Here is a 144,179-nt window from a genome sequence, read left to right as displayed (position 1 = left end):
ATAATTATAATACTAACAATGAATTGTATCATTCTTAGTGCTCAAAAAAAAGAGACTACTGATAGAAAAATTTGATGTTTCGAAAGAAGAAACAAATTTGAGGGAAAAAAAACGATGAGATGATATTGAACTTAAAGAATTAAAATACAGAAACGAATATGACTATATCTAACCTGCTGAGACTGATTTTGAATAATATTCTCTAAGGTATACAAAGAGGAGATGTGATTTTACAAAATGTTTATGTACTTCACATGTATCCTTGAATTTTGGATGCTGTCAATCTTTAAAAACAAACACTTATTCATCTATGTTGAGCATATCAACGTCATTATCTCTCATTTAAATTGAATATATACTCAGATGAATAATAGAGTTTTAGAGTTGAATATAGCGTACATTACAATAGGATCATAATTTTTCACTTCTGCGATATACTATTTCAAATCCACTTGAATCCCCTCTGGGGCTACTGCCGGGCCCAAGCCCGGATAAAGGAGGAGGGTTGGGCATGGGGTTAGCGACCCCATCCGGTAGAAAACCAACTCGCTAAAATAACGCTAACCAGAAAAAAATATTCAAGTACGATATAGTATTTATTATATCCGAACGAAGAATAAATGAATGGTAACTATGATGAATTATTTATGGACTATTATCACATATATTCTCATCGGATAATTACTAAGTAACTAGATTATGTACATATCCGTATTTCTTTTATTATGAGCATTCAAATGCCTTGTTGGCCATTTACTATTCGCAAATTATTCCTAATTTATTAGTTACAGTAACCCATACTCACAGAAGATACACTTTGGTTTGATCTTGTACAAATGTTATTTTCTATTTTCTAGTATGATGCGGTTTAATTTACTTGTATATAAACTGTGTACGTTTGAAATACAGGATTCGGTGAGACTATAATTTATGGACGACCTTTTAGCGAAGCTAGATTGATCTTGAAAGTGGACACCTACTGATTAGGGCTAAATGAGGGTTATAAAGCAGGTAGAATTCTCATTTACAGTTGATAGTTAGGGTTAAAATTATATTTAGGGTTTACATCACGAACTGACATCAGTTATATTGTCAAAACTCTATTTAGCTAAATGTATGGATGAATTTCGAGCCAAATTTTGTGACTCGTTATCTTATATCTGATTGGTTCGTTCATAAATTATAACTGAGGTTGATATTGTTGTTCTGGACTGAATTGGCTGGGTTATAAACGAGAAGCTACTATGTCGGAGAACCAATAAGAACTTAGAGTGACTCTAGCCTGCTAGTACTGGTTTATGAGTCATTGGTCTGATCAATGAATCAGTGTTCTAATTGGCAATTTATTCACATGATAATTAACAGGTCATAAGGCCATAACACTATTTATATCAGTAGATTGAGGAAGAACAACCGTGATAGTCGTTTTTCCTCAAAAGCAAAATTCACAATATGAAACCATAACGCTACATCTTTAGCATTAACATTAATCATGGTTACTCGATATATTGATTAATCATCAAAGAAATAGTTGTATAAACCTCTCTTTGATCATTTCCACAGTTTTCTCACTCTCTCTCTCTCTCACACACGCACGCACATGCACACACTTTGGATAAACAAATAAACCAATTTTTTAATTGCCTGTTGTTTTTTTTTTTTATCAATTTTCAATTCTATTTTCTAATGTTTTCTGTAAAATAGAGAAAAAAGAAAAGGAAAGAAACCCGAATGAATTCCACATTTAATTCATCTCATGGGTATTAGAATATTTGTAAGAGGTAATATGTTCTAGTCACACGAATACATATTGATATTAGTTTTCATTAGTTACTCAGCGGGTGGTTTACATGTGCAAATGTGTTTTGCTTATTATTATCTTTTGTATGTGTGTGTGTATGTGAAATTGAAATTGTATTTTGAAATTTACTTCAATTTTCTTTTTTTTTTTGAGAAAAAAAGAAGAAAAAAGAAAAGTAGATTTCATATTAGAGAAGATGGATTGTATAGAGTTTAGTGATGATGTTTTATTTGTGCATCAATTATCTATCTATCTATCTTAATGAGATTGAGTATTTAATTAAGACTAGAAATGTGAAAAGAGAAAGTGATAGTGCACTGTTTAAGTAATATCGAACACAAAATTCATTCATTCATTCATTTATTTATTTTACACAAATGGATAGAAATAGTTTTAGAAAGAAAGAAAAAAAAAAGAAAGAAACCCACTTGATACCAATTAGCAGTACAGTTTAGTGATAATGATTCAAGATTGGATGCACTTCTTTTTTGTTTGTTTCTTTCTTTGTCGTTGTTTTTGTTTCTCTTATTCAACTGATCTAAATAAGTTGCTGGTGAACAAAATAATATAGATGAATGACAGAGTTTAAATGAGAGTATGATTGACATACAATTGTGTTCAGTATAAATTTTAAGTGATTGAAGGTACTTGGAAGAAGACTATAAATTTAATTGATACTCATTATCAATAGATATATGAAATTTTGAAGGAAGTATTAGTATCTAGTAGGTTTGAATTTATATTATCCAGTTTCATAGAAGTTTGAGATGTTAGCAATGAATTGTTTAATCAGTAATTGATCTCCTGTAGAGCTGAGATATTTTTAGATTGTTATATCAATGACTAGTGGATAATATTATATTTTAAAATATTAATAGAAGTGCCTTTAATGTGAATGTGGGTTATGATTACTTGAAATAATAATTGAAATGTACCTTCGTGAGTTTTTTTTTCCTGATGTTATATTTCGTGAGATAAATCGTTTTATCAGACGGTTTCATTATCAACCTCACAGAAAATAAGAGCTTCAAAATCTACCTGAAAGATTGTGAATTTTCTCTTTCATCTTCGATCACTGTTTATGGACTAACATGTATGAAAACTAAAAAATACCATGAAAACATTTGATGAATGAGTTGTATTCTGTGTAAAAGTGGCGATTAAAAAGACACGAAGGATTTGTCGGTTCATACAAATATCAAAACATCCCATAATAGGACGAAACGGCCATCCAGTGCTTCTAAGTTTCCTATGGTGGTCTAGCTCCGATCGACTGATGATCTCAACTATTAAAATTACTATAATATCCACAAAAAACCCCTTCTGATATTAATCAACATATGCTCACTAGTGACTGGATTGAAGTGGTATATCCTAGAGTTCTAGTGTGAAGCAGTGACCAGTGGAGTTTAACCGTGTCTGTTATGAGACAGTAACTCACTGATGACAATGGTGGATATGTTGCTCATTTTCGTGGATTAGTTGAAGTTAGACATTAACACCATTCGATGTCAGTCGGCTCAATGGTCTAGTGGTTAAGCGTTGGCGCGCGGGACTGATAGATCCTGTGTTGGAATCCCGCGAGGTGGGATCGTGGATGCTCACTGTGGAGGAGTCCCACAATAGGATGAAACGGTCGTCCAGTACTTTCAGGTTTTTCTTGGTTATCTAGCTTCAATTGACTCATGATCTCAACCACTGAAAAAGAAAATTGTTGAAATGACATATGATGTGAATATGAAGAAGTAAACAAGTTTAAAAACTCAGTTTGGTAGTTATTTCGTGAAACTTTACCTCGGTATTGTAATTTCAAATGTTTCATGGAAATTCCAAGTATATTTTCTGAATTAGTTCTAATAATGTAGTGTAAATAAACCAATGAATATGTTTACTCCATTTACACAAGACCGCTTAGAAACATATTTTAGATTTACGATCCATCTAGAGTTAAAAGATTTTAGTACTTTCTTTTGCGTACTACACTCAGTGTATCGATTAAAAAAACAAACACCATTTTCAAAAGTTTTCTTTATTGATCAGCTTGAAGACATTTAAATAACATAACTAATAATGTGGTGAACAAGATCTCAGTTGAAGTCAGTCAATTATGGTTTAATACAATAATTACAGAACACCTTCATAAAATAGGAGAACCATACATTTGCAAATCTTCCATCAATTGTCTTTCGTATCCTGTATGATTCGTGCAATTCACAACTCCTTTCTATTTCCGTCTCTGTTTTCTTCAACTCGATCTATTGAACCTTCTGATGCCAGACATTCCACTTCTGACGGTGTTACATATTATTTACGTCGAAAGATGTAAGTAGCATACACCATAATACAAGCTTATCATTGTCATATTTGTTGATTTTTAGGATGATAGCAATATGTTTACATCTTTGTGACTAAGGATAAGATGAATTTATCGTTTACATCACGAACTAGTTTTAGACAACCACTGTAAAGACAAGAAGCATTAGATGCCTCGTAGGTGAATAATTTTACTGTGAATCGAATAATTCCATAGAGAAGTCATGACTAGTGAAGTTCAATCCTATAGAAGATAGTTACCCACCAACTGAACTAGTAGATAGTTTTTCAATATCGTAGTTTGATTGAAGTTAGAAATGTAAACCATAAGGTACAGAGTTATTGGTGAAGAGACCTTTACAAGGCCTAAATGTCCTAGGTTTGACCTCAAGTGGGTTAACAGACATGAACTTCTAGGTAGTTCTATGCCAAAAACAAACAGTTATTCAGTGTCTCTTGGTTTTCAATGGTTATTTAGTTTCAGTCCATGATGTCAACATAATGATGTACTGACTCAGACAGCCTTATATGGCCATGCAAACATAATAAAAACGCACTACAAGCTTAGAAGGGCTTGCATACATAGTATTCTGTCGATTATCTTTAACGGTCTGAATAATGTAACTAAAACGCTACAGTTTGATGATATCTTTTATTTAATTGAATGAAAAAGAGCTCAGCATTCACATACATGACATTATGTTTTAATACCATGTTTGTAGGTGTTTTAATCGGGATATAGAGCGATGGTCAATAAAGTGTGATTAACTCCTTCATTTAATAACGACCATTACCCTGTATCATATGGTCTATTTATTCACTTAGCTATTCATGCAAAAGATAAGAAAATGAAGAGACAAGACCAAGCCTCATGATCTTTATTTATTCGCTGTTCCGTATGACGCTAACCTATTATTATTATCACTATTATTATTAATAGCAATTTTGGACACTATATTTACAAGCTTTCAATAGTAGGAAAAAGTAAGTCACAGTATATTAGCAGCAAATCACACAAACCTTAATTGGAGTAGTAAAAAAATCATAAATCACTTTTAATTCCAACCACAACCTGTGACTTACACTTCAAGATTATCAAAACCACGTTACATGTGCCAATAGATTAGTGAATTACACATGCTAGTGAAAATAAATCTAGTGTCTCAACAACCATAGTGGGTAGGTCATTAAAACTACCTAACTGTCTAATTTAATGACTAATTTAATGAACTCTATATGAATTTATTGTGAAATTATCAGTTGGTCATGACAGATATACCTATATGCAGTGATCAAATTTCAATTATGTTATGTTACTTATACTAGTGTGTCGAAATCAGACTAACATTTCATTGGTCTTTACATCCCTAACTTTCTTTAATAAAAAGATTATTCAAATCAGGAATAACTTGTTAGCTGTTTAATAATAGAACGAGACACCATAGCAATGCACATCTACAACTCAGATGAGGGTTGAATCCAGGAATTACTCAACCGTCATTGCTGTATCTTACTTACTTAGGCATATTACCCCTCATGGGGGGATACAAGCCGCCCACTAGCATTCTTCACCCAACTCTGTCCTTGAAAATCCTGGACCCGGGTTTCGTGCTACTTGGCACTCGTTAGCAAGGTGTACCTGTAATCTTGAGGGAACTGGTGCTCCCTGACGGATTCGATCCCGTGTCACCCAGCTTCACAGTGAGAGACGTTATCACTGAGCTCTCTGGGCCGCTACCGACCTCCTGTAGGACTGAGATGTATTCACAATTGATTGATCACTGGGTGGTGATCAATGTCATGTGTGACACGGGATCGAATCCGTCAGGGAACACCAATTCCTTCAAGATTACAGGTACACCTTGCTGACGAGTGCCAAGTAGCACGAAACCCGGGTCCAGGATTTTCTGTTGACTACCTCCAACCACCATCTAATCCCAACATAGTGCACGCAATGTCGAGTCACCTAGACTAGTAGCCACATTGAAACTTGGTCGATAGCATTCAATCTGCACTAAGAAGGACTTGACACGCATGATATTGATCACCACCCAGTGATCAATCAATTGTGATTGACAATCCTTTCCAGTTCTTTCCAGTTGGTATTCATCCTTTTCATATCTGCTTCCAATTCTTGACGAAGTGTGTTGTTTGGCCTTCCACTTTTCCGTTTCCCTTCAGGATTCCAAGTTAGCGCTTGCTTCGTGATGTAGTTTAATAGTTTCCACAATGTATTTCTTATCCACCTCCAACTTCCTCGCCTAGTTTGTTTTCTAGCTGGAAGTTGGTTTGTTCTTTGCCACAATCCGGACAATGGATTGACATCTATAGGAAGATCTGTGTGTGCTGCTTCGATGTCCGGTGGATTCATTGGAGCCCGTTTATTCAGGAGTTCCTCGAAGTATTCTACCCATCTGTTCCGCTGTTCTTGAATTTCAGTATTTGTGCTTGTCGGCTCTAATGCTCCTCTTCACTTGCTTGTTTGCTTCTATGTATTCAGCTTGTGCTTGGACTTTCTCTGTTCGTGTTTGGCTGTTGTTAATTGCTGTCTTCTCGTTCTTCCTTTCTTTGATCTTGTCCAGTGTTTCTGTAGAGATCCATTCCTTATGTTAGTGCCTCTTTAGACCCAGAACCTCTTGACATGTTGAAGTTAATGCTTCTTTGATACTTCTCCAGTTGTCTTCCATAGTAGTTTCTTCTTCCGTCAGTAGATCCTGTAAGTCTTGGCACCTGGTGTTGAGAGCTATCTTGAATTCATTGAGTCTGTCAGTATCTCGAAGGAAGGCTGTATTGAACCTTTGTAGTGCTGTTTGCCCAGTTGTCCAGTTTTTCTTTAGCTTCAGTTTTGAATTGGCCACAACTAGGTGGTGATCTGAAGCTATGTCAGCACCTCTCCTGCTTCTCACATCTTCCATTGTCCTTCGGAATTTTTTATTGATGCAAATATGATCTATCTGGTTCTCTGTAGTGTAGTCCGGTGAGATCCATGTAGCTTTGTGTATACGTTTGTGTGGAAATATTGTGCCGCCTAAAGTCAATTTGTTGAATGCGAATAGGTTTGTGAATCTCTCACCATTCACATTCCTTTCTACTAGTCCATGTCGTCCCATGATATCTTCATATCCGGTGTTGTCTATTCCGACTTTGGCGTTCAGATTTCCCATCAGGATAGCGTGATCCTTTCTTCGGCACATCACCATGATTTATTGCAACCTCTCATAGAACTGATCTCTATTGTCATCGTTGCTATCATTGGTGGGTGCATAACATTGGATAACATTTGTTGCGATTCCCTTCTTCTTTGTTTTGAAGGACGATTCGGTGATTTTGGATTCATGAGATTCCCACCCAATAAGTGCATGACGTGCTTCATTCGACAACATCAGAGCAACTTACTGAGTATGTGGAGCATTTTCCTCTTCGTGACCAGAGTACAGCAGCATCTCTCCCTCATCAAGCCTTTGCTGTCCAGCTTTGGTCTAATGGGTTTCACTGATTCCGAGTACTGCCAAGTTGTATCTCCACATTTCCGTTGTTGTTTGACAGATCCTCTCGGTCTTCCACATTGTTCGGACGTTCCATGCACCTATATTAACTGTCTGTCTGGTTGTTAGAAGGGGCATCGGCCCCATGACTTCCGAAGAATCTCGGCTTTCATCATGAAGCATCATAGTTCTTCCCTGAACTCGGAGGGCAAAGTTTAAATGATTTAATTTGTTTAATCTGGTCGGCGTTTTTTTAGCAAGAGTTTTTCTACGGGATGAAATTGCCGACCACATGCTCAGCCCTCCACCTACTCTCTGTTTTTGGGACCAGCAGTAACCCTAGAGTAGCTACAGGCGGAACTAATATAAGCTCAGATAACTGCATGCTTTCACCGAAAATTGATTATTTCTATGATTAGTAGTAGCGATTCTAAATTTAGTAAATTGGTATTTGTTACTGAAACAATTGGATTGAAAATTACCTCATTTTAATTCCAAATAGAAAATAATCACAGCTGATTATATTACGGTGTATACTATTTATACGGACAGACCTAAGTAGTATGTAACAGGCATAAGAAGTAGTGTTCTCGTTCACTATATTATATCAGTACTTAATTGGAAACTAACTAAAATATTCATTTCCAGTAAGGTCTAGTGAAGTAATCATTTCGATGATAGCTCAATGCTTCCATCTCCTAATACCGGATTGATCTAAGATTTTCTTTAAACTACATTCCTTATAGAGAAAAGATATTTTTTGAGAAAAAAAATTTAGTTTATTTTTCTAGTCTAGAAACCATTACTCAGTCTACAAAACGACTTAACTACTTCTGTTAATATGAGACCGGAAGTATGTTTATATATTTGTGTATAGATGTCTAATTGTTAAAATACAATACCAGAGGATAAACATTTAATTTAATTGATGTTGTGGTTGGTCTCTATGTATATATACCATAAACAATGTAACAGAATATTTGTTTTCATGGTTGAATGAGGACAATTTATACACACATATATATTAAGAGAAATAGAACTCTTAGCAGATAGATTGTGAGAGAATTGTTTCTTCATAGAATAATGTTATTTGATTGACATTTATATTGTTTTGTTTTACTCGACTAATTTTATAGCACATTTTAAAACAATATAGTCTATCCCTTGGTATCATCACGTTTTTTTTATAATATTAAACTCGGAATATCTATGTTCATGCTTATACTACTTTTACTACTCATTTTACTACTACCACTACCACTACTACTACTACTACTACTACTACTACTACTACTACTAATAATAATAATAATAATAATAATAATAATGTAGTTATGATAATTGCATGCTTAGTCATTTTTTTGATTGATTGCATACCCTTATTCGTAAGCAGCTATACCCCACCCCCATATAAACCAAATATATATAATAAGTGTTGAAGACGGGTCTATTTCTTTAGTGATTCATTTAATGTAGTACAGTAAATACTCATTGATCCAATATGAAAATGTATTCATTATTATAATTGAAATACCATAATCATAATAAGTATAGAATCAAGTACTTGATATCATTATTGGTAAAAATGAGTATAGTTGAATTGAACAGATAATATGATTAAGTGTTAGACCATGAGAATGAAGAGCATGTAACACTCATTTAAAGATACTTGAATTCTATGTATCTGTCTAATGTGCCTATGAATATCATCTTCATTTCCGGAGAATACAAGATATTTATTACAATGATGATGGACAGTTTGTGGTTGGATACCAGAAATACACAAAAACTCACTGACTAAATGATAAACAGGGCAATAAATATACATCGATTTGTACAAACATGTTTTAACCAGTTTCTTTAAGGATTAGTACATTAAAAATAGAAACGTAATGTATAAGTAGTGTATGAATCATAAATTAAACTGCTGAATAACACATGTGTAAATAATACTCCTCATTTCTCATTTTTTTTCTTTGGTAATTGTACTATTGAGAATGTAATTGCTGGTGAGATTATAATTTATGGACGACCTTTGAGAGACGCTAGATTGACCTTGAGATTGTTCACTCAATAACTAGGACCAAATGAGGGTTAGAAACCAGTGTGTAAGGAATTATAATTATAGTTCACAGTTGATGATTAAGGTTAAGAATTAGATTTCAGATTTTCATCACGAACTGACATCAGCTATAATGCCAACACTCTATTTGTCGAAATGGATGAGTGAATTTCGCGTCAAAATTCGGGACCTGCTATCTTATACGTGATTGGTTTGTCCATAAATTATAGTCTCGTCGTAATTGTCTTGTCTAACGTGTGTACGTATCAGTTTGTTGACTGAATATTGAATTCAATGTTAATTATATATTTTGATACTTTTAAACAAGGATATTCATTTAATTCAATGATGAATTCCAACAAATTTTCTAATTCTGTTAAATGTAACATGGCTTACTTTTGATTGTTTTATTTATCATATTCAATACTTAGTAATAATAAGGGGTTTTGCGGATATTATAGTAATTTTAATAGTTGATATCATGAGTCAGCTGAAGCTAGAACACCATGGAAAACCTGAAAGCACTAGACGGACGTTTCGTTCTATTGTGGGACTCTTCAGCAGAGCGAGATTCGGAGAAAATGGTAGATGTGTGACTCAATTTCCTGTATTAGTGGAAGTTAGACATTAACACCATTGGATACCGGCTCAGTGATATAAAGGTTAAGTATTAGCGCGCGAGACCGATAGGTTCTAGGTTCGAATCTCGCAAGGCAGGATCGTGGATGAGCACTGCTGAGGAGTCCCATACTAGGACGAAACGGCCGTCTAGTGTTTCCAGGTTTTCCCTGATGTTCTAGCTTCAATTGACTCATGATCTCAACTATTGAAATTACCTAGTAATAACTTGTATTCTCACTTATAAATATGACGGTGACATTCTATGGTCATTTGTTAGAAAATAATAATAATAATAATAATAATAATAATAATAATAATAATAACTGAGTAATCAGTAATATTCATTAATATTCTCTAATCTATTAGTCATTCTTTTATAATGGACTATTGATACTTCCTGTATGAATGAAACGAATTTAAATGAAGTATGATTCGAGACTAGAACAAGATAGTTATTATATTAATTGCTTATTTCTCTAAATTTTAACATTAATTTATATAGTATTATTCGTAATTTAAACTTTTACTAGACATTAAATGAACTGGAATATGCCTTAGTGATTAGTATAGTTTAATATATTCATATCAATATTCATTTATATTAGAGTAAAGCTTGATGATAATCTAATTAAAAACAATATTGTTTGTTTAAATCTGTATTGTTGTAACTGTCTTCATTTCAAATCATTGTTTGACTGTTTACAGATAAAGAGTGTTGAACAATTTATTATTATTATTATTATTATTATTATGCTAGTTACTTTCGAACTTTTCAATAGTGTACACAGTTTACTGTTGTTGATATCCAGCCAATTAAGATATTAATTCATTTTGTATTGTTTGTTCGAGATGACCTGGCCCTCCTATCGCATACACATGAACAAATGCAGATAAAGACAGACAATCTAGCAGCAGTCTCTGCATCAGTAGGCCTCAGCATACACAAGGGGAAAACCAAGGTCCTCAAATACAACACGGAGAACAGCAATCCAATCACTCTTGATGGCAAAACTCTAGAAGGTATAGAATCCTTCACATACCTGGGAAGCATCATCGATGAACAAGGAGGTTCAGATGCAGACGTAAAGGCGAGGATTGGCGAAGCAAGAACAGCATTCCTACAGTTGAAGAACATATGGAACTCAAAACAACTGTCTCGCAAACAATATCAAATTGAAAATCTTCGATACCAACGTCAAGGTAGTGCTACTGTATGGAGCTGAAACTTGGAGAACTACTACAACCACCATCAAGAAGTTACAAGTATTTATAAACAGTTGTCTACGCAAAATACTCAACATCCATTGACCGGATACCATCAGCAACAGCCTTCTGTAAGAGAGAACAAATCAGCTTCCAGCTGAAGAAGAAATTCGGAAAAGACGATGGAAATGGATAGGACATACATTATCCAAATCATCAAACTGCATCACGAGGCAAACCCTAACTTGGAATCCTGAAGGGAAGAGCAAAAGAGGAAGGCCAGAGAACACATTACGTCGGGAAATAGAAGCAGATATGAAAAGGATGAATAGGAACTGGAAGGAGCTGGAAAGGATTGCCCAGGACGTGGTTGGATGGATTATGCTGGTGAGTGGCCTATGCTCCTTCACGAGTAGTAACAGGCGTAAGTAAGTAAGTAATTGTTTGTTCGAGTCCCGGAGTAAACATCATCTTTGAGATACAGGTACATCCAGATGATGAGTCCTAAATATGACGAGACTGTTAGCCATTATACATCTTTGTTTCTAATGAATATTGTTGTATAGATGAAATTTTCTGGTTTCAGTGAATTGATGTCGTTAAAGTAAGTGGTCCTTAAGTTTTATACACATTTATGATAAACTGAAGTATGTGAACTAGACGTATTAATCTAATAAAAGTTTATCTAAAATTACTTTACATTTTAAGTTTATCACAGTTGGATAATTACTAAAACAGTTTACTTAATTTATTCACATTCTAAATGACACTTAAACAGAGCACTTATTTCTTTAAACTTCAGAATATAACTCATTAAACTATAGAATTATGAAAGCCAACAACTATTGTGGTGAAGGTGAACACAGGTTGATATGTCTTGCTAATTGAACGCTATATTCGGTTCGTGAGCTATTCTCGTAGCCCCCAAGCTAGAACTACACAGCGACCTGAACACGAAAGAAAAGGAGCAAAATATGCGAAGAGCGCTTTACTCCAAAGGTTCGTTTTAATGTAGAAAATATAGGGTTATTAAAATAGTATTTTAGATCTCCTTAGGTTTCCCGAAAATTCTGGAATGCTACTAAACATAGTAGCAGCATAGTAATCAGCCAATCAGAAACTCTACATGTGACTTCACTTTCTTGAGGTTTCTGGCTAGACTTCTAGTGAACGCTGATTGGATAAAATGCCTCTTACTGTTTCCTGATCCTTTCGTGCCTTTTGCCAGTAGTTTTCTGGATCACCCCAACACAGGTGAGGACAACCGATCATATTTATTACAAAATTACAGAGTTACTTGGTAAAATAGAAAAACCATACTCTAATACTTAATTTGCAAAATGTTTATCTCATACTTCAATGTTCCTGCATTTCCATACCAATTGCTTTCTGTTCCCGCTCTTTCTTTCTTGATCTTCTCAATCTTCTTCTGCCAGACATTACATTCCTGACTCGTGTTATATACTACTTATGTCGATATAAGTAGCACACACCACACTATTTACCTTCACAAAAAGCTATTTAATTCATGTCTGAAAATCAAGAATAAAATATTATAGACTGTGATATCAGATGTTACTTTTTCAAACTAATAGTGCCTTATCATAATTCATTATGTAGCCTAATATTTAAAACAGCGATCATTGTATTCGAGCATGAACAGGAATAGAAATACTAACTGGGATCCTGATATACACCAGCTGATTAATTCTAATAAGGATGAAACACATATTCTAAATTACACCATTGTAATCAAGTCAAGAATAGCAAGTATCAATATCCGTTCAACATTTTCACTATTAACTTGTCAACTGCATGCTATATTCACTGATTATAACTTTCATTTACACCATACTTAGTTTTGCTTGTCTCACTTTCTTTCATCTTCCTTTATGAATGTAAACAAACTACTGAGAAAGTATGATATTTAATTCTAAAAAGAATCATTCAAACCTTTGTTTCCGATTTCAACTACTTAACATCATAAAAAGTTCACTATAATATCAGGTTCTTTGGACTAAACACCATATTACAGTTCGATTGGTCGCATTTATTCAACACAAGATGAAATAAGAATGGTCTATAATAACTAAATACATTATGTATAAGAAAATCAATTCTACCAAGCATTAGCTGAAGCCTAACTGGCTCATTGACAACCTCTTTGACTGTGACATTGGAATACAGGTTGGGAAACTACTGTGAACAACATTTTGCTGAAGAATCAAAGTACTTCGTCCTAATAAGATCAAATAAGAGCTTCCGATTGATGAACTCTAATCACGTAACAACTTAAATCTACTCATATAATACTAGGTTTTCTTCGCACTTTATCATTCTCAATATCCCAACAGAATTCAAATTGATGTTATTAGTTAGTAATAAATTAAAGCATTGGTTAAAAGACTTATTTCATTTCATCTGTTATACTTAGTATCTGAAATCTAAAACTGTTGTTAAGTGAGATTCATACAATCATGATTATGTGTATAAATGAATAAAAGTAGAGCCTTAATCTACAACAATGTGATTGACTTGAAGGTAGACCTGTGTGTCATAAATGACAGACTATCAACTTGATACCATACGTATGATTATCTTAAATCTACTGTAACGTCGTATACAGCCTTCTCATAAGGCAAAAGTCAACCAACAATTGATGGACAAATTTGAAAGATTGTCAATTGAATGTGTTATTTTGTACAATGATACAAATAAACTAAAAAAATGTTCCAATATGTTTATTACTATTGGAACACAGAATATTATCAAGAGGGTTACAGTACGATTATTATTTTAAGGCATACCATTAGATGACTCATGTTCAGTGATCAATAATCGATTTTAGTGTGGTTACAGTCACTTATTCGGATTATTATGATCACTTACTGAAAACACGTAATAACTGTAATGAGATATTAGTGATAATTATCGGTATATAGTTGTGGAGATTGTTGAGTTTAAATTGATATCATAAATGGATGGATGTTAAATCATCATTGAAAACCTGGAAGTACTGGACGGCTGTTTCGTCCTAGTATGGGACACCTCAACAGTAGGCACCAAAGAGACTTGGACCTAAGATATTCGGTCTCGCGTACAAACGCTTAGCCTCTAAACCACTGAGCTGACCGGCATCCAACGATGTTAATGTCTAGCTTCAACCAATCCATGATGCCTCACATCAGACACGGTTGAACTCCACTGGTCACGGATTTTCACTAGAACTCTAGGAAATTCATCTTGAAGCCAGTCACTAGTGAGTACATGATAATTAGTGATAACAAATAGTTTATTTGTTATTACAGCTATTACCATCATTATTACCACTATTATTATTATTTTTAGTATTATCATTACTATATGTAGTAAAAGTAGTAGTATTAATGGTATTAGTATTGTTAGTATCCTATCAATCGTCAGTACAGATAATGACGTAGACGGAAGTAATACAGTAAGATTATATGTGTTAATATGACCTTAAAAGTGGAGAATATTTAATATCTCAAGTTGGGTAGCGCAATTATGTGGATAAATATAAGATACTTACGGCCAATTTCGTTGACCCTATATATACCCTGTGTATCCCATTTTAAATAAACAGTGTTATATATCTGTAGTTACTAAGTTTGTCGTAGCACTTGAAACAGTTGACCTTGATAGTTAATTTATAGCATTAATAATAATGGCCTGTATGAAATTTAGGTTATTAGGTCATGAAATTACTAATCATAACTGCAATCTAATATTAATAAATTATAAATCACTTAAGTAGAGGTGACCATCTTGAAAGTGTAGTTAAGTAACTTTCTAAGCTGTTAGATCAATATTTTCCATAAAACATATATGTACCCCAAAATAATCTACTGTGTCTTTACCACTTCAAGTTTTTTCTTTGTATGATGGTTTTCCTAAAAATTTTCGTATCTCTTTAATTAATATTGCAGCTAGCTTTCTAATTTAAACTGATGCTTATCCACAACCACTGAACCCTGAATATATTGAAAGGCTGTAATATAAATGAAGTTCGGTTCGGAATGCACATTTCAAAGGTTACTGATACATGGTCATCAGGGACACTGAAACTCTGGAAGCTCACTGATCAAATAATGTAAATATCTCAGTCGTATTTGAAGTCAGCCGTCTCCTGAATAGATCAGTGATTATCGTCTGATACTATGAAGATGACTGACGAGGGTTAGTAAATCCCACAGGAAGCACCATTTCCTTCAAGATGATAGGCCTGTCTTGCTGGTGAGTATCACATGCAGGACCGAAGGTCTGGGCTTTAATTGCTCAACATATCCTGGCGGCCTACTTGAATATCTGGGCTACCTGTTTCTGCCATCTGATTATTTCAACAAGTTATCTGTTTTTCATTTGTTTTAATTTATAACTATGTCCATTAATCGCATAACCTATTCAGGCGCTTTTATGGAAAGCCTACGGCCTTTCGCTGCACAAGTTACGAAAAAGTACTATAAAAGGCATCGTGGTGCTTGGCAATATGCGTTAAAGAAAATGAACATTAATCATATGTCAATTCCCGAGCTACTAAATTCTAACTGCCGATCACTAATCAACAAAGTGGACTATCTTCAATCCCTACTTAGTCAAAATACGTATCGTAATTGTGGTGTCATCACAATTCAAGAATCTTGGTTGAATGATTTACAGGATGTCTGCCTTGTATCACTACGTGATTTTAAAATTTATCGTCAGGATCGATCGAACAATAAAAAGAGGTGTGGTGGCGGTGTAGCTACGTTTGTAAACATAAACCGGTGTCGATCTTTGTTTGTGTGTTTTAAGTTTTCAAATGACTTTATCGACTGTCTAACTCTAAGATGTCGTCCAAAACATCTGAATAAATACAAATATGTTTATGTTACCAATATCTACGTGACTCCAGATTGCACATCATCTGCATTATCTGTTTTTGCTGATGAATTCACTGAGTTCGCTGTTACTGCCTTCAGTGATTCACTATCAGTTGTATGTGGTGATTTCAATTCATGTGACTGTAGCTTCCTTACGTCACTAGGTCACCAAAATGTAGTAGATTTTCCTACCCGTCTGGATGCTCATCTAGACTTCGTCTTCATTAATGATGTGGGTATATATGCGACTCGTAAACGTGCTCCATTGTCTAGCTCAGATCACTGTATAATTCGTGTTCTACCTAAAGTATATGGAAAGCATGGGAAGAGTACACTCTTACGTCAAACCACGAAAGTCAAATATAGGAATTACTCAGAAGAAAATATCCGAAATCTGAAAAACATGTTTCATACGACTAACTGGGAATTATTTACAGATGACTCACTCGAAAACACTACTGATTTTATCACTTGTTACCTTAAATTCTGTTTTGATATTTGTTGTCCCACTGAAACCATTTTTGTAAGTTTTGATCGACTTACATCTTCACAACTAAAACGACTACGAAGGATAAAAGAAAGCATGTACAAGGAGAAGAACTCTAATGAAGTTCGTAAAATAAATGGTCTGATAAACCTAGAGATTAGACGTCTCAACTGTATGTTTACTCAAAAGCTCTTATCTTGCAAAAACTCTCCAAGTATGTGGAAATTCTTTAAAGAACTTACAGGTGACAGAAAGTTTAGAAGCGATAACCAGCTGAATGTTTGTGACTTAAATAAGTCTTTTGTACGTCAGTCATCTGATGTGATGCTCCCTCTATCCACGGGTTTAAAAAATAGCTGTGTTCCTAATTTCACTGAAAATGATGTACGAGGATGTCTCCAGTCGCTTAATTCATCCCGATATTTGGGACCTGATGGTATCCCAAATGTTCTTTTTAAAAAATGTGCTGACGTTCTGTGTCATCCGTTCACAACTATATTTAACAGATCCTTCTCATCTAATCCCATACCGAAAATGTGGAGAAAGATGAAGATAATTCCTGTACCCCAGAAAGCATCTGGTGATAAGAATGAAAAATTTAGACCTATTGCAATAACTTCACCCTTCCTCAAAACCATGGAAAAATTATTAATACTTCCACTTCAGCCTGCGGTAAAAAAGCATACTGACCCATACCAGTTTGCATACAGACGCAAAAGAAGCACTTTAGATGCTGTTGCAGTTCTGCATCACAACATAGTGTTCAACTTAGAAAAGGGTAAGAAGTATGTTCGATGTGCTTTTCTGGACTATACTTCAGCTTTTGACTCTATACCAAGACAACGTTTACTTAACAAGTTAATCAGCATCAACACTGACAGCTGGATAACCAACTGGCTATATTCCTACCTCTCTGGAAGGGAACAGTACACTGTGTTTGGAGGAAAGAGTTCAGAGTCTCTACTGTCTCATGAAGGTGTACCACAAGGAGCTGTTCTTTCACCTCTTCTATTCTCTTCTTTTCTGCATGACCTGCCATCTTCCACAGAAAACACTTTTGTGAAGTATGCGGATGATCTCACTGTATGTATGCCTATATCCTCCTCTTTACATCCCATAGAAATGAATGAGTTTTTGTCTCGTATCGATTGTTGGTCTGTTGGTAATGGTCTCATACTTAATCCGTCTAAATGTCAAGCTGTTAACTTTAGCATGAGACATGAACGGAATATAAACACTATTTTGAGATCCCATAGTGCTTGTACCATCGGAGACTTTTTGATAAACTCAGTGTCGAAGGTCAATTATCTTGGTGTCACCTTTTCCTCTGATCTGTCTTGGTCTTCCCACGTTTTATCGTTATCGAAGAAGGTTTTCCGTCTGACCTACTACATAAAGAGATTGCATGCTCTTGGAATTACTCGTCATTTACTCTTACAATTTGTCAGTTCTTGCATATTACCTATTATTCTTTACTGTTCTCCATTATTCTTTCCCCAGATTTTTGAGAAAAGACTTTGCTGTATTGCGGAGAGTGCTGAAGGCAGTTAGCAAGATGTGTGGTGAATCTTTCGAGGTCATAATTAATATGGTTGTGGATAGACATCTAAAGTCATGCAAACTCCTGGCAGGTGTTATTTTGCCAGATACTAGCCATCCCCTTCACTCTTATCTTTCTCCTTGTATATCTTCTGGTAGAACGAGACGTAATTACATTAAAATCCATGCACACAAGCAAAAGTATAAAAGTTCTATAATACCTTACCTAGCAAATATACTCTGTGACGAACAGGTTGTTAGAGTTAACCTAGTCAATAACCTGCATTCTTAACATGACTTTAATTTTAAATGTTGTACAGTTTTTTTTCAGATTTTTTTTTGTCTTTGTTTCTGTTTTCTGTGTAAGAATCTTGTTGAAATACCCTGTGCTGAGAATTCAATATTGTACCAAAATATAATATTGAATAAAGCCATTAATAATAATAATAATAATAATAATAATAATAATAATGTGGAGTCGTGAATTAGCATTTTCAAAGAGTCCCATGCTAAAACGAAACAGTCTTCCAATGTTTCCATCTTTTTAATGGTGGTCTAGCTGAAATCAGTCGGTCATCCAAACTTTCAAACTCTCCAGTGGTTTGCAAAACAACTAAAACTAATCTTAGCTTACTGATGTCTACTGAAACTTATCAAAAATATCTAAGAACCATTTTATCATGTTTTCCTCTAATTCTATTGTTTAAAGTCGAATTTTGTTGCCAACTAAATTATCTTTTCTGAAAACATCTGGAAGGTCATTTGAAATCCTACAAATAATTTTTATTTGTTTATTTAACTTGGATTAACCATCAAAACTAAAACATTTATTTATATTTCCTATCTTTTGATTTCATCTGAAGTTAAACTGTTGAAAATTGTATGAGGTTTAGAAATCATTTAAGAAGTTAATACCTCAAGTACTTAGTGCACCGAAACGGTCATATCAATTCTATTCGATCTTGATATATTTCCGTATGTACTAAAAGATAAGTATTGTTAAAATATCTGGAGTACCCATTTGAAAAAAAAAAAAAAACACAAATAGAACGAAACGCACGTTCTAGATTCCACTGCTAGCCACTACTCATCTTTGTTTAAAAAGCTTGTGAATTAAGACTATATCGAGGCAATCCGCATAGGATGCATATATGCTAACATGAGATTGATCAGTTGCAGTCCTAAAGAACAATGGGAAGATACAAGTAAAACAACACCAAGTGAATTTTCACATTTTTCTATTTCCCAATCGATAAAATGTCATTTCTTGATGAGCTATCTACTGAAATATCTTATGTAAGATGTTAGCTTTATTCTAGAAAAAGAAAAAGAAGTGTTTATAACGCCAAAATTCAACTTGTCCAAAATGACTAACAAGAGTTTATATCTTCCCGTTGTTAATAGTAAGGACTGTGATAGGTCAGTTGCTTACTCAAACTTACTCAAACATGTACGAAAGTGTGGCTTACTTTATTATTATTTTGGTGGTAGAAAGGATTACTTTTTTTTTCATTGTATTGTGCATTCTTTATTACTCTCTAATGCCGATAGAAAACAACAGACTTTAGTAACCACTTTTACAATAATCAATAATGATGTTACTAATTTGTACAAACAAAATAATTGCCATCATAAATTGTTTCAAAATTAATTCCCCATGGATTTTTTTAGGCATAAAAAGTATGAACAAAAATTTATTTCCGAAGAGGTTTTTGTAGATAATATAGTAATTTCAATGGTTGAGATCATGAGTCACTTGAAACTAGGCTATTAAAATTACTATAATATCCACAAAACCCATCTGATATGAATCAACATATGCTCACTTTGACTGGATTCAAGAGGTATTACTTGGAGTTCTAGTGAGAAGCAGTGAACAGCAGAGTTCAACCGGGTATGTTGAGAGATAGTAACTCACTGAAGACAATGAGGGATGTGTGGCTTAATTTCTTGGATTAGATGAAGTTAGACATTGACACCGTTGGATACCGGTCGGCTCAGTGGTCTAGTGGTTAAGCGTTGGCGCGCGAGACTGTTAGGCCGTGGGTTGGAATCTCGCGAGGTGGGATCGTGGATGCGCACTGTGGAGAAGTTCCATACTAGGACGAAGAGATCATCCAGTGTTTCCAAGTTTTTCATGGTTATCTAGCTTTAACTGACTCATTAATTCAATTATTAAATTACTATAATATCCACAAAACCCCTCTGATAAAAATTTATTTAGTTTTACAAATGAAGTTATTATTTTTTTAATCAATAACTTGATCGAATTCATGATGAATACTTGACAGTTTTTTAGTTTAGTAAGAATTGGGGGATTGTGGAGCTTATTGAGTTTTGTAATGTTATAAAAATTGATAATCAGGATACACTGGTAAGCTGTTTTATCCTGGAATGGTACTCGTTAAAAGTGTACATTCAAGATCTAATTAATTAAAGATTAAAACCTTGGAATTCAATTTCCACAGCTTAATCTTAAGAATATTGAGTTGGGATTTAAGTATTTACAAATCTAACCACACTCGTTATGTTTTATACATATATTTGTCATTGTATTTATTTATTTAAACACATAAACATTGGTACAAGATGGCACCAAATTGATAGGCGCCACATAAATCATTCATTTTGTGTGAGGGCTGTAATACTGTTCGGGTGCCCAAACATAAGCAGGTGATTTTCTTGGGGGGCCACACCCCAAGCCTATGATCTAAAGGTCGAATCCACTCAGCAGTGGAGCATCTTCGGGGGATGCAGTCCCATGGTAGCTACTGACCAACAATAGGTGCATGTGCCGTTTGTTTCGTTAGGATCCTAGAGCCCATGTGTACCATTGGTTTGGAACCGAGGTTTTCCAACTCCCCTAGGTGAATCCTTCATATCCACTAAGCCGGTTAAATTGTCGAACATTCACTTTTTGTCCTCTCAATTTCGTAAACAACACCCCATCCGTGAGAAAGCAGTGAGTGGGACTTCCCTTTCAGTGGTTGTATGTACGTGGCCATTTAAGAGCATTTGGAGAGGGAGAACTGACTCTCTCCACTCTCGGCTGTACTAGGGCATTTTGGGGCTTCTCAATGTACAATTAATTTTCGTCAAAATGCAACGATAACAATGCTTTTCTGAACAGGAACTTTTGATCAATTAATTCGGAGAATATTTTCTCAGTGTTATAATGGTGTAGTTTAGACTTACGAAATAAATAATTTCATACCAGGTTGAAACATTTGATTAATGCTCCGTACTTTTTAATAGTTTACCGATTGATACCAGTCCTTGATACGAATTACCTTTAATCTATACACATATTATCCCATCAAAAAAATTGTGTCATCTTTGTTTTACTATCTAAACAATTTATTACTTCTGATATTAGGTCATTGTAGTAATTTTGATTTAAATCAGTACAAATTATTGCATATTACCTTGATTTAATTATGATCGGTTGGTCGGTTCATGATCCCATTATAACTAGTTTTCAACTCAGTCGATATGAAATTTCATTTTGTATGAATCACCATAGGTAACGCTTTGTAATCTTGATCCATGGAATCTCATCGATGTTAAACATTAGACAAAATAATCATTATGTGTCATTAGTTGTAAGATTATGAAAATAGATTGACTTCAGACTTGTAAAATGGTTCAATAACTAACTTCTAGATGTCATAATTATTGGTGATGTTTTCCATATAAATGATAAGAGTCTCATTTTGAAACAGCCCAGTTTAGAGTACAATAAAATAAGATAAATGACAGCTTATTTAGATCTGAAAAGGTACTTTATTTTAATATCGAAAAACAACGTTTAAAGTTTATTACGATTATTGCTTCGTAGAAAAGTTGGTTTGTTCAAATATAACAATAAAACATGAATAAAACATGCATCTCATCAAGTTACCACCTTACATTAGTAAAGCGAGTAAGAGACTAAAAAAGATGTATGGTTAACAATTCAAAGCAATATTACTGTATTTTATGGTAAAAATACAGTTCAATACACAAAATACATGTGGATTGTCGTTAACTGTGGGATTTATGACTGGCAATTCGTTCTATTTTAAACTTGTCAGTGAGTGCACCTACACCTCAGTCTAGATGTTCACATTGAGGCTGGAACCTATTGCCTGTCACCAATGTATTATTCATCAAATTACTGAATTATGTAAAGGATATTCTGTATAAACAATATCCATAAAACCTCTTTAGCTAAAATTTAGTAGTCATCTCATTAGTGACTTTCTGCCCTCGTTTCCTGATATTTTATTAAGAAATCGTGACTGGTGATGTTCGGCATTAAAAGCATCGTTGTTAATGAAATCAAATAATCTACATCTTTTATCACAAATCGATTGAACTTAAAATTATAGCATTGTATCCCCTTCTAGTTGTTTTAATGGTTGAGGATCTACTTTGCGACTTGAAGATCTTGGGTTAGATCCCTGGAACGTTCATGGGTGCACACTGCAGAGAAATTTCATACCAGGACAAAACATCTGTCCAGTGTTCCTCGATTCTCAATGTTACCCTAACCGTAAGCAATCTATAGCAAATATAACCTACAAATTCAACCAATCATTATAGCACAATTTCATCTCAAGTGAAATACATTACCATGATTAAATCTAGATGACCTAGTTGAATTCTACTCACCATAAGACTTATACATTCTAAATTTGATTCAAAATAATGATACTCCTTCATAATTTTCGTTAATCCTTCAATCAATGACTGTTCGTAGTGTATTTTTTCTTCAAATTATGCAATAATATGCACGAATATCCACTTAAATGAACTAGTTAAGTCCTCAGTTGTTCTTTTTTAAACCGTTATTATTATTATTATTATTACATTTCATCAGTTTATTTGAACAAAAGTACCACATGAGAACTCTCATATTTGATTTTTTTCAAATAGTTGAATTACACTTGAAACAAATATGAAAAAATATAGTTTTCAATGTAAGGATCAAGTGGAAATCTAACTAAATCAGTGGAAAGTATAATCATTTTAGATAAATAAATAAAAAATACAATTTCGGAATGATAATAACAATAATCACATTCTATTCCGCACTATTCATACTGTTATTGTAAAGAATTTTGAAAACAATAGGATGAAACGGCCATCGAATGCTTCCATGTATTCCATGATGGTCTAACTTCAATTGACTTATGATTTCAACCATTGAAATTACTATAATGTCCACAAAAACCCCTTCTGATAATAATCATCTGCTCACTAGTGACTGACTTTAAGAGATACTCCTGGAGTTCTAGTGAGAAGTCGTTACCCGTGGAGTTCAACCAGGTCGATTGTGAGATATCAACTCACTGAAGACAATGGTGTACGGTGGCGCAACTTCGTGGATTGGTTGAAGTTAGACATTAACACCGTTGGATGTCGGCTCAGCGGTCTAATGGTTAAATGCTCGCGCGAAACCAGTAGGTCCTGGGTTCGAATCACGCAGGGGGCGGGGTGGTGGATGGGTCCCATACTAGGACGAAACGGCCTTCCGTTGCTTCCAGGTTTTCCATGGTGTTCTAGCTTCAATTGACTCATGATTTCAACCAGTGAAATCTTGTAATAATTAAAAAGGAAGACTGTATTTGTAAAATCTCAGTGAAAGAATTTGTAGTAAGCCCAACGTTCCGCCTAGCAATTTGGTCCAAGCTTTTTCAAGGAAATAATCTTGTAAGTAATTTCTTTCTTCGGTTTATTTTACTTGTGAAAACGATCAGTATTTATGTAATATAAAGCTTTTTCAATGGTGATTAGATGGTGTACATTTTCTACATACAAACATTTCCTACCAGTTTTGAATGTACAATATCTTTTTCTTTTTCGTTATTGAATATATTCCATATTATGGTAATCACTTCTCATTTTTACGAAAGATGAAACAAAACAATAAAATTTGAAAAGAAGATATGCCAAAAAACTGTGGTAGTTCAACTTGAATACCTTTTGTAATTAGTTTTTTCTTTGTTGACAAAAGCTCCCAAGCACATTAAATACGAAACACACATAACTAATCTATGTAAATCAATCTAAAAGTTGAAAATTTATTGTAATGTTTGTTTTTATGTAATTAGAAAGTGATTGGTCAGTCTTTATTCGATTTGGATAACCCTTCTTAAGACAGTTTATCTATATTGTTGACATGCTTATTATGTACGCTTTATCAATACGAGTACTTAAATGTAAGAGAAGTCTCTTTGGTTTGTGAAATAGTTAGTGCCAACACGCCTAGCCAGAGTTCTTAGTGTAATTGTTATCAACTAAATTCATTTAATTTCAATTGTTGAGATCATGATTCAATTGAAGCTAGACCACCATGGAAAACCTGGAAGCACTGGTCGGCCGTTTCATCCTATTGTGGGACTCCTCAGCAGTGCGCATCCACAACCCCGCCTCGCGTGATTCGAACCCGAGACCTAGTGGTCTCGCGCGCGAGTACTAAAATCAATCTACCTGTGTAACATTAAATGACATAATGTTACTATAAGCAGTACAGTAAAGGGTTATTGGCTGATAATAATTAATCAACAATTATTCTTATCACTGATTTATTACTTTGTATTCGACATATTAATCTATCCTGCAAGATAATAATTTTTACATTGATTTTCGGGAGATCTAGACACTGTTCATGTTTTTTACAACCTGAGTGATATAGAACAATCTCGTAGTGCAAACACATAAATGCCAAGAGCTCTGGCTCACCCTGGTGAAGCAAATACATAAATTACAGGCGTACCATGTTAGTTGGACATTTCGTAATATAAATAGTATCAAATATTCAATCATTTGGTAGGTGGTTTTGTTTTCTCAAATTTATCTAAGATTTTCAATGCCAAAGGGAGAAGTTGTTATTCATGAGGAAAAAAAATCAGTACTAAAAAATTTATCACATCAAAATCTCATCATCAATTCTGTTGTTCAACTGATAATCTACAAAAAGATTATTTTGATTTCACAATTTAAAAATTCCGGGAACTTTCTATAATTCTTTGGAAAATTCTTCAGTAGACATCAAGATGCTGAAAATAGTTTAATACCAAAAGAAATCATTCATTACGATGAATAGTCAGTATGGGGTACTTCCAAACTACTTACTGACAACGCCTATATGCTTGATGGAATAAAAGATTTTGAAGTCTCCCTTTATATGAATTTAACTCTCTAAACTATTGAGTTAAAATCTCCTTGGATTATCTAGATAAATATTAGGCTTTATTTGATGGCTAAAAGTGATTATCAAGAATTCTTGTTTAATTTAAGTTTACTGATAGTTATAACTTGTCATTGGAGTTTATTTGTGATCCTGAAGGAACTAATGTGTACTATAGATAACGAGAAGTTGAAGACAAATTTTGATTTTAAAATGCTTAGTTGATTGGATTAAAATATTTATGACTGAGCGGTTGTTATTATATTAACAATCATTAAGCTGCAAATTTGTTTGTTTATTCTTATTATTATTATCATTATTAATGGCTTTATTCAGTATTATATTTTGGTACAATATAGAATTCTCAGCACCGAGTATTTCAACAACAAAAAAAAACAGTAACAGAGACGAAAAAGGTTTAAAAAACCTTGAAAAACTGTACAACTTTTCAAATCAGAGATATGTTAAGAATGCAGGTTATTGATTGCGTTAACTCTAACAACCTGTTCGTCACAGAGTATACTTGCTAGGTAAGGTATTATAGAACTTTTATACTTTTGCTTGTGTGCATGGATTTTAATGTAATTACGTCTCGTTCTACCAGAAGATATACAAGGAGAAAGATAAGAGTGAAGGGGATGGCTAGTATCTGATAAAATAACACCTGCCAGGAGTTTGCATGACTTTAGATGTCTATCCACAACCATATTAATTATGACCTCGAAAGATTCACCACACATCTTGCTAACTGCCTTCAGCACTCTCCGCAATACAGCAAAGTCTTTTCTCAAAAATCTGGGGAAAGAATAATGGAGAACAGTAAAGAATAATAGGTAATATGCTAGAATTGACAAATTGTTTGTATTTGAAAATTACAGGTTATTCAATAGAGATTAATTTCCATCACTCTTAAATAAACACTTGAAAAGATTTTAACTTAATCATCACAACACTGAATACAACATGAGGGTTGACATGTATTAGGGTTAAAATAAAAATAAATGAACCCTTAAATTAAATTTTTTAAAAAAAATAGATTTTAACTGTCCTTTATTACAACAAACAGACTAATTTTAAAAAGGTCATTTATCAAAATGGTCTCTTTTTCTGATCTAGTTAATACCATCCCATGAACAGATGTTTAGTCTATAGGTTTATAATGGATCAAGAGATTTAAACACGTAAACAATGCCATCTGTCTAGTATTTAATTACTTACTTATACCTATTACCCCTAGCTGAGGTGTTTAGGCCGCCCACCAGCACTTTCCATCCATAGTTATTGAATTTTAGACGAATAGATTCCGTTGTTTCATTAATTATTATAATAACCAATTAAATTAATGGAATTTATTTTACACCCACTCATTTTATGATGAATGACCTTGTACAATGAATATAATCATTTGATTGGTTAGAAAATTTGAAAATTTTGAATGAATTCAATGAACAAATATAATTTTGAACATAAAGAGAAAAATTCCCGTTACACAAAGCATGATTATTTGACTTTATATGGATCCTTAATATGATATGAGTGTAAATTTGCTTAGTGGATAATGATTATCATCAAATACTTATGATGAATATACACTAGGAACTTATTAAAATTCTACATTAGATTGATTTTATTTGTTTAAAAACATGACAACTTAACATCATGTATATTCTATGTAAAGGTTGGATAATTGTAATATTGATATGTTCATTTATTTGGAGAGCAAATACATATAAAGCAGAACAAAGTGAGTTCAAATATACTCAACATATATTATATTCCTTAGTATAATTTAGTTCTATAATAAATACATTTCACAATTATTTTTCTTTCGATTTTGAATGACTTTAACAGTGACTTCATGAAATCTCAATTATTCAGTTCAAAATGGAGTTAGGGGTTAAGATTAGGACTGAATAAAAGTTAGGGTTTAAGTTTTATTTATCATGAACTGGCATTAAATTATGATGCAAGCACTTTATGTAACCTTATGATTGAGTGAATTTGGCACACATTCCAGTGTCACTATCTGAAATATAATTGGTTCGTTTTCATACTTTAATTTTACCCAACTTTATAAGTTTGTCACTATAATGTAAATTTATGAACATTTTCTACGTAATTACTGTAGTTATTGTATGAAAATTGCGTAACATAGTTTCCTTTTTCTCAAGCTTTCTGTTAGATCATTACATATAATCGTTATTTAGATGACATTTAAATAAACATTTCGAAGGACGAAATAAATGTTAAGTACTTACCTTTTTCTTAAATGAATACTTATCATTCAGTTTAGCCAGTATCTCATTAAAAATTGCTACGTTTTTTACTATTAGTTAGTATTTGTAAGCAATATACACAAACTCAATTTGGAATAATACCCATGACTACTTCACAGCTCTTAAGGTCTCAGGTTTGTCGATTTTGAAAATTGGGGTTCAGAGACACACAAGTATTATATGTTTAAGTAAAATGGGACATTTTCCATAGGGCCAACTTTCTGCTTTTAACATGTTACATAGTTTTTGTGTCATTTCTTTCTAACTTATCATTAAGTCACATCTGTATGATATATGCTTGCCTAATACTGTCATGAGACATTCTCAGATCATCTGAGTATCACCAAGATTATACTTTAAGTGTTTACTCATTACAGGATTTTTCCTTTAATCTAATGTTATTTCGACCTTGTTACTTTGGTTTTTAATATATTACTTAGATTCAGAAATAAAAACCCATTGTATTTTCGATCAATCTAATAACTATAGCGAGGGTTAATGCTAACTTCCATTCAATATTTTCTTTTTGAGTAGCCGTTGATTCAACTAGAATGGAATAGGATTTATTTACGGACAAATCCCTCATTCAAAGTTGGATAAATGTACTTCTGTACAAAACTCCTAACTGGATTAGATAAATCAATTGTAATCCATAATTGTGTGCTTTGATTGATGTAACTTGAAACTTATCACTTTTTTTACTCGAATACTCTTTATTATCTTCTTTTTTCCTCAAATACACTCCTTCCGTTTGTCTATATCATTACTTAAGGTTATGAGTATTGTTTCATCAATTCTCTGTGATACACTAATATGAAATATGTATACACAGGCCGATTCTCATCATACCTCTGACGTTTATCGGTTGACTTAATAGCAAAATATTTACCAAGTAACCTCATCATCAATTTGATGTTCAGTTAATTAATCCTGTTATTAAAATACAGGTTTTTTAATGAAACAAGTGTTTGTACATTTGTGTTTATGTTTGTCTCAATTAGAATGGACGCAATAACCACAATGTGATCCAAATGTTTCTTTTTCTCTTTTAAAAATATACAAAGGATGACTGAATACACTTCAATGGTTTTATGAATGTTTGACGTCATGTATGATTGGATTTTTTTAAATCATGTGTGCGCATGTATTTCGAATAGCTAACTCATTACTTACGTATAGGGGGAAAAAGCGTAGATGGATTATTATATTAAATACATGATGAATTCAATGCTTAGTTTTGACGAACTTTTCATAGTTTCGTCATCATATGATGTGATACTCGTCATGTTATTTTCCAGTTAACTATTCACAAAAAAAGAACACAAAAGGGAAATGGTGACACTTTTTTTCTCGGAGAAAAAACCGTCTGGAGGATATAACGTCAATTATTTTTGTAACCATGTAAACGAATGTATTGATGCATATAAGTTGTTTATTAAAATATATCTATTTAACCTATTTGGCAAGCTATTTCTTAAAAGTGAAAATGTCTATAAAATATGGATTAAATTCATAAATTATTAAAAATGACTGTTCTTAAGTGAGAAAGTGACTTCACTCGGTCATGATCAATATAGAGAAAGCTCGGGGCATGGATACATTGATCCACTTCGTCACATTAAAACAAAAAGATGAAGTCAACATAATGCATAGTGGAGGAATCAAAATCACACAAAAACAATGTTGTGTTTGATTGAGATCATGAATAAATTGGTGTTAGACTACTATTGCAAACCTGGAAGCACGGAATGTCCTTTTCGTCCTAATGTGGGACTCCTCAGCAGTGCTCATCCACGATCCCGTCCACGGGACTTGAACCCAGGACTTTCAGTCTCGCGCGCAAATACTTAACCTCTAGACCACTGAGTCGACCGGCATCCAATAGTGTTAATGTCTAACTTCAACCGACCCATGATATTGCGCGACCATCTTTCATTGTCTGAGGTAGATACCGGTTTCTACCTGACATGGGTTAGCTCCACTGCAATGCACACAAAGAATAGGGAGTTATTGGGACAAACCAAATAAAGCACAATAATTATCTCCTTCCACCTTGTTCTCACAATCAGAGCTTGTTTTATTTAATTGAATTTCGAATAACTGATTGGATTAAATCAGTGTATCTGATGTTTATTTAAAGAGTTCAGTTGAATATTTACCTCTTTAATGTTTTATTCAAACTGACAATGAACAGCTTTTTATATGCTGCTAATTACATTCATTACGTTTCTTAAAATATTGTACATTTAATTATCCTAGGATGAATATTTAAACACCAAGACTTATTTCTTTATAGGATCTTGAAAACATTATTTATGACCTATACGATGAATTATTGGGGAAAATCTTAATTTTCATTCGTTGAATTCAAATAAAATGGACGATGATGATAGTGTCGGTGGACTATTGAAATGTAACAACTTTTACCTGTTAATACTATGCATCATATTCCTACTCAATAAACATCGTGCCAACTAACATCTTTGTTATCCATCTGTATAACGTAGTTATGGTAATTTTCTTCACATTTCACCACAATACGAATCAAACTTGATTCAGAGGAGTGTAAAAACCATTAAGGTTATGGATTTCTTATTAATGGTATTTCCTAAGTGGGCTTTCTCTTTCTCTCTCACATACTGTCTTTTTACGTCAAATCGGATCCATCAATCCTCATATAATCTCTTTCGAAAACTGTTTGATAGAGTAGTAGAAAATGATTTTTCTAATGATTTCTATGTTTGTGTGTATCTGTGTGTCTAATACGCATGGGGATTCTTTTTTTTAACGTGGATAGTTCTTGCTTATTCTGCTAGTTGATAAACTCAAGCTTTTCTATTTCATGATTCATTCATCCAAAAGAAACTGACTGTATTTTCAGCTTATATATATATATATATATATATATATATATATATATATATATATATATATATATATATATATATTCGCCCCAACACCCGTTTTTAAACCCTTATTTATGCTTTTTTGTTACATTTAAATTATCTCTGTTTATAATGTTTGTGACTTAAGGCAACAGAGAGGCAGTCCGCACAGGGTGCACATATCCCAATAAGACACTGATCAATTTCAGTGCTAAACATCAATGGGAAGATTCAAACAACCAATACAAAAATGAATTTCAAGTTTCTTTTCTTTTTTATGCTATTTGTCTTTGTTTGTTAATAAAAAACTAATTAGACAGTAAACTAGAATTGTGATGAGAGATTGTTCCTCTTTCGAACACACACACACGCGCGCGCGTGCACGCGTACTTGGATCTTCGTACCCCTTGGAAATAGTATTTTCTACGCCACACTAAAATAAAATGGGAGGTCATTCTTTGTTTTATCGTTATTACTACCACTCTCATTACCAGCATTATTATTTTAAGCAAATAAGATTTTATCGTAGGGATCATTACTGCCTCACTTGACTTTAAATTTTATTTTAAATATTGAATACAACAGCGATGGTAGCAATTTTTTCTAAGTTGGATTTTCTTTAGATCAACTGATTAAGTTGGATCTGATTTGTTATTACACCTTATTTTCCTGTTTTGAACATGCGTTTATATGTTGGCTGATCTAATTTGTATTCTGTACAGTTCTCAGTCCATATTCTTACTCATTTGTTAGGTTTATTATGATAAAATTGTTTATTTGTAATGATTTTATTGTTTCGTTTCAGAATTAATTTTAATTACATTTATTTTCTGCGACACCCTTCAACATTGATTAGTAGTAATTGGATCCGGTAGTGTACTTTTTTAAAATTCAAAAGTCATCAGTCACTTGGTGGTGACGATGATCTCAACTACTCTGGTAGTAAAACCAGCCTAAAGCTTACATAACCAACATTAAATCTCCACGTTAATTGACAATCATGTTTTCTGTTCACCCTTAGCTTTTTCTGCAATCTATTCGTAATTCTAGACAGCATTAAAATTCATATGAAGATGGTACAGTAGTAACTTGTAACTCAACATTCTTGTCCCATCCATGTTATTCCTACTAATGCTTAAAGCATAAAATTGGTTTTCATATACTCTACACTTCATTTTAAACATACGCCTTCATATTACCGCTTTTCTTTCTACATTGATTTATAAACTAATCGATTAAGTGAGTTAATCGTCTCCCTCGGACACAAGTCTATTTAACTTTTATATACCAATTTGACAACCATCACTTTATTAATTTTAGGAATTCTGTCATTAGAACTAGTTATTTTGTCTTATCATGTTCTACAGAATATATAAACATGTTCATTCAAGTACATTTTACACATGCTTATCTTTATGTGTGCATGTGTAATACCATAAATAACCTTCATAACTTAGTATTATATTATATACGAGTATTAATCAAAGAAACTGAGTCATTTCATTGATTAATTTATTTTTCTCACATCAAAGCATCGGACTCAATTCCGTTAAGTTCTCCTTAAAATAAACAAACAAACATTACTCATGTTAAAAGTTCTAGTGAATTCAAAAACAATGAACGTTTGGTGTTGTTTTGTGGTTTAAAGGAGTTAACAGGGTAGTTTTTAGAAAAGATATGGGTTTCTTAGTTATTGACATTCATCAATCTACTATTTAGGAAGGAACTTGTACTTCCTGTGAAATTCGAACCGGTATAACACACTCAGAGAGACATCAGACAACATAAACCTCGAACGATACTAACTTACAAATTAGTTTAATATCATAAAACAATGAATGCATCCATTTCCAAATAAAATAAATACATTGACTAGTTTGGAACAATATAATGTTACTTTGTAGGGGTTCATGTCTAGCCAGAAGGTACTTTGTATGTTTAAGAGAGCATGAAGATTAGCATGAATGAGGAGGGCTGGAAAGGAGAAGAACAAAAGAAAAAGCTAGTTGACGACCCAGCAATCACACACAATGTACTTTTATCGTTAAAACCAATCAACCACAATAAGAGATAATACAAGCCTCAGATTTAGATAATGTTAACTCGATACAACTTTACTCAATGTAATTTAATCTATCAAGTACAAGTTTATGTAACTCGACTTCAAGTCTTAATGTTTCTCGTTTGAGACCTAATTGAATTTAACTCAATGGAGTTCTAATCTATGACTTAATTAGTTGAAAGTTTGATACCTTTACTCACTAAGCCATAACTTCACTACATCAAACTTTCTATTTAAAACGAAGTACATAAAACTTATTCAGTTAAAGGATGATTTTAGTAGCTTGTAATCTGTATTATAATCAAAGTATATTTTCTCAACCTTCAACTCATTTACATTAGTTTTTTTGTTGTAAAGAATTTCCTGTTTGATTCTATTCTATACTAACAAAAAGTTGCTTTTTTTCCACTGGAAATAATTGTGTCATTTCAATATGCATTGTAAGTGATTGCATTAACTAACTAATTAGGAATTGAAGGCACAATAATCCATGTAATCTCTTTGTAATATTTTTGTAACGAGTAAAGAACAATGGAATCATTATTATAAGGTTATGCTTTTGTAAGAAAAAATGTAATCATGGATATATATCTATGGAGCCTCAAAGCATACTTTGGTTGACAATAGAAACATATTTCTATTGTCTCCAGTTGACTAGAATTATATAAGCTTTTTGGTGAAATATTAATTCTTTTGGTATGTATGTGTATATGTGTAGAGTGGTTTGTTTTTGATAGTTATGGATGAATATTGATCGATTCTGGAACCGGATTATTTCTGTCATTCATTCATGATCAATGTAGGGCCTGAGTTACATGTTTTTTCCCCTCAATTCGCTATCAAACATCAGGCTAACAAGATACGGTCAATATTGATAAATAACATAGGAGTTGAGATTACAAAAATATTATTGATCATGAAAAAAACTGAACATGGAGAATACGGGATGAAAAAAAGGAATGTAAAACTGTGTGAAAGAATACTGAAGCTCAAAATTTAGGGGAAGATTAACAATGAATAGATCTGCTAAATTACGAGCGATTCTGAGCTATGTTATCAAACGCTTCTAACCAATAGTCCTGGTTATCTCTCGGATGTCAACCACAAAATTTCCGCTCCATCTTGCCCCCAGAAAACCGGCTCAACTTGAAATTCATCGATGTCATGAATTGGTATCATTTATTAGTGTAGCTACCTATGGCTTTTATCCAACTTTCATTTACTTCAGCGATCACTGTAATTCAATGTAGATGGTGATTAGACATACATAATGCATGTCCCACCCTACTAATTTGACTGTAGATCCATAGCCTCACTAATCGATTTACCATCTTTGCCTAGTATTGTACATCCAAATTCGTCATTTCTCGCTCAATGGTTCCACTATACATGAGCGTTTCTTCGGATGCACCTATGATCAAAAGCTTGAAAACTAGACATACGTTTTGCTTTTGTAGATCGCTTTTCACTGACACAGATTAACATAGAATGGACTAACTACTTATATGGAATATTACGTACACAGACAGCATTCATAAGTAAAGTATATATATATATATATATATATATATTGATTTCTTAGATAAATCAACAAAATTGGCTAGGTAAGTTCATTTACCGTGCCTGTGTTCCTCGAACAGTAACGATGACCAGTAATTTACATTTGAAAACCGGTGAATATACTGCTAAGTCAATCGTATCTATTACTTGACTGTTCACAACTTGATGGACACTTGTGACTAATGAAATTTTTCATTCGTTAAATTTCTAGCAAGTGAACTAACTTCATACTGTCAGAACCTATTGATTTCTTGAATAATAAAATGTTTCATTGAAATCATGAACCGATTTTAGTTAGTCAGTTATTAAAAACCTGGAAACACCCGACACGGTTGAACTCCTCTAGTCACAGGCCACTAAAAACCCCAGAAATTTCTCCTTGGAGCTAGTCACTAATGAGCGCCTAGTAATTGTAAGTACAAAGTCGTAAAGATTGTTGAGTTTAGTGGGCGAGGTTGACGATCCTCGGTTCGTTCCTCACAAGTAATGTCGTGGATGTGTACTGCCGAGGGATCCCATACTAGGAGCAGACAGCCGTCAATTGCTTCCAGGTTTTCAACAGTGGTTTAGAATTAGTCGGTTCGTGATTTTAATGGAACTCTACAATCTTCACTTAGAATAAAACTTTAGTTACTTTTGAAAAAAGTGAGATTTGTATAATTTCCTCTATTTTAAAGCTATTTTTCATCAAAGATAACTATTTCATCTATGTTTTCAATAAATACCCTAATAATAGTCCATAACATAATAATCTTACATAGAACTGAAGTCAACAGCTTTAGGTCACATAACCCCAAGTACAATACAATTTAGTTAGAATAAATACTTGTTTACTAGTGTTTTTTTTGTATCTTATAATAATGGGGCTTGATACATATTTAACAAAGTGAATTCAACTCGCCGTTCATAATGTACTATAAACTATTCAACTATATAATGAGAGTCACTAAGATTCATTGTAGTGCATATCTTATTAGTCATATAATATTCCGGTCACTAAACTCACCTTTAATCATATGATCATGAAAATATTCGCATATATGTATATATAATAAGTATAAATATGTATAATGATCAGAAAGGGGTTTTGTGGATATTATAGTAATTTAATAGTTGAATTTATGAGTCAATAATAATAATCATATGCTCAGTAGTGGACTGGCTTTAAGAGGTATTTCTTGGAGTGACCAGTGGAGTTCAACTGGGTTTATTGTGAGATAGTAAGTCACTGAAGACAATGATGGACGGTGGCTCAATTTTGTGGATTGATTGAAGTTAGATATTAACACCATTCGCAGACGATCTGGCCCTTCTATCCCAAACGCAACAACAGATGCAGGAGAAGACGAACAGTGTGGCAGCAGCCTCAGCAGCAGTAGGTCTCAATATGCACAAAGGGAAAAACAGGATTCTCCGATACAACACAGAATGCACCAATCCAACCAAAATTGACGGAGAAGATTTGGAAGGTGTAAAAACCTTTACGTATTTGGGCAGCATCATTGATGAACAGGGTGGATCTGATGCAGATGTGAAGGCGCGGATCGGCAAAGCAAGAGCAGCATATTTACAACTGAGGAACATCTGGAACTCAAAGCAACTATCAACCAACACCAAGGTCAGGATTTTCAATACAAATGTCAAGACAGTTCTACTGTATGGGGCAGAAACCTGGAGAACTACGAAAGCCATCATCCAGAAAATACAGGTGTTTATTAACAATTGTCTACGCAAAATACTTCAGATCCATTGGCCAGACACTATTAGCAACAACGTACTGTGGGAGAGAACAAACCAGATCCCAGCGGAGGAAGAAATCAGGAAGAGGCGCTGGAAGTGGATAGGGCACACATTGAGGGAAGCACCCAACTGCGTCACAAGACAAGCCCTCACATGGAATCTTCAAGGTCAAAGGAGAAGAGGAAGACCAAAGAACACATTACGCCGAGAAATGGAGATAGACATGAGAAAAATGAACAAGAATTGGATAGAAGTAGAAAAGAAGGCCCATGACAGAGTGGGTTGGAGAATGCTGATCAGCGGCCTATGCTCCATTGGGAGTAACAGGCATAAGTAACTTTTACTGGATGTTGGTCGGCTCAATGGTCTAAAGGTTAAGCGTTCGAACGTGAAACCGATAGGTCCTGGGTTCGAATCTGGCGAGATGGGATCGTGGATGCGCACTGCTGAGGAGTCTCACAATAGGATGAAATGGCCTTCTAGTGCTTTCATGTTTACCATGGTGGTTTAGCTTCAGTTGACTCATGAACTCAACTATTAAATATGTATAATTTGTACATATAATCTGTACTTTGAATCATTTCATCAAAACATTGAAATTCTAAGCTCTTCTACACTTCTTGCATGTTTAATACAATCAAATATAAACGTGAAACTATCAAATAAGATTTCATAATATGTATATGTATATATGTATGAGATATTTTACAATTTTGAATTTGTCACAACACAATAGTGATTTATATTATAAATATACTATTTACATAGATTATTATTGTTTACGTACAATATTTGGGACGGAAATCACAGACATAAGTTGATATATATATGGAGTGTTTGTTTATACTGTCTGTTGTATAATAAATCGGTTGTTGTTGTTGTTTATTTTTTTCCTATTAAAATTCAAATAGGTTGGATTTTATGAAATCTTAATTTTGTGTCTTGATTCTTGTTTGTTTGAATGGTCTTAGTGTTTTGTTTCATGTACAATCTGTTAGTGTATGTAAATTAATATTCATATTTGAAATAAAAAATCTAGTAAAAATTGGTATTTATTTGGTTTAATATCAGAGAAGGGGTTATTTGTGGATATTATGGTAATTTTAATAGTTGAAATTATGAGTCAATTGAAGCTGAACCACCATGGTAAACCTGGAAGCACTAGATGGCCGTTTCGTCCTGTTGTGAGACTCCTCAGTAGTGCGCAACTACGAACCCACTTCGCGAGATTTGAATTCAGGACCTATCGGTCTCGTGCGCGAACGCTTAACCTCTAAACCATTGAGCCGACCGACATCGGACGGTGTTAATGTCTAACTTCAACTAATCCACAAAATTGAGTGACACATCTACCAATGTCTTCAGTGAGTTACTATCTCACAATAGACCCGGTTGAACTCCACTGGTCACTCCAAGAAATACCTCTTAAAGCCAGTCACTAGTGAGCATATGTTTATTAATATCAGAATGGTTTGCAAAATGCTTGGAATTGATTACAAATTAATACTTGTAATACAATCAACTAGTGAGTAATTGACATGATACTTAAGGTAATTTACAAGAAATACCATTCTAGATACAGATTGTATGTTCGAGTATTTTATATAATTCAGTGCTTTTTGGTGGAGTTTTCTCTCAGCTAGATAGTTTGGTCGTGTAGCTTTTATCATTTTTCTGAACGACATCATCAACACAAGCTTCAAGTAAAAGTGAAGTGTTCATATTTCTCCACGTACAACTCTCAGCATGTCATGTAGACCTCTGTTTTGATTTGTCATTGTTGACCTTTAGCCTTTCATTGTTTACTTCTTTATTTGTATCTCCTATTGATTTGATTCTTGGTCCAATATTTGTCCATAATTTTTCTGATTGGAATCATGTAGAGAAATGTGAACAATTCACCTTTACTTGAAGTTTGTGCTGATGATGTTCAGAAGAACAACGAAAGTCCCACGACCAAACCATCTAGCTTTAAGGATGAAACTCCACCAAATTCATCCACCTGAGCTAAAAAACTTCACCATGATTCAGTGTATTTAAGAGTATTTGTCTAATTAGATAATAATAGCCTATTCTTTATCCTAACTTTGAATCTCAACCCTAACTTTCTTGAGTTTTTAAACAAAATAGAAGGAAGGCTTCATTGCATTGTAACTGATATGAGTTGGTGACGAAAACCCTATTGATTTATAACCCTAACTCATAACACTACCCCGACTCCTAATATATAACGTTGACCTTTTAAATTCACTGTAATGAATAATTGAACATGTAATAGTTAATTGATCATAATCAACCTGTGGTTGCATTATAAATTTATTGGTTTTCATTGTTTTGTGATTGGTTAATACGTCACTTAAGGTCGTTAGTACTAGTGTACTTTTACCGATTACCGTTCAATATTGGCTAGAAGTGTGATCTCAACTTCATATATTTGTAGTGTCGGTTATTATGTTAAGCCCATATACCTTATTCTAGCTTTCGGACAACCCATTCTATTCATTCTACTTGTGTCACATTCTGACCTTGTTAATTATTCGCTTATCAATCTTGACTGTTTTTATATGAGTGCGTAGGTGTGTGTGTGCACTTGTTATCCCATTACTCATCACATGTCTGTAACTTATCTTTGTGTAACTATAAATATTGATTATCGCTTGATTAAATGGGAGTTAGCTTACCCTCCATCTCCACCGCGCGTCGTTTCTTTTCTCTCTGTTCCATTCGCTTCATATACAAAATATATGTATTCAAAAGTCCATTCTCGTTATTTGAGTTATTTAAATCCGTTATTGACTAACGCGAATAAAGTCGATGATTATAAACGAGGATAGGCGACATATATATTGATATCAAAAATTCATATGATTTACTTGGAGTCAGATCTCGGGCCACCAAAGTGGAGAGCCCTTTCGACGACATCGTCCGATCCAAATAACGACAAAATTAATGAGCCTCCACAGAATATTCCTTTCTCATGAAATGCTTGATAACTTGAAATATTAAATTAATCTTGTTTAATTTTTAATATTATGTAGACTGTTCTGTTGAATGTCTGTGATGTAAATGCTAACTATGTTCATTGCAGAATTTTACAGGTTTCTTTTCAGATGATCTCAAACCAAACTTTTAAGTATCCTTTTTTTTCTCTTGTAAGATATCCAGGGTTTGGTTGATTTGTGGTCTCGCTTGTATAATACATCCATATTCAGCATAGGGTTGTGCACATTGTTGAGTTTTAATTGAGATCATGAACGGATCAATGTTAGACGACCATTAAAAACCTGGAAACATCCATATTCACTTATCAGTTAAGCATGAATTTGTTTGTCATATTTAGTAACATTGTTAATCATTGTGTTTTTAACGGGATATTCGTGGTGAATTCTGGATGGAATCAAAATTCCAAGTTTTACATTCTGGTTATACCATTCCGTCAACGAATATTCAGATATTTATAAACAAGGTAGAACCTGTCACATATGTGGATCTATCCAAGTTGCCACATCATATTAGCACAGTTAAATGAAGTTATCACTATAAATCATAGAGTAGTATAATTAGTAACAATATTAGTAGTGGTAGAAAAGATCAAGCATAGACACTTTGATTTAAGACGAATAAATTTGTGGAATAAAAAGTATTTTAAGATGAAGAGTAAATGCGTATGTGCTATTGCAACTTACTCTGAATCATTTCACCCTATATATTTAACTATTGGTTACCATAAATATGTTCATCCTAACCAAGTCGTCTGCATCTATCTATACAGTTTAGTCCGATATTCAATGACCTCATAGACTGATGCCACGAATACCACCAAAAATATGTGTATTTTGTCTGCTAACTTCACTTATCGTGTTCAATAGTATAACTATGAAGAACTACTTCGTCTTCGGTTTCTAATCATCGAAACTTTAAAAATATATAGAAAATGAATATTATAGTTTATTCATGGGAATCTTTAAGTTTTATTATTTATGATTGCCGTTATTCATCAATGAATATGATTGAATGGTCATACTTGGTGAATACTTGCAATGGTCTTTTTTTCTGTTGGGTGATTTTAGGATCAGGATAGACCGCAAGGGAAAGACTTAAGTCATTCACGTTCTACACTCTTCCAATATGTTATTTTGCAGCTAGCTGATAGTCCGTTTTAGAAATACATCACTGTGTTGTTTAGTGTTATTATTAATATTATTGTTAGTATTAATCTATTTACCATAAAGGGATCCATCTACTTATCTTCGAACCTCACTTTTTTAATCGTATTTTATTATTCTTACTACTATCAGTACACTTGTCTTCCTACTACCAACATGAATTTTACCTATTATATGTGGTGACTTATTCTATTTCATTGTGATTATTAACCTAAATTGCCTTGATTGGTTTCACATTTTCGTATAAATGTTCTTGTATAGTAGAGTAAAACTTGATGCCGATCTAATTCAAAACAATTGTTCGCTTACATGTGTTGTTCTAATTCTCAGTTTAATTTTAAGGGCTAGTAATACTAACCGTTTGTTCTAACCGATTTTGATTGTAGTGGGATAACGTAATTGAAACGAACTTTTATGCATTTCAATAGCTTAAGGATGTTTGTTGTATTGATATTAATTATAGTTGCTACTTACTGGGCTCGTGATCACTGATTTAAAAAGAACTAACCTCTTCACTTTATTTACTGTCAAACTATGACATTTTTTCTCCATTATCTACATATCGAGATTGAGACAAACACACACACACACACACGCCTATCGATGTTGACGCTTAATCACCATGTGCTAATGTTTCGTTGATAAAACAGTTATCTTTCATTTTTAAAAAATAGTCCAATCTCTTATTCTGTTCTTGACTTTCAACTATTTTATATGAGAGCTGTAATTCTGTTCACTCGTCAATTAGTTCCATCAACTGTCATGTGATGTTTACGACTGCAAACATTAACCTTCCATTACTTATCTATGATATTATAATTGAATTGGTGATAAAGTGAACTAATCTATTTTCCGTTTATCAGTTATTCTATTTGGTTTAAATGGTGGAAGTATTTTTTGTATCCCGTATTGAACGCATCAATTCAGAGTAGTAGTCACACCTTGAAAACAAAATCAAACTAACATTTTGAATAAGTTTTTAGAAAAGAATATCTTAGCATACTTTATACAAGGTTATTGGTTTAGTTTTATGCTACCGGTTTGTAATAAGAGCTATTTTGAAATCTTGATGTACTTCTTCCTACTTCATTCATATAAAGAACTGTATAATCTATCCGAGTTCATATGTAATTGTTCATGCGTGAATCAAACTGTTGAATGATACCAATATTATCAGTAATGATAATGATAATAATAATAAGAAGAACAACATAAATACGACACTTCAGTTTTCCCGTTTCTTTATATCCCCCCACTCTCTCCCTCCATCCTCTCTGTAGTCTCAAATTACATTTTGTAATTTCTACAATTGAGATATCATACTCGTTTATACTGTATGTCCAGGGTTAGATAGTATAAAAATAATAATTAATTAGATAATCTCTTTAAAATAATTCATCACAGCTTTGGTTCCGGTTATTTTTGTACAAAATAGGAAGAGAGATCAGATATTTACTAGTGATGGCTAAATCATACTCGACTTTCAATCAAAATTTGAAATATTCCCATATTGTAAATTTAGAAAAACATAGATATAAGCGAACAATATTGTTTTCGATTAGATCCTCATCAGTCTTTACTCTAATATACAGTAATATTTATATACATATATGAAATTATTAAACCAATCAAGGTAGTTTATAAGTCAATGATAACAATGGAAAAGATTACATAATAAGTGAAACATGAAAAGTACAAATCGGTAGTGTGATAACAGGTGCATTAGTTCTGATAGGAATAATAAAGGCTCAAATCAATGTTACATAATCGGAAATAGGTCAGTGATTAGAAAAATATAGACAGTGAGATAACATTTATAAAATTATAATTTCGTATCGTGCTCTACCACTCAAGTTTATGTTCCCTTTATTATCGTGAAGAGAGCAAAAACAAAGATTTAATCGGAATAACATGAAATTTATTCCATTTTGTTAGCTTCTTACCAAGTGCTTTCAATATATTATAATTTAAAATTGAAAATTATTGAAGTTAGATTTGTACACCATTGGATCCCAGCCCAGTGGTCTGGAAGTTATGCGTTCGCACTCGAGAACGAAGTTCCCGAGTTCGATTCCCGTATGCGGAATCATTGATGTTTATCTGTGAGAAGCCTCACATGTTGGGACGAAACGGTCGTCCAGTGCTTCCAGGTTTTCAATGGTTGTTGTCTCATGGAAATCGGCTAGATATATAACTACGTATCGTCATGATGGATCTAAGATTCCAAATACAGTTAATAGGATAAATATAAACAGAGTTGTTTCAGACAGACAGTGTGAGAGATATTAAGATAATAATTAAAAATCATAGAGCTAATGAACATTTCTAATTGATCTCGTTGTAATAAGGTTATTGAACTAAGTTTAATAAGTTTAAATCGTCTTATCATTCCACACATATGACATCCAAATAAACACGCACTAAATTTCATAACTAGAACCAAATTTTAAAATTACATCAATTGTTTTTCATCATTATTACCATAGTTATTAACCAGTATTTATGTTCAGTTACACTCAATATGTATGAATAACGCATCCTGTTCGAATCCCGCGAGCGGGATCCTGGACGCGCCCTGCTGAGGAGTCCCACAATAAGACGGAACGGCTGTCCAGTGCTTCCAGGTTTTCAATGGTGGTCTAACACCAATCGGTTCATGATCTCAATTAAAAACTTAATAATCTCCACATCCCCTATACTGATATTTCTTTTTCTCAACTTTCTTCTCCATTCCCTACATTTTTGTCGATGGAAAACATTTAGAACCATAAAACCACAATCAATATGTGCTCCATACCATCGTGTATAAAATGATTTATGATAGTTTCCAACATGCATGTATGCATTTGAATGTATTCATCATACATAATTGAGTTATTTTTTATTCTTCTCGTTACATCTTGCTTTCACTTGTAATTACGTAATATATATATATATATATATATATATATATAACTCAATGTAATGTATCAATGTAAGTATTTTCATTGCTCCCTTCTCTTTCCGCATATTTGTAGAAATATCGACTAATTATGCAGAGTTCGTTATGATATAGCTGTGAAGATTATTCATGCTTAGATGAAAGCAAACTACCTACTTATTTAATCATTCATCTTCCTCTTCATATATGTGCCTGGTTGTTAAGGCTGATAGATCATCCTCATAACTCCCTTATTTTTGTCATTTTATTTTGGAAATTTGGATAATCTCATTTTCACACCAAAAGGGCCCATTTTCACCTTCATATTATATTTCCCATTTGGCAGGACCTTAAATGTTATTGGTTCGTTCTCTCTCTTAATATGCTAAATTGTGACGTTTCCCAAGGACATTTTTATGCCGTATATATACGCTTGAGTTATGTGGTTGTTGTTGTTGTTGTTCGTACTTCTGGCTGCTTGTGGAATGTACTTTCCCTCATCTAAACCTCAAAATTTCCCACAAGTTGGTGGGGCTGCTGGAACGTATTGAAATAGTTTGGTTGTCTTATCGTTGTGTCGCTTATCCTTCGTTCCGTTCGCCGATTTTATGGTGATCTCATAATCTGTTCAAACATAGCACTGGTCCTACGTTGTAGCTAACCGACTGACCGACTTCCTTTTGAATTCAACTCCTAGTGTTTACATTGCGTTCGTTTGTTCTTGCTATATTCAACCTCTATGCATGATTTAGTCCACTCCAGTACTCACAGACACACATGTACACACTTTTAGATTTTGATAGTACTAACTACAAATAGCGAAAGTAATCTTTTTTTTCTCAGTATACGAATCTGTGTAATTTGTGAATGAATGTAAAATTATATATTTTGCAACTGACTAATTATCCTATCTATTTCAGATTGTTTTTGTTAAAATAACAAGAATGTGAAAGATGTAGTATCGTGTAATAGACGACAAATTTTCATGTATTTCGATTCACTTATTGTTTTCTATTCATGTGTATCTAAAACATTTTTGCCTCAGTTAATTTCTATCATCAGTCTATCCACATCAATCTACAAATAAAAGTGACATGTAAGAGGGAATTTTCTCTTGTAAGGATTTTGTCAGGTTACTTTTCTCTCTGATGAAACAAACTTTACTTCCTTTTTACTTATTACTACTGTTACTACTTATTCTCTGATTTTTTTCTCCGGCTACTTCATATCTTATTTTAATATGTAGGTATTTTTATGTGTGAATGTTTATTATGCTTGAGTGCTTTTCCCTTCAACTCATAAGGTGTTCTTTTTTTCTTCTAATTAATAATATATTGTGATTTAGAACAACGTATATGAGTGAACAATGTTGTTTTCAATTGAGATCATGAACCGGTTGATGTTAGACCACTATTGAAAACCTGGAAGCATTGTACGGCCGTTTCGCTCTATTGTGGGACACCTCAGCAGTGTGCATCCACGATCCCCTCGCGGGATTCGAACCCAGGGCCTTCAATCTCGCTTAACCTCTAGACCGCTGAGCCGACCGGCATCCAACAGTGTTATTGTCTAATCTCAACCAATCCACGAAATCTCACGACCATCTTCCATTGTCTGAGATAGAGACCTATCTCTACCCGACACGGATTATCTCCACTGATCACGGCTTCTCACTGGAAATCCGAGAATTCCCTCACGAAGCTAGTCACTAGTGAGCACAGTATACTGAAGGCCCCGGGTTTGAATCCACTGAGGGGGAATCGTGGATGCGCACTTTTGAGGAGTTCCACAGTAGGACAAGACGGACGTTCAGTACTTCCAGGTTTTCAATGGTGATCTAACATCAATCGGTTCATGATCTCAATGGGAAATGGTAATCTCCACAACCCTATACTGATAATATTGTTTTCGATTAGATTATTTCCAAGCTTCCTTCTGATATTCAGTAATATTTTAATACATATCTGGAAGTATCAAACCAATCAAGACAGTTTATGATAACAGTGGAATAGATTGTATAAATAAACAAAGTACAAATTGTGATAGTTTGATGACAGGTTTACTAGTTGTGATAAGAATAATAAGGGCTTGAAGTCAGTCAATGACTTGAGAAAATATTCGTTAAAAAATTATTAAAATTACGTAATAAGAATTGTTCAAATCACTAGACAGTGAAGCGTATAAATTCACTTGGTATTGTTTGCTTGAATCTTTGTTGGAATGCCCGTTGATCTGACTCCATTTTTGATTGTATGGATGATTGTTATCGCCTTTTCTCGTATATCATCGTCGACTTAAATCACGTTAGTCAATAACGGAATTAAATAAGTCGAATAACGAGAATTGACTTGAGAATACATATATTTCGTACATGAGGCGAATGAAGCATAACAAAGCAAAAATGACGCGTACGGAAGATGGCTGGGATGCCAACTCCATTTTAGTCAAGCGTTACTCAATATTTATAGTCAGACAAAATAAAGCTACAGACATGTGATTAATAGGATAAGAAGGGCACACACATATACGCTCATATAAAAACAGTCTAGATTGATAAGCGAATAAATAACAAGGTCAAAGTATGGCTCGAGTAGAATGAATAAAATGGGATGTCCGGAATCTAGAATAAGGTATATGGGCTTGGCATAATAACTGACACTAAATCTTCCCATTGATGGTTTAGGACTGCAATTGATCAGTCTCTTATTGGCATATGCGCATACTGCTATAGATAGGGGTTGACTGTATTGAATGTCTTTTTCATTGCTTTAGACAGTATATCTCGTAGCACAATACTAACTATATCTCCGTTGAAATGTAGCTTCAGGAAGAGAGGTTTCTTAGTAAAATATGAACAATATTACTACTTATTATCCCGGTTGTTTGGACTAATTTATTGTGTCTGAGTTTATATGGCACTTTAATAAAATGTATTATTGCATAAAAATACACTTAAATTGTAATACAGGTATGATCATTCACATATGTTCAAATAGTTCTGAAAATATATAACCTTTCATCACCACTAATATGTATTTACGTGTACTTAACGTATGAGACCATGGCTCATAATTAGTCTCAGTGCCCCCTCAAATGAATCCAATTTTCGTTTTTATCCCTAAATCTTGGAGCTCAGTTTTATTTTGTAATGTTTAGTCCTTCTAACTTTCATTGATACTGCTGTCATTTCAACTACTCCAGTACTATTCATCTTGATAATTTAATTTCGTTGTGCTAATAAAATGTGATAACTTTGGCCGTTGCATTTTTGTACGAGGCTTCACATTGATTATGACTGATGTATAGATTTCATTCTAAATAGTCATGACACTGATCTATTCAAGCTAGATTCGTAGGACTGAACTGTTTCTTTATTTCAAACTGAATAATTATATTGTGTTGGCTGACAATGTATTATAATCAGATTAAAATAAATTCCTTAGATAGGTTATACTTAATTTTATATGATTATCTCATTGTTATCTACCTTTTTGGTGATTTCATCCTTAGGGTAACTTCATCTCTATCCATAATGCTTGAACACAATCGATACATGAATCTTGAGTGACTAATTAGTAGTTAGTATACATCTTTTTATTAAGATGCCGATCCACTCATAAAAAGATTAATTTTTCGTGATTTGATTCACATTTAGATCTTATGATGTTATGAATATCCACAAAAATGACTAAATCGTAAAGACAATGGATCTTAAATTAAATTCAGGATAGTAATTTACATCACAAACCGACTTAAGCTAAAATAATCACTGAAAACCCACTAAGCATTGTTTCGTTCTGATGTGTGAGACTATGATTGGCAACAACCCTAATCATGCTAGAGACACAATCCATATTAAATGTCTTATAAGCGTTACTCGCATGTGTTGGGAACATTGCGTAAGCAATGCTGAGGTTAGATTCAGAGTACTAAGATAACAAAATTGTAAATGAGGTAATGAATGTTCGTTGACTGAGTTAGTTGTCACATGCATTTCATACACAATTACTACCACCTCCGTACTGGATATTTACTAGTATAAGAGTTGGTTGGCAGAAAGTTAGTCGTGGTCAAACTAAGACATGACCTCAGTCCATGGAGTCATTGATTGTTTGAATGGACTGAATTATGTAAGGAGATACAGATTATTTCTTTAGAGTCCATGCAATCATCGTAATTAATGGATTTGAGACATTGGATGACAGCTCAGAATCGATCCGCAAATTCATTTTTTCCAAATCTTATTTTCTATGCCTAATCTGTCCTACTATTACCGATACAGTTACTGTTTCTACTACGCTAATATTTGTTTTGTTAACATGGGAACTTGGGCAAAAGGATATTTATACCACGTACTATCTTTCTTATGCCTAATCGATAGATTCAAAACTATTTAGTTTGGATAAATTGTATTGTATTTCTTCTTCCCAGAATGTCAATTACAAAATAGCACTTAATTTGGGTGTTTGTACTTTTGTTGTTTCTAAAGAAATTTGATCTGATCACATAATACAACTAGTTAGTTAGTAATCTCATCAAAGTGTAGTGTACAGTAAGTGATCAGTTAATTCCAGGACTCACATAAAAAAAATAATAAAACAAGTGGATTTTAGTGTTGAGAACAAAGTATATGGTCATATTGGTATATACATAGAAATCATATTAAAACATCATAGATGTTTATTCTGATATTATAACTGACCTACTTAAGAGTCAATTCAGTATATACTATTTTTGTTGCTATTATCGTATCATATTATTAAGGTAAATCCAATCGTATAGTAAAATAAGTCTGTTGTAAAATGTATGCAGTTTTTCATAATGTTATCCTGAATTACATACGTTATTGATACATTAGTAGTACATTGAATGATGAGAAAGAGATTGAACTTACCAATTCTATTCATTGTGTTACAATGATAAAATACTCTCAGTGCTATTAAATTTTAAAGGTTACTCTGTTGTATAGGAGACGGTAAGTGAGTCATCTTTCAAACGAAAAAAATTGAATGAACTTTGAGTTTTCAGTTTAAATATATCAGTTAAGATAACATATTACACCGAAAACTTTCGTATATATATGATGGTGGAAATGGTGTACTTTAATCATTTTTATTATCAGCCTAAGTACATATGATTATCATTAAAATCATGAATCAATTTAAGTTATACCTCCATTAAAAATCTGGAAACACTGAACAGCCATTTCGTTCTAGTATAGGACTCCTCAACAGTGTGCATCCACGACCCTGTGTGTGGGAATCGAACTCAGGACATTCGGTCTCATGTGCGAACGCCTAACCTCTAGACTACCGAGCCTGCACCCAACGATGTTAATGTCTAACCCTAATCAATCCGTGACTATCTACTATTGTCTTCGTTGGGTGATTGTCTCACACCCACACAATCTTCACAACCTCATACTGTGAATATGATTAGATCGATGTTGTGCTGATGAAATGATAAATGTAACTTTATCTTAGTGATACATTACAGACGATATGATATGGTGACGATGCGCTTCAGAAGTGTTTATTGATCTGACGTGTGGGGAAAATATAAAACCAATCAAATAATTTTTTACAAACATATAAAGACTCTAGATAGTTAGTTTTTGGATGAGCTATTTTTTTTTTACAATACTCAATTCGGATCTCAACAACAAGAGTTCAGTTAGAATGTTGATGAATTTTTAACCTATGTAATCACCCTGTGATTCATATCGTTCGGTTCAATTTTTTAAAGAAACATACATGGGTATTTTTGTGGATAGTAAAACAAAGAGAAGACTGGTAGTTTACTATCATTTCGTCAATTTATTTGCCTGTATAGGTTATTTTTATTATGAAATAAAATTGTTTAGAGGACCATAGAAAAGAAGAAAGCTTTAGTTAGCGATCTTGTCGTTCAGCATTCAATCAGTTATAATCAACGTAAAAATATGAAACAATTGTGCGTTAGTCCAATCCTCGTAACAGTAGCTTCCCTCCTTGCCCTGCCCATTGAGTCTAGGAAATAATAATCAGCCTCCATCATATGAATATTGTATTTCAGACACATTGTGTTATATATACAGACAAACTTTCCTAAATTTATAAGCGAAATAGAGGAAAAGCTTTATTGCATTGTACCTAATGTGAGTTGGTGACGAAAACCCTGTTGGTTTATAACCCTAACTCGACTCCTAATATGTAAACTTGACTTTTTTAAATTCACTGCAATGAATAATTGAACATGTAATAGTTAATTGATCATAGTCAACCTGTTGTTGCACTGTCACTTATTTTCTAACTGAATACTTTTATGATTGGTTAATACGTATTAATATACTTTGATTAATGAAGCTAATTGATAGGGGGATAGGTATAGCAAAGTTAACACCAACCAGCTAAATGAGCCTTGATCGACAAGCCATGATTAAGAATGTTTAAGCCAATGATCTTGGGTCGAGTGTTTTAATTCAGAATTTTTGTTCCTGTGTTTACACATTATGACTAAGTCGGTTATCTATGAAGTGATCGCTTAGTGATCAAGGGAGTATTTGGAATTCGCTTAAAAGATCATGGCTTCGAACCCTATTCTTAGTTTGTTTTCAAAGTCGAATAATTTTTAGCCATAATTATGAATACCTTTACAGATAGTTCTTTGGATTCAAATTTCGAGAGCTTTTAAGTTACCTTGAGTAAACTCAGAACTAATGTCAAAGTGTTTACCTACATTTTAGTCGTACATGTTTTTTTATCATTTTTTTCCTAAAAGAAACTAATCACTTTCTCATTGTCCTTTTACTAATCGGTTATATTTGTTCCCACTCCTAAGTCTTTTCATGTTATTCAAGTTTCAGCGTCTTAGCAACTAAATATAGATAGGGTTCACTTAGTTCTTACATAAGATGAAGTACATGCTATCCATCATTGTGTTCTAGTCTTATTATTATCATTAACATTATTATCTATCTTCTTTACGGTGATCTGTCGTATTTAGGTCAGATTGAATTTGGGATCACTTATTGACCAATTAATTCTCACCTTGTTTCAATTAAGTACATAGTCACAAATCAATGTAGATCATACCACTAAATGAATTATTAATTTATAATTAATGTACATATAATATAGATTAATTGCAAAACTTGGTAAATAAAAAATGCTTGAATCAGAGTGTTAATTAACGCTTTGTCATTCATTACTGTTTGTTTTTATTTTTTTATCTGTAACCACGCTTGGTGGTAATATTGTTAAACTGAGCATTGATCGAACTTAGTACATTTCAAGGTTAGCACTGACTCTAATTAGAAAACTGTTGAGTACCAGGAAGCATTAGACGGTTGTTTAGCCTTATCATGCGACTCTTAAACCATGCACATCTATCTCTATACACTAATAATCGGATCCAAGACACTCAACCCTTGTGGTAAGTGCTTAACATTCAGACCATTGAGTTAGTATTTAATGGTTAGCATTTTTAGCTCTAGTCAACCCGCGATACTGTGTACTCATCATTTATTGCTTTTGGTGTATGTATGCATATATTACCCCACGGTCGTGAATGAATGAGTGTATTCACATTACTGTTACTAGAAAAAAAGAGTGAGGATTAGTGCTTATCCCGGCAGACCAATAGATACTCGATTGGAATCGAAAGTTATTTCCTTCACTGGTCAACTGATGACGTCTGGAAAGACGATGAAAGCTTCACTACTAAACCACTCAATGCAGAGGACACAACGCTTTTGAAATTCCTATCCTAATCTATAATTATTCTTCATATAATTTCTCTAATTAATGAACTAAACATCTGATGTTATAGACATGATGTTAGACATTTGACCAGGGTTAAGATTGTTTATACCTGTCTTTGGAAACTTTGTTTTCTCTCAACTTCGTCGTAATTCTGCTTAAACTTCCATACTCTGCGATCGTTTTGCATATGCTAACATGTAATTACATTAAGATGGAACAGAATGGCATCTAGAATGTATAACTTGTTTGGATGAAAGGATAGATATATCAATAATTGAACCTGTATTTACCAAATTGACATTTTCATCGAAGCACATTTTATTCACCATTTACTTCAAATATCTGATGGATTCTATCCTTAGCTTCAAAACATACTCTAAATGTGATAATCATTAATGGTACTACTCTCACTTGCTCAAACTGAATTGAATAATGCAAAGTTTTAATGTATGACTTAGTAACAACTTTTAACCCGTGATCCATTGTACCACTGTTTCTTTGGCTAACTAATTGATGATGACTAGGATTAATTCTTCTTTTATTGAATAGGATTTTATACTTCCCTGTTTAATTATAATTTAAACTTCTGTTTTTGTGAAACATCCTCACACATGCATACACAGGCACAGATATGATTCTTTAAATATGGCATTCCTTTTCTGACTCTCAGTGTGTGTGTGTATATATGTGTGTGTGATGTTATATTAATTTGACAGATTTTTTTCCCGCCTAAGAAGAAAAAATTGTTATTTATTTTTCTAAATTTTACCAATATTTAAAGTGTGTCATCTTTTATTCCGTATAGATTTCTAATGTGTGTATCCGTCCATTCAACTAGAGTCAATGTTATTGTATGAAGAGTTGAATCCAGTGTTTACGTGTATCTTTGTGTGTACTAATGGTGTATCAATAGTTTAAGTCTTTTAAATATTTCTTATTGTTTAAATCCGGAAATCTATTCATTTAGCTAGAGGGCATCTTTTTCTATTATTTAACACTAGGGTGGTGTAGCATGGAATTCTCAAATAAAGTCAGAAGGATTATTATTATTATTATTATTATTATTATCATTAACAAAAAAAGAAAGAAAGAGATTTCGCATGTTGAATAGAAATGATTAATGATGTTTTGTTCCCACCAAATAGTTTAAACTGATGAAATTATGGATTATTAGTATCCTAAGATTTTTATTACAAACTATTGGAAATGCCATAGGTATTTGGAGTTTGACAACGCTTTAAACCAGTAACACCTTCTAATATGAATCGTACTCACCAAGTGAAATCAAAGGAGAAGCGAGGAGGTTCGAATATATATTTGATATTGATATTGTGAGCATGGTATTCCTACTCGTGATCTGGTGTGGATGCATGACCGAGCGCCTTCAGCTAAATGAGTCCATTAAAACTAATCTGATCGAAGACTTATAGAGCTATTTATTTTGGGGATTTATTTACCGCTACACTATTATCTAACCAACAAACCACTGGAAATAACAGAGATGTATCGTTTTAGTCTGGAACTCCTCAACAGTTTATGAATTTCGTCAAACTAATTAAAACATTATATTAGTTTACTGAATTACTAACTTTTAAATTCAGATAGGGTACAGACTAATCGGTTGTATGATTCGCCTGTTAATTGGGATTTATTATATGGGGACGTTAGTTTTGACATAATCATTAAAGATGAATAATCTAAAAAGAACTGATGTAATTAACGACTGTTTTTCGATTGATTAAAAAATATATAACCAGTAGTTGACCAATTTCCACAATGTAAAATTAGGGATATACATATTAGGTAGTTGGAAGTAGTTAACAGGAAGTCCTGCACCTAGGTTTCATGTTAACTTATACTTGTCAGCAAACGTCACCTGTATTATTGGGAGCGACTGATGTTCCCTAGTGGACTTGAACCATCAGTGTCATTCAGTTTCACAGTCTAAAGCATTTATTTATTAGTGATTAGTAAATATCTACAAATCTTCAAAAATCATGAATGACAGCTCGACATTTTGCTTATTAGAATAAACACTATTTTTATTCTTAGCAATCAGATTGATGTTATTCTCTTTCATCTACATACAGAATGCGAGAAAGAATCTTATCCATCAGTTCAAATATTTTTACTGGTAGTTTTTCTATCAGATGCCATAATTTCTCATATGTTTCAACAATAACTCAAATTCATTTGGTATTGTTTACTTGAATCTTCTCAATGATATTTGGGACTGCAATTGATCAGTTTCTCATCGGCATATGTGCATACTGTGCATAATGCCTCGATATTGCCTTAATTCACAAGTATTATAAGCAAAGCTAAATGGATAACGCGATGGCGTTTGAAGCGAACGGTATTGGGTTCGTGTTCCAGAGTGGACATCAACTTTGAAACGTAGTTACATCTAGCTGACGAGTCCGACATAGGATGAAGTGCGCGTCATGGATTCTACTGCTAGCTACTATCCATCTTTGCTTATAATAACTCAATTTTTTATTGATCAATGATTTTAAGTATTTGATCAACTTTCAATTATTCGAATCATAATTCGAAGCCTGAATTTGTTTAAATTAATATATACATCTCGATAGTGATTCATCAATATGGCACGAGTTTATTGCTTTTCCAACAGAATAGACCAATAATTAAAATTGTACTTGAATATATGAGTTAAAACTTCAAAATTGTTGATATTTTCATATAATCACTTTGCGATACCTTGTTTTACGATTGATTTTCTGCAAACTATTGGTTTTTCTTCGATTACATTTCACTTCGCGTTAATGCTTTTTGTGTATTTGAATGATGAAGTAAAAAGGTCGTTACCGGCGAGTTGTTACTGTTCTTTAGGTTTTAATTTTGTAGTCATCTAGGATAACCTTGAAATAGCTCCCAAATTCCTTAGTATGGATGAGGGTGGGGAGAGTACACTCCCCCTCTCCAAAAACTCTCACATGACCATGCGTATACAGCCACTACCAATGAAGTCCTACTCAATGCCATCTCGGAGTGCGACGTTGTTTATGAAATTGAGAAGACGAAAAACGAATATCCCGCGCTTGGTGGATATAGAGGATCCACCTAGGTGAGTTGGAAAACCCTGATTTCAAACCAGTGGTGCACATGGACTCCGGGACCCTGAAGGACCGAACAGCGCATGAATCAATTGTTGGTCACCAGCTACCATGAGACTGCATCTCCCAACGTTGTTCCACTGCCTTGTAGACTAGACCTCTAGGTCGGAGGCTCGAGAACGATCTAAGAAAACCATTTGTTTCGGTTTAAGCACCCAAACAGTATTCCAAACCTCATGCGAAACGAATTATTTATGTGGCGCTTATATATTTAATGCCTCCCTTTACCAATGTTTGTGTTTGAATAAATAAATAATATTGAAATATGCGTTTCGGTCGACCAGCTTTCTATCCATCTATATCATCATTAACAGTCGTGATTGATAGATTTTAGTCATTTCAGGGGAAAAACGGTTATCACCATTGACATTAAATTATCGTTGCTTTATGTAACAAATTAATTCGAGTTGAAATTGTTTACTATTGAATATTAATGGAGTAACCAAATGTTTAAAAGCTTACTCTGAGCCCTGAAAATCCTACATTCCTTCCTTATTGAGATAGATCATGAGTGCACATTTTTTAAGTCATTACACTAGGATGAAACAGTTGTTCAATACTCTCTCTAATGCTTCAATTAAGATTAGTTTACGATGTAGTCTATCTGAAAGTTTGTATTATTGTTTATAAGAATATAAGTTTAATAATAATGTTTATGAATAATTGTACGGAAAGATAATTTACTGATTATTCAACTAATGTACATCCTAGTTGTTATAATTCTCTCTTATTACAACCCAGCTATTCTTATTGCTCAGTATTCTCGGACACCAATTCACTCGACAAGTCCCCAATTCAGAACACGGTTGAACAGGAAATAGATATTTCCAAATAACAAGGTTAGATGGAAGTAAGAAGCACATTAGGGAAAACGTTAGTATGTTTATAGTTTTCACATGAGAAGATTCTAGCGTGTCCTCCAAGTATCGGCTAGCACTGATTGGGTAAGAATTAGCCAATCAGCGTTCGCCAAATCAATCGTGCATGGAGCATGCTTTGATCCAATCTATGTCCCGCTAACACTAGTATCATATGTTTAAACAGAAAAAAATGTTTTGGAAAGAAGTCAAGAATAAGATTTTTTGAATTCAGTTTAGTCTCATTAGTTGACAGGTTACATCTACATTATTTAATACTGATTAAAGATAAAGATTTGACATAGTTTAGTTAATGGTATTAAATAGAGAAATCAGTAAAAAAAAAATATACTACAAATTATGTCATTAAATATGGTAGCTGGGTTAGATCCTTATTTGTGTGCTTTGAAAAAAAGTAAACTAATCATGTACTTTAGCGAAGTTACTTACAGTCGAGTAATATAATAAGTAACAAAAGTAACTTGATTTTAAATACTCTGGATGGCCGAGGATGGGAAAAGTTTACTGTTTCTATCTATGCTCTCATATAGCCGCAGGTTTGTTAGCATTTGTCAGCGGAGTCCTACTGACTACTGTCACGTTGTTAGTGTTTTTTATAGAAGAGAGATGATGGAAAACCTATATCTGGTGTTTAAATCGGGTTGCTGGATTTACAGAGGCTCCACCGAAGAGAGTTGAAAACTTTGATTACAACGTTATACACATGCTTCAGTACCATGAGGAAACGAATGTCGTACCAACCCATTTTGGTCATCAACAACAATGAAACTATATATGATTATGTTTGCCCACTACTTTCTGGATTAGATCTTTAGGTCAAATGACTTAAGGGGTGAGTTCTCCTAAGAGAATCACTGAATTTAGTCTAAACGTTCACACAATAGGTATCCTGACCCATACACAAAAATTTGTGTGACACATTTTGTGGTTTCCTATTCTATAAATAAATAACAATAAAAGCGAACATTAATAAAGAAGTCTGTTCAATCTACCATACAATAGAGAAATATATACCATAGCTCCCAAATGCCCTGGTACGGCCGAAAGTGGGGAGAGTCAGCTCTCCCTCTCAAAACGCTCTTAAGTGGCGACGTGCATACAACCACTGAAAGGAGAGTCCCACTCACTGCCTTCTCGCGGAGTGGATGTTAATTATGAAATTGAGAGGACAAAAATGAATGTCCGAAAATTTAACTGGGTTGGTGGATATAGAGGATTCACGTAGGGGAGTTGGAAATCCTTGATCCCAAACCAATGGTGCACATGGGCTCCAGGATCCTGAAAGGAAATGGCGTATGAACCTATTGTTGGTCAGTGGCTACCATGGGACTGCATCTGCATACGTTGCTCCACTGCTTTGTGGATCAGACCTTTATGTCAAGGACTCCGGATTTGGCCCCCTAGGAAAACCAGCTGCTTCGGTTTGGGCACCCGGGCAGTATCCCAGTCCTCACACAAATCGAATGATTTATGTGGCGCATATCTGTTCGATACCTCCTTGTACCATGGCCTACGTGTTTAAATAAGTAAAATATCATTTTAACTTCATGTATGAGTTAACCAGATTACATAACTATTATATGTTAGATTATATAATACCATGAAAAGAAAATCTTCTGTATCTGACTTTTTTTTGCTTAGTGATCAAATCAGTATATTATTGCTTTCTTTGTTTATCTGCTATGGTCATAATTCTATTTCCTTTTAATATATATGTATAGAAAATCAATAATTTACATATTCCATTTATTATAATAACAATTATGATATATGTATGTATTCCTTGATCAATGAAGCAAGTAAACTACGGAAGAACTGAGTCACATTTACCGTTTATACAAATTAACCACGTATATATCTAGATATGAACAGGAAGGGGTAGGTAATGTTGGACGAGACAGTGAAAAAGAGATATATCACTTCCCTATAATTTATAACTTTGTTTTCTTATATTGGTAGACAATGTTTTTTTTATTTATATAAATGAATAAAGAGGGTTATATGCATTTTTTTAATTTTGTGCTTCTGGTACATTAAATTAGAAAAACAGATTAAGGGAATGTGAATAGTGGTAATTCATTTAAACACAAATCGATTAAGGGGGTAATATTGTTTCTTGTCCATATATATCAATATGTGCAAGCCAAAAAAAAATAGTCACCATTATTAACTCACAATCGTTGTATCTAATCTTAAGAAATAAATACTATTTGATTATAATATCATTTATCGTTTATTATGGGAAATCACAAGTCAATTGATTATTACTAGTTCAAGTTTAAAGCATTTGCAATTGTAACGACCAGGTTTATTATTATGTTTGAATCCAACTTCATCTATTTTGATAATGGGGGCAGTTGTTTAGTATTGCTACTCGCCCTTTCTCTCTCTCTCTCTCTCTCACACACACACACACGGATACACACAAGTATGGTTTATAACCGAATGAACAGATCTTTACTTGATTAACGAATTGTTAGATTGACATGTTTCTATACTAATGTTCTTATAATTTACTTTATATATTTATCTTTGTTATTTTGAAGTGAGTAAGTACAAAGAGGAATTCATTTTATTTCGTTCGGTTTTTGTCAATTTCTAACAACCTGTACTATTTACAAGTTATAATTATAAAATGAGTTCAACTTACATAGAGGAGTTCAATTGGAAGTTGCTATGATTAAATATTATTATAGTCTAGAAAAGATGTAAATAAATTGAATAGACTAAATAAAGTATTGTAAATATTGTAAAACGTTATACACTCCTTTGTACTGGCTGTTTTTTCATATCTTACCATTAATGCTTAGGACTGCAATTGGTCAGTTTCTTCCATATGCTAATGGCTATCTGAACTCAATAACTAAGTGGATAGCGTAATGGTGTTTTAAAATAGCATTACTGGATTCGACTTCCAGAGTAAATATCAACTTTGGGATGCAGGTACATCATCCAGTTGACGAGTCCCAAATAGGACGAAACGCAGGTCATGGGTTCTATTACTAGCCACTATTATCTCTATTTAGGCATTATTTGTAGAGGTTACGCAATCGTTAATGTTTATATATTTTTTAGTTAAGTAACAGTTTATCAATCTCGTTCTCGATGCATGTTAGAATTCTTGACATAATTATATATGTCAAATTAACATATTATCTAGCTGAACCATTGATTATTTAGAATCTATTCATTTACATAGTTGTCTCTTAGCTAGTTTTTTTAATTAATTCAGTGAAATATACCGATATAGTACCAGTAATAATAGGACGAAACGCGCATCTTGGATTCCACTGCTAGCCGCTATCCATCTTTGCTTAGAAAGCTTGTGACTTAATGCTATACCGAGGCAATCCGCATCGGATGCCAACATGAGACTAATCAATTGCAGTCCTAAACAACAATGAGAAGATACAAGTAAAACAACACCAAATGAAGTAACAGTAAAGTTTACTTGGATTGACAAATTGTCACATATGTATATGTATAATGATAGTCAATACATATGTAACTTATAGTTTTCTTATCAAAATATTTATTGAAAAAAGCACACTCGTCTAACATATTTCTGCACAGGTGTATTTCTTTAACCTTCTGATGTATGTACGTAGTGTTAATCACGACAACTACTATCTCTCACATACATACATATACATAAGTTTAAAGTGTATGTATAGTGTAGTTAATTAGATTGATAAGAATAAGACAAGTTCACACTTCTGTTTTGCACACTTTAGGCACTAGAGAAAAACAAACAAACAATAGAGCTATTGATTTCTGCTTCTGATATTTCTGTGTTTTAAGATCAGTTTATATATAGAGAGAAGTTTATTGTACTGTTTTATGGAATTGAACAAGTTAAGCTTTATAGTTTTCTTGAATATCCACATGTGTTGTTAAGTAAGTAAGTAATTCAGTGAATGCGTAAGTAGTGTGTATATATGTGTAAATGTGTTATTTAAATATATAAGTAATACACGCAACAGTCACAACAATAACAACAACAACAATAACAAGATAACAGGTGACAAAACAATTTCTCTTTCTTTTTTTTTACTATAAAAGATTGACAAACTGTGAATAATTACACCTGGTTTAGGATTTGTTACCTGAAGAAGTAATTGTTGCATTGATAGGGGGGAGGGAGCTACGCATTGACTAGTGTTATTTTGAAGGAAAAAAAACGAAATATGGATTTCACTGATTATTAATCCTCACTTGGATTTGTTTTTTTTTTGTGAAAAAATATTTTATTGATAAATATAATTATCGCTAGAAGAAATGGGCAGACAAGTTTTCTGTGAACGCAAATGTTATATATGTGAATGTGTGTGCATGTGGGTGGATACAATTACTCTGTGCTAAATAAATAGTCTTGTTAACGTACAATTTCCGAAGACAATATTCACAGTATCGTCATCATCATCTTCGTCGTTGACATCGTCATCATCATCTAAAATAAATCATGTTAATAATAGTGGTGGTAAGGGAAAGATGTATGTCTGTATGTGCCTTGAGGCAGTGTTATAATCGTTTACAAGTTATAACTCACTTAAAAAAAATTGTCGCAGTAACAGAAGTAGTTTTGGGAGTATAATAATTACTATTGGATTCATTTTTAATTGAATAGTCTTTTTTTAAAAATCATTTTAATTAGAATCGGTAAATTTTCAAAATTGTTTTACTTTAAATAAGTCGTTTTTGTAAGGTGATGATGATGTAATTATTATGGTTTGAGCTATGATTAGCCTAAAGTAATTCCGAATTACAAACGATTAAGCGATGCTCAGAATATGAAACGAGATTTATGCGAACTAGATAGATCAGTCGGTTGATTAACACACAGTACTTTAATAATAATTCTCAGTATGACAGAAGGAAGCGAAGGAAGTCAGCAATTCATGGTAAAGCTTGATAATTGTTAAGTCAAGATTGTAGTAAAATAACTCTGTTTATTTGGTAAGAAATATGACCTTGAGACAAATATCAACATTAGGAACGTAGAAACGAGAACGGCCAGTTAGGTGTTGGCAAAACTCAGTGTGGGGATTTATGAGTTTGAAAATGTTGCCGTGGTCTTTCTTATTAGTCGGGATCGCCATTTATTCACAAAAACTACATAATTTAGGATCATCCTAAAAATAGTATATATATATATATCGTAGCTTTGAAAAGAATGATTTTAGTAGCGTTGGTCTCATTTGATTATAGAATCGTTATTATGGTTGATATAATTGTCAAGAGAAGGAAGCTACAAAAAATTTTGAGTGACTAGGCTTGATGGTTTATTTTTAATAAATTCCGTTAGAATTAACTGGTTTTATGTATATAAACTATTTGGTAAGCTGTTTGCTCTCGCCTGTTTGAGTCGTGTTGTCAGGATTCGAACCTATGACCTTCAGGTCTCGGAGATAACACTTAAGCTTTAGAACCACGGAACCGGCATTTAATAGGACTGTTTCGACTTCAGTTACTTTACGATATGTCACGATGACCATCCAATCCTTGTGGCCCGTGATAATTGTTTCATTCCCGACATATCTCTGTTTTACAACTGTTATCTACATGTATAATAAACAAGCAATATTTTGATCAGATAATCACGTTGACAACAATATAACGGTATGAAACTAACTAATCTATGATAAACAAATCGCAGTTTACACAAAAAGATCAAAATAAGAAAAGAGATAAGAATTATGCACAGGCTCCAGTAGATACTACATATTTTCAAGTGATTGAAAGAAATTGAGGTCATTCGAAGCAATAAACATCAAAGCGGATAAACCATATGGGTCATATTTACAAATCTGTTTATTTACTATCGACCTTGAAATTACCATATGCTTGCCTTACTATTATTATTATTATTATTACATCAAGATTATACTGCATACCTGATAATTTCTTGAGTCACTTTGTATTGTAACAGCTAAAATACGATTTGTATAAAATCACTGCCAGTAGAGTGTTACATTACAGCACTACACAGACGATCATCTACAAATAAGCATACAAAAGATGGTATTCTAGTAAAAAGTTACATTTATAACTATATTATCGAGTGTAGACTTAATAGTTATAACGTTCAAATTTCAGTCACCAAGTCTCAGGTTCGAATCTCGCTTCACCTCTGTTGTTTTGAGTAGTCGAGCAATATGATTATCGCCTTCACAAAAATTGTAGCTAAAAACTAAGTACATAAATCTTCACATAGTGGCTTCTCACTCAGTTAGTGGTCTGTAATCCCAACATCAATATTATATACGTATTTGTATATTTAAACAAAAACTAGTCAATAACAGTAGTAATGATTTAATCAAATTTGATCGTGTTATTGTACCATTATTCTTTGTTTCGATTCGATTTTAACAATTATGCATTTCTATTTTATATACATACAAATGGGTTATTCTAGACAAGAAGTTATATTAATGAATAAGGTGTGGTAGCAAGGTAACACATTTGAAAGAAAGAAAAAAAATGCCATGGACAAAATGATTATTGTTTTACGTCTCAATGTATTATTATTATTATTATTATTATTGTCATTCTTATTATTACTAATAATAATAATCAAGTGTTGTGTTTCTTTACTTGACTTAATTAGGAGACAAATTCATCTTCTCTATTCACAGTCACTTTATTTAATGCACATGTGTCTAAATAAAAGTTTCCATTTATTCTTTATCTGAACAAATGAAGAAATTGGAAATAAATAATTCTTCTTTCCTTTAAAAAGAAATAATCATACTTTTCTGTTTTCTAAATGTTTAAAGCGAAATGAATCTGATCAGGAGGGATTGACTGGTGTGTAGTGTGATATAGGGAAGATGACTGACTATAAACCAAGTTTTCTGTTATTAGTGTTATAGCGATGGTTGTGTTGTAGGTGTGTGGTTGGTGGTTTCTATTCACCTGCTTTTTCATTAAAAACATAAAATGCTCCCCCCCACGCACACAGGTACACATTTGTGTGACTTGACACATTCGAATATTTTTGTCTGTCTTCAAAAAAAAAAAAGAAAAATATGATTCATTAGCCATCTCCCACTGTGTGTTGTCTCTCATTTCTTCTATTGTCTTTATGTCTCAATTCGGATTTTTATTTACAGAAATTCCTTGTCTTATTTATCAATTTTAATATGTTAAACCTTAGTGAGTGTCACTTGTTGTTGTTGTTGTTATCGTCACTGGTTCCCAATTCAATATGAAGTACCACGACTATCATCGTCATCATCATAAATAAATAAATTTAGAAAAGTCGACAAAGTAAATATTAAGACGGACAATTTAAAACAAATTCAAATTATTACTGTGTTTACTCTATTTCAATTATAAACCTTGGTTACTTTTAATTCTGTTTAGGTGAATGTTGATTTTCATTTTGTTGTTTATATTAATTGTTTTCTTCTTCTTTGTTGATCTATTATTCGTCATTTGTATGGTAAATAAAAAGATAAGGTAGATGGGAGGTAATATGTATGTGTGTTTGTATGTGTGATTAGATTGAGATTGACACTGTCCTATTACATTGATGATCTTACTGTCTGGACAATGTCAGCTTCTTTACGGTCAACTGAAGCAATAAATCTGAGCTTTAATATTGGCTTCTTTCCTCTTCATAATTGTCTTCTAACCATGGTTATGTATACCATTTATGCGTAGGGGTGGGATTCTTTACGTGTTTTATTTACTCTTTTATACACTGCTTTATTTATCTTGGTCTTTTGTGTTCTTTTTAAAATTTTGTCAATATTTATCCATAAGTGGTTGTCATACACAAGTTAATTGATTCAGTCATAGACGATGCAGAACCTAGCACATATATCCATAGACCCAAGTTGTAATAGTATATCAGTGCAGAGAGATAAAACAAGCGTCAGAGTAATGGGAGTGTATTAATAGTGTCAGTAGTAATAGAAAATATTAGGCCTAAACAATATGATTCGATAATGAAGAGTTCACTCACAAGATAAAAGAAACACAAGATGATCTTAAAACTCAAGATGTAAGGCGAGGAAAAAAGCAAATGGATCAGCACCATCATGGTGTATTCTGAGTCATGTTGCCAAATGTTTTTAACCACTTGTTGCGATAATCGCTCGAATCATATTTAGGTAGTCATACACCTGTCAATATGACTTATACTAACAATCAATCAATTCATGGACTGATGCCATTTCATGGTTTAACCGCCTCTAGCTCCCACCCAAACTATTCCTGTCTCCATCCACCAACTACTTCGACGCACTATGACAGATAACGTAGTTTTAGATTGGAAGAAATCTAGGGTCACCTAAACTAAGATATAGTATCAGTTTATAAAGTCACTGACCATTGAAGTGAGCCATTTAGCTAGTTGCAGACTACCTCGTTGTGGGTCCGTGTGATTATCTTGACCAATGGTTAGAAACCTTGAATGATATGGATCGAAATAGTTTGCAATGGCCCATGTGCGTTCATTCTTTGTCTTCCCTTAGATCTTAAGTCTCTAAATTTCTCATAAATCTTGGTAGTATTTCATCAATTTATATTTTCTCAAGATATAATTTTTTCTATTATTACTGATACTGTCACTACTTCTATTAATCCGGGATTTGTCTAGATAGTTTCATATCACTGTGTTCCAATAGGATATTTTGCGTCTAACTAACTAACTCCTATCTCCAGCTAACATCACGAGTCAAGGCAGTGGTTGGCATATCAAGTAAACTGGATAGTATAAAAAATTAAATTTTAACGAGTGAACATGTGTTTATTAGTACTTTGCATCATCATTTCAAAATGGATAAGTATTAAAACTAATTAAATGTAAGTTGAATTAACATAAACAAACTCAATGGAATGTGAGATAGAGGTGAGCAGGTCAAGAGGAGAAACAGAATGAAAAAGTATTCACTTTTAATGAATTCAAGTATTTTAACATGATGAAGTAGTAGTATTAGTATTAGTAGTAGCAGTGGAAGTAACAATTTGAAAGATGTTTAATAATCTGTTAATCAGTCAGTTATATCAGACGATATATCAGGATTCTGGGATGGTAAAGTAACTTTGTAGATACTTCATCAGAATTTGAGGCAATATACATTAGGTATGAATTTCACTGAGAAGAAATAAGTATGTTCAATTGAATGGTCCCAAATAAGACGAAACATATGACCTGCATCCCGTTTCTCGTTACACACCAAATATACTAAAGCTTTCGGTTTAATTATTCAAACTTTGGAACCATAAATCACTGGCTTTTGAAATGTAATGTACTATAATTATAGATTTATAATAAAAATGAGTTTAGTGTTTATAATTCCTAATGTCAGATCACATTAGATTTGTAGCCTAAAAGAAATCGTGAAAGTCTCAGTTAATGTATTTAGCTTGAATTTCAACTTATTTTGTGTAACAGTAAATGCTAATGAACTTAATATAAGTGAAGTATGTTACTTAAACCTTAGTTGAGCAAAACTTCTTGTCAAATACTTCCAATTAGTAAACGTATGTAACCGTGAGATTAGAATTACCTTATACCTTTATTTCTACGAATTAGTTTTTTCTTCCTGTACTATATCCTTATACACAATCTTTCTTTTATACATTACTACCATTGAAGTAACTACTTTTATGAATTTGATGTTCATCTTGTTGTGCTAATGAGGTGTAACAACTTATATCGATGCATATATGTGCCTGGTCCTACATTGTAGCTGATTGACTGACTAAGAAAACATATGTACACTTCACATAGGACTCATTTGCAAAGATCATCACTGGTTCATTGCATTAAATATATGCAGTGTAAACTTATTTACCGTCATTGATGTTGACGGATTCTTAATTTCAATAACCCCCCACGAGATTCGAACCCGTGACCTATCAGTCTCGCGCGCGAGTACCTAACCATTAGACCACTGAGCCGACCGGAATCCAACGATGATAATGTCTAACTTCAACCAATCCATGGAATTGCGCCACCGTTCACCATTGTCTTCAGTGAGCTGACATCTCACAACAGACCTGTATGCGCACTACTGAGGAGTCCCATACTAGGACGAAACGGCCGTCCAGTGCTTGCAGGTTTTCCATGGTGGTCTAGCTTCAATTGATTTATGATTTCAACTATTGGAATTACTTAAAATCTCCATAAAACCCCTTCTGATAGACTTTTAATTGATTAATATCCGTACTTTTATTCTTCAATAAAAATATTACATATGGATTATAGATCATTTTATAGCGTGTATGACTTGTATACACTATCAGTATTTTGTCCTTGAGATAGAAACAGAGCATACATTAACCTTAGTCCTGATTAAGTTTTCTTCGTCAATTTACGTATATATATAAGTGTATGTATGTGCACTTTTGTATGTTCATTTAACTAGTCAAGTCGTGTATTTTCTTTTTTCTCGTTAACTTTTCCTTCACAATTTTGTTTAATTAATTGATCAATAATGTGGAAATGTGTGTGTTGTGCATCACAGTCATTTGTAATAATAATGATAGTACTTTATTTATTCTAATGTTCTGTGTAAATATGTACTTTCTCTAAAAAAAATAATTTAATAACGATATAACTTAACACAAACAATTTTTATCCCTCACCTTGTTTTTGTGTCTCCATGTCGATGTATGTCTATATATATATATATATGTATACTTATTCTGTTAGATCAAAACAGGATGCAATGTACCTATCCTTGTGTCATTCAGTTGACAATTTCATTATTATTATTTCATACACCACCATGTTAATTTATTAACCTTAATTAATAACGATTACTTAATTGACTGACTATACACTAAATACGTATGTATATCTATGGTATATGACACATGTTACAGCTTTGACAATGAAATCGTAAACAACCTTTGTTCTCTGGTGTTTTTACTGTTCATATAAAACTGTTCACAATAAAGTTGATTAAATTGTGAATTAATATTAGATGGGTTTTGTGGAGATTGTAGTAATTTTAATAGTTAAGATCATGAGTCAGTTGAAGCTAGACCACCATGGAAAACCTGGAAGCACTGGATGGCCGTTTCGTCCTATTGTGGGACTTCTCGTCAGTGCTCATCCACGATTCCGCTTGCGGTATTCGGACCCAGGGCCTATGGTAATATGTAATGTACTAGATACAAGTACCAAACTGATTGATATTAATTGTGAATCCTTATTAATTGACGTCATTTTCACTCACATTACAGCTGTTCATTCATTACCATCTAATCCTGATACATAAGAGTATGTTGGGAAATAGCTAAGGACGACCAAACTAAGATATAGTGTCAGCCTGTGGAGTTTCTAACTGTTAGTCGGAGATGTGTCTGATGTTGTAAACGTTTTGATTAATATCATTAAAAATCCGGTTTGTTATCGATCACAATCGGTTTCAGTTGAACATAAAGGATTCTTTCGCGTAAATTTTCAACTTAAGCTTATATCAATAGTTGAGATCATGAGTCAATTGAAGCTAGATCAACATGGAAAACCTGGAAGCACTGGACGGTGGTTTCGTCCTATTGTGATACTCCTCGGCAGTGAGCATCCAAGACCCCGCCTCGCGGGATTTCCATGGTGGTCTAGCTTCAATTGACTCATCTCAACTTTTGAAATTACTATAATCTCCACAAAACCCCTTCTGATATTAAGCTTATATTTTTCATTTCTTGATCAAATCTAATCATTTTGGCAAAAATTTCTTTAATTATTTCAGTCATATTAATGTGTCGACTTGTTTACGTAGTTTCTTGTTGGATTTCTTGTCGATAATGCTGTACGGTGGGTTGTTACAATATAGCTGCATACATTTTTCTATTGATGTCTATCAATCTATCTGTCTGCAGTTTCATTAATATAAGACATTATTTTAAAATTTTTAGTATTTATTCTCAAAGCTATTACATGTTACTATACAATCATTCAGTATTTCTCTCGCTCAACGTTTATTCATTATATGTTTCTGTTTGCAGTTATACGTCGCGGTCCTGGTCAAGATCCACAATGTGCAGACCCTTTAATTAATTCAGTTGATAAATTTCCAGATACTTCATTTTCATCTAGTAGTGTTTGGAAGAACGCCACTGATTTCCAGCCATTTCGAGCTAGGTAAGTTGAACTATTTTTTATTTTTTGTCTTGTTTTTAAAATTTCATTACAAGTTGATGTCAGTTGGATTACCACTATCCAAGAACTAAATTATCATCAGTTTCTCTGAACGATTTAATCACTGAGTAGTAATCATTTTCATGTTACTGAACTCTATTGATTACATTATCATGTGGCTGTTAGTCTGTGTGGTCCGACATCGTGATCCACCATGTATGGTTAACATTAATAAGCTGAATGCATTCAACAAAACGATCTTTCTGACCTAGATTCCATTCTAGTCGATACTATTCCTCAAATCGTATATACAATCTTGATCGAATGGAAACTTTTCATGCAATTAGAACCAGTGTCCCTTAGTGTCACAATGTGCAGGGTTTTGTGTCTATTACTAATATTAATTTTCTAAGATCACTTTTGTCCTTGGAACTTTGAAACCTAGAGTCCTCGTGGGACTCAGACCCGCGTTACTTGACTTCACAGTCTGAGACATTGCCACTGGGCTATTCGAGTGAAGACTGCTTCCATTACAGGTACACTTATTTGACCAATGCCAACCAACATGGAACTTAGGTCCAAGGTTCCTCGTCGAATACCTCCAATCACTTTACATAGGACTATGTATTTTAAAGCCAAGTTCACAGAATTGTAATTGATAAATGAGTTTCACTAATATTATTATTAGTTCAATTTAAATTGGTATTCGTTATTCAGTTGTTGATACTTAAACCTCACACCTATTTCACAAGTGATGGGATGCAGGTACATCCAACTGATGAGCCTCAAAGAGGACGAAATGCACGTCCTTGATTCCGCTGCTAGCCACACTCCATCCAGTCTATATTATTATTAGGTTTCTGATCTTGATAAATTCTAAGTGTCCGTATTTAATCTATAAATGTTTTTGGCAAACAAGAGTATTATTTTCCATCTTATATACACCAATATACCCAAACTGTAGTTAAATGTATAACAGTTAAATAAATTCGCATAGGAAAAAGAGTAATAAAAGATAGTATCCCATCTAAAACCGATTGATCTGATAAACGTTTGATATATTTTTAGGAATTTCACCTAGAAACAGATTATATTTTTTAATTTTAATGGTAGTGAAATAAGTGGTTTAAAAAATGGCGGATATATATGAATTAGATATTAAGTCGAGAGTTTAAGATGATAATGAATATTTATAGTTTAGGATGAAGATCTTGAAGGTATTATGTTCTCTGAATTAGATGATCAAGTAATGAAGCTTCCATTATCTTTCTAAACAATAGTACCAGCACACAATTTTTTTCTTCTTTGAAATCAATGAAATATGATGAGGGTTGGTGAATACTGGGTTAACGTGATGATATGTTCTAAGAATATGTTGTCTAAAAAGACAGTAAAAGGGATATTACTAAATTATCCAGCTGAGAGTACATAACCGTTAGAAAAAAACTTGTAAGTTCAAATCCCATCATATTATATCAATATTTCAGTTAAACAAGTAGGGGTGAATAATGATAAGAATTTCATTCTGAGGATAGTTTACATGTTAAACTGATTTTATCTAGACAGTTAATAGTAAAAACCAAGAGACATTGGCGATAGTTGTTTCTTCGTAGCATGGGACTCCTATGTAATGTTCACGCCCACAATCTTTTCAGGGATCGAGTCAAAGATCTTCATACCTTGCAACTATCACACTACTTTTAGATCACTGAATTCAGCTTCCAATAGTCCATATTTCCTATTTCAGTCTATCCTCGATTTTACATGGCCATGATTTGTCGATACTCCCTAGTGTGTTGCTTCATTCAGTTTTTGACTACTTTTAAATTCAACAATCCCCACTAATCTCTTATTCTATTACCGTGATTATTGCAACCAGTTGTATGAAGGGTTGGCTGAAATGGTTCCGGTTTGGTTGTTATAGCACTAATACACTCACTTCTTTGTCCACACTTGAGTTTTGAAGTAACCATACACCTATTTATTCCTCAAATGCATTCTTTTTGAGTCATATTATTTATACTTAGTATTTCTTAATACCATTGATACTGATACTATTTCTATTACTCTGGGATTCGTCTTGATAATTTCATCTGACTATCCTGATATAGCGTGACAATTTGAAATGATGGATAAATATTATAAATATGACTAATTTCTTATTAATGTTATTATATATACACATAGTTCATATTAATATGTTAGACGTTTATTTTCAATTGAAAGCGTGAGAACAGAGTACAGACTCAGTTTTGTATGTTTATTCTTTTACCCACGAAAAAAGTGTTGTTGGAGGAGGACTATTAACTGATGAATAGTGAAGTTGTCTTATCTTGAAAAGAGTAAATTTGTAAACATGATTTGTTTAGATTCTTCATTGTACTGTTTATTTGAATCTTCCCATTAACATTTAGGACTTCAATTGATCAGTCTCTTATTGAGATATGTACATCCTGTGCGGACTGCCTCCCTGTTGCCTTAAGCCACAAGTATTATAAACAGAAATGGATAGTAACTAGCAGTGGGACCCAGGACACGCGTTTAGTCCTATTTGTGACTCGTCAGCTAAATGTACCTGCTACCCATAGTTGATATCCACTCTGGGACTCGAACTCAGTACCGTTTGCTTCAAACACTATCACATTATTCATTTGGCTACTGAGTTCAGATAGCCACTACCTTATGAAATGGGGTGAAGCTTCATTTCATTTTTTTGTATTGATTGTTTGAATCCGCCAGTGGGATCTAGGTACATTCAGCTGACGAGTCCAAAATATGACGAAACATACGTCCTGCATTCCACTGCCAGCCACTATCTCTGCTTATAAATTTTTACTTATACATAGATATTACCATTACTATAATTATTATTGTACTTGTTAATAACATGCATTATTTCCTTTAACAATGAAAAACTTGTACTAGTCGATATTCACGATATATATACATATACATATTTAATGTAAATGAAAATGTGTATATGTATGCATGTATAAGTACGTTGAAATAAACGAGTAGACATATTGCCTATGAGACAGATGATTTAATATATACACCTTATTCACGTCATTATTGGATATTGTCATTTTGTTTTTACATGTGTGTGTGTGTGTGGGTATGGATTCGTTTTACTTATTCCATTTTTGTGTTTGATGTGTACCCGTTTAACCTAATTGTGTAAATATCACTAAATAAACATTCTGTAAATGAATAAATTTTAATAAAATAAATTCTTTGATATTATATATAGTTGGTTAATTAATTTATGCATACAAATTGGACAGTTGGCACACTGTAGTATAAATAATTACTATATTATCTCATTTACATGATAATCATTTAAGATAACATATAATAATTGATAGTTGAAATTACGAATCGATCTAAGCTAGAAAATACTAGTCTCTATAAATCTGCATACTGATATAACAATCATGTTCCCACAAGTGATTAACTTCTTTAAGATGTGTAACCCCTAGAATCCTAGTAAGAAACTGTGACCAGTGTAGTCCAAACCATGTCGGGTGTGAAATGGTGGTTATTGACCTCAGATAATGGATGAAGGGTTACGCAAGATCATAGAATGGTTGATATTAAACATTAATATCATTGGATCCGGATTCGGTGGTCTAATGATTAAACGTTCGTGTCTTCGAGTCTTGTGTGCGTGATTGTGGATGCTCACTGTTGAGGAGTCCCATACTAAGATGAAACGACCATCCAGTGCTTACAGGTTTTTAATGGTAGTTTAACTTAAATCGATTTGTGATTTCAACTGTGAAAATACTACAGTCCCCACAAGTCCCCATACTGATATAATCATTGATTAAAAATGAATGTATTCGTTAACTGATTGATTGCTTTTTAATGTCTTGGAAATTATAAATTTTTAGTAACTTTAAAATCGTGTAGTTATACCTGGTAGGTGATTTAACTGAAATTCAAATTTAATTACTATTAGCTCAGTTCAGTGGTTAATGAATTCATCGATTGTTAATCATCATGACTTGAACTAGTTGGCTTTAACCTTCTTACAACTTACTTTGCTATACTAGCAAGTATGTTAGACTGGAGTAGATCGTAACTGATTCTAGGTAAAGTATGTGTCAGTTACCTCAGTTGATAAATGTTTAAGGTCTAATCAACCAATTTCTCATATTTATTCAGTATTTTACATTTGCCCTCAGCATTGCTCACTTGGCTATTTAGCGAGCGATTCTTCAAAAGAATCCTTAACCTTATTCTAGAAACATGGACTTGTTCACATTTTCCAAAGAATATGTTTCATAGCATTAAAGTAATTCAAAGTTGAACAATTAGTTTGCTGTAGCTTCTGTTGGATTTGTCAGCCTCTAGTCTATCATAAATAATGGAACTTTAAGATTAAGTGACTTGGTTGACATACTCAACTACTTTACTCTCTATATGATCAGGTTAAATATTAACACATCTCAACCTTTGAGTTAAATCTTGCATTCAGAAAGAGAGTAAAATATTTCTCAAACATTTTTACATTATTTAAGATGCTCAGGAGACTTCTCATCAAAATTATGTCATACAAGTCCTCCAAGAACAACACTGAAACAAGATTGTTATCTGCTAAAAAGTTAATTCTCGTGGCATCAGCTGATTTTCAGTCATAATGATAAACTTACATAAAGTATCATGAACACAGATGGTTATTTGATGGAACTGATTTTATACAAATGATCTTAAATAACTAAAAACGCTGAAATTTTATCCGATTACTAGCCAATCAGAGCACTGACAACATAAATTAGAGTTGGGAGGGAAAAGTTATTTGTACTCGTATGAACAAATACATGCTCAGTCACTTCCTTGATTTTAAATCTCAAGAGAGTTTAAGTTGCTGTGAAAAAATTATACATCCTGTTATATACATTCTAATCCTATTTATTACGATGGGGTTGCAGAGATTGTTGAATTTCATCTCAATCATGAACCTATTTAAGTTAGACAATCAATGAGAACCTGGGAGGATTAGAAGGCTTTTTTGTCATGGTATAGGAATTTTCAGTAGTGCCCAGCCACGGGAATCGGACCCAGGACCTACGGCCTTGTATGCGAACACAACCTGTGGAAGATGCTCTCGCGATGTAGTGGACTTACTGGATTCACGTTTGTACACCATTTGAATCCTTACTCAAGGGATATAAATATTAAGTCCTCGTGTGCAAGACTGAAAGTCTTGGGCCCGGCTCCTGACTGCGGGGTCATAGGTGCGCACTATTAAGGAGTCCTATACTAAGACGAAACGGCCATCCAGTGCTTCCAGATTTTCGATGGTGATGTAACTTTGATCGGTTCATGGTTTCAACGAAATTAATTCTATTTATTTTATATTATTTTTGCTACGAAAACCTATTCACTTTCTTAGGATTACTTTTGAGATCTACCAATCTATTTCATCACATCCATCAACTTCGGCGTTGTTTGGAAATTACATTTTCATATGTTCCATTTAGCTCTTAACAAGAAACAGCTTATGCTTCATGGTGTTTTGAGTTTCACGAAAAAAATTCAAAGGTTGCTATCTTAAAAGTGACTGACTCGTCTTTGCTTGGTAGTTCTACCGGTTATTTTAAGATTATTCATTTAAAGTTATCTGTCATTCATTATCCCAGAGGCATATTGAACTAAACATATTCATCTTTCAATTTATACATGATAATCATGTATGAAAGACAGTAATAAGAACTCGTCTTTTCAGTATAACGCTGTGAAAGTCATACTTTTCATGTTCACCTATACACAACATTGTCAATCATGACAATAAAAGAGAAATACTCTTCCATAAATTCTTCTACTTTTTCCTGGTATTCATTATTTTCTTTGATTACAGAAACGTTTACTAAGACTCTATAATGATAATCACGAAATAGGAAAGGGAATCACATTCTCTTTTTCTCAATACAATATTTCTGGATGTTTGTCTAAAGATAATAGCTGTATTGTTTCCCTACTTTCCTTCCATCACTTCCACCTCACTCACATCTTCAATTGAATACAAATAGTTTTCTTCTGTTTTTCGTTCTTAACCTTTTTTCATTTTGTTTACTTGATATTCATTTAAACATTGTCTATTTGTCTCTGTTTGAGTCTGTGATAATGTACATGCGTGCATACTTGTGTGCGTTAGCGCGATCTAGGGAACTCGTCTATGTATACTACTATCATATACATGTAGAGTAGTATGTTAGTTTTATTGTTGCTATGACTTTAATAACTTTAAACTTTATTATTACTATTATTAATTGTTATTTATTTACATTCTATTATATACTAAAATGAGAGGTAATAACTATTTACTTTCTAAGGTACTCTACCTCTGTGTGATTCTCTATCATTTTCGCGTAACCCCCCTAATTTTTAACTAGTGATTAATTACTGTCTTCATCTAATTCTTCTATTTGGAAAATGACAATAGTTATTATTACATGTGTTCTGGATGCTATTTCATTATTATTAGTAGTTGTAATGAGAAATATAGGGTGTAATTCAACAGTCATTTTCAGTTCCCTTTTTCAATAACTTTTTCTCATTGTTGCCATCACTTATTGTTTCCTTTTTTTTTGTTATTCTACCTGTCTGTGTGTATATCTACATTCATTCATCCGTTCTGTATGTACATGCAATTAGGGTTGAACAAATAAGTAAGTAGGTCTGTGAGAAGGGAGTGGGGTTTGGTTGATGTAATTGTCAACCATCCTTATTCATTACCTATATCTGTACTAAACATGTAAGTAAAACAATTAATCGATCGTTCTCTCTTTTCTTTTACATACTTCTCGCAAATATATAAATTCTTCACTATAGAAACGGAAATTATTGTCTTATCACTCTTAGTTGTATAGAACGTCTGAATGAAAAATTTCCACCTGTTTATTACTACTAATAGGAATACTACTGATATTATGATTATTAATACCTTATTTTTCAATTGTATGTATAGTTAAGTATTCTGAATTAGGTGATTATTTAGTTACGGAGCTTTCATTGTTATTCTGGATGACTTTATTTGTGCTTTCGTCATATAGAGGTAAACCTCTTAGTTAAATAAGATTTTTCTGATAGCCTTGTTTGTGATTGATTTTTCTTCGTATGTTTTTTTTTTACCTACATTTATACATGTATTCTTGTTATTTGTCTTGTTCGGTTGTCTCTGACTATATGATTGATTGACAAGTGTCTTACATATTGATAGATCGGATCAACATGCGAGCTTCTTGACCTGAATGATAGGCATCTAATGATTATCTAGCGTTCCTAGAATTTTCTTGCTTCATAATTTCAACGTTTCCACAATTTTATTCATGTTCTTGATTGTCGGTGATAACATATCGTATGCATTCATTACTAGTTTGTAATTGTGTCTATCTCGCCGATGGTGTATTCATCTTCTTTCACTGTTGTATCTTACTGTTCATATACTTTCAACACTGTTACCATGTTATAATTTCAAATAATCATTGAGAATCGATGAAAACCTTCTGTGATGACATTTCAGTTGACTTGATAAAATTGCTTATGGGACTGAAATGATCGAATCGTTAATTTTTTTATGAAAACAGTTTATAAATGTCAATTGAATGTATAACTACTAGTTAATTGATTGGGTGTATATTTATCTGCAGTTTGCGTCAGGGGATTAATTTCATCTAAGAAACAATTAAAAAATAGGGTCGTGGGTCGGAGTTGTTGAGGTATCCCATGCTAGGTCAAAACAGCCATCCAGTGCTCCCCGGTTTTCAAGGGATGTCTAACTGAGGCCAGTCCGGGGTATCAATGGAATTATTATTATTATCATTATACTGGGTAAAATTTTAACATCTCACTTGACTGTCAATTAGAAAATTCGTTAGTAACGGGTGTTTGAATCTTCTCTTTGTTGATGTTGAGCGTTTGAAGCGAAAAGTTCTGCATCCAAGTCCTGATGTGAACATCAAGACTGGGGTTTAGGTACATCCTGCTTGATAAGTTCCAAATATAAGATGAAAGGTGAATCCTGGATTCTATTATTATCTCTAAAACCCAACTCTGCTTATAGCATTATAATAAACAGGAGTGAAATTAGTGTGTACCTGTTTGTTTGTACAGTTAGTTACCTTTAAATACACTTTTCCCTTTTAAAATTATATGCGAAGTATTTATTGTGACAAGAAAGGAAAGAAATGTTTTTCTGTCATTCTCATTGTTGTTATTAAGTGATAAATATAGGACAGCTCTTTTTGATCAGTCACATATCTCTTCAGTTGTGATTTTTTTTATCAATCACTTATCATTATTTATTCTACTTTCCGCCCAACCCCTACCGTCCTGCCTCTCTCCGATGTGTATTTATTCACTTAATAATGATTATAAAACATGGTGAGGTGGACGAAGTTCTACTCGAAATCATTTAGTGCTTTTGTAAAATATGAAAATCGTACATTAAATACATTATTTTCATATCTTCCTTGAGTTATCTGTTCCACACTCTACCAGTTTTCCAATCTTATCATTCTGATTGCTTTCTGTTTTCCTTCATCTCTTTTTATCTTAATCTTCTCCTGTTAAGCATTCTACTTCCGATTCCTGCTACATATTACTTATACGCTACTTATGCAGGCAGATATACCACAATGGTAGGCTTCATGGAAGTATAAAGAAAGAGATAACTGAAATGTTGTAACTGTCGTCATACTATAATTGTTTGTTATTGTTACTATTTAGAAGTAGTGTTGAGTATGGTCTACGTAGGGGGTAATGTTGATAGTGATAAGTTGATACGTTTTTTGTATTTCCATATGTTCGTGTACCAGACGAAAGGAAATAGCTTACGTGTATATACATTTATATAAGTACAGGAAAGATTGGTTGTAGTTTTTCTTGTAATTATTGATGGTTGTTTCTAATATCAGTGATTTTAGACGATATTGGTAATCCTTCAACGTATGCATCTGTATTTGGATATTTGTCTGTCTGTATGTATGTACGGCTGAATAAAAACAAAATTATGTGGTTTAAGATTAACGTTCATGGAATTATTACTCGTAAGGATCTGTGTTTTCCTTTTGTTGATACTCAACATTCCGTTTGATAAGTTTTTTCGTACTATATATACATATATATATCCTGGGTGCATATCTTGATGTTACTTTTTAATCTATAGTATAGTATATTTGTATTGTGAATCTAGGGCACTCTTTTCACTCTATTCGGAATTTACTTACATTTCAAATATCAAATTCAACCTTGAATGATGAAGCCACCGAAAGTACAAACCTCTGTACCAAATTAAATAAATAACTTTCAAGAGTTTGCAGAATATCTACGAAACCGCTTATCTAGATAATAATCACATAAAGCTACCCACCCACTGATAATAAATTTCCTAAAGTTCAATTGAACAGTCATAATATTTGAATTCTTTTAAGGTAGTAACTCACCGATGACAATTGATGATGATCACAGTTTGTGTTGTCACTTACTAATTGAAGGTGATGTCGATTGTTAGATTTTGACAAATACAGTGACCTAAAGGTATCATTCACACGGTGTATATGTTACCTTAAGGCTTTAAGTTTGAGTCTGAATGTGGTGATAAGTATACACTATGTATACACGTGTGCTGAGACTCAAACCCAGTACTAGTTACTTCAAAGCCCAATGAGTTATCCATCGAGATACAGAGTTCAGATATTGACTAACTCTGTTGGCAAGTGTGCTTGTGTGTACTACATTTGATTTTCAACTTAGTTAACTTTTAGCCAGACTGTTTAATGAATGAGAAGGCTAGTGGACACTATGCGGCTGCCTAGACGAAAATAAACGAAACAGTCATATTCTTTGATATATATTAGTTGAAAGCCAATAAGTCACTGATCTACTACCCTGCTATTTTAGCATGGCTCTATAAATTTCAACTGTTGATCTAGAAATGTAAGAAAATAATATTTTTTCTGGTTAATTATTGCCCGAAACACAGCAACTGAAATTGTTGTTACAATGTATTATGAAGATTGTTGGACTAAAAGTTCCAATTCGTTGACTCACTTTAATTAATTATTCAGTGACAACCAGGAGGCGCTGGATAGCTTTTTTGATCTGGTTTCCAAATAGTCCGTAATAGTTTACATCCTCGATCTCTCCAAGACTCGAACTTGGGGCATAAAGATCTGGCGTCAGCGACTGATCTTCAGATCACTAACTTAAGTCAATTCATGATGCCAATCTAGGATTTTTACTTCTTTTCTCTTTTAAACTTGGCCTCTTCTTGGATATATTGATGTTACTGCGTATATATAAAGTAGCATAGAAAACCAGGAATTATTGTTTTATGTTTCACTTTCTAATACTTCTGTCTCATTCAATAAAAAGTTGCTTCTAGTTATATTTAAACTAATTGTCTAATCGGTCTTCAATAGAGCGAAACAAATCAATACAAGAAACTTGATCATCAATAAGAATTGAGTAGTTTGCTCTTTGAAACATTAAATTTTTAATTGAACACAAAACTTGTTAATATTTTCTTTGAAAAAGGGCACCATTTTGATTTACGCAACAATCTATCTCTGCACAAATTACACTGTCATTCACTAACAAAGAAATAATCCATGATTGACATTGAATATGTTCACATACGGAAGAAAGTGATCAGATTAGTCTAATGACTCTTTGGTAGATGGAATTTTTGTTAAACTATCGACTAATCTATATAAGAACTTTCGTCTAAATTTGAATGAAATAGTCCGGCAGCGAGTTAGTGTAAGACATTAATAAAGAAAAATATATTTGTAAAACGTCGGCGACTGAATTTAAAGTAGAACCAATGTTTCTCTCGGCAATCTGGTCCAAGCTTTTTCAAAGAAATATAATCAAACATCAAACTTATCGAATATAAACAGGTACATGGTTCTCCGGTTAACTGTATACCAAAAAGAGATCATCCGATCATGTTAACGAAGTTGATAGTAAATATTTACTGTAGTGTGTTTATAAGAAAAGCATGTTAAGATAACAGGTTTTATGTATTTGTAAGTGAATCTGAGATGTGAGAAGAAATTTCGATGAGACTATAATTTATAGACGACTTTTGAGCGACTCCAAAGTGACCTTGAGAGTGTCTACCTACTTAATAGAGCTAAATGAAAGTTATAAAGCAGTTTGAAGAATAAAGACAATACTTGACAGTTGGTGATAAGGGTTAGGATTTAGATTTATGGTTTTCATCACAAACTGACATCAGCTGGAATGTCAAAATGCTATGTGGTGGTTGAATGGGTGAGTGAATTTCGCGCCAACTTCCAAAACCTGTTATCCTAAATCTGATTGATTCGTCCACAAATTATATTCTCACCGAAATTTCCTTCACTATTTATCGCTTCTGACTAATCAATTAGTTACATTTATTGATCTGTCGTCTAGTGTTTTTCATTTATTCCAAATTACCTTTGAAGAAGGTTAAGTATGTTGTTAAAGAGTTATATCCCTACTTCGTTGAATAGTAATAGTATCAGTAGCAGTAGTAGTAGTTAATAAAAATTAGTATTGGCCAGTAATTGTGATTTATATTCCCTTAATATTCAAATATATGTCTTGTGGCAGTTAATTATTTCCCTATTTCATATTATTATTATTATTATTATTATTATTATTATTATTATTATTATTATTATTATTATTATTATTATTATTGTCAATGGATGAAATTTGTTAGCGATGATACGGATACTTTAATCATATAGAGAAGGGAGACAATATTCTATCCTGTATGTGTTTATTCATGCATAAATGATCACTATTAGAAGGCAACAACACTACCAATAATAATAATAATAATAGATTAAAATGACACAACACATTCATGTAGGTAGGAGGAATGATTTTAATCAACTCAATTCTGTCATATTTAATAATAATTATGATATATATAAATAGAATTGATTAATTAATTATCTATGAGAAAAATACTCACCTTGAGTAAAATCAAAGTATACTAAGAACGTATGTTGTATGTATAAATGTAAATGTTTAATTTTAGTAGTTGAGATCATAAGTCAATTGAAGCTAGATCAATATGGAAAACCCGGAAGCACTGGACGGCCGTTTCTCAGCAGTGCACATCCACAATCCCGCCTCGTGAGCTTCGAACCCAGGACCGGTAGGTCCTGAGTTCTGTTGAAGATTCCCACAATAGGGCAAAAGGGCCGTCTAGTGCTATCATCTTTTCCATGGTGGTCTAGCTTCAATTGACTCATGATCTCAACTAGTAAAATTAAACATTTACATTTATTTTAAAATTACTATAATATCCACAAAACCCCTTCTGAAAATGTTTAATTCAAAATAGTTGAATATAATTTATCGCTCAGTTATATACACTTGAATAGGATCTGGATATTTGAAGTGGTTTCATTCACTTTAACCTAATAATAATAACGTTCTAGAAATTTGTAGAAAATCTATGTCAGATTACAGACACGATCAGATTGATATCAAATATTTACTATGTAATCACATAAATGGGATACTTTAGTTTCCATTTATTGTGAAAAGACTTGATTTCTCGCTGAACGTTTGTAACTGAATTGATAATAATATGAAGTAATGAAATATATGATGTAAGATGATTTCCCAATGCAAAACTATTGTTTGTACATTTTATGTTCTACAACTAATTAATACTCTTAGATAAGCTTAAGTACTAAAAAATAGGCATCAAGGTCTTGAATGATTGATACTCTATGCTTGACGGTTAGTCTAATACTAATTAGCTCTGAACGAAGAGGAAAAACACAGAACTGATGATCACTAGTCCAAGATAGTTATTTTATTTCATCCATTCATTTATATACATACAAGACTAAGATCACGCAGCAGACCAATTGGGTAACAGTATCCACACAGAAAATGGGTTACTGGGTACACAAATAATTGGTCCTAGTTTATGAGGACAATATGCTAGACCATCATGGATGAAACAGCCATCCAGTTCTTCCAGGTTTTCCATGTTGGTCTAGCTTCAATTGACTTATAATCTCAACTATTGAAATTAATAAGATATACATAAAAATCCTAGAAAGTTGCTATTCAATGAGTTTTTGCATGGAAAACATTACATATTGACTATGAAAACAAAGTACATGAAACAATTTAAGCCTTGACACTTCTACATTGTTTATTTGTATCATTTCAAAATAGTGATTGATAACTTTACAATTATTTAAAGTTACTACTTTGATTGATGCCTGTCGTTTTATTCTAAAAAATGTTCTTATTGGATACAAGTGAACTACTTGTATTTTTCAAGAGTTATAATTTGACCAGTGGAGTTATTCCGTGTCAGGTAGAGACAGGTATCTACCTCAATACAATGGAAGATGGTCGCACAATTTCGTGGATTGGTTGAGGTTAGACATTAACACCGTTAGATGCCGGCCGGCTCAGTAGTTTGGTAGGTTAAGCGTTCGCGCACGAGACTGAAGGCTCTGGGTTCAAATCCCACTAGCGAGATCGTGGATGCGCACTTTTGAGGAGTCTCACAATAGGACGAAACAGCCATCCAGTGCTTCCAGGTTTTCAATGGTGGTCTAACACTAATCGGTTCATGATCTCAATCAGTAACTTAATAATCTCCACAACCATATACTGATGTAAATATTTTGTTTGATTTTTCGTAAACTTTCTTTTCTGTTTATTTTTTTTCTATGCTCCCTTTGTTTTTAACCTTATTTTGATGATGTAATTCACTTACAAACACATCTACAACGATCTATTATAGAATATAGATATCTTCTTGAAGGTTTTGCATGTATTTTGTTATGCAAGCTTCATGGGCACCCGGGCAGTATCACAGCCCTCACACATATCGAATGAGATTTGTGTGGCGTACATGTATTTGGTGCCTCTTTGTACCAATATCTGTGTGTTAAAATAAAATAAATAAAGCTTCATGGATAATGAAAATAATAATAATAATAATAATAATAATAATAATAATAATAATAATAATAATAAACGTCTGTTCAGCATCATTTATGTAATATGTTCACCTCTTGCGCTACCAGGGACAGCATAAACGTTTTATAATTGTGAATGTTCATGATTTGACCTTGATCTTCTCTTTTTTAATTATTATTTTGTTTTGATAATTTAAGTTCAATAGTGAAATGAACGGAACAAATATTCTCCTCGATTTGTCTTGTTTCTTCTTTGGTTATTCTCTTCTTCATTCTTCATTCATTAGTGACGTCATCATTTTTCTTTGATCATTAATTAATTAATTATTTAATTAATTTAATAATTATTATTTTCTATAACAAAATAGATTAAAGTATTCCTTTAATTATATTTCCTTGTTCAGGTCATATAGTTATAAGTGGAAATATTCATAATTTAAGTGTATTTATACCTAGTTATCATGGTAGCATACTCTTGTTGTGTATTCATTATGTATATATCTACATGTATATTTGTTTACATTGTTTACATCTTCGGATACTTTCATGTTGCATTGATCTTATCATCATAAATTCTCTTTTTTATAATATAGGATATAATATGTGTTACCCTTATTAAAAGATTTCACTTTATTACTACTTTTATCTTTAAGGACGCTAAACATTTTGGAATAAAGAAAAAAATTTGTAGCCTAGATGGATTGTTTTGATTTTATTTTTTATTTGAACACGTAGTTATTGGTACAATGAGGCACCAAATACATATGCGCCATACAAATATCATTTGATTTGTGTGAGAGCTGTGATACTGCCCGGGTGCCCAAACTGAAGCAGGTGGTTTTCTTAGGGAGCCACTCTCCGAGCCTTCGACCTGAATGTCTGATCCACAAGGCAGTGGAACATCGTAAGGAGATGCAGTCCCATGGAGGCCGGTGACCAACGATTGGTTCATTCGCCATTTGTTCCCTTAGGATACTGGAGCCCATGTGCACCGTCGGTTTGGAATCAGGGTTTTCCAACTTCCCTAGGTGGACTCTCCATGTCCACCGGCGTGGTTAAAGCGCCGGCATTCGCATTTCGTCCTCTTAATTTCGCAAACAACACCCGTGGTGCGAGAAGGCAATGAGTAGGACTTCCCTGGCAGAGGCTATAAACACGTGGCCATGTGAGAGCGTTTCAAGATGGAGAGCGGACTCCCCGCTCTCGGCCGTACCAGGGCATTTGGGGGCCTGGGTTTTTTTATTTTCAGAGTTTTCAATATCGTGTTCTGAACAACATCATCAGTGTCTACTTAATGTAGAAGTTAGTTGCTTACTTATTCCACCAGTCTTAATCCGTTCTTTTTCTGGTAGTTTTGTTTATGATTGGTTGTTTTCGTAGGCTTTGCTATTTTCAGTTGTTCATCTTTGCATGTTCACTATCTGACCATGTGGTTGACTAAGTTGCTTCGTAAAGATTGATAGATCGGATCTATATTAATATATTTATTGATTCCCATTTAATCTGAATACTATACTTCTAGAAATTCTGTAATTCTTTTACGGTTTCAGTTATCCAGAATTCCGATGGGTTTTTTTTTCAATCTCGCTTACAGAAGAAAACATCACAAATAGAAACTTCAATGAATTGATTGATTGTAAAGTTCATGGACTTATTAGTAGATCATTGTCCTTTATTTAAGTAGTAAATATTATTTTTAAAATTGATTATTATTCGTTCAATAGGACTTATTTTATTACACTATATTCATAAATTGTTAATCAGAAACTCGAATACCTTGGCGGTGGTAAGGTTTTGTAAATGTAATGCAATTCATGTATATTGAAATCTTACAGTGAATATCAGTTCCCTGAAGGTTGTAGGTAGCATCTTGATGCAGTGAATTCCGAACAGTGTGAAACTCACGTTAACTAGGCTTTCGAGCAAACTGCTTCTAACTAGGTCGCATCATCGTAAAACATAAGAGTTTTACGAAAGGTAGTGTTTATTGCATAATGAATAAATAGAATTAAATATTCGGCTTACCTTACACTTTCACTGGGTCAGAATTACTCACAATGACACAGATATATTCATTATTTATCTTATTCTAGATCTTGAGTTCTAACGTTTTTTCATGAATACCTTGTCATCTTGTTGGTTTTGTCTCTGTACTAATTCGGTATATGACTTTGGACTAACGCATATTTTTACTGAACTCTACGCTGATTATGACTGCTTAACTTTCACTGGTAACTAGAATCATGGTGTAAAACACCTTCAACTCTCCAATACAACTGTGTAAGACTACATTTCCTCCTTAGGTTGTAATGAAATTTAACTTATTATTTAAGTCTATGCATATACAGACTTATTTCAAATCTTTTTATTGTTTCAATATTCACTTCAGTTTCTCGCTTTTTAGTCCATTTCTCTCTATTTTTTTCCATTCATTTTCTTCCTCTTCTAGGTTAACAGAAGTTTATGGAAGTAATGAACATACAAGTGGTTATGCATGGTGTCCAAATACACATGTAGAGGATGGTTTACGTGAATGGATTCAAGCAGAATTTTCACATTTAGTCATTATTAGTGTTATATTTACAGCTGGACGTGGTGATGGAAATGTGAGTTGTTTTTTTCTTCATTCATTTCCTTTTTCAGTATTAGTGTTTTTAGTAGTGATTAGAAAGCTTCATGATTTTTAAAATATCCTTTCCAGCTCTTTCCAGTTGTTATTCATCTTTTTCATATCTCCTTCTATTTCCCGACGTAATGTATTCTTTGACCTTCCTCTTTTCCGCTCCCTTCACGATTCTAAGTTAGGGCTTGCCTCGTGATGCAGTTTGATGATTTGCGTAATGTATGTTCTATTCATTTCCATCGTGTTTTCCTAATTTCCTCTTCATCTGGAAGTTGGTTTGTTCTCTCTTACAGAAGGCTGTTGCTGATTGTATCCGGCCAATGGATGTTGAGTATCTTGCGTAGACAATTGTTTATAAATACTTGTACCTTCTTGATGATAGTTGTAGTAGTTCTCGACGTTTCAGCTCCATACAGTAGAACTGCGTTGACGTTCGCATTAAGTATTCTGATTGTGATATTGGTTGACAGACAATTATTTTGAGTTCCATATGTTGTTCAATTGTTGAAATGTTGTTCTTGCTTTACCAATCCTCGCTTTTACGTCTGCATCCGATCCTCCTTGTTCATCAATGATAGAATAATGGTAATTGGATATCCTTAATTGTGAAACTAGGGTTACATGCTGCATTAGAAATAATCAATAATCTTTTGTAGATTATAATATACACCTTATTTGACAAGTGCTAACTAACATGAAATTCAGATCAAAGCGGGTTTTCTATCGATTGATTACTTTTTTTTTATTCAAACAATTTCATGTCGAAATTTGTTTCAGTTTACCCATACACACAGTAACAATGATATCATGAAGTCTTGACGTATTAAACTATCTATTCATCATTAAATTTATTTTATTCCAATTTAGTCAATAAACAGTTATTATTCATAAGACGACGTATTTCATACTGTGAAAACACATATAAGTAAATTTTGTAGCCAGGTGTTAACATGTTTGTCTATGACTTGTTGTCAAGGTGTTTCTAACACCTATTTTATATTATTATTATTATTATCATCATCATTATTGTCAGTTTTTTTTCTCTCTCGGTGTATGTTTCACGAATAAATAGTCAATTGGTAGAAAAGTAATCAGTGTGAAAAGAAAGAGCACAGATTTTCTTCTGTTTCTTCTTTTTCTTCAAAAATATTGTTTGTATACAGCATTTGTTTACATTCATATGTTAGATGAAATAATTGTATTTGTCTTTCTTTCTTTTTCTCTCTCTCAACTCAATTTACTGATTTGGTTGATGTCCGGAGAAAATATTGGTTTATAGTCATCATAGTTCGTTTTAATGGCGTTTTTCTTAATTTTTTTTTCTACATAGAAAATTTCAAATATATTTGATTTGAGTTCTATGAAGGAATTTTACTAAGTTTGAGTCTGAGTAATGTTCCATTAAGAGTAGAAGATACTCGTAAGCTCTTAGTATTTGACCACGGATACTTTAGAAATATTGCTCGTATCTGCTGAGATCACCGGGTAAGTAATCGTGAGGTTAGACGTTGGGTATTAGGGAATGGTGGTAAATCAGTTGATGAGGTTGTGAATTTTGATCGACTGAGATGGTTGGGCCACGTGTTGAGTGTGCCTGAACTCCGATTACTACGATACGCAATGCTGACTAGTGTAGGGGATGGATGGAAGAAAGTTAATGTCGGCCAAACCAAAACGTGGCATCTGTGCTTGAAGTGACTAACTTCTAGTGTGAGCCACGTTGGTAGATGCAGACTACTTGGTTGGGGTCCGTGTGACTATCGTAACCAATGGTTGGAGACTCTTGGTGACATAGCTCAGAATCGATCACAATGGCGTAGGTGTATACATTCTCTTAAAGTTTAGGATTAAAATTTCTTTATATCTTTCTTTCTGTACTATATCTTTATATGCAATCTTTATTTTATACATTACTATTATTGAATTGACCACTTCTGTGAATTCGGTGTTGATGTTGTTGTGCTAATGGTGTGTGGCAGCTTGAGTCGATACATATATGTGCCTGGTCCTACGTTGTAACTGACTGACTGAGTAATGTTCCCTGTCTTATAGATTTTGAAGTTTGTGTACAAAGTCGATGATAGTGATGTTGAGCGCATCAATTGTTTGTTTGATACAACTGAAAATTTGTTGAGTTATTCAACTCTGTAGACCCAACTGGACAGGGGGAAATCTGCCAAGAAAATGTAATATTTGTGACTTGAAACTGATGAATTTAGTTTGTAAATGCTTATGTTTTTGTGTCATAGTATTTTAATTCATTAATTGTTACCATAGTATCTTCTACTGTTTGTAGATTATGGTTAATTAACTCTATTGGTAACAAGTTGACCGCAGTTGAAGATAGCTTTGAAAACCAGGGACAGCTGAACAGCTCTTCCTAGCAGTATGTACTCACAACTCAGTCAGGGATTAAACCCAGGATCTTCAGATCTAGTAGTGAATGCCTAACTATTCGAAACAATAGATAAGCCACCAATGTTGAAGTTTCAAATCTAATCAGTTTACGATATAGTATGATGTTTGTCAAACGCCATTATTGACTACTATTTTACTTCCGATGTGTTTAAGCCCGACCGATCAGGACTTTTCACTACAACTTCGGGAATATTTTGAAGTAGGTCACTAGCGTGCACTACTTAAGAATCTCTATACTGGGACCAAGTACCTATTCAACAAATTACATGTTAACATTTCCCTCATGGCATTTGTTATTTTCATTGATTAATTATTATTACATGTATTCTCAAGGTCATACTTGGTTACTACATGTATTAAATTGTTTTATACCATGTTTACCTCAGCATCGCTGCCTTCTTTCTGGGTTCCGTCTCTAGGACTTATTTTCAAAGTGTTGTATTTCTTGTTCACTGCTCTATCAAATTTGCAATAGATTCCATTCCCATTAGAATTATTTCAATCTTTACTAAATAATAATTAGTGTAAGCTTAATCAAATCAAATCGAGAGATAAAATAGATTCAATGTAATAACAATAATAGTAAAATAAGTCATAATGATATTAATATATTATTGTATAAACCCAAAACGGAAGCAACCATAGTTATACTATCAACATAAATCTATTTCCCTTCAATAGTCATAGTAATATAATATTGTACACGTAAATCATGTATGCTTTGCTTTGATTTCTTTTTCTTTTTCATGAGACACAATGAACTAGACAGGGAAGCTGTAAATTTTCCATGCTTTCTTTTCTATTTTATATATGTTTCATTTAACTTTGAATTGTGTAAATGTAAATGTATTTGTATACATGTGTGTGTGTATGTACGTGCGCAGAACAATGAACTGCTGTACGTGTTATACTAACGATTTATTTGTTAGCGAATGCACATAGAATACGTAAACTACTCATTAGTAGGCATATTCTTATGGGACTAATTGTTCTTATAAAATTGTAGCAGATAGTACTCTGTGAAGCCCACATAAGCTCTTCTAGCTTCTGGACTGACCAATTTATTCATTCTCCTGAAGTCACGTTTTGACCCTGTCACTTATTTACTTATTAACCCTGACTGTTTTTATATGATTGTATATGTGTGAATTACTTACCCTATCCACGATGTGCCTATAACTTCTTGTCTGAACATAAATATTGAGTCACGCTTGATCAAATCGAGTTGGCTCACTCGACTTCTCTATTGAGCATCATTTCATTTCGTTTCGCTTTCTTCTCTTTGTTTTCTTAACTCCGTTTTTATCATCGTCTGTTTGTATCAACGATTGTACGAAATTTACGTGTTCAAACTTCATTCTCGTATGATTTATTTAATCCCATTATTCACTAATGCGATGATTATATACGAGGGTAGCCGAGATGTATATTTCAGTAAAAATCATCATACGATCTAACTGGAGTTATATGAAGGGACACCATATTGTTGAGGCCATCGATAACCTCTTCAGTAACATTAACCGATCTAATTGGAGTCAGATATAAGGCCACTAAAAAAAATCAATGATTTGTTTTTCCTCCTGGTCATAATGTAGTGAACAAGAACACGGGTGCGGAAAATCGAGTGTATTTAGCACGAAAATTACAGACGATTTCTATAAAATCTGAATACCATATAGTAAATCGTCAATTTGCAAAATATTAATGCATCATATCAAACTGGACTGTTTTTGTTGCGAACACCAATCCATTGTGTCCCATTCCATTGCTCATGCGTTTTCTAACAAATTCCATTGTGTTTTCGCTCTTCTTTTCTTGATCTTCCCCTCATCGTCTGCTGTCAGACATTACGTTCCTGACTCGCATAATATACTACTTACATCAATATAAGTAGCACACTCCGCAATAATACCAAGTAATTAACTAAAGTAGCTGACATTTTTTGTGTAACTATCCGTTTATTTATAAGTCACTTTCAACATATTGGAGGTAATAATTACTCACTGATGCTGCTAGGTGATTAACATCCCACATATCACACGTAGATTGAATTTCAAGAGGTGGATCATTGTGTTCAAATTCACAACGGTTTAAATGTAAACCACTGGCCCCCAAGAATTGAAGGTTCTGGGTTCAACCACAGTACATTTGTGTATGATGGATGTATAGTGCTAATAGGTCTCAACTTAGAATGAAACATTAGCTATCTACTGCCTCATTTATTTTCATCAGTTCTTCCCTTAATATTTCAGTTCATATAACTAAATTTATCTCCAAGAATAAAATTTATCTTGGACCATAATTGATAATTATGTTATCACAAAACAAACAAATGAGAATTATTACACCAACTGTTTTTATTCAGTCGGATGTGTTTAATTATTGTTATATTTGTGTATATAAATAGTGTATAGAGATAGATAGCTATCTCTATATACACTAAATAGATAAGTTTTGATTGACAATTACTCGTAATTAGTCTAATCTGTCTGAACAACAACTGTTAACGCGATATAAATAAAGCACTTAATACTCAGTTATGAATTACAATGTTTATTATTAAATATTTCAAGGTCTATTAACCTTACCAATGATCGTTTGAAATAAAATTGTATATTTAGAGGTCTCAACGAACTTCATCAATCATCACAATAAGCAGTTATTACTCACATTTCTTGGTTAAGTTACTCTATTCTAAGTGATTCTCACCTTAGATTGTGGATTTCTCAAGCACTTTTTTTTTCCAGTCCAACTGTATTGGACATTATAGTGAATAAATATTAAAGTTATTTTCAATTGTTAAGAGACTGTTAATGATATCCTTGAATACGAGAATCGAACACAGGACCTTCGGTTTTGCGCGCGAACTGTTAGGCTCTAGACCACTGAGCTGTGAAATCAAGTTGTGTTAATGTCTAACTTGGAACAAACCAATATATTATGCTATTATCTTCCATTGTCTTTGATGAATAACTGCCCGACACCCGACACGGTTGAACTCCAATGGTTACAGCTTCTCACTAGAACTGCGGGAATTTCCTCTCGAAGCTAATCCTTAGTGTGCACATGGTAATAGTATAAGGTTTTGAAGATTGTTGAATGTCATTGGTAGAAACACGAAACTTTTCAAACCCTCCCCCCTACTGCGATGATAGAGTAATAACTCCAAAGTACATAGAATAATAATAATAATAATAATAATAATAATAATAATAATAATAATAATAATAATAATAATAATATTATTATTATTATTATTCATGTGGAATACAAATGATTGATATATGTACATGAATTGGTCCAGCATACTTTGCTCATTTGTTATGAAGTATACACACTCAGTATGATATTTGTTCAGAATTATGTCATTCTATGCGTAGTGTGCATCAATAATGTGTCATGAGTTGTTTTTTCACGAAGAGACTACACAATAACTCTTTATAGAATTTTATATCTATTGTTTAAAACACTATGTTGTTGTTATGGCATTAGAAACATTGACAATTGAATTACTTATTTTTTTTTAGTTTAAACGATATATATATTCTTTTCATCTCTGTTTTGTTCATTATTAATGATACTTATGATTGTTATTCATTCTTTCACAAAGAGTTGTGACGAGTTAAGTATATTATTCTTAATAACCATAAGAATTTGTGTTTTCTTTTCATTGTTATATATTATTTATAGTTGATTTGGATTAGTACTATGATTCGTTATGTATTCTCTTTGAACACTTTAAACATTGACGTGTAATAGGTTAGGAGTGGAGTTCGAACCTTAAACTTGATGACTGGTAGTTGAAATTGTTTTGTGACTACTAAGCTATCAATCTGTACAGAAAGGGATTACCTTGTAGTTTGTGAAAACTGAGAACATTATTTTTCACACAATTATTGTGTCAAGTTTAGAAAAAAGAAATAGACCAGAGTAACGCTACTGTTTGTAATATGTATAATTTTTCTCTCATATCTTGTAGAGAGGATGAGACATTTTATATCAATTAGAGTTGTTTTTCTCTTTTTTTTATTGCTTTCGAAGCAAACTACTGATATATATGATTTCCTGTTGTTTATCGACGCCACCAGTACTCAGTGACATTCATGCAAGTATACGATTTCATAGCCTCATACAATTAAACATCTTTTTTTGGGGGGGGAGGAGGAGGAGGTTTTTTTTCTTAAATAATCATTTAATCAAGTATCTGAATAAATAATTGTGTCTAGAGTCAGTATTAGTAGTGTATTTTCACAATCGTTTATCTGTCTTTTTTAACCATGATTCATTTTGAACTGTTATTCTAGTAGGTGATATATGGGTGATAAGAAGTTGAGATTTTTCCCAATCTGTTTTTTTCCCTGCATTTTTTTTGATACTATCTGAAGATGAAACGCTAAGGGGAGGAAGTTGCACAGCTGATTCATTATGAAATTATCTACATTGGCAATGTTTTTGTGACCCGCTGATCTGACTCCGATTTGATCGAATGATGATATTAACGAAATATATACCTCACCTACCCTAATATATAATTATCGACTTAGCTTGCGTTAGTTAATAACGGAATAAGTCAAATACGAAAATGAATTTCGAGTACGTATATTTCATATACTCATTGATCACGAAAGAGAATCAGAGAAACGAAACGGAGAAACAGACCGGAGAAGGCAAGTGTCAACTCTATTTGGTATAGCATGACTCAATATTTATAGCCAGACAAAAATAAGCTGAAGCCATGTGATAAATGGAGTATGGGGAACACATATACGATTATATAAAAAGAGTCATGGTTAATAAGCGGATAGTGCTGTTAGAGGTGCTGGAGATGGTTGGAAGAAAGTTAGGGGCGGTCAAACCAAAACGTGGCATCGTTTCTTGAAGTCACTAACTTCTAGTCTGAGCCAGGTTGGGAGATTCAGACTACTTGGTTGGGGTCCGCGTGACTATCGTAACCAATGGTTGGAGACTCTTGGTGACATAGCTCAGAATCGATCACAATGGCATCAGTGTATACACTCCCTGTCTTCCCTTAAACTATGAGATTAAAATCGCTTCATATCTTTCATTCTACGAACTAATTCTTTCTTCCTGTACTATATCCTTATTGCAATATTTCTTTTATATATTACCACCTCTGAATTAACTACTTTTATGAATCCAGTGTTCATCTTGTTGTGTTAATGAGGTATGGCAACTTGGACCGATGCATATATGTGCCTGGTCCCACATTGTAGCTGACTGACTGACTGAATAAGCGAATAATTCACAAGGTCAAAATGTGACTAACGATGAATAAATAAATTTGTTTATCTGGAAGTTAGAACGATCCATGAGGGCTTAACATAGTACTAAAGATTACAGAGCTTTGTTCTCTGAGAGGAATTCCACAACACTACAGCGTATTCAGAACACGGAAAAATGAAGAAAATGTATAGTGACTATTTTTCTAAAAGAATAGCTATCCAGGAAATCTCATAAAAAAATGTAAGTCAAACTCGTTGGCAGAAACAAAATCATATATGAAAACCAACAAATAGATCACCCTACCAAATATAGAAGAAATATCAGAAGTTGCAAGATTACTGAAGTCGTTTGGAATAAATGTTGTGTTGTGGACAAAAATTTAGGTAGGGGAAACCAATTTATTGATTAATGCAAAATTACACTGTTGTTTACCAAAATATTAAAATCGTACATTAAACATACTGTTTGCACATCGTCTTTGTGTTGTCCCTTACATACTCTATTATCCCCCTAATTCTGTTTTTATCTCGATCGTTCTCCGACTTCCTTCCTGTTCTCTTCATTTCAATCTTCTGCTGGCATGAATTCCAATTCCGACTGCGCAAAGACGATGTGCGTACAGTGTAACTAACGAGTACAGAACCACAGTGGTATGATCCACTATTCTAAGTTAACGTATAATTTCGATACATAAGAAAAATACCGACTAAGAGAATTTTTCGTAACCAAATGAATAAGACAAAGTATCACGTAACTCACTGAACTCAATAAAGATATTATGCATCCCTAAGAGAATTCAAAATTAACGTTATTGTTAAATAAGAAAACAATTTGTCTATAAAAGCATCAAGCTCGAACAGACACCAAGTTTTAAGTCTAAAGACAAGTATATTAGTTTTATTCTAGTTATCTTTATATATAACCTTTATAGTTTACTAGTGAAAATACTGTTATGAGTTATACACTTGAACCTCTTAGAGTAGTCCACTTCACTTTAGTCAACTCAATAGTATCATTCAACTATAAGTACACTAATTTGTACTTTGATTATTGGATATCGTCATAAAATGTTATTTTCTTACAATTTATCACTAATAAATTTATACTGAAAGGTTGGGTAGCCAGTCCGAATTCAGTTAACTCTTTTCTAATTCCCTTGATTGCATAACAGTTATCAACTTGAGTACATTAGTTCACTTATAATATAATAAATATTGAACTCATTGGTTGTATTTGATTTAATTCTAAGTATCTCGTACTTACTCTATCTATTACTCCATTCAATCATTTACTGTTGGTATAACAAGACAAACCGTAATGATTTGTATTTAGCTTATTTATTTACATAAACGCACATAGATACACATCCCTATAAGAAGATGTCAAATAATTGTTCACAGCATTCCACTTTTCTTCTACTCTCATCTTTTCGTTCGTTGAAATGTATTCCGGAACTTTTTTTTCTTCAAAAAAGCCTTTTAAGTAGTCTATGTGTGAATGATTGAAAATTAGCATAGTTTATTTAGTATTACTGTTGTCAGTATTGGTAATTTCCATTTCAATGTTCAAACGGATTTAATGATAATGTTGGATTGACAATTATTGATTGATATTTTGAAGCAGCGGGGAATTTGGAAATAATACTAATACACATGATCATCACCTTTATCATTATTATTACCATTAATTATTATTATTATTAGTGGCTTTATTCAATATTACTATTTTTGGTACAATATAGAATTCTCAGCATAAAGTATTTCAGCAAGTTTCCTTTTCTTACTTCTTGGTTGGTCCTGATGATAAATCTTGAATGGTCGCTAGTTAGATGTTAGCAGTTCAGGAATCGGTATCTGAATAATTTATATTCTTTTCGTTACATATTGCCAACAACCACGATGTCTCTGATTGGTCTCTTTTGTAAGTTGTACAGCGAAATATCGTAAACTTCTCAAAAATGCACCTGAATAGGTTATGCGATTAATAGGCATAATGATGTATTAAAATAGACTAGAAAACACATAACTTGTTGAAATATATAGATAGAAGGAACAGGTAACCGAAATATTCAAGCAAACCGCCTTATTATAGCATGGGATGTGTGGCTAGCATTTGAACTCACCATGTTTGTTTCGCCCTGTTTAGAACTTATCACCTGTGGGTGTACCTGCATTCCTGTGTTGGTGTTCATATTAAGAGTAGAGCCTAGTACCTTTCAATTCGAACTCCAACATTTTATTCATTGAGTGCTAACTGAGTATATATTCAGCCAATCCTCACACGATGCTGGTATATTAATTAAAATTAAACAAAATTCAAACATTGCATATCAACAGCTAGATAATTCAAATTATTATCGAAGATAGATAAATGCTGAATTGATGGAAATCAATCAATATAGGATAACTGTTTTGACTTAGTTTTAGAGAACGATTAGTGTCTTGTCATTGAATTTCTTAGCTTTATTGGGTTATATGTTTGAGCTCAGATATCCTTGCTTTGGTTTCAGACAGATAAGTAACTACATAATTAGCTGGTCTCCGAATGTCCCTGTACGGACGAGAGTGTGAAGAGTTCGCTCTCTCCGTACAAATGCTCTCACATAGCCACATGTATATAAACACTCTCAGGGGATTTCTACTCAATTCCTTCTTGAAGTGGGGGTGTTCTGTATGAATCTAAGAGGACGAAAAGTGAATATCCGACTCTTTAACAGGGTTAGTGGATATAGAGGATCCACCTAGGGGAGTTGGAAAATCCTGATTCCAAAATAATGGTACACATGGACTCCAGGATCCTAAGAGAACACTATCCCAGCCCTCATACGAATAAGAAAGTATGGCGTATATATATACATTTGGTGCTTCCTTCTACCAATGTTTATGTATTTCAATAAATAAATAAATAAATTATAATGATTATTATCATCACTACTACATCAAATGAATCAGAATGGATATACATATGTATGTCCGAAATTTCAGTTTGATCAAATATTATCCTCCACCCACAACAACATATATGATGTTCCAAGTTAAACACAACAACATGCTTTTTCTCTAGCTTTAGATCTATCTCATCGATACGTTGTTGTTATTGTTATTGTATAGATCTGTTTTTATTCTATAAAACCAAAAGGGAATTAAATGTTCTCTTTTATTTTGATTTCTGTTTAGCATAAAAAACCATAATTATTATTATCACCATCATTATTTTTTTAAAAAAAAATTGGAACGTATTTCTAGTTAGGTTGCTTCCCCACTTTTTTCCGAGATAAATGACAAAAAAATACACACACACACATATATGCATAAACATATATACAACAAAGATAACACAGTTTCAATTAATCTCTTGATGATCTCTCTCATAACATCCCCATTTTTCTTCCTCTTGAGTCGCTTTGTTTACTATGCAGATGGATTGATACATCATACATATACTTATGATATTCTGCTATCCCTATGTTCCCTCTTTCTTTCTTTCTTTCTTTCTTTCTTCCCTTCTTTCTCTCACTATTGTTCGAGTTTCCTATTTCATTACAGTGGAAACCATTCTAAATAACATGAGAAATCTATTATATGCGTATGTGTGTGCTTTGTTTCAATTTCATAATTTTTAATCTCATAAACTATTAATTCTAGATATCTTTTTCATATTTACTTTTATTGTCTTTGAGTTATGGAAACTGGTTCCCAACCCACCTATTAAAGGTTAAGTAAATTATGAGGTAATAGTAATTATAGAGTTTGTAGAACTAAATTGGTCCCATCATTATTATTATCGTTATCATTATTATTATCATTATTATTATTGATCAGAATTAGAGAACAAGCATGAAACTGTTTTGTCTTGGCTGCAGTCTTCATTACTTGTTGTGACTATCAAAGGCCGAAAGCACCTCGTTCATTCTAAATTGCCTTATGACTATAAAACATACTACTATTTTGAAGATTGGGAACATAAGTAGGTGGGTAGTATTTGACTATGAATTTCTTCGATGAATCCCTCGTTTATGGTTAAATAAACAAGTGACCACCAAATGAAGATAAATACCCGGTTGTAAATGTTGAAATCAATTGACTGAGGTGGCTGTTGAGATTGTGAACTTTAGTCGGTTAAGTTGAGAAGAATATATATCACACGTTTCCTGCTGAATAGCATCAGTCACCTAACATAATCTTGCAGACCCTAGATTTAATACATTAAAAGACTGTTGTGGAATTGATCATTGACACCATGATTCAATCGAATAAGCATTCATAAAATATTGTGTTTCTTGTTTCATAGACCAATCATTTATTATTATATTATACAAATATCTCTGTTTATAATGGTTCTTTTTCACATAATAAACAAAATGTCAAAATCTATTATTTATCATCTCTTTATTACTTATATTTTTAGTCAGAATATATAAATGCATGTATAGATATGTGAAAGTTATTAACCTAATTGGCAGTAAGATTTGTAAAACGTTTATAGCTGGTTGAGATCAACACCTGAACTACGGATAGGGAGTGAAGTAGTCGAACGCGTTGACAACTCCACTTATCTTGGAAGTCTGATCAGCCCTAATGTGTTGGTGTCTGACGAAGTCTCGACACGGATTCGAAGTGCTCGTTTGGATTTTGCCAACTTACTTCACCTATGGCAAAGGCGAGATATCCGTCTATCAATTAAGGGAAGAGTATACTACACGGCAATTCGTTCTGTTGTACTTTACGGCTGTGAAACTTGGCCATTAAGAGTAGAAGATTATCGCAAGCTCTTAGTATTTGACCACAGATGCTTTAAAAATATTGCTGGCATCTGCTGGGATCACCGGGTAAGTAATCGTTAGGTTAGACGCAGGGTATTAGGGAATGATGGTAAATCAGTTGATGAGGTTGTGAATTTTCATCGATTGAGATGGTTGGGCCACGTGTTACGTATGCCTGAACTCCGATTACCACGACGCACAATGCTGACTAGTGTAGGGGTTGGTTGGATGAAAGTTAATGTCGGCCAAACCAAAACGTGGCATCAGTGCTTGAGGTGACTAACTTCTAGTGTGATGCATGTTGGTAGATGCAGATTCGTTGGTTGGTGTGTGTGTGACTATCGTAAGGAGTGGTTGTAGACTGTGTTTGACATTGTGGAGAATCGATCACAATTGTGTAGTTGTATACATTGTCTTAAACTATGAGATTGAAATTTCTTTATATGTTTCTTTCTCCGAACTAATTCTTTCTTTATTTGTTACATTACTATCATTGAAATGATCAACTATGTGAATTTGGTGTTGATGTTGTTGTTCTAATGAGGTGTGGCAGCTTGAACCGATGCATATATTTGCTGGTTCTACGTTGTAGCTGACTAACTGACTTTATTTACCCATAGGACTGATTTTTGCATCCTCCACTTGTATAGATTTTCAAAGACAGGACTTCTGAACAGCTGAGGGAGTCAGTATGACATAATCCACTTAGAGCCTAGCATTAACACACATCAGCCCAAGTTTGCTGTACTAAATCAGTACAAATAGATTAAAGTAACTAGACGAATTATAAAGAAGTCGGAATAGTCGATATTCTAATCATAATGGGAAAGACTGAATAAAAAGAATATGGGTCAAAAAGAGGTGATAAGACATTTATGAAATAGTAGTGAAACTCAGTATTTAGAGGAAAATAAGCAGTAAACACACCACTGATGAGTCATGTTACCCAAAGATCTCAACTACTGGATGCTGTTAGTATACGAACCTCATCCAGATAGTTTATATCTGCCAACTCAGCCCAATTCAACAGTGAATGATTTCATGGATTGATAACACGTTTCTATATGTTCAAACTCATACTGTTAGGCTAGCTAGTATTACACATCTAAGTAAGGGATGGCTTGGCATGGATGACACGTGATATGGTTATCCTAGTTGGTGAAATTTCAAGTCTCATCGATTGATTTATCACACTACCTCTTACTTCCTTATTGGTTCAACATCCAGAAACAATTACTAGGATCTTCCATATATGTTCAGTTTCCATTTAATGTTCACTAAATATTACATTACTTACTTACTTACTTACGCCTGTTACTCTTCGTGGAGGAGCATAAGCCGCTCACCAGCATTCTCCATACGACCCTGTCCTGAGAAATCCTTTCCAGCTCTTTCCAGTTGTTATTCATCCTTTTCATATCTCCTATTTCCCGATGTAATGTGTTCTTTGGCCTTCCTCTTTTCCGCTTCCTTTCACGATTCTAAGTTGTTAGGGCTTGCCTCGTGATGCAGTTTGATGATTTGGATAATGTATGTCCTATCCATTTCCATCGTCTTTTCCTAATTTCCTCTTCATCTGGAAGTTGGTTTGTTCTCTCTTACAGAAGACTGTTGTTGATGGTATGTGGCCAATGGATGTTGAGTATCTTGCGTAGACAATTGTTGATAAATACTTGTACCTTCTTGATGATAGTTGTAGTAGTTCTCGACGTTTCAGCTCCATACAGTAGAACTGTGTTGACGTTGGTATTGAAGGTTGTGACTTTGATATTAGTTGTAAGTTGTTTTGAGTTCCATATGTTCTTCACTTGTTGGAATGCTGTTCTTGCTTTACCAATCCTCGCCTTTACGTCCGCATATATTACATACCATAAATTTATAGACTCCGTATTTTTTCTTATTGTTAAGTAAAATATTATAAAAATTATGTAACAGTCTAACAGTTTATTCATCGTTTATTTTTTTTGGAAAGTTATGTTCTCCTGAACACTTTTAAATTCATTTTTATCCTCAACTGGGAATAGTTGTACTGTATTTGTGCTGTGTAGTATTTTTGTTTTGTTTTTTTAAAGGAAAAAACAGCATCATAGTTGATATAAAACAGAGAACTATAAATATTTCTTCTCCTGCATAAATATTTTGTTGTCGTGGTTATCCAGGTTTTGGTCTTTTTTAATCAGCTAACTGATTATATTCGGTGAAATGAGTTCTCATGTTAAACAGTTAGAGGTTGTTGTTGTTGTTGTTGGAAGACCTTAATTTCCTGGTCAGCGTTTTTTTAGCGAGTCAGTTTTCTACGGGACGGGGTCGCTAACCCCATGCCCATCCCTCCTCCTTTACCCGGGCTTAGGACCGGCTGTAGCCCCCGGAGGGACTCCAGGCGGAGTTTGAAAGACCTTAAGCACATGTTTATTTTCAGTTGTCAACATTTATCAGCAAGGCGTATATCTGTGATCTTCAGGGAATCCAGGTCACCAAGCTTCATAGTCATTACCATTGAGCTACTTGGATCACTACTGATCTCTGGTTGGATTGAGATATTTACACTTGATTAATCATTAAGTAGTGACAAATCAATCAGGATGTTCTTTTCTAAAATAATTAACTAAACACAAGACGAAGAATTTTCATTAGATAAAATTCACTTTTTTACTAGTCTCATGAATTCAGTTGTTGATACATATTTATGCATTAGGTTTTGGAGTGTTTTTTCTCTAGGGTAGACGTCTTTCACTTCTGTTCTTTCATCGAGGAGTCATCGTATTGTTTGTAACTTTTTGTTTATTATACGCAAGTCTAGGTAAAATTTACAATAGTTTTACTTATTGTTAGTATTGTTATTAATATTTCATGTCTATAATCTCCTGAATCCAGTTTTTAATAATAATAATAATAATAATAATAATAATAATAATAATGATAATAATGATGATAATGATAATAATGATAATAATAATAATAATAATAATAATAATAATAATAGTCTAATGAACGAGAACTCAGGTGGGGGCAACCAATTTATTTTTTAATACAAAATTGCGAACCGGACACTGAACACGTCATTTGGTAATTTATATCATTAGTCCTTCACGTTCTATATGGTTCTTCCAATTAAAGACTCCTGATGAAACTTCAGTTTATGGACGACCTTTAAGCAACATTGAAATGACCTTGAAGACGTATATCTGCTTATCAGGATTGTAGTGAACAAGAACACCAATGGGGACAATCGAATGTATTTGACAGGAAATTACAGAACTTGTTAATGAAATCTAACAATCATATAGTAAATGCTTAATTTGCAAAATGTCCATCAATTGTCTCATAGTAACTCAGATTTCATTGTTCTTGCATTTTCATACAAATTGCATTCTGTTCTCATTCTTTACTGTTCGATCCTCTTGTCTCTCTGCTGCCAGACATTCTGTTCCTAACTAACGTCATTTACTACTTATGTCGATATAAGTAGCACATACCACAGGGTTATAAATTAGTGCGAGGAGCTAGGATCAGGATTTGCAGTTGAACGTTAGAGTTACAAATTATATTCAATGCTTTTATCACTAACTGACATCAGCTATAGTGCTGAAATGGTATTTAACCAAATGAGTAGATGAATCTAGCGCCAAAATCTAAAACTTGCCATTTTAAATCTTATTGGTTCGTTCATAAATTATTGTCTTACCCAACTCCTTTCTATTTCCTGTTATATTCTTTTCAACTTGATCTTCTTAGCTTTCTGCTACTAGGTTTTCGATTAGTGTTGCATACTACTTATGTCTGTTGATATAACTAGCATCATACACCACAAAAGTAGTAGCAATTTGTTACATATATAATTCAACAGATATGTATATATTTCTTGAGATAATAGGCTATCTTTTTTCTATTTTCAATCTAATTGTGGACAAATCCATTCTCAAAAGTGTATTACTATTATCATGGCTCAATTCACTTTCTCTTTACATTATATTTTATCTGTTTTATTCATTAGTTTACAATTAATTAATATTATTACTAATTTCTATAATTCAATAAGTGTAATGTATTACGATTAGTTGGCTGATTAATTAATTATTATTTGTACTCCTGACTGTTGTTGTTACCTTGACGTGATGGTCGGGCTTGCCTATCGTGTTGAACCAGTCGAGCTATACTGGCTGAAACAATCATTCCTCAAGGTCCTACCATGCCAGGTAGGTCGGTTGAAGAGCGGTAAGACTAAAAGCAGCAAACCAAAGTTCCAAGGGCGAAGTCGTACTCCTGACTGTACAGAGGTGTGACAGCAGTAAGATGTTTCCTACAGACAACCAGCACAACACCGATGCTGCCTTCCCACAAGGAGGGGGCGGGGTTGGAAAAGGTTGACCCTAAAAATGCGCACCACCTTATCCCACGGATATCCGTCTCTGTCGGTAGGGTCTCATCAACTACGGAGCTAACACTAGGATTACCTGCAAAAAGGTCGTATGTGACCGACGTCAATCAGTTGTCCGTTAGGCACTGCAGTCATGCTCTCAGGTCACCAAAACCACCCTTAATCTAATTGTGTTTTCAGGTACCTCCATAAGAACCCTTCCATGGTGTGGGCAACCGGGTAGTGATAACCGCCCTCATACTTCTAACAGCACTCAAGACCATTGACTATTATTTGTACTGGATCCTTACTGTTTTTTAGCGCCGTCTATGTGCACTAAACATGATCATCGTCATCATTATCAACATAATCACTCCCTATATTATTATTATCGTCTACACTTTAGAGTTGAAGACTCCATTTTCTTTTATTTTCTACACAGTATTGTCTTTCTTGCAAATCAAATAGCTTGATCTATTGAACAATGAATTTTGTTTAAATTCATATCTATTTTGTATGGGTTTGTTTTATTATGAACTGATTTAGTTCAATGTAAATAAAACAATGATAATATATGGTGAATAAGAGAAGCGATTTCAATAGAATTTCTCATTAATATTACAGACATACGTTCGTAGATAATAAGCAGTAGACAGATAGATGGTGTCCTAGTGAGACAAAATCTATTGTTTGGCAATTGAATAAGTTATTTAAACAAAGCATATAATAGATACTATAATTTGTGTGTAAATACACTAAAATACAGTTTGATTTTGGCTACTTGACATACATTACTATATATATATATATATATATATATATATATATATATATATATATATATATATATATATATATATATATATAAAGCTATTAAGAAGTACTCACATTGGTTAGAACAGGTTGCCGTGAAGTAATCTATCCGATAAGTTATGTAAAATGTCACATTATTGTAGTCTGTACTGAGAATAACATAGATTAGATGGGAATATTGTTATGCATACAGATACTAAATATCAGATGAGTTTATATATAAAACGACATTTCAAGGATATTTGTAGCTTAAAAATGAAGATAAGCCTTCGGAAAAGATTTTTTATTGTTCCTCAGTAAAACAGTCGTACGACAGAACACTATGGATTAGATACTACTTACATGACCTTGGAATATTGATGACATATTAGAATGGGTAATTGGACTTTATCAGAATCCGTAGTTTTCTAGTCATATCGAAATTCCGAACGAATCGTCAAATTGAATAGAACCGTCGACTTTTTTTATCCGATTGGATTTAACTGCTTGAGTTGAGTCTTACTTAAACGAAGTTTATTATTCATCATTTATTGCTCACTGCTTATCACTATGCCGGTTCGAAGCTATGAAAAGTGGTGTTACTTTAAAGATGTTAGATATTTCAGCGGGGCGGGCATAGTTTATGAATAATTTGTAGTTTAGGAGTGCTTAACCACTAGACATACAATCATTTCAGAAGATTTTGTAAATCGATATTCATACCTTCTCGGTTAAATTTTGTTATGACTCAACTAGTTGTCATTTATACCAATTACATCTAAAAATTTATATATTAAATATCTATCACTCTCATTTATTATAACCATTGCATACTAATACACATTCATTCTGATAGAGATATATTGTATGGATAGATGTATCTGTATCTATGTGTCTGTATAGGTTTTAATGATAAACGAATGAAGATGCGACCAATTCATAGTTGGTACCGTGTTTAGAGACAATTTTCTCTGATATTAGTATGTAGATTAATAGATTGTTGGGTAAATAATAATTTCTGATCTTAATTGATTTAGGATATACATAGTTTTTCTTTTTTTTTTTGATTTATTGTTGGTTAACTTGTTCTTTTTTTTTTAAAAAAAGTTTCTTTCCTGATATATTTTCACTATTTCTCACGGAAAATAAAATGCACGATATGATTATCTGTATTTTATTTTGTTTCATAGTAGAGAGAATTCATTTGTTTGATATTTTTAGGCCGATAGTTTTATATCTAAGCAAAAATAGATAGTGGTTAGTAGTGCAATCCAGGATGCACGTTTCGTCCTATTTGGGACTCGTCACTTGAATGTACCTACATCCCACAAGCAGGTGGCTATCAGGACTCAGTAGCTAAGTGGATAACGTGATGGCGTTTGAAGCAAGCGGTACTGGGTTCAAGTTCCGGAGTGAACATCAACTGTGGGATGCAGGCACATCCAGTTAATGAGTCCCAAATAGGACGAAACGCGTGTTAAACTTGATTCGACTGCTAGCCACTATCCATCTTTGCTTAAAATGCTTGTGACTTAAGGCTATATCGAGGCAATCCGCATGGGATGCACATATGCCAACAAGAGACTGATCAATTGCAGTCCTAAATAACAATGGGAAGATACAAGTAAGACAAAACCAAGTGAATTGATAGTTTTATAGCTAAAACAATCATTTTTTAAAATTATAATGTTATACTGGAGTCGAGAGTGCACATTTCGTCCTAATTGTGATTTGTCAACTGGATATATCTGCATCCTAGAGTTGATATTCACCACGGGTTTCGAGTTATGTACCGTTCGTTTTTATCCACATCTGTTTTTTTTTTAAAGAAAAGTGCTTGTGACTTAATGGCATTATTAATCCTGACAGGATGTACATATGCCAAACGAGACTGATCAATTGCAGTCCTAAACATCAATGGGGAAAATCCGAACAATTAATACAAATCAATTATTATGTTGTAGATCTCAACCATTGTCCTACTACCTTCTTTAGGATGGACTTTGAGTGAGATGACTCAAAACCGTTCACAATATTGAGTATTTTCCTCTTAACGTTGAATACTAGTAACCTTTCATGACATACCTTTCCATCTATCTTTTCAAACCATATTTTCAATATTCAGTTTTTTCATCATTCTTACCACATTATTTCGATTTTTTCGTTCTTGTCAACTCGTCGAGCTAATCAGGTATGGTAACTTGAGACAACGCATATCTGTGCTAGACTCTGTGCGGATGATGTTTTTTTCTGATATGGACATGCGTGTCACACACATCATACTTCAAATTTCGGTTATATGGATCTGTACTGGGATACTGAGTGACATCATTATTATTTGTGGAGCTTTGATTAATTTATCCAATTATGTCTCATATACTTTGATCAAAACATATGAATAGTGTCATTTTGATGATCTCGCGTACAAACACCTAAGTGTTGTTTAAAGTTGAGTAAATCAACCTGTATACTTGGATTCTGAATTACATTATTTTAGGTCAATTATTTTTGATTGATAAGTTTATAGACATTAGTTTATACTTAAGTTGTTTTTCAGTGCAGATCAACATCATTTAGAATATCATTGAAAGTCAGAGTACACTGGCACTCCGATTGTGAGGGATAGTGATACTACACTGTTACTTAATCCGAAGTAGATGGAATGGGCTTTGAAAATGTAACTTAATATCTGTAAAAGTTCAACTCGTTTAGCGCTGATTTACTGCTCCACCAAAGTATTAAAGAACTATTCCACCGTAGTTTTGGTTACTGTTCAACTATTTACACACACTCACCACTAGAGAATTAAAATTATAACCTCTAAGTCTCGTAATAATCATATTACGTTTAAGTCAATTAATGATAATTCAAGAGTTTATATTTTCGACATTTTGTTGAAATGATCTTACCCTTGACACGGAGGCGGGATCGTGGATGCGCACTGCTGAGGAGTAGTCCCACAGTAGGACGAAACGGTCATCCAGTACTTCCAAGTTTTCTATAGTGGTCTAGCTTCAATTAACTCATTATCTAAACTATTGAAATACATCTGTTTAATACTTTTTCTTAACATTCAACAATTCTTAAACTTACATCAACTTATTAGCATAAGATTTATACATATTTATGAGTATGTTGTCTTTGATTGATTTGTATATGAATTTTTAGTATTCTCTATCTCTCTGTCTCTTATTATTTGTCATTGGTTAGGTAAAAGAATATATGCCAAATTTTGTTTTACGATATCAACGGGAAGATAATGGTGTGTGGTATGAACATGTAAAAACTGATGGTACACGAGTACGTTTACAATAATCATGCATATATATATATATATATATATATATATATCACAAGAACATAATGTTTTATTAAAGTAATATATCTTTTCATAATTAATCTTTCTATATAATGTGCATATGGGAGGTGGAGACAGCGAAATCAATTTCATAGAAAGTTGTCTTTGAATATTGACCATCATTGTTAATTTTTGTAGTTTAGTTTCAACAATATAATTTGTGTTATTCATTTTATGTAATGAAAAGCAAGAAAATAAATAGTTGTAGACAAGAATCGAGATGTCTGTGAGAAAGTGTACAAAAGTGAGATGAAAGAAGGCAAAAGTGAGGTAGGGAGGTGAGGGTTTTGTGATTAATAATAATAATAATAATAATAATAATAATAATAATAATAATAATAATTCCATAGTTCTTAAAACATAATTTTGGCATGGATTGAATGTTTGTCTAATTAATGAGTAAATGAAATGAAATTTATAAGAGGTAGGTAGATAGGTTTGTATATGAGGTTGGTTAATGTTTGACAGTTTATTTTAGTGTGTTTAGTCACGAAAAAAGGTTGAATACTTCCAATTCAGTAACCGAAACCCCAAAGCTTTGAGATGGAATTCTCGGAAATCTTATGAGAAGCTGTGATCAATGGAGTCTAACCGTGTCGCGTGTTAGGCATTTACCCATTGAAGATAAAAGAAGACGGTGGCGCGACAACGTGGTTTGGTTAAAGTTATACATTAAAACTGTTGGATGCCGGCTTAGTGGTCTGAAGATTAAGGGTTCGCGCGCGAGACTGATGTTCCCGAGTTCGACTCCAGCGTGTTGGGTCATGTATCGTCGATGTCTACTGCTGAGGAGTTTCATACTAAGACGAAGCAGCTGTCCAGTGCTTACAGGTTCCCAATGGTGGCCCAACATTGATCATTTCATGATTTCAGTGACTTTCATTTAATGTGAATTCCTTCAACATTATTTTTGCTGTGTTCTAGATAAAGGGAATGATTTTACATTCGATTACGTTTAATCATAAAGTGGTATACTGTAGATATCTTAGTGTTGTTGAGTATTTTGAATTAGTTGGTTAAATTGTTAAGCTTTAATTATCGTTCAGTGGTTACTTCAATTAGAAGTGAGCTTCTTAGTTATTCCACATGCATTGAAACATTTTGTTTCTGGTCGCTTTATTTATGGATTGAATTTTCTTCGTAGGTTTCTTTATCTTCAGTTGTAGTTGCATTCCTATATTGCTTAGTTTGACCTGTGGTTATATAATTGATTGAATTCTTCTAAATAGATCGACAGGTCAAATCTATTTCAGTGGGTTCATTGATAACCAAATGATTTCAATGTCATATTTCCAGAATTGCTCTATGATTCTTAGAGTTTTCATGATCCGGAATTTCAATGTTTTCTCAGTCTAATTCATGTCTGTAGTTGTTTATGTACATTTATATTAATGATAGCATATCGTATCGTTTCACTGATAGTTTTTGTTCATGTATCTAGGACATTTTGTTTTGTACCGCTTAAATGCCAACACTTCGATTATAAAACTAGTCGTTACAATGCAACTTATAACTTGTTTACTTATAACCGGTTTATATCTTGCTAATGTAGACAAGATAAATAGTAAAAGTATGGAAACACAATGATCGTGTCAGATTTTCTACTTTGATAGTAACTGAATAATTTTCTAAATATGTTTACACTTGTAGAAAATTTAGAGGATACTAAATGAAATGAATTAACATCACATTTCATCTTATGTTTGTTAATGTTACTTAACCATTGTAAATGTTTTCATACCATTCCTCGTTGATTGTTTTTATATGTATATACATTTGTCTTATCAGGTCCTCAAAGCTAATAATGATCCACGAAATATTGCTAGAACTACACTTGATTCAGTGGTTATCGCTAAACGTATCCGTATCTACCCTTATAGTCATCGATCAAAACAACAAGTTTGCTTACGATTTGCATTGTATGGATGTGATTTCCCAGGTGAGTGGTAATATATACATATGGATATTTTAACCATATTCATTTTCAACGTACATTTAACACAAAACCCATTATATTTTCATATATACACATATACAATGCTTGATGGATTTGTGGTCGTCGGGCTATTATTGAACTTCAGTTTATCATATTTTCATAGTTTGAATCCTACTCTCATACTTCTTACTTCAGTTTGCTCTGTTAGATAGTGTTAGTATCCATTTCTCATGTTTATAAAAGTGACTGAAGTAAATGAAATAAGATTTTAATCTGTAATCTCAGTGTAGGAATCAAAATTTTAAATATATTAATCATTAGTCCATTACTTCACATGATTTCATAGAGTTCAGTGTATTCATATCACTTTAAATACTAGTTTATTATCAATCCGTTTTTTTCTTTTGAGTTAATGAGATGAAATGATAATACACTGGGGGATAGTGATGAGAAGATTTATAGCGTAGAAAAATGTTACTTTTCTCTCAAATTATGTAACATTTGTGAATCATTTATTGTCATTTAGAGGTGATATTGATCAGCATAGAGGTTAGAAAAAAGTGGTCTTCTATCAGCAGTAGTTATATATGTTTGGCTTCAAAATTCAGTAATAATTAAGTTCTGGGTTTGTCCTTTGATACAGGATCTTTGATATACACTTCTACGTTATCTTATTACAAGGATGAAATAGCTGTCCAATACCTCTCTATTATTCAATAGTATCCCAACGAAAATCAGTTTGTAACAAATGCAACCTATAAATTGAATTTATTTCCACAAAACACTGCTGAGGAGTCCCACAATAAGACGACGAGATAAGCCTTACCTGCATTTCTTTATCCTAAGAATCTACTTTCTATGATCTAATACTTTTTAATATGTTAAATAGAAGAGCGAATAAAAAAAAACGACGACTCACTACATCAGATAGCATTTGAGATCCAGTTGAAACGTTACACATCATACCAATAAATTCTATGGAAGATTGATTATTCTTCTTTCAGTTAAATCAAATCCCTATTAATATTAATTTAAGGAAACATGAAATCGATATGTTTTATGTAGGCATACAAATTGAATGACCGTTTCAGAGACAGTCATAAAATTGATTTTTCATTGATAAATGAATAGTTTAGACATTCCGAAAAATTCATATCTAGGAAACTGATTTTATCGTTTGAATCTACCTTAATCGCATTGTTGATTTTCGCACTAAGACACGAATCTACTGCTTATCTTTTCAAATTCAAACGCGTTATTTATTATGCTACTGATTTAGTTACCATATCCGCCTACTTGTTCACCGGGTATGTTATTTACAATCAGTTCTACTAAAAAAAAAAATATACTAACCATTATGTCCGTTTTAATTTTCAATACTAGTCACGATTCATTTTATAGTTATTTATTTATTAGTGAGTTAGCGACAACCGGATGCCATATTTACTTTTAACTTAAATTATTGAACTGATCAAAGTTAGGCTTGTGTATATTGTACGCCCACTTAGTGGTTTAGAGATTAAGTGTCCGTGCGCGAGATCGAAGGTCGTGAGTTCGATTCCCTGTAGGATGGTCGTAGATGGACAGTGCCGAGGAGTGAATTCTAGGACGAAACATCTATCTAGTGATTTCACGTTTCTGTTGCTTGTATAGCTATGAAAATAATTCATTGTTAATCGTATCGATTCATTGGCCATGAAATAATCTATCAACAGACAGTTAGTTGTGTTGAGAAAGACATAACTGCTGAGTAGGTCACAATTCCGTCTACCTAACGGAACATATGCTAGCGGTGAATAATGCTTTTTTACTCTTAAAGTTAATTATGATTATATCTTCGCTTATTGTTCTCACTAACGTTGAAATGAGTAATTTTCTAAGTGGAAAATTTTTTTGGGAATATTACTTTTGATCACGAAAGTGAATGGAATTTTTCATGTATTAACATGATTATATTTGTCCATTTGTTATATATATTCTCTTTTTCGATTCGATGAATATGCATGATTTGCATACATGTTGTAGGTGTGCAATAGATACCATTTTTAATGCTTTTACTCTCATTTGCCACATCAACCACTCCGTTTATACTACCGTTACTGTTAATGTTATCATGAATCAATCGATAATGAATCATTCAATTCACCTATATATATATACACACACACACATGTCTTTATACAAAAGCCATAAGGCGTCAAATCTCTCACTAACTCAGTCAATTGGTTGGTTAGGGTTAGTCGATATAATATCAAACATAATGTCTATTTGATAAGATTAGTTAACCTCCTCCTTTTAAAGTGTTACGATTATTCATAAAATAAATTAGGTCACAAATTCTCTGTCTATCATTTAAATTAATGAATTTGATGTCGTTGTTGATGATGATGATGACAGTCTAATTTTATTTCAGAATCTCAAATCTCTGTAGACATACAGAGTTTTATGTCTTAAAGCTATGACCTGACCTCTAGATCATAGTATATATGTTCATATATACATATACACACTGTTATTAGCATTATTATATGGATAATTCAACTGGAGAAGGTATTTTATGATATAGGTTGCAAATCGAATAATTATCGTTTTGTTTTGTAACCAGTTGTAATCGTTGTTACTGTATATGTGTATATGTATTTCTCAGATTACTTCTCAAATTACCATAAATATGACAAATACAAATAACCATAATTTAGGGTTTCATTCCAGGTTGTATATGATTGAACATTCACAATGTTCAATGAATATGTTCTATCCAACATTTTCTACTACTTTTTATTTAGCGGATCGGTGCCGTATCACGGAATGTAATTCTTATTAAAAATTTCATTTCAATCGTCTGTAGTTATCCGCACTCGTCTGCTTTGAATATGACAATGTAACGCAGTCCAATATGTCGGATGAAAAATACAAATAAAGTGGAAATTAGGGATTGAAATGAGATCTTTAATGAATATCACATACCCCAGTATACAGTACTCATCCCACTAAAGAAACTGGAAAATAACCGAAATTACTGGATACAACAGACCCTTTCAACAACAATGAAAACGTTACAGATAACCACAGTAGTGTTCATATCACTAATTGTGTTTGTTATCATCCGTAGAATTGGTGAAAGCTAAATAATATTGAAAAACTATTCTAAACTTCTAGTTTGTGAGCCTTTGACTTTGCATACCCGCTCATTACCCTCAGTCAGTTAGTCATAATGAAGGTATTAGACACACCACAGCAGTTCACCAGACTGAGGTAACATTATCAAGAGGGATATCAGAATACGGATTAGAATATCAGTAATAGTAAAGAAAAAAGTGGAAAATATAGAATATGATTTAAGAAAAACAAATAAATCCAGGAAATGGGAAGTATATGATAATTTTAAAGCTCTACGATCTATGGAAAGACAAGAACGGAATGAATCATTCGACTCATTCTGTGGCATGTAATCCATCACAAGACGAATAGGGAGGACTTGCGGAGATTGTAGTATTTTTACAGTTAACATCACTAACTGATCTTAATTGGACCACCATTGAAAACCTGGAAGCACCGGGCGGTCGTTTCGTCCTAGTATATGGCTCTTCAGTGGTGAACAACCACGTCGCACGCATGAGTCAAACTTAGGACATTCAGTCTCGATTTTCTTCTACGGGGTCATGGGTGCGCACCATTGGGGAGTCTCGTACTAGAGCGAAACGGCCGTCCAATGCTTCCACGTTTTCAATGGTGGTTTAACTTAGATCGATCCATGATTTAAATGAGAATATGAATTGCGCTAACGATAATAATAATAATGGTAATAATAACAGTAACTATTATCAAGAATGTAATGTCAAATAAAAAGATGTACGTAGAGTTATGAATAAGAAAAGTATCTTGCGATGGAGCGCAGATTATGCTGACGGGAAACGGATAAAATTCGAACTAACAATCAAAAGACTTTATCATAGGTCAAGTTAAACGGAGAAGATATATGTATCTTTTACTCATTTATAAGTTAAGTTTCTTTGATTTAATTAAAGTTGCTTTTGCTAACATAAAGCGTTAACTTGAACCTCTTGATAGATTACTAGAATCTTAATGTATTACCGAGAAACTTATCTTCAATTTTCATATCATATTCATAATCAGTTAAGTTAGCAAACAATGAAACTATTAACACATTCTGTAACACCTTTTCATACCCATATCAGTATGTGTTTACAAGCACATAATATTAAGGCCTTTTAAGTATTCTCAATGTAACTAACCTCATTTTCTATATAGAAATTCTGATCACAGGGTATTATGTTTAATTATCAAAATATATCATCAATCAATATTAACCAATCAACATTCTCTAAAAATTTTCAACCAATCAGATTCTTTCAACCGATCCTATTTGTTGTTGTTGTTGTGGTTGTTGTTTTCTTTTCTTTTCTTTTCGTTCAATTGTTCCAATTATTATGTACATATTACTAAGAAAATATGAACATTTACTAATTTGATTACTAATTAGTAAATTGTTTATTTCAATCAAATCATGTTTGTATGAAAAAAATATATACTTTTCTTCTTTCTGTCTTTTTTTCTCTCGCTTTCTAAATCAAAATATTTGAGATTTTGTACATTTTAATTAGAGAGAGTTACTTTATATAAATAATTAACTGACATTTGTCGATAGATAGTTTTTTTCAGAATCCTATAGTAATCGAGTTTTTTGTGTGTGTGTGAAGAGAATTGAGGGAGGGAGGAAGAATAAGGAGGGAAACGTTTTCATTGCAGTTTGATTAAATATATGATAAGAATAGTGATAATAATGAATTATAATGGTTGAGATCATGGGTCAGTTGAAGCTGATTGATCACCATGGAAAACCTGAAAGCATTGGACGGCCGTTTTGTCCTATTGTGAAACTCTTCAGCAGTGTACATCCATAATCCCACCTCGCGAGATTCGAACCCAGGACTTATTAGTCTCGCGCACGAGACTACCTGCTCAATGGTCTAATAGTTGAGCACTCGCGCTCGAGACTGATAGGTTCTGGGTTCGAATCTCGCTGGGCGGGATCTTGGATGCACACTATCGAGGAGTACTCCCACGGTAGGATGAACACAGCCGTCCAGTGCTTCCAGGTTTTCCATGGTGTTCTAGCTTCGAATGACTCATGATCTCAACTATTAAATTCACTATAATATTCACAAAACCCCTTCTGATAACAATAATAATGAGTCAGTTAAGTAATATTACATAAACGTGTTTTTTATTTGTTTATTTATTATAATGTTTACTTGTTTGTTTGATTGTTTAAAATTTATACATATTCAGTGTTTCTGATATGTGTATGCCATCTATTATGTGAAATAAGAGATTGTTCAGTTTTGTGTGTTAGTCAATATGATTATGAAATGGTATTGTATCATATGTCATTCAATCAACATGAATCCGTTAAGATCATTTCTCAGTGGTGTATATTTTCAAGTTATTTCTTATGACATAATCAGATGTTAAAGTCTAATAATCAAACTATTATTGTTTGTTTGTTTTTTGTCTAAGCAATTCACTGAATTACAAAAATTGCTCTTCACAGTTTGTCATCAATAACAAGAGTAATATTAGTAACTAAATAGTCACTACATAGATAATTTTGTTGTCTTTCAGAAATTTTCAATTAGTGCTCATCACATGAAAGTCATATAGGAGAATCAAAACCTCAGGACATACATATATTTTGATTGAGATCATGAACCGATTGATGTTAGATCACCATTGAAAACCTGGAAGCACTGGACGGTCGTTTCGTCCTACTATGGGATTTAATAGTCTCCACGACCCTATACTGATAATTACCATGTGCTCACTAGTGACTAGCTTCATGAGAGGATTCTCGGAGTTTTAGTGAGAAACTGTGACCAGTGGAGCTAATCCGTGTCGAGTAAAGACAGGTATCTACCTCAATACAATGGAAGATGGTCGCACAATATCGTGGATTGGTTGAGGTTATACATTAACACCATTGTATGAGGGTTCAGTGGTCTAGAGGTTAGGCGTTCGCACGCGAGACTGAAGGCCCTGGGTTCGAATTTGTTATAACTGGTCGTCGCTGATTGTTGTGCCGGAAAAACGCTGATCACTTATACTGTTGATGAATCCCACAATAGGTCAAAATGGCCGTATAGTGCTTTCAGGTTTTCAATGGTGATCTGACTCAATCAAAAACTTAATAATCTCCACAACCCTATACTGATACATAAATATATTACAAACCATGGAGTTTAAATCCAATAACTATTGTATAGGTTTGATGAAGACTTGAATTTTCATGGTTTATATCACGGACTAATCTTAGTTAGACTACCATTGGATACTGCAAAGCATTGAACAGTTGTTTTTTCTCTTTATGGAATTCTTCAACAGCGCTCATCCATACGATTTCATCTTGGATCGAACATCAGGACTTTCAGGTCTCACGCTTTATTAATCTTCAAACCACTGAACTATCCTATTTTTTCCTTATATTCAATAGCTGTCCAACCGAGATTAATCCATGACGTAAATAATGGGAGTTCAATGAATCCCATTTTTGATCACTTGGAATTATTGAACTGTCTTCAGTTTCTTCCAAGTGCCAGAGCTTATTAGAGAGAATAGAATATGGTCAACAGTAGTCGGATTCATATGACTAATAAGTAAATTGATCAATAGCTCACAGGTTGGTGTGATTGAGTATTTCACTAACTTGTTTCATCTATACCCTCATAGTAGTACATGGTTTCTCGAAACCTAAATTAGTCAATCAATTTTAGAACCCAATACGACAATGTGGATAAGATATATGATTATATCAAGTGTTAAATAATGTCAATTTTGTAAATCTTAAAATGAAGAGTTTTTCTCACAAATGATCAGTTGGTAAAGAATAAAATCAATTTGATCAATGTACTAGTTCCTTGTATCTCATTAGTTGAGATATCGTTAGAATTAAAACTGGCGATTGATCTGTGTTGATAAGGTTATTTACATATTTCCTATTTAGACAGTAACCCTCGGATACAATACTCACTAATTGAATATGAATTTCAGTTTTTGTTCGATTGTTACAACATTATTTTAACTACGTTACTAGTCATCTTGTTCATTTCATCTCTTCATGCTAATATATTATGATAGATAGCTATGGTTAACACACAATTATACCAGACTCCACTCTAGTGATGATTAACTTACAGTTCGGATTTTCAAGTTGGTTGTGTTATCTTGTTCAGAAACGCTTGATTTCAGTAATAACTTAGAGGTTTTTAGTTATTGAAGGGATTCTTTCAACCACAATCGTTATCTATCAAATGGAATATTATAACCTTTAATATTTCTATAAATTATAATGCAAATTCATTTATCATTACAGATGGTGTCATATCTTATTCAATGCCACAAGGTGATACTATCACATATGGTCAACAATTATTATTCGGTTCACCTTATTCTACTATTCCACAAAATTTTCAAGATTTAACTTATGATGGTCAATTGATTGAATTAGAAAATCAATTAGTCGGTGGAATAGGTCAATTAATGGATAATATTGCTTATTTAGGCAATGTTACTCAACATTCAGATTCTCATCCAGCTCAACCTGGTTTTCATTTTATTGGTTGGAATGTTCCAAATAAGAATTTACGCATTGTTTTTAAATTTGATGAAGGTAAATCTGTGTTTTTGTATAAACTACTAACTTATTTTTGTTATTGTAGTTAACTTTTATGGGTTGTATTTACTACAAATTTCTGTTTAAGCTATTTTCTGTGAGATCTGAAAGTTGTTGGTTAGATTCCTTGTCTAGTCGTTGGTGTACACTACTGAAGAGAGTTCCGCACTAAGACGAATTAGCTTCCCAGTATTCCTTTGATTCTTCAGTCGTGCGATGAAAACCATGCATACATTTCATAACTCATCTTTAAGTTTTAATATTGTAGATAGAAATAGGAAAACTATGCTATGCTATCTAGCTTGACTTTGAGACATCTATCGATTTATATCTAAATCCATGTTTTCGTAACTTAATTATCCTGCTTCACTTTTGGTGCCCAGACAGTATTCTAGCCCTCACATAAATCGAATGACGAAGTGTGGCTCATATTTATAGGGTGCCTCATTGTACCAATGTTTATACATTTAAATAAATAATTGTCGTCAAGTTACTTACATATGTACATTTTTATGCATAAATCTAAATAAATACTTACTTACGTCTGTTACTCCTAATGGAGCATAGGTCTCCGACCAGCATTCTCCAACCCACTCTATCCTGAGTATTCCTTTCTAGTTCTATCCAATTGTTGTTCATTCTTCTCATGTTTGTCTGTCTTCATTTCTCGGTGTATTGTGTTCTTTGGTCTTCCTCTCCTCCTTTGGCTTTGAGGATTTCAAATGAGGGCTTACCTTGCAGTTTAATAGTAATAATAATGATAAATTTCTTTAATTTCATAACTTTTAAAACATTTTTCTAACTTATTTGTTTTCTTTATTTCTATAGTTCGAACTTTTATTTGGTTACGTATATTCACATTCGACTCTGTCCCATTGAAATCACGTGTATTTTCACAAGCTATCGTTGAATTCAGTATGGATGGAAAGAATTTTGATAAATCCATTGAAATTTCAACAAATCATGCTCGTCTAATTGATCCAAGTCAAATTAATCCAACACGATTGTCTATATCTGATAATGATATACAATCGTCATCATCATTATCTAGATTAAAAAGAACATCAAATTCAATGCACAATGAATTAATTCAAGACACTATAATTTATAATAATCATGAATGGGATGGTGCATTAGTAGTACAAATCCCATTAGCCAGTTATAGAGCGCGTTATGTTAGTTTGACTTTAACATCAACTGACTCATGGATTTTATTATCTGAAGTACAATTTAATTCAAGTAAGTAGTTTTTATGAGTTTTTGTTATGTGCGTGTGTGTGTATGTGAAATTACTAGTTTTCCTGGAATCGTAATCTCTGCTACTATGTCAAACCCACATAGGTTATTCTGGCTTCTGTACAGACCAATTTATCCATTCTTCTCAAGCCACATTATGACCTTGTTGATTATTCGCTTATTAATCCTGACTGTTTATATGATCGTGTGTTAATTGCTCACCCTATTCATTACCTGTCTGTAACTTAATTTTGGTCTGACTATAAATATTAAGTTACGCTTGGTTAAATCGAGTTGTCTCACTCGCCTTCTCCATCACGCATCTCTTCGTTCTCAGTTTTTCCTCAAGACATTCTCCGTTTTCTTAAGTTTCGCTTCTCTTCCTTTACTTCGTTTCTCTGTTCATCTGTTTGGATCAATGAGCGTACGAAATATACGTATTCGGAATTCATTCTTGTATTTGACTTATCCCGTTATTCTCTAACGCGAATTAAGTCGATAATTACGAGTGTTGGCGACATGTATATTTCGATAACAATCATCATACAATCTAACTAGTCAGATAATATGGCCAGGAGGCGATTGACTGAAGTTAGCGAGCAATTGCATTAACTTTAACTTTTCCAAATTTCCATAATGCTTTTTTTCAAAAAATAACGAACTAAGCTGCTAAGTTTGTTAGTTATGGACATAAATAAATAAATGACTGACACCCATTATTTCCACTTATTATGACTGTAGTAGCCTTTCTTTATTCAACTACTAATCGGTGATAGCTATAATTCCCCTATAAGTATTACATGTTCTATTCACTGAATATCTGAGAATGAGCTTACGTATCAGGAGTAAATACTTACGAATTTCTGACCTGTAATGCAACCGTCACTCTGGATCCCTCTCTCTCTCTCTACTTAACACTGGATGTAACTTCATTCTCGGGATGCAAAGTTGTTATTCGAGTGCAATAAAATGTGAAATGTTGAAATAGTTAAAGGAGGCTATCTTTAGATGACCTTTAGGAACGTTTTCAATAATAGAAATGAATATAAGACATATATATATTATCAGAAAAAGGGAGTATTTTAAAGGAGATAAGATATTATTATAACTAGTTGGGATAACTAAAACCTTGACAACATTTGTCTTCAAGATGTTGATTATATACTTTTCTACATGATCTTACTACTCTACTGTTACATTTGAGCATAAACTTAGTTTGATTAGATTTTTTATCGAATATTTCTTTCCATTTCATTACTTTATTTGTCCACTATTTGATACATACATACGTACATACATACAGTACACAGAAACACGGACCTTGGACAAATAAGTTATCTTTTTGTAAACCTTTTTTTAAATCTGATTTAAATCTTATGTTTTTGTTTAATTGTTCGTTATATATTCAGAATTTCTTTTCTGTTACCTTTTGCTTGATTATGTATCATTTAATAAAAATTTCCAGTATTCAGAGTAATGTATTCTATTTTAGGATTTGGGGTTTGTGGAAATTGTAGTAATTTTAATAATTGAATTCATGAGTTGATGTAATCTAAACCACCATTGAAAATTTAGAACTACTGGACAGTCGTTTTGTCCTAATATGGGACTCCTCAACAATGTGCATCCACGATCTCACACCAAAGGGATTCGAACCCAGGACCTTCGATTTCGCGCACGATTATTTAACCTTTAGACTATTGTTCGTGATCCGATGGTGCTATTATCTAACTTTAATCGACCTATGGTCTTGTGCAATCCGTCATTCAGGACGAAACGACCGTCCACTACTTACAGGTTTTCAATGGTGGTCTAGCTTACATCGACTTACGAATTTAACTATTAAAATAACGTATTTAATTTTCTTACAGTGAAATGACAGATTATTGCATCATTCATTGTTCCTTAAAAGTGTTTATCATTAAATAACAGTTACATTTGTATCAGAAAGGGTTTTATGAACATTATAGTGGTTTTAATGGTTGAGATCATGAGTCAATTGAAGCTGCTAGACCACCATCAATTTCGTGGATTAATTGAAGTTAGACATTAACACCGTTGGATGCCGGCTCCGTGGTTTAGTGGTTAAGCACACGCACGCCAGACTGGTAGGTCCTGAGTTTTAATCTCACAAGGTGGGATCATGGATGCTCAATGCTGAAGAGTCCCACAATGGGACGAAACGACCATCCAGTGCTTCCAGGTTTTTCCATGGTGATCTAGCTTCAATTGACTCATGATCTCAACCATTAAAGTTACATCTGTGTTCAATAAATCATGGACTATTATTATTATTATTATTATTATTATTATTATTATTATTATTATTATTATTATTATCCAACGATATATATATTTCACCATAACTGTTTATCATTTTTCTCACGATTTCTATCCTACAAATAATATTATTCGTTAAGATTTTTTTATTAGAAAAAGAAATAATAACGTTACATGTCAATTCGATCCTGGGAATCGGTAATGACTATAAACGGTTTTATGAGAGAATTCTATTTTAATGTAAGAATGTGTAAACTAATTTTGATGTATGTTGATTGTGTTTGGTTCAGATGAATGTACACACGTACATATCCACACTGAACGATGATTTGTACAATATCAAATCTTAATTCACTTCAGTTTAAGAAGTTAAAGGGATAATTCTTTATTTTCATATTCTAAGAATATGTTACTGAATATGATCAAAATTATATATGCAGTTAGACTTCATCAGTGAGCAGTAATGACTGATGGGTTTCAGCTAAATATTTATTACCGGATGGCATCAGTTGATCATTGTGCACTATGTTGATGAATCGACAGAAGTTGGGAATTCGGACCATTGGATTGTGATTTAATCATCTAAAATTTAATAACAGCGCTAACTATACATGAGATATAAGATCTGTTATGTTTTTACTATTGAATAATCCTAAAATGAATAAGGAACTGCTGTTCAGTACAATCTTATTTTCAATGATTCCTCAACTTATATCAGTCCACATTGACATTTAATTTAATCTCCATAAATACCTTCAAAATTTCTCCCATTTAAGATAGATAGATTTTAGGTAACACTGTAATCCAAAACTCATATTTCGTTTTATTTAGGACTCGTCAGCTGGATATCACATATCCTGGTATCAATGTTCCTATTGAGGATTGAACTGAGTACCTTTCATTTCAAACATCAATGTGTTATCCATTGAGCTAATGAGTCTATTTATCCACTAGCTTGTTCGATGAGTATTTAGGTGTTAGTAAGGATCAGTAATTTCCTGTTGTTGAAATGTTCAATGTTGTATCTATCCCGTTTAGAAAATAATCCTATGATAAAATAGCTATATTGTTGAGGTGTAATCTTCCTATAGGAGGGATATACGTCAATAAAGATTGATCATAATTCACTCTGGATCGTGGGTGTGCGCTGTTAAGGAGTCCCATACTAGGACGAAACGGCCGTCCAGTGCCCCCAGGTATTCAATGGTCTTCTAACATCGATCGATTCATGATCTCAATCAAAAACTTAACAATCTCTACAACCCCCATACTGATAATTAATTCATTTTCTTAACCTTAATCTATCCAATTATATATACATCAGGATTGACTGAATATAACATTTTCTTGTAAAAACGATTCTTAATTTTTTCCTTTTCTTCATTGTTTAAAAGATGAATGTAACGAATCATTGTGTTCTTTTATTTATATTATACACTATATAGCTATTGTACAGCCTAAATCTCTACTACCGTTATTATCCAATGAAGAGATTAATAATAATAATAAATCAATGAAAAAACCACCCGATGATGATACTTCTAATCATTTAGATAATTCTCAGAAGAAATTATTCAATACAGATGAAAATTCATTTCGTGCTTCACCAAGAATAGGGTATCATTCAGAAATGTTAACTAAACAAGATATAAGAAACTGTAAGTTTTGTTTTTTGGGTTAATGTTGTTACAAATGTTCATTTTGGTTAGAGATTTTTCGCAACATCTCTCTCTCCATATACATATACATATATTACTCTGAGTGGTGGTGAGTGTAGATGTGTAAAGCATGACAATAGGCAAGAGAAATGTATTTTTGTTACGAAAAGTTACAAAGTATCTACATTAAATATATATGTATACATAACCTTCAATCTTCCATTTGTATCTTTCGGTATGTTCTGCAGTCTGGACCGTCTTCTCCTCTTGTCTCTACGATGTTATTCCAACACCGTTTTTGATACACTGGAACTCTTAACTTCATCTGACAATTGTAGCAACTCTGATATCACGTTCCACTACATATTAGTTACAAATAACTTTGTGAGTAGCATCCACTACAGATGTAGACTGAGGTTTTGAATAAATTATGGAATTGAATCCTACTGAGATGTGTATTATGTCATTGTTTTTAGTGACGAGAAATGGAAATTATTATTACTCTTAATTGAATGTCGTTTCTGATTGAAATGAATGTTTGATAGTTAAGATAGTGAAGTTTCGTCTACTAGAGTATTACTTTGTATATTTAAACTATGTTCTATATGTTTTTGGTTTGAATAGTTAATCATGAAGAGTTTATTTAAGAGTTTATGGATTGCATCGAAGCTTGAAGATCTCACCAGTCTTAATGGGTTGATGTCTAACAAAATCTCAGTATGGATTCAGAAGGATTATCTGTGACGTAAGCGAGATATCCTTCCAACTAAAGGACAACTTTATCAGTTCGTTCTGCTATGATACATGACCTTCAAAGATAAAGGATAATTTTAGGTTAATATTATTTGACGACAGATAGTTTCGAGGCATTACTAGTATATTTTGGGACTATCAAGTGAGTAATACTGATATCAGAAGCAGATTACTAAGGGAATATTAGAAATAGGGTTGATGTGATAGGGAATCTTCATCAATTAAATTGGTTGGAACACGTATTACGTGTGTCTTACCATCTTCATTCTTGTAATGTTTGCTAATTTATGTATAGACTAGAAGAAATCTATGGACGATCAAACCAAAACATGGTATCAACTTATGAAGTAAGTGAATATTAGAACAAGCTGTGTTGATAGGTGTAAACTATCAAGTTGAGGTTGGGTTGATTTTGTAACCAGTGAGTCGAGAAGAAGAGTGACATGAATCATAGTCGGTCTCCTTGATATAGATCTATTCATTCACTCTTTACTTTTCTTTTTATTTTGATTTTAAGAATTCTCCTATACATTTCTTCTCTATACCTATACCTAATACTTTAAAATACTACTGATACTGTTACTACTTCTATTATTTAATCGTTCATCTTGATAACTACATCTTTACTGACACAAAGTATGATAACTTGTGGCGATATACGTATTATGTTCTACGTCCTACGTTGTTAATGACTGATTGACTAACTGAAATCTCATTAGACAGTGAGTATTACAACAATCTATTCTTGGTTAACTAATATTATAATACTAGATGAGATTTATAATATTTTTCTTATAACATGAAATAACCGACTAGTTTATGATTGGTAACAAGATTTAAGTTTTGAATAGATTGTAGAATTGAAATTCAACCCAATTTGAGTATAAATTGTTACCTACATCATTAAAATATAGTCAAGAGAGAAAATCCTTTGACAGATAAAACTGTTATCCACAATTTGAAAGTTTAATTCTTATTATGTTTTGTGCAACATGTTTTTTCATATTTTAAATTTATGTAACAACGTCGTTAAGTTTGAACTTGTTTGACAGTGAATATAGAAGAAAAACTTTTCCTGGAAAAAGTTTAAAGTTTATTGTAGTGCTGTAGATATATTGATTATTTACGAGTATCATTTCACACTTCTCATTGTTAGTTTGTTCAAGGTAATTGGTAGCAGATATTAACTAGCAAGATGTATCTGGAATCTTTTGTGATATGGTTATATTTGCGGGATTCGAACCCATATCATTCACTTTCACAGTCTTAGACGTTAAAAATGAATTATACTGGTCTTAGTTCGCCTCTTATAGGGCTGAGATATTTACATTGATCGATTACTGAGTAGTGACAAATGTCATATTTGTGTTGACCTTTAGTACTGGTCGTATATTCTGTCGATCAAGTTGCACTTTAACCATTAATCTAAATGATTCAGCATTGCTTGTATTGTTTCGATGCTAGGTGGTTATTAGCAGTCAGGAGGAAACTTTTCACTTTTTAATTTTGTCTGTTTCTTTCAAACTGTATGCTTGGATATCGAACGATTTACGCAGTAGCAATCTGGTGTATACTACTTATGTCGGCTGGCATAAGTAATATGTAACACTAATCGAAAATGGAAAACTTAGCAGCAGAAAGCTAAGAAGATCGAGTTGAAAAGAATATAAAGGGAAATAGGAAGGAATTGTTACTTGGAAGAATCATATAGAATGTGAAGGACAAATGATGGTTCTTATATTTTATCAAGAAATTCTGTAATTTTGTGTTAAATAGTAAATTTGTTGTCTTCACCTGAGTTCTTGATCACTATAGCATGAATCAATGTGTTAACAGGACAATTTTTCATCTCATATAAATCAACAATCAAAAATATGAATAGATTTAATTAAACTAGTTCCACATCGGTTATACTGACTATAGTTACTTCAATCTGTCGTGAATTCTAATGCTTGAGATCTTTTAGTCTTCGTCATAGTGAATATTAGTTTATTAGATATTTCCAAACTTCTTTAGACCACAATCCTTTTGGAATCATTTTTTTTCACATTGTATTGAACGAAGACTCAGGTACGATGAACTAATTCATTGTTTTCGTAACATATAAAAACATACATTAAATGAATCATTTGGATATTTTTCTTCAGTTTTCCTGTACCATACTCTATCATTCTTCTAATTTCGTTGTTATATCGATTGCTCTGTTTTCATTCCTCTTCTCTTTATTCCAATCTTTTACTAGTAAGCATTCCACCTTCAACTCATACTACTTATATCTGTCCGCATAAGTAGCATACACCACAATACCTACACTGATCAATAACGAACAACCAATTGGTACTTGATAATGATGGAATTCTAATTAGTTTTTTTCTGTTTGTTTGGTTCATAATCATACTAATAACTTTTTACCTCCCATCCTCTCACGTTTTACATGTATCGGAAGTAGAATTTATCAAACAGAAACTTTGATTATTCTGCTTTGGTTACATATGGTCAAATTAAGAATAAATGTATTCGTTTGTTTATTCATTCATTCCTCTGTATTGCATAATTACATATATATAGAAATATTCTTGCGTATATATATAGTATCAATGCATACTGCGCATGTCTACTACTATATTCCTGTTATTCGTTTTTCTTTTAATCTAATTTATTTCTTTTCTTTGTGTAACGTTCCTGTTCTTTATCTCTCTTTCTGTGCTGTTTCTACTCTCTCTTTCTCTCGTTTATCCTTTGTATAATTAATTAAATTATCTTACTAATATGTATTAAATGGGTGAGTAGATATAGTCTGATTGATGGCAACAATACACTTGCTCAATGTAAACGTGTTTATACATATATAGTGATAATTTTCAGTTCGAAATTGTGGATATTGTTGAATTTCATTGGAATCATGAATCGGTCAAGATGGTCGCACGAAATCGTGGAGTGGTTGAAATTAGACATTAAAACTGTTGGATGCTGGCTCAGTGGTCTAGAGGTTAAGATTTCGTGAGCAAGACCGAAGATTCTCGGTTCTATTCTTCGTGGTAGATTCGGAGGTGCACATACTAGGGCGAAACGACCGTCCAGTGCTTGTAGGTTTGCAATGGTGGTCTAACATTGATCGGTCCATGATTTCAATGAAATTTAACAATCTTCACAACCCCAAACTGACATATTATATACGTTGGATATTTAGGGGAGGTATTTAAGGACTCAGTATTTAAACACTAGGATACAAATCTAAAGCCTGATTCGTATACTTTGTGATTAAATATTATAGTTGCTATGACTAGTTATATATGCGTGCACATATGATGTCTCAGTGTTTCTGAACTTATACCTCTAATTTGACGGATGTCTTTATGAATGAGTGGATGATGAAACTGTCCGGTGATGTTGTGGTGGTATTGTTGTTGCCTCTCTTTATTTTCCTATTCACTCATTCATTCTCACACTCCCAGTCTCTCTTCATAATAATAAACGAACTACTTATTATTCATCTCTTACATATCTATATGGAATAAAGACTACTATTATTAATGTATAAATCGGAAATAAATTAATTTTGGATAAGAAGTATAAACAAACACGAAATCAACTATTAATATACTTGATCTTCATCATCATCTTCAAGTCTAGAAGTATGTGACTGACTCTAGTTATTTCTCTCTCTCTCTCTCTTTCAAACTATTCATATGCATCATTCATTGTTATCTGTGGGATTGCGTCATTTCATTGAACATTATATACTTCTTCCTTAATGTAAGTATCTATGTCTTTGTATATGTGTACTTATGAAAGGGGATGTATGTATGTGTATGTATAGTTATTCGCATTATGAAAGACTATCATTTTGTTACTCCCTTTTAACAAGAAACTAACACGAAATCTCTTGTTTTTACATTTATTGTTAGGTGGTTTTTCTTTGAAAAACTTAACACAATCTAAATTATAAAGATATTTTAAGTAGTGGATAGTATTCAATCTCTCAGACGTAATAACAGGAAATTCAATAATTGAACACAGACGAATTGAAATTGATGAATAGATTTGTTTGAATGTTATATGTGTGTTGATGTACAATTAGTAAAATCATAATGATGATGTGGATGTTCAATATTTATTTTCTTATCAATCCACTATTTCAGGTTTCCTCATTTACAAGTTAGAGAAAGTGGAGTAGAGTAAAAGGAGTATAAGTATCTCGGATATTGAAAAAAAAAGTTTGTGTTAAGATGATAGGGTTCTTTTTCTTATCCAAGAGAGAAACATTATTTTGAATGGTGGCTAGCAGTGAAATCCAGGACGCACGTTCCGTCTTATTCGGGACTCATCAGCTGGGTGTGCCTCCATTCCAGAGTTGATATTCACTCCGGGACTCAAACCCAGTAATATTAGCTTGACACGCCATCATATTATCCATTGACCTACTGAGTTCAGACAACCACTATCTTGTGCAAATAATCAACACAAACATGGATTACATTGGGACATTTTCATTTTACTCATTTATTGAATCTCAAACATCCAATGTTAAGTTAATGCTATCATGATTTATAGATTAGTTACAACAGTTCACGTGATGCGGTGTTTTAAATCTCGTAAGGACACTGATTTTTTTGATTAACATTTCTTATATATAAATTCTGTTCTTTTCGAATGATCATTTCAAAATGGTCACCTTGAATGTTTCACATTGATACTCATGATGTACTACAACTCTAATAACTTGAAAATTAAAATACTCAAATGTAATCGAACTCAAACTAATAAACTACTCATTTTGTCAACAGATCCGATGCATAGAATAACAAACACTCATAAACTTGTTAGAAGTACTTACCTTGTCTACAACTTATAGACGTACTTTCTACTGAGCATTAAAAAGAATGCTAAGAAATTTATTAATGAAACTTTGGCATTAATAATTATGTATTTCATATAAGAAATATTGACTTTTTTCTAATGTCAATTAGAAACTTTGATTCTATGATGTATTAGTCAAGTTGTTGAGAATACGACAGTATAAGTCACTGATAATATTAAGTGAAATTCAAGTGGATATTATAAATTAACTAATGCATAAAGTGAAGATTATTGGATTTTGACTTGTTAGTGGTTGAATTGTATGTTATTCATCGTGTGACAGTTACCTTTTCCCCCTCCCATTCAATGCGTTCAATCCTATATATGCGATTATGAGTCCCCACTGTTGCTATATAGTTTCAAACTATGTAATGAAACATCTGTCCAATATCCTTCTCCTTTTTTTATTACTTTTTGAACTAATATCAGTTTACGATGAAAATCGGATTCTCAATTAATTCAATGGTGATTATAATTTTCATCATAGGAATATTGTCAGCCGTTTATATTCAATTGTTATTATTTTCTCTTCTCAAAACAAGATCTATGTAGTAAAGATAGAAAGTTAGGAAGGTTTGTAAGCTAGTAGATAGATAGATAGATGGGTATGCGGTTAGATACAATTACAAATCAAAATAAATCAACTTTCACCAGACGATAAGATAAAAACTCTCTTCACATATATGTGTGTTTACACATCAATATGAGTAAAAACCGACTCATAGAATTGAGATAATTTGTAGAAAAATTTAAATATTTCTCTTCTAAGTAAAACAAGGTTTAAAAACCCTAGTGGAAGGGGGGTGGTGGTGGTGGTAATATTGATGACGTAAACAGATTTTCTTTAAAAACAAGTCCACTATCCCTTAAAAACAACATGTCATAGTGTCTGTGTTTGTACCCTTCCAAGTTTCACATGTTATTTCTGTCTCTGAGTAGTAACAGCGAAATTTCTCTGTAGAAGGATCTATATTGCAGAAATAAATTTAAGTGTGTATATATGTCTACACTTGTCTACAATAATATGCGTTTTAATACTTCTTAAAAAATTTTTTATTGAGAAACAAGAAACAAAAGTTTCCATTGAAAAATAAAACTGATAATACCCAGGAATTTTGAATTATAATTTTATACTACTGATTAATTTAAATCACTCCAGTTATCATTTAATACATGAACTGACACATCTCATATTGGCACACACATTGTATCCTGTTACTTGATTCAATTACGTGTTATTGTTTCCTACGAGATATCAGATCTACTATGGAAACGCAAAAAAAAGAAATATGAAATATGTAGTAATTTTGAATTACAAGCCTTCAGTGGTGTAATTGATTCATAATTTTTCATTTATCGTTTGCCCTTGAGATTGAATGTAGGCACAGAGATGTGGTAAACATTATTTGTGAAAATTTTTATGCCAATTAGTCCATTTTATAAATTTCGATAGAACAATGAGGAGATGGGGTTGATCTGGAGAATGTGATGTATTTGCGCTATACATTTCGAACAATCTAGTCACACGTATACTTCACAGATTGAAATCACTAGCCAATTGAAGTTAGACCACCATGGAAAACCTGGGAGCACTGAACGGCCATTTCATCCTAATATGGGACTCAGCAGTGCGCATCCACGATCACGCCCCCCGCGAGATTCGAACCCAGGACCTATCAGTCTCGCGTCAGGCGCTTAACCAACTAGATCACTTGTCAGGGCATTTTATATGAAAATTAATAAAGGTCAATTAAATGAAAGTTCAGGTAAAAAAAAGGCAACAAGGGGGGGGCGGGTGAAACAACTTTACGTCGTATAGAAAGAATAAGAAATTGTTGTGTTATCCTAGGCCATAGAATGACTTAAGGATTACCAAAGTAAGTTCAAGGTTACGACAATTTTTTTTGTACACATAAGGGGGGTTTAAATTTACAAATAGCCAAGGCTTCAATAAACTTGAGAATTCGTTCTTGACAATTTTTATACAACGTTCTAAAAGCTGTATTAATGTGTGACCAGATTGTTCGAAATGTATAGCGCAAATACATCACATTTTTCAGATCAACTCCATTTTCTCATTGTTCTATTGAAAATTTTATATTGGATAATCTCATTGGTTGAAATTTAAATAATTTCAACGTTTCGTTCAATAAACTTGTTTGGACAAATGTTTCACAAATGGTATATTGTCTATACTCGATTCCCAATTCCTGTCAAACTATTCGTTGATCATCCTTTTCCAGGTGGCTACTTCGAGTGACACGGCTAATTGCCACCGTACTTAGTGTTATAGGACTGGCTCATACGTCTTGGTTTGAGCTACTCTTTATGTTTATCAACCTACCCCCATGTTGACTAGCATTGAAAATCAGACTAGACGATGGTTAGTCATGTGTAGAGTATGTCTTAACCAGTTCAACTGATGAACTTCATATTATTCATTTCAAATTGCGCAATAAAATCTCTAAATTTACTTCTAAGTAGTATGGTTTCGAATCTATATCCATTAGAAAAAAACACTAACATAAATAAAGTGTAGATTTCAAACAGATCTTCTTTATTGTCTATATCCTTTCATCAAGTTCCTTTGTTATTTTGTTTTCTTTCCTATGTATATCTCTATTGTCTTTTCTTTCATGAATGTGTTAAGACCTAATTCTTGGTAATCATTGCTACTAACTATACTTACCATGAATTCTTATTGTTTCTTTTCTAATCTCTACACATTCTTATTTTCCAAGGGTCTTCTTCTTGTTAAAGTGTGTGTGTGTGTGTGTGTGAGAGAGAGAGAGAGAGTGTGTGAGTGAGTGAGAGTGAAAGTGGTAAATCAGACAGATTAAAATGCGACAGATCGATAAAATAAAAATACATTCTGGATAGAAAGAGAAATAGAGAAATAATGATATTCACACATTCATTAATACAATAAATTAAGTCTAATTAGAATACTTTGTTTTTATATACTTACTTCATTCGACTTGTTGTGTTAATATTTTGGAAAATATTCATAACATTAATGATATAATACATATTACGTGAAAACAATATACATATTTGATGTATGTTCCGCGAAAACGAGGTGTTGTCTTTGTTTAGTGATGAATAGTATTTGCAAATTTGTAAGAACTGTTATTTCTTACTGGACTCGAGGCCATATCACACATTTGAGATTGTGAAGTTGGAGGATTGGGATTTGGATATGCAAGAATAGCATTGAAAGTATGTTCTAATGATGACGACGAGTATTAATCACTATAAAATTCAAATCGAACATGATTTTCTACCGACTACTTTCAACCGTTTAATATCAGAATATAGATTCATTTGGATTATTGTTCGTGATGTGTTAATTTCAAGTTATTACAAACTGAATGTTACATTCAATACATTTATCGATGAAGTGTTGTGAGAATAACATGACCATATTGTAACTTGACTTTAATGTGTGTATGCTTTACCCTTTACAATATGCATAACAACCGATAGAAAGAGGGATAGGATATAGAGCAGATCAATGATATCTGTGAACAGAAACCCCTTATATATTGATTAGTTATTTTAGTGAATAGTTACATGTACGTATCATATTTGAAGAGAAGTCATTGATCAATGTTTCACTACACTTATACGTTTATTACAAGTTCTATGATTTGCTAATTTGATAATTAATTTCTAGCACCATATTTAAAGATATTCGGTTGAAGTCCAATTCAAATCTGTTAATATATGGTAAGGTAATTGTGCGGATAGTCATGAATATTAGTGCATAAATATGTTTCAAAAGAACACGCTTTATGTAACCAACATAAAATTTTCCACAAGACTAGGTAAATTGGTAGATTCAAGGGTCAGTTATTGCTTTGGTTCAGATCGGTGTGCACCTTTATCAGATTAATGATTGTGGATCGTTCTTACTTTTCTTTCGTTTTTTAAACAAGTAACTTTTTTCCTCCTCTAGCTAATAAACCTATGAATCCAGAAATTCATTCACCAATGAGTGTAGGCAACGAGAAGTCACTTACATCAAATCATGAAATTCGTTCAGCTGAAGAGAATCTTGGTAATCATAATGAAAATTATTATTCTGCATCTTCTTCATCATCATCATCACTGTCAGCATCATCATCACAATTATCTCAAATTATTGTCATTGTATCTTATGTACTAGGTGCTATACTTTGTTTATTCATCTTGCTAGCTATAATAATTATTATACAGAGAAAATGTAAACATTATTTACATTTTAAACATCAATGTTGTAAACAATTAACAGTTGAAACAACAGGAATTTCACCTAATCAATCCGGTGGATTTTATTCACCACTTTCTTTAATTGGTACATGTGGAAGTACTAATCATCATCCTCATGGAGTGAATAGTTTATTAAATTATAATGTTGTAAATACAATGAATATTCCAGAAGCTGCAAAACTTTTACAATCTTTGTCTACACTATCACCTAATACAAGAACAACGTTAACAACTACAACAACAGATAATTTTGTACATAATAATAATAATAATTGTTTATCGAATAATGGTGGGAATGTTGGCGGTGTCGGCGTCAATCATACTGTTCTACATCATCCAAATAACATATTACAATATACTATGAATAATAATAGTAATACTTTAGCCACAGAAAGTAATTCAGTCATTGTAAATAATAACAATAATAGGTTATTCAGTACAGCATGTGCTAATAGTATTGGTGGGATCGGGGATGGTCGTATAAGTAAATTAGATTATGCATCTACAATTGGTCAACCATTACCACCTCCACCTCCCCCCACACTTCCAAATGGTTTATTACTACCTTGTATACCTCAAACTGGTGTTGTCGGTGGTACTGGTATGAATCATCATAATCATCCTGGAACAACTGATCAGCATCACCATCAAATCACTGAACAACCAACAAGTATGTATATGCAAACCAATGCTGCTAATCGATTGGTTGGAAATGATTTGAATAGTTTAAATGGAATGAGTAAGTTTTAAATTGTTCTCTTTTTCGTTTATTGATTATAGGTGTTATTATTTCTTATTAGTGGTAATTTATTTATGCCTGTTTTCAATTCGTCTAGCACATAAAGATAAATGGATCAGTTGATAATTCATAGCTTTTTGACTTATTTCTTTAGATTAATGATCGATTTGAAATTGGTTACTGATTTGTAATTTTGTAGATTCCCTCATTTTTATTATTCACTCAACTAAGTTTGTCTTAGAACACTACCCATAAAACGATGTCTAAACACAATGATAGTGTAAGATGGTGGTTAGAGGTAGTCAACAGGAAACCCTAGACCCGGGTTTCGTGCTATTTGGCACTCGTCAGCAAAGTGTACCTGTAATCTTGAAGGAACTGATGTTCCCTGACGGATTGGATCCCGTGTCGCCTAGCTTCACAGTCAGAGATGTTACCACTGGGTTATCCTGGCCGCGACTGACTTCCTATAGGACTGAGATGTATTCATAAATGATTGATCACTGTGTGGTGATCAATGTCATGTCGACCAAGTTGCAACTTGATCGATAGCACTCGGTCTGCACTAAGAAGGACTTGATACACATGGTATTGATCACCACCCAGTGATCAATCGATTGTGAGAATGATAGTGTGTTGGGTTGTGAGAATTAATTTTATCTAGGCTCTTCACATAGTTATACAGATCTGACCATATTTAGTTACTGTTGTTCTTGTGTTATGAACCACAGAGGTGAGACTATAAGTTATGAGTGACCTTGAGAGTGCCCACCTAATAACTAGGACCAAATGTGGCGTTAGAAACCTGTGTGATTTACAGTTGACGTTTAAGGTTAGTAATAATATTCAGGGTTTTCATCGCGAACTGATATAAGCTATAATGCCAAAACTCTATTTTGCCAAATTGATGAGTGAATTTCGCGCAAAAACCCAAGATCTGTTATCTTATGGCTGATTGGTTCGTCCATGAATTATAGTCTCGCCACCACAGCTATATCATATTTCACCATTTATATTACTTAAAATAATTGAAGTAGTATGAAACTACGGATGTATTGGAACGTTCATTTTAGAGGGATGGTGGTAGTTTTTCAAAAGTGTGTTTTTCCCGTTGGATTTATTTAGCTAAATAACTTATGTATATTGAAACTCAACTCTTTAAATATAGATAATTTATGCTTTCGAAATTTAAATGATTTTAAATGCATCTACTCCGTGCAGTAACTAAGTTTCCTTTTACAATATCTTTTTTTCTCTTGAACGACTTAGCCTAATTGCAATCTTACCCAACTATAGTTTTATAACTGGTGGTGATTTCTGGTTACGGCTATCATCAGAAATTAGTGATAAGGGTACTGAAAAACTTTTTCGCTTATAGTATCAAACTCATTTACAGTGATTGTTCATCACTCTGACTGAGACCGGATCCAAGACGTGTGGGTCTCGGTGTACATGTAAATTTTTGAATTGGGATGCAACATTTCATATTTTCAACTTAAATTAGTTCGTGACAGAATTGGAGGATAATCTAATATCATCTCTAATGGTTATTGGGCTGAATGCTTTCTGTTGGTTTTTCTGTCCATGATATCTCAAGTGAGGGAAATAAATTTTATCAAAATTAGTTTTACAGCAACAGTGATTTCAGAGAAATATTTATCCCTTCTGTTTATATACATACTGTTATCAGTACACTTTATTTATCGGAAAAGATATTGAATACAAATATTAGTTTCGAATTATGTTATATGTAGCTTGCTTGTGTATTGTCTGTGTCATTGTTTTTAACGTGTTCTTGTTACGTAATCATGGTAACCATGTTACATTCAAATTAGGCATATTACATATTACAGTACAGCAATAAAAAGAGTGGTAATGGTAATAATAGAACAATCTCGTGCATACACACATAGAAGGACGAACGATACACTATAGTACTATCTTTTCCTTTTCTTTTCCATGTCCCTTCTGCATTTAAAATCGGAAATCTTCATTTCGGTTACATGCAAACAAAATATACGCATACTTTACAAACATACACATTATTTATATGCATATACACTTATAATTCTCTTGTTTACATATGCATAACTGTGTACCAACATGAATTGATTTCCTATTGTAATACATGTGATATGTGTTGTATATAGATAATTTTATGCCGAACTTCATTCTGCCATCACTGCTATCACCAGTGATAATACAGAAGACAGTCAAATACAAGATAATGGAAGTCTGTATACAAGTGTTCGCAATAGTATATTAAATGGTACTAAAAATAATAACTACTATTCTGATATAAGTTGTACAGATTTAGAACAGGTTGATGGAGAGAATGATGATTGTTATAGTGGAGTTATTCAAGAAAAAGCAATTGATGCTGATTATACTGCTAGTTGTGGGAATGTATTACATAGTCCTAATAAAAAGTGTCCTAAAGATGATGTGCTATGTTTGAAGCGATTACGAGTTCACCTAGTCTGCGAACGGAACAAAGACCAACAAGCTAAGCTATTCGATGCCACCCAGCCCTGCTAACTAGAGAGAGAAGTCGAAGTTTGGAACGGGAAACATATTCCAAAAGTATCCACAAACACGAGCAATAACAACAGACACAAATCAAACGTATATATACAGCATAAAACTGACCTTGGAAGCGTTACAAAATAGCATACTAAAATATACAACGGACCAATAGAGTTAAAGATTCTCCCAAGTGGGAAATATGACATTGAAGGTAAAAAGAGCGCTCTTGGCGCGAAAACAAAGAAATTCAAATTTTCAAGATAAAATTACAAAAATTAAGGCATTTACCAAGTGAGTTCTGGGGATCTAACATCCCCAACATGATGATGATAATTGTATGTCCAACGTACAGATCAATATCAATTCTATGGATATCACCATATCATTCGAACATAGTAGACTACGTGATGATGAAAACAATGTGAATAATGTGTCAACGTTTAATATTTCATGCGGAATTTTTAATTGGAAGACATCATGTTCGTAATAATAATAATAATAATAATAATAATAATAATAATAATAATAATAATAATAATAATATGTGAGATCAGTCTACAGTGTTAAGGCGTCAAGATGTGTTGATGAGGAACTGTGAACATGCAAGAACGAAAGAAGAATCAAGTAATCCCCTTGGTATTGTTTTACTTGAATATCGCCATTGATCTTTAGGACTGAAATTGATCAGTCTCTTATTGGCATATGTGCACACTGTGCTTATTGCCTCGATATTACCTTAATTTAAAAACATTATAGGCGAAGATGGATAGTGACTAGCAGTGGAATCCATGACGCGTGTTTCGTCCTATTTGGAACTCGTCAGCTGGATGTACCTGTATCTCAGAGTTGATGTTCACTCTGGGACTCTAACCCAGTACCGTTCGCTTCAAGTAAAACAATACCAGGTGAATTAAACTTCACCCCATTGTACAAGCAAGAGGCTATCAGGACTCAGTAGCTAATTGGATAATGTGATGGTGCTTGAAGCGAACGGTACTGGGTTCGAGTCCCAGAGTGAACATCAACTCTGAGATGCAGGTAAACCCAGCTGACGATTCCCAAACAGGACGAAATGCGCATCCTGGATTCCACTACTAGCCACTATCCATCTTTGCTTATATAAACTAAGTAATGTTTATTCATCAGTAAAACAAACTGGAATATGTCCTTTATCACAACAAATTCCATTAATTTTCCTAAGAAATAATCCTGTTATTAGCCATAGTAGTAGTAGTAGTAGTAGTAAAAAGCAAAGAACAAACATTAGAACTAGATGCCAGAAACAGTGACCATATTCTATACACTGGTTACTGGGTTATAGTATAAATGGAGTGTACATATTTAATTTAATTCTTACTAAATTAAAACGAAAATTAGGCGAGACTATGATTTATAGACGAACCAATCGCAGTTCTCAGATTTTGGAGTGAAATTCACCCATCCATTTGGCTAAATAAAGTTTTAGCATTTTAGCTTATGTCAGTTCGTGATGAAAACCCTAAATGTAACTCCTAACCCTAACCATTAACTGTAAATCTTAATCCCAATTCCTTACACTGGTTTATAACCCTCATTTAATCCTGATAAGTAGGTAGATATTCCAAGGTTATTTTAACATTGCTCAAAGGTCTTCCATAAAGTATAATCTTACCGAAAATTCAATAACTCTTCTGTTACATGTCAACATTTAAGAAAACAGTCATTTTTATCTATTCCATACCAGATAACAAGATCTTATCAATATATTCATGTATTTATGTTCATACACATTAATACATATGAATAATACTGAAAATTATCGTAATGATTAGATTGAAATTAAAGAATATCTTATTGTATGAGAATGTTTTTAGTGGATGCCTGATGAAAATGTAACATCAATCCATTAAGTAATTCACTGTTGAACTGAGTCATATTGTTAGTTGTATAGACCAAACTACTAGGTCGAGGTCTTCGTGAATTGCTATAGTGAGTTTTTCGAGATACATTAGGCGACATGGCTCAGAATAAGTCTTCAGTGGTGTAAATGCATTCATTATTTTGTACATTTCATTCCGCTAACTTATTCTTTCTTTAATCATATTTCCTATGCCTAATATTTTATATTTCCATTGATATTATAACTACTTCTACTACTCTGGTATTTGTGAGAATTTAATCTTGCTATGTTTATTTGCTGTAGCAACTTCAGTTGATGAATACATGTACTAGGTTCTAAGTTGCTTATAACTAACTGATTAAAAATAAATGAACATTTTTTAAAACATGTGCTGAGCCTTCATCAGTCGTCTTGTCCATGAGTGTTGATAAGACTTCCAGGACAAGTGGAACGAATCGTGAGCTTAACAGTTTTATTACCTGTGATTAGACCGTATATTGACTTAGAATAGTCATGAAGCGTCATTTTACAGTTAAAGTTAGGAATCGCATTTCAAACATTTTCAAAGTTTGTTAGGGTCTTTACCAAACAGGATCATACCATCTGTAAGCTCTAAGTTAATGAAAGTCTTCGTATAGGAAAAGTCAGACGAATCAAGAGTTAATCTTAGGAGCATGTTTGTGACAATGAAAAAGAAGGTTGAAAGTACGTAACCCTGATGAACTCTACTTGATGTAGTTAGTGTAGATGATGATTCGTCATAACCTAGGTCTTGACAGACAGTGTTCGAGTTATGAGTTTCATGTACTTCCTTGATACATATTTCAGTAATAAACATTCTTACAAGACATGTATAGGGGCTAAGTCAAATATCATCATCTTAAAGAATATAATTACAGTTGACACCAGTGTAAGTATGTCTATGAATGATATCGAAACATATATATTTAATCTATACATTTCTGTTCGAGTCCAAAACCCTCCCTCTTCTTTCCTATCTACTTTTGCTCAACATCATTACTTACAATCATCTCGCATAATTTTCTACATCACTCTACATTTCATTTACTTTCCTGACTCATTGTTTCCTTTTATCAGTGTGAATTTATACATAGTGGTTTTATAAACATTATTGTTTATCTAAATTATGAGCATCATAAATTACTTCATTTTACTGATATCAGACTATTAAATTCAGCTAAACAGGATTGTATTAGTAACTACTGTTTTTACAGATAAGCTACTACTGTTACTACTTAGTGACACTTATACTACTTAAACCTAACAAGTGATATTGGTCACCGACACATGTCTTTGATTGCTGTTCTTTATTTTTATGAAGAATATCCTCTGTTGTCCTGGTTTTTATGTTGTGTTATTTCAGGTGTTGTAATCTTATTAATTTTACTACCTGTTCTCCCCCTTGCTCCCTTCTCCCTCGTAGTTTTTCTTGTACTACTGATCGTTGCATTTTTTTCTTAAAACAAACAAACAAACAAACAATACAACCATTATTTTCTATGAAAAAAAACTTTCGCCAAAGTAAAGGGAGAAAAAAGTGGGGGAGGAGGGGGAGGGAATGACTATAGTTGAAAAGGTAAATTTAAAAAAAAACCAAGAGATAAGTAAACAAAGCACATGGACTGTAAACTTACTTTTTTTAAAAAATAATAAGTGTACACAAGTAATAAGTAGGTAAATAAATCGTATAAAACAGTTGTCGACAATCAACTTTTGTTTCATTTCTTGCCTGTTTGTTTGTCCTATTTATTGAGTTGTGGAGAGTAGTTATTCGAAGACAATGAATAAAACTGTAATAAGTATTCATTGTGATTAAAGATGTTTTTTGGAAAAGTTGTCATAATCAATTTACTTATTTACTTACTTACGCCTGTTACCCCTCGTGGATGAGTATAGGCTACCCACCAGCATTCTCCAACCTTCTCCATATATATATATATGAGAAAACAATGATTTATAGATATTGTCTTCTATTCAAACTGATGATTATAATCTATTTATATACAACATTTGTGTAGTATAAAAAGTATGTAAGGTTATGGACAGTTCAAAAGATAAGATACAAATATCTATGTATATATGGACACTTGAAAAATAGGTTACACAGGTAGTATATTTCATTTCTTAGAATGACAATATTTCCTAGAAAAATAAAAGTTGTAAAACGATACATGATAAGAATCTTACATAAAACTGTTCGTTAATTTAAAGAATAGTTGTGTTTCGTGAAGGGAATAGAGTTGAAAATTCTATGTCTACAGTTTTTTTTTTTTTAACCTAGAAACTAGGGTAAATGAATTAAATAGATATTAGGTGTATTATTTATTTGATGTGTGTATAGGGGCAGATGAATAATTAAGGTAATTGAGTTTCAACCACTGTATTACCAGTTTGAATCCAGCTTTGTATATTTCTCTTTGGTCAGTTGGGTATTGTCAATAGTCTTCATATATCTGAAGTATAACCCGAAGATAGTTTTGTTCTCTGAGCTGGTTGGTTTGATCGTGGAGCTTTCGTCGTTATTCTGAATAACATTATCAGCACAAACTTCAAGTAGAAGTGAAGTGTTCGGATTTCTCCACATATGGTTCACAGCTTTTCTTGTACATCTCGATCTTCATTGGTGATTGTCGACCTTTAACCTGTTATTATTTACTTCTTTATTTTGGTTGTATCTCCTATTGATTCGAACACTTCACTTCGACATAAAGTTTGTGCTGATGGATGTCGTTCAGAATAATGATGAAAGCTCCACGACCAAATCAATCAACAAAAATCCATCAAAATCATCCATCTGAGCTACAAATCTTCTCTACCATCTCAAAGTTGGTTACATAAACTTGTACTCAATAAATGAGTTACCATAATATTTATTTGGTAAAATCATTTTTAACATTATGAGGAGAGGTCGTTTTAGACATTGTTCCATCCGAATGTAATTGTTCATGTCACTGATTAACTTGAACTAGACAACCAGAATACTAAACAGATACTTCATCCCATCCCAAGCGATCAAATACAGAACCTTCATATCTTCTGATGATTTTATCACTGATGCAATCGTACACATTTCCGACTTCGTTAATGAGTCTCATGTTAAGGTGAAACATCTATCTAATGATTCTTAGTCTTTAGTGCTTGTTTAATTAAAGTCATTTTATAATGTAATCTACTTGTCAGTTTACAAATCATCTATATTCATTCCATACTTGAAAAAAAAAAAACTGATTTACATGATAGAAATAAGAGAACAAACACTGATCCAAATGAAAATTTATTCCATGTTTAGCCGATACACTCATCTATTCATTTTATTCATATTTGTTGATAAATTAACACTTATTACATATTTGGGGTGGGGTGATGATGTTGTTGTTGTTGTGGTGGTGAATATGCACAATTACCACCAAAAAATGCACACTCTATATTATACTGGAAGATGATAACACTAAATTAATGCAAAAATATCCTGTATAATCGTCACATTGAAATAAAATCAGTGTTATGCTTGAGCAAAATAACACTGTAAAGAAAACGATTATTATTATTATTATTATTATTATTATTATTATTATTAATGTTTATCCTACTGAATTAAAAATACTAGTAATATTGAACCGAAAACATGATTTCACGTTTTTATTTTATCTCGACAGTATTATTGAAGAATAGTTTCATCCCTTTTTTGTTTTCTCCCCTAGAAACACTTTTTGGCAGTATATATTGATAAGCCTTTTTTCTTTTAAAGATTAAATTTTAAAAAAATGTTATAATATATAGTAATCAGGTTAATTTAGGGACCAATTCTTCTTATTTCAACGATAGATATTTGAAATTTATTTATTAAATTTCTATAGTTGAATTCATGAGTCAATTAAAGTTAGACCACTATGGAAAATCTGGGAGCACTGGACAACCGTTCCATCCTAGTATGGAACTCCTGAGCAGTGCGCATCCACAATCCTGCCTGCGGGATTCAACTCATGAACTCAATTATAAAATTACTAGAATGTCCATGAAACTCCATTCTGATATTAAATTTCTCACATGTCTTAAAAAGATACATTTAGCGAGAAAAAGTAGCAACTTTCTAATGAGCGTCGAGAAGTGCTACATAAATTATTTTATAAACAAGGATGGATAGTGGCTAGCAGTGGGATCCAGGACGCACGTTTCGTCACATTTGAGACTCATCAGCTGGGTGTACCTGCATCTCAGAGTTGATGTTCACTCTGGGACTCGAACCCAGTACCGTTCACTTCAAACACCATCACATTATCCACTTAGCTACTAAGCCCTGATAGTTATTTGCATGGGCAATAGGAGTGAAGTTTAAATTCACTTGGCAATCTAGCTGACGAGTCTCAACTAGGACGAAACACTTATCCTAGGTTCAACTGCTAGCCACTTTCCATGTTTGCTTGTAAAGTTTGTGACTTAAGGCAATATCGAGGCAATCTGTTTAGGATGCACATATGCCAATAAGAGACCAATCAATTGCAGTCCTAAACGTTAGTAGGAAGATACAAGCAAACAACACCTAATGAATTTACATTTTTTTATTTTATAAAATGTAACGTATTTCTCTTGAGTAGTTTCTTTGTAATCTACGAGTTAACTTGAAATAAATTATACAGAGATTATTCTTTTCACACGGTCACGTCTGAAAGTCATATATTCTATGTCTATGATCATATACATTTCTAAATTGTAAACTCTAGTGTCATTCAGTATTCAATGTTATAGTCTAAAACAGTTTCAAAATGTTCAACCTTCATAGTTAGAAATGTCATGATGATGTTTATTTTTTTGATGAAGAGTTTTTATATCGGAATTAAAAAAAGGTTTTTGGCATTGTCATTTTCCCGACAGAAGTGCTTTACTTTGGATAGTGGTTAATATTGGGATTTGGAATGGTCAGAGTCTTATTTTAATTAGGACTGGATAACCCGAACGATTAGTCATTGATCCAAACGTTTTAGGTTATTTATTTATTTAAACACGCAAACATTGGTACAAGAAGGCATCAAATATATATGCACCACACTTTGTCATTCGATTTGTGTGAGGACTGGAATTACTGCCCGGGCGCCCAGACCGAGACAATTCGTTTCCTTATAGGGGCGCTCCTCAAGCCTTTGATTTAGAGGTCTAATCCACTAGGCAGTGGAACAACGTTAGGAGATGGAGTCCCATGGTAGCCGGTGACCAACAAAAGGTTCAGATGCCATTCGTTTCATTAGGATCCTGAAACCCATGTGCACGACTGGTTTGGAATCAGGGATTTTCAACTCTCCTAGGTGGATCCTCTACATCCACCAAGTCGATTAAAGCGTCAGACATTCGCTTTTCGTCTTCTCAATTTCATAGAGAACACCCCCACCTCGAGAAGGCAGTAAGTAGGACTTCCCTGATAGTGGCTGTATACGAGTGGCTATGTGAGAACATTTCGAGAGGTAGAGAGGACTCCCCCCTTGTCCGTACTAGGGTATTTGGGGGCAAATGTCCTAGGATTATTCACTAGATTGTTGAGTCACCACCTATTCAACGGATTTAATATTACTTTTAACTGTAACACTAACCGCTTCACAGTAATGCGCGACCATCCTCCATTAATTGGGGCGGATAAATGCCTCACACTCGATATGGTTGAACTCCATTGATCACGGCTTCTTAATAGAACTGCAAAAATTAGAAAGTCGAACCGATGCATATATCTATAAATATTTTCTCTCTATCCATTTTCCAGGTCCTGAATATGCCAGTGCATCTATATTCGGCTTTACACCACCACCATCGGATCTATCAGATGGAGCATCTATTCATTGTGGAGAGAACAACAATAATGGTAATAATAATATTCCATCGAATTATTATCGTCCAATTATTTCAAGACTTGGTAATAATCAACATTATCCAACATCTGGTTTGATGCCTAATTTAAATTCCAATTACAATGGACCTCTTAGTACATTATCGAATACAGGAGGGCCAACTTATGAATTGCATACAAAAATGCATATTTTACCTAACGACACTATAAATAATAATAATAATAGTAATAATAATATTAATAATAATGAGCAATTTTATTCATCAACTGTAAATCAACCAAATGCAACAGGATTTTTATTTCTTCCACGTTCACAAATTGGAAATGTTGGGGGAGGTGGAGGCGGCACTATGATGAATCGAATATCGTTTGCTACTAATCAATTTCCACAATTGAATCATACTAATATTCCTAGCAATAATGGATTTATATCTGTAACAAGTGGAGATTTATATAATATCTATCAAACAACTGGGATAAATCTACCAATTCAATCAAATTTACAGACCTCTCTACAACAACAACAACAACAACAACAAATGTACTGTCAACAACAGCCAACTGAATATAAGGTAAGTAGATCATTGTATCACGATTAACAAGTGTTCACGATCATTCATTCAATTATTATTCAACTATGATGGTCAGTCTGTGACCATCTCAATATTACGGACGGAGTATCTATCTAGTGCTCCCTGGTTTTTATTAGTTTCTCAAATGTTTTCAGTTTTTGAAATAAAAACTAACCTCAATCAACAATACAAAACATACAACGTGATATACATACACACTTCGACAAAACTTAATATCAGTATAATGGACTCGAATAAAATCAATTTAATTCCTAGAAGAAAAAAAAGCATGATTTTACTCGAGATTGTTGACATGTATCAATATACATGAAATCCAATCATAAGACAAAACTTGAACTATGATTAACTTCTATTTTTTTATGGTTTGTGAATCCTGAAAGGTAAATCTAACATCTAATATTCATCCTTAGATTAAACGAATTTCCACAATTCATAGACCAATTCAAGAATATGATAGTTATTCATTTGTGATGGTGGATAAGATTTGTAACTGAGGTGGATGATTTTGATGGAGTTTTGTTCTATGAGCTGGATAGTTTGATCGTAGAGCTTTCATCGTTCTTCTGAATGACATCATCAGTACTTCTACCTGGAGTTTGTGCTGATGATGTTGTTCAGAAGAATGATGAAAGCTTCACGATCAAACCATCCTGTTCAGAGAACAAAACTCCATCAAAGTTATTCATAAAAACGAATCAGTCATCAATAAAGTACAACTTGGCATGAATATGTATCACCCCAAAAGTGGAATAAACTATTTCGAACATAATAAGCAAAGATGGATAGTGGCTAGCAGTGGAATCCAGGACGCGCGTTTCGTCCTGTTTGGGACTCGTCAGCTGGATGTACCTGCATCTCAGAGTTGATGTTCACCCTGGGACTCTAACCCAGTACCGTTCGCTTCAAGTAAAACAATACCAGGTGAATTAAACTTCACCCCATTGTACAAGCAAGAGGCTATCAGGACTCAGTAGCTAATTGGATAATGTGATGGTGCTTGAAGCGAACGGTACTGGGTTCGAGTCCCAGAGTGAACATCAACTCTGAGATGCAGGTAAACCCAGCTGACGATTCCCAAACAGGACGAAATGCGCATCCTGGATTCCACTGCTAGCCACTATCCATCTTTGCTTATAATGCTTGTAAATTTAGGCAATATCGAGGCATACGCACAGTATGCACATATGCCAATAAGAGACTGATCAATTTCAGTCCAAAAACATCAATGGGAAAATTCAAGTAAAACAATATCAAGTGTATTTCGAACATATTTCAAAGAATTCGGTGTACATTATATGTAGATATAAAATGCGTGTTTTAAACTCTTGCAAATGAGATTTTTAACCAGGTTTACTTTTAATGTCAATATGTTTGAATTTAACAACCATGATTTCATGTAAGACTATAGTTTTCACAAGGCTATGGAATTACAATAGGCGATTCTCCCTCAAATACTATTTATATAATTTGACCTCTGTTTGAGTCTCTGGATCCAGTTCTTATTGTCATGGTAACATTTACTACTAAAACATCGGATTACGGGAGTTTTCATGTCTGTGAACCTATGAATTTCTTCAAGATCATGCATACACCCAGTTTATTGATCAATGTAATCTAGCAAAACACTAGATCATAAAGTTTTCTGTTGATTTTCTCCAACTATTTAACAATTATTGTTATTGAGTTTAAGGTTTCACATCATGGATTGACTTTACTTATACAATCATTGAAAAGCAGAATATCTAGATTTCTGTTCCAACCCAATATATGACTCTTCAGTATTATACATTCATCTCTCGGTCAAGAATCGAACTCATGACATTTAGTCTTGATGGGGATTATCTAGCCTGCATATCATTAAGTTGACACTCAATTATCTATACTTAACAGTTCCTGTACGGCATCATCTGTTTTTGCAGTAATATCTACATTTCCACTTATCATCAAGAACAAATCATTTAAATCCAATAGGGAGCGAACACATTAGTCATGTAGGCTTCATAGTCCAATTTTTTAACCACTGATATTTTCAACTTAATTGAAACTTATTTCACTGTTAATAAGGGTTTAGATTATTTCGTTGTTGATATTCAAGACTGAATTTTGATCAGTCTTGACTAATACTGATATCAATATTATACCTGTCGAACTAGTTAATCGGTGGCTATTTGATTGAACTCAGTACCTTGGTATGGGATGACACGTTAGCGTTTGAAGTAAAAGATGACATGTTCAGGTCTCAATGTGAACATCAATAATGAAATACAGGAATAACAATCCAGAACGTCCCGAATAGTAGGGTACAATGAGCATCCTGAATTCCACTTCCTATACTCACAATCTATCCATTCTTTAAATGAAACTTATTTTAAATGTCAAATTCCATTCTAAATAATTAACCATGTTGTCGTTTTTCTCTATTTTGATACATTTTTTTTAGTTTATTAAACAATCTGATGATAATACAACATGGCAATTATCATCAACATTATCGAATAATCGACAATCAATTATTATCAATTCGACACCTCAACAGATATCACCATTTACCGAACAATGTTTAAATAATTTAGATTCTTCATGGACCGGTACTGTAAATAGTAATAATAATGATAATAATTCTCATAGAATAACAAATATGACAGATACAAATATAATGGGTACATTGAAAGCTAACTATTTCCTCCCTATTATGAATACTTCAACTACACTAAATAATAATAATGATAATAATAATCCTAAACACGATGAACAACAAATTGCACAATCATATTTTCTTGCAAATCATCAACAAGGGAAACAACAACAAATTACTTATCCTTCGTTTCCTCCTCCACCGCCACGAATACTTACTTCAATAAATTCAGGGATATTGTCAACTACATCACCATCAACAACAATATCAACAACCATTACATCACCGATATCATCAAATGAACTAAATTTTTCTCGTAGTAGTCCAGTAGGTGCAACAGAGGCAATAACAACAATATCGACAGAATCTGGAGCTACGAATGGAAATGGTGGGGGTGGTTGTTATACCATGATTGATTGAAAACACAATATCTGATCCTCCTGTACCATTTTATTCTGTATGTTTATAAGATATCATTGTCTATGTAGAAATTAACACTAACGACAACAGCCATAATAATAATGGTAGTAGCAGTAGCAGTAGTGAATAACACCTTTATAGGACTGTGTATTACATAAAATACAAACATTTATCATGCATATATATATGGAAAAATCTATGTGTATATTTGCCTTATTTCTAGTATGAACAGGGAATTCATTTGGATACATGTTTGATATAACAAGGCAGTTCTCTTACTGGCTACTGCAAATAATAGTATCAATGATACTATTTCCTCTTCC

At 33.1% G+C, this 144,179-nt stretch overlaps 1 protein-coding gene across 1 annotated transcript; it reads left to right on the top strand.

The window, feature by feature from the left end:
* Positions 1-26,989: 26,989 nt before the first annotated feature.
* On the top strand, positions 26,990-143,856 carry DDR2_1 (DNA damage responsive protein; the record flags this gene model as incomplete). The annotated part of the gene is made up of 11 exons (XM_012938737.3): positions 26,990-27,309; positions 66,899-67,034; positions 83,442-83,598; positions 104,399-104,488; positions 106,335-106,485; positions 113,873-114,169; positions 115,001-115,411; positions 119,134-119,346; positions 128,918-129,949; positions 140,125-140,780; positions 143,242-143,856. The coding sequence occupies exons 1-11, from the start codon at positions 27,225-27,227 to the stop codon at positions 143,854-143,856; spliced, it is 3,843 nt and encodes a 1,280-aa protein (XP_012794191.1). The 5' UTR covers positions 26,990-27,224.
* Positions 143,857-144,179: the final 323 nt, after the last annotated feature.

The sequence above is a fragment of the Schistosoma haematobium genome, chromosome 2, assembly GCF_000699445.3.
Source record: "Schistosoma haematobium chromosome 2, whole genome shotgun sequence".
Taxonomy (NCBI): domain Eukaryota; kingdom Metazoa; phylum Platyhelminthes; class Trematoda; order Strigeidida; family Schistosomatidae; genus Schistosoma; species Schistosoma haematobium.
The sequence above is the reverse complement of the archived record's forward strand: the minus strand, read 5'-3'. Positions and strand labels throughout refer to the sequence as shown.